We start from the raw sequence: 134,094 nt of genomic DNA, 5'->3' as shown, positions 1-134,094 counted from the left end.
CCATCGTAGAGCACAGCACCGAGGAGAAGCAAATCAGTGGGCCGGAGGGAAGAAATCTTCCACAGAGGAGCTGCCCCAGACTCCCTGCCCCCAGCATGTGCCTGCTGCCCACTGCAGCAAACCCGCCCCAGGCTGCTTGCTGGGAGCTATTCAAAGGCTCCTCTGTTCTCCTCCTTTGCTCAGGGCTGAGCAGGATCAGCAGCCTCAGAGCTGGGCAGGAAATGCTAATCTCCCAGATGTTCCCCTCCGTCCTCCCTGCTCCACCACCATCAACCCCTAATCCTGCACCAAGTGGTTGGAATCGAACTGGGCCAAGGCAGTAATAGTAGGGGAAGTGCTTATTAGTCTCTCCTGCTATATGTCCCTTCCTACTCCTGCTGCCAGGTTGTGTCTGTGGGGACCTGAGTTAGGACAATGTAGGAATGAGTATTGGGGCTTGTTTTCCCCTGGGAGGACAGGCAGAGCTGAGACTTTGAGGAGAATGGTTGGAGAGTAGAGAGGGTAGCGTCTGAAGAAGAGAAGCCAGGCTCTTGGCCCTGTACCAAACTGGGAGGAGGACCAGTTGGCAAGTGAGGCATTGGGGGAGGCTCCTCAAACTGACAGTGACTGAGAGTCCATCTGGGACTGTGTCCAGAGAATGAAGCCTGGGTGCTGCTAGGTAGGAAAATGGCTGGGATTCTTGCTGATATGTGTTTACCTGGGCTGGGCTCTAGCTGAGAAGGCTGGGATACATTGGAATCTGAAACCAAGAGAAAGGCTGTTGCCTCTGTTTGCTGTGATGCTGGCGTGCCTAGGTTGTAACCAGATAATCACAGGACCCAAGAAGCTGTTGTGAAGTAATGGGTTTATTATATGCCTGTGTGCATGCTGAAGGGGGGCTGTCACTGAAAAGCCTTTGGTCTGGAAGCTGTAGGTAAGACACTGGTACCCCTGGGACTGGCTATAGCTAAGCTGTTCCGTGTTAATTTGATGTGGTTAGGGCTGTAGCTGAAATACACTGTGTAGGTCTAGGAGATAAAAAAGCTGTTGCTAGGAGCCTGTACCTGAGAAGCAGGCTGTTACCTGGGATAAGAGCCGAGCTACTGTTGTATATAGGACTGTAGCTGGCACGCTATTGGTCCTGAAGCTATAGCTGTGATGACAGCGTATTGAGGATTGGCTATAGCTAAGATGCTATTGCCCAGGATTGTGACTGGGCTGTTCTTGTGTGCAAGGCTCTCACTGGGATGCTGTTACGCCTGCAGCTAAAGCTCTGAAGCTCTGGTGTAGCTAGGACGCCATTTCTTGGTAATATAGCTGGACCACTGTTGTGTGGGGGCTGTAGCTAAGACTCCGTTGTCTAGGAGATGAGGAGCTGTTCCCCAAGATGCTGTTCTGGGAGGTAGCATGCTACTGGAGATGGGAGCGGATCAGCTTAGGATGGTCCTCCAGCGGCCATTGCTGGGTCTGGGATGGGCTGGGTGGGGGAGGGCAGGTGAGTCCTGTCTAGAGGTCTGGGAGATGCCAGCAACCTAAGGTCAGGCTGGAGCTGCTGCTCCGGGAGGCCTCGGCAGCTGCTCTGCTGTGGAGCTCAGAAGCCTGTTTTCATTACTGTTTTAACTCTTTTTTTAACCTTGTTTTTCTCTCGGCTGCACTTTCGCTCACTCATTAATTTTGGTATTTTTCTCACGGTGCCTCAGCCCCTGTCACGGCTGCCATGGCAACAGGAGGCAGTGTGCATAGTGCCAAAATATCTGATCAAAAAATAACCAAAATAAGCAAACACCAGGATGGCTATACTTGGGGCTATGGCCAAAAAAGTGTTGATGGGTGATATTCTGGAAACCCTTGGTTCTCACGGGAGCCCTTCCACTCCCCCTCTTCTTTAGGGAAGCTTCTGAACCTTCTGATAACCTGGGAGGTTGCTCCCGAGGGATCTCATAACATACTTTCCTGGGATTCTGAGATTTTCAGCAGTTCTTGGTCAAGCGACAGCTTTTCCTGGGCTTAGCATATGAGGAGAGAGTAAGATCTAAGAGTCTCCATACCTTCCCTAGTAGAATTCTCTGCACCCACCCACCTACCCACCCACTCACCCCTCCCCTGCCCTGTCTTAGGCTTATCCCTCTTCCTCTGTTCCTAGCCCATGCTTGGTCATCTCCACTTTCCTCTTTTTTTCATCCATCCTGAAGGGATGGACTGAGGCGAGAAAACTGCTGTCCCTCAGACCACCCCAGCCATCCCCAGCTCCTCAGTGAGTAGAGAAGGGTGCCATTAAAGAACTTAACAGTACTAGGTATCTGGCCACCTCTAGCATTGCCTGCCTAAGGGAGGTTCCTCAGCACCCCAAATACTCTAACCCCACTCTTATTTCCTCTCTCATTTCTTATTTCCCTGGAGAGACATCCTCTCCAAAGGGCAGGTTCTAAAACGAAGAGAACCGTGGGTGGCAAGGGAGGAAGAATCAGAAGTCTTCGTATTACCTGTCCTGTGTCCCCCCACCTCGTCCTTTACCCCTCACTAATGATCCCTCTGTGGGAGCTTGTCTGTCTGTAGCACTGGGAATTGGGGGTTTAAGAGGGAACCCCTTAATCATTCAGTTACATCTCTCTCTGTTCCTGTGCCCCACTCCCAACACACCTGCTTCCCCTCTGGGAATGCCGAGAGAACTTGTTTCCTGATCTTCACTTTCAATTTCTTTTCTCCCCTCCCTTCAAGAGCAGTAGTGGCCTTGGCCTCCTGGCAGAGCCTTCCTAGCCCGTTTCCATAGAAACCTGGTAGGTTGTGCAGTGCAGGAGTGGGAGGGGAGACAGAAGGAAAGAGGGACCAGGCCTCAAGGGCAGCCCCAGATGAAGGAACATGGGTACTGAGAGAACGTGGGGATCTGCTCCATCCAGAGTGGGACCCTGCTTTGGGGAGGGGAGGTAAGAGGTAGAAAATGCCTGCTAGATTCTACTTGTGTGCAGTTTGCCCTGCTGCCTCCTGAGAAGGGAACACAGAACTATCTTCGCTTGGCACAGAGAAAGGGGATCTCTCTCTCTCTCTCTCTCTCTCTCTCTCTCTCTCTCTCTCTCTCTCTCTCTCTCTCACACACACACACACACACACACACACACACACACACGCCGCCATCTTCACCTCTTTAAGATCCTTGTTTATCAGAAACTGCTTAATTGGGAATGACTTTCTTCCCAGGCAGGACCCATTAGTCTCTAAGACAGGGACCATGGGACACCTCTCCCCCAACAGCTCCTCATCCTTCTTAGCCCAGCGACTTGGAATTAGAAGGCTGGGCAGCCCCAGGGGACCCAGTGGCCTCTGCTGACCTCATGGCGTGCAGCTCTCAAAGGCCTCATTCATGTCTGGGGGCTGAAGGCACCATTGTCCCCCCCCCCGCGGGGGGGGCATGTAGCTTGGGGACTGAGGGGTCTCGACTCAGAAGGAAGGAATGCGTCTGGAGAAGTTGCCCGCCCCTCCGGGGAGGGGGCCTCTAGTTTCAAGGTCCCCACCAGATCTCAGTCGGGACCCTTTCGTGACCCCAAGTTGGGTCCCCTGTAGTTCCCAGCAGCCTTCGCGCATCCCTTGAGGGTGGGGACTGCTGCGGTGTCAGAAAAGGGGCGGGCGAAGTCTGGCCCCACCTCTCTGCGCTCGGGAAAACCAGTGCAGAGTCGGGAGCTGTCCAGCACTTCAGGTTTGAAAAACTGCTAATTCGCCTAGGTGCCTATAGACACGGGCTCTGGAGCCAGCCCTAAGAGCTCATGAAGTCTTCCTCACCTAAGTTAAGACCTCAGGCTACAACTATCCTAGGTGGGCTTGGATGCTCTGGCGGGGAGCGGGAGAGGGGATCCCTCGATGCTTAGAACTGTCCTGGGGAGCAACATGCCCTTACTCTATCTCAGGAGAACCGAAGAAGAGATTGTTATGAGACTGCTCCTCCGAACACAGTCTCAGATCAGAGCAGAAAAAAAAAAACCCTCGGAGTTCAGGCCTTGCATCCCCTCCCCCACCTCTCTGCCTATGCCCGCTTTCCTCCCTCTCTCCTCCCTTCCCTCCTCTTTTCCTCCCTGCTGGGTTGGGGGCTGCTGAATTATCATTTCTCAGTTCTACTAATGTGCTCCCTGCTGCGGGGAGGGATCATAATTCTGGGAGATGATTAAGTTTCAAATTGTTTTTCTTTCTGTTGTTGAAGATGAGGCTTTAATATGATCCCTCCTCGGTGGGGGAAAGCACCCCATCTCCCCTCTTTTAATACTTTTTTCAGGACAATACCTTTGGGGGTCCCCTCTAGACTTTTGGCTGTTTAAATTAGTAAGGGAAGTGAGGGGTACAAACTGACCCTTGACTCAAAGGGGCGTTCATACAGTGTACTGGAAAGAATTTAGACAAACAAGTATTCAACTCTTATCTCTGTCACTTACTGCCCCTGTGATTAAGCTCCTTCAACTTTCTGAGCCCCAGTCTCTTCATCTATTAAATGGGCTCATGGAGTGTTAGTGAAGATAAAAATGTTCAGTGGAGTTCAGCTTATGCCGAAACTCCATAAATGTTGGTAGTATGCCCCATGCTGTGTTACCCTGCTCCCAGAACCTCCCTGAGTTGGTTCTGTAAATGTTTATAAAATGTCTTCTATTTTCCAGGCATTTTGCAACAGCCATGAAGTGACCCATATGTCCCTCAAACACCCCTTCATCCACCTCCTTCCCTCACTTCAGCTTAGCTTCACTCCCATTGTAGCCTGTCTACTTTTGCTCTGTCATCGTGGTTCCCTGTCCGTTCTTCCTTCCTTCCTTCTCTCTTTCTCTTATTGTCACCTCGATTCTTTCTTCTTTCTTTCTTTCTTTCTTTCTTTCTTTCTTTCTTTCTTTCTTTATTATGTATACAACATTCTGCCTTGATGTATGCCCACACACCAGAGGAGGGAGCCAGATCTCAGTACAGATGGTTGTGAGCCACCATGTGGTTGCTGGGAATTGAACTCAGGACCTCTGGGAGAGCAGCCAGTGCTCTTAACCTCTGAGCCATCTCTCCAGCCTCCCCCCCTTTTTTTGAGACAGGATTTCTCTATGTAGTCCTAGCCATCCTGGAACTCACTCTGTGGACCTCACTCTGTAAATCAGGTTGGTCCCAAACTCAGAGATCCACCTGCCTCTGCCTCTCAAGTGCTGATTTTAAAGGCGCGTGCCACCAAGTTCAGCTGTCCCCTGGATTTTTATCCTTCTAACATACATGCCTCTTTTGTCTTCATCATTGTTCATGTCACTGAGGCCACCAGAGTGAAAAAAAAAGGAAGGGAGGGAGTTTTCAAAGGAAGAGAGAGAATCTTTTTTCTTTCTTTCTTTCTTTCTCTCTCTCTCTCTCTCTTTTTTTGAGACAGGGTTTCTTTGTAGCTTTGGAGCCTGTTCTGGAACTAGCTCTTGTAGACCAGGCTGGTCTCGAACACAAAGATCTGCCTGCCTCTGCCTCCCGAGTGCTGGGATTAAAGGCGTGCGCCAACACCATACAGCAAGAGAGAGAATCTTAAGTCATGATTTATGTGTGTAAGTCTGTAATGTACTATGCGTTCAACAGTGAATGTTGACCATATAGCAGACTTCTAAACATTGACATCTACACTGCAAGCTTTTTTGTCTGCTTGTCTCCTTTAGGAGCTGTCTTACTAAGGGTTTCTATTGATGTGAAAAGACACCATGACAGGGCAACTCTTCTTCTTCTTTTTAATATTTATTTATTTATTATGTATGCAATATTCTTTCTGTGTGTATGCTTGAAGGCCAGAAGAGGGCACCAGATCTCATTACAGATGGTTGTGAGCCACCATGTGGTTGCTGGGAATTGAACTCAGGACCTCTGGAAGAGCAGGCAATGCTCTTAACCACTGAGCCATCTCTCCAGCCCCCCAGGGCAACTCTTCTAAAGGAAAACATTTAATTGTGGTTGCCCACTTATAGTTTCAGAGGTTTAGTCTGTTATCATCATAGTGGACCATGGTGGCACACTGGCAGACATGGTACTGGAGAAGGAGCTGAGAGTTCTATATCTTGCAGGCAACAGAAAGTGAGCTGAGACACTGGATGTAGCTTGAGCATACTTGAGACCTCAAAGCCTTCGTCCACAGGGACACACTACCTCCAACAAGGCCACACCTACTCCAATAAAGCCACACCTCCTGATAGTGCCACTCCCTTTGGGGGCCATTTTCTTTCAAACCACCACAGGAGCCATAAGCCCCTGAAATATGTCTGCTTCTTTGACTATCTGTCTCTGCATCTCTACCTTATAAAAATGTATTATTGTTATATTAGTCATCGTTCTTAAAATTTTATTTATTTAACTTTTTTATGTCAGGCCACCTGGAACTGGAGTTACAGACAGTTGTGAGTGACCATGTGGGTGCTGGGAATTGAACCTAGGTCCTCTGGAAGAGCAGCCAGTGCTCTTAACTGCTAAGTCATTTCTCCAGCCAATATATTAATCATCTTTATTGAGATATAACTGAGATAAAAATGCTGATGGTTGCTGTAGGAAATCTTACAGCTTGTGGTTACTGGGGTGTAACCTCTTATACTATAAATGTGGGTGCAGAGCCTGTGTCTGCTCGTTTTTCTTTCTTCCCTGGCTGCTCTTTCGAATTGCTAGGTTGCTGGATTCTCTCTCTTTCTCCACCTTTCTTCCTCCCAGCATTCAGTTCTGTCTTCCCCACCTACCTAAGTTCTGCCTTATCAGCTAGGCCAAGGCAGTTTCTTTATTCATTAACCCAGGAGAGCAACACACAAACAAAAGGAACTCCTACACCAGATAGTTAGTTACTTAGTTAGTTTTTCTGAGATAGGATTCCTCTGTGTAGTCCTTGCTGTCCTGGAACTCTGTGGGCCAGGCTGGCTTCGAACTTAGAGATCTTACTGCTTCTGCCCTCTGAGTGCTGGTATTAAAATAATGTACTGTCTCCCCATCCCCGTGTGTGTGTGTGTGTGTGTGTGTGTGTGTGTGTGTGTGTGTACATACATCACAGTACACATGTGGAATCAGAAGACAACTTGGGGGAGTCAGTTCTTCCCTGCCACCATGTAGGTTCTGGGACTTGAACTCAGATCATCAGATTTGGCAACAGACACCTTTACCCATTGAGCTATTTTACTGGCCCAAATCGCACACATTCAGTACATATAATTTGAGGAGTTCAGATGTCCCTGTTTTCTCAAGTGAGAAAGCTTACACTATATTAATAAGAGAATCTGTCTTATGGTAGCCGTTTTTGTTTTTGTGGGCCACAGTTTGCTTGTGTTAAGGACAGTTTCACTGAGCTACAGGGTCAGTGAAATTTACAATGTAAATTTAAATTATCTAAAGTTAATTTTTATTAAACAGGTTTCTCTGTTTCTTTGGGTCTTCATTTCCTTATGACGGCTCCTGCATCAGACAAAATACTAAATACCTACATCTCGTTTTCTTCTGTCATTCTGTCTTTTGTTAAAGCAATCTGAGCTATAGACTTAATCAGTGATTTAAAAAAATGTCTTTTCTCCAATACTGGCTTTTGTTTGGTTGGTTTCAGTTTGTTTCACTTTATGACTGTGTGAGGGTTCAGTTCAGTATAGGAAATAGAAACCTTTCTAAGTATTTTAAACGGGAGGGAGTTATTTTAGGGAATTAGTGATTCCACAATAATTGAAAGGGCTTGAGAAATGAACTCCCAGAATCTGCATCAGGAGAGCTAGAATGTTTGCCGTGACTGGCAAAATTAGAAATCAAAAGGCCACAATGGTGGAACTATTGATTTAAAGAATGCTTTGCCAGAGATTTGCTCTCCAGGAATTAGGAAGCAGAGATCCGCAAGCTGGAATGGCTCTTACAAGAGAATTCCACGTCTCTAGGGTTCTACTTAACAGGGAAGATCTGGGCAGACGGCGGGGTGGGTAAAAGTGTTTGAATGGTCTGAGTGTGATTTCCAGAACTCACGTGGTGGAAGGAGAGAACAGGCTCCTGCAAGCTGTCCTCTGGCCTACACATGTGCACACACAGTAACGTAGTGACATGTTGGGAAAACAAAGCCAGGGGCAACAGAAAGGCTTCTTCCTTCTTCCTGCCATCTGGTGACTTAAGTGCCCTGATGTTAAGGGGGTCAAAGGAATCAGACCAGATCTTTAGGATTCTCATTAGAAGAAAGCAGGAGCAGAACACAGTGGCACACACTTACCATTCCAGCTACTTGGGAGGCTTAAACAGGAGGACTGTGAAGTCCAGGCTTGCCTGGGTGAGTTCAAGGCCAGTCTCGGATAAAAAGTAGAAAGAATTCTGGGGACCTACTTCGATGTTATAGTACTTGCTTAAGGCTCTAGGCTCAATCTCCAGCACGCACAGACACGCATACACCCCAGAGAAGGAAGAAGGAACAGGACCGTCTGCCATTGGACTGTCCATAACTAAGCAGGTAGTATGAGACCGGGACAGGGTGAAAGGATGAGACAGAAAGCATCTGTCTCAGACCAAGTTTCAGCAGTGCAAATCTACAACTATAATCATCTCAAACTGATCTCAGTTCTAATTTGGAGCTAAGGAAACCAGGCTCTGAGATTTGCTGGAAGAGCAAAACTAAAGACAGACAAGACAGTGGCCTCAAAGTCAAAGCTATGATGTTCTCGCTGCCCACAAAGAGCTGGCTGTGTTACATGATAATCCAGGGCCTTGAGCATAGCCCCCTGGTAACAATGGCAGCTTCTCTTATGCTATCTGGTGTGGGTCTGTGTGGCTCCATGCAGTCCACCTGCCATCAACCTTATGACCATCATTCTGCAACAAGGCCTAGGACTCCCCTGAGGGATGCTGAAGGAAAACACTCTGAGTGTTTCCAAAGGCTCATCTTTCAAGCAGGAGGGCCAAGAGTCTACGAAAACACCAAGGAATTATGTTCCCCTGCTGCTGGTGTTCGCTTCCTTCTGAAATAAGAGATGTTTGGGCATCCCTCCTCTGAGGCCAGGAGTCAGGAGACGGGGCCTGGGGGTTGTAAGGAAACGGTGGCATCTGCTGACATTCTAGATACATCACAAGTCCACTAAATGGCATCACTGCGCGTCTGTTGAGTGAATATTAAAATGTAAGGACTAGGGGTGGCTCGGCTCCCTGGTCTCCTAAAGAGTTTAGGGATGAACAGTAGTAGATCCTGGGATTAAAAACCTGGCCTTACAGTTGTGCTGTAACTACTCTGTCATTTCTTAATTGTGTAACCTTAGGCCAATTATTTCTTCTCCCTGGGCTTGTTCTTCCAGCTATAAAATGGAAATAATTATGTTCCTATCTCACAAGGTGGTTAAGAGGATTGGCTGGGGTGATGATGTGTGATAGATACAAAACACTTGGCCAGTGCGTGATACATACTGAACTTTTGATGGATAGTATCTGCTAGCATTTTTGCAATGATTAACAGTATATGTCCTCAGGAACAGATACTTTTCATCCAAAAAAATGATGGAAAGGGGACCTTCTTCATCCCTCCGAGGCTTTTTCTGAACAGGCTCAGTCACTTTCTGGAGAAGTGAGGATCCGGATTAGGTGAGGATGCTCCTTGAAACCTGCTCCCCCTATCTGAGTAATCTTCCTTTTTATCCTAGCTCAGTCCCCTGTGGTCCCAACAGGCTTTTCACACGCACGTGGAGGATGGCATGGGGACATCCCGACAGTGGGGAAGGGAGGGTGTGATATTAAGGGTCGGAAGATCAGCAGGACTTAGAACCATCATCTCTGACCTTTATGTCCCCCATCTCTTTCTCTGTTCTCCTTTTCTCAAACCCTCCAACTAAGTTTATTGAATATCTACTCTTTAGCAAGCATTATGCTGGCACTGAGGGCGTAGAAGAGAAAGCAAGACAGCCACTACCTGTTTAGACACATGAAGAACACCTATAACAAATGGAACCACACAAGCATATTGGTTGCAAATGTAATAGCTTCATGTAAGGAAAATGATGGGGGGAGGTAATAAGGGTGAATAATGGGAAAACTTGCCCTCCCCTGCCAGGGAGGTCATAGCAGAACCAGACCAGAAGAATGATTAAGAATCAGCCAGACAAGGAGAAGGAAGTTCCCTGGGCAGTAGGGAGTTCCTGCCAAAATGTTAGATGATAACTTTATGGTGTGATGCCTTGACCAGAGGTATTTGATTCTCAGCTGGGAACTCCCAAAAGAATAAATATTTAATGGTGGGATTTGTGAAGGCATGCGACCTGCTGATAGAATCAGGAGACCTTCTCATTGGGTATCCAACCAGATCATGTGGCTAAGGAGGTCTATCTCTGGGAATGGGGTGTGTGTGTGTGTGTGTGTGTGTGTGTGTGTGTGTGTGTGTGTAAAAGAAAGTAGAAGTGTGGATGTTTCTTTGCGACAGTAAACATCAGTGCAGGTGTGCCTGAGTATATGCAGAGCTATAGTTAATAATTCTGGCATCTGGACCAATTGACAGAAACACACACTGAAATTCAGGAGCACACCAGCTCCTGAATGGAGGACTGCAGAGAAGGGAGACAACTTTTTCACCTGCACAGGAGCCAACAATTGAGCTCTATGTCCTCGCCAGTGCACGTCCTAGGTCATTCATCCTGGCCAAGTGTAGAACACAAACTAGCCAGCACTTCTCGAGAAGCATTGGTACTGAAAGTGGAGGAGGGGAGAAGGCTTTAAAATCTGTAATCTTTTGGAAAATTATTCTTTTAAAATGTTGACCTTCCTCTATAGTTTTGCTCCTGGACAAAGTGAGTTCAGTTTATTAACACACTAAATGTACACATGCATATATGTGTGCTGGTGGTGTGTATTTCTGCATGTACACATGCACGTATGTGTGCTGGCATTATGTGTTTCTGTGTAGCTGAACAGGTGTCTGGGCTAACAGTGTGCAGAGTGGTAAGAAGTCCCGTGAGCCAGTGGTCAACACTAGCATTCCCCTGCTCCTCTGTCCCCTCCAGGGGCTCAGCCCTCCCACTATGCCCATCTCCACTGCTCTTATGAAAAACAGAGGCTGGAATGAGCTGCACATCAGGCCTGAGTCCCTTCATATTAGTGACAGACTGAAAATATACTGACCGCAACAATACAGACAGAAATAATATGCTCACATCCACCTCCATCCCATAAAGCGAGTGGAACCTGGGCCCATTGCAGTGAATGAGCTTCAATAATTCATCCCAGCTGCTGATGTGGTATTGACATAAAGCTAATTTAACACTGGAGGAGCCAGGGAAAGTAAGGAGCAATTACGCTTTCACCTGCGGCATGGTCTTTCAGCTAGCTCTGATGCTGCGCTGGAAGCCAACTCCCAAAATAGGAAAAGTGCTAGGGAGGTCATTGGCCCCCTTCTCTCCTTGAATACAGCCGACTTTCTGAAGGTGTGTTTGGTTTAACCTTGCTCATTGTCTGTGCTTGTGTGCACATGCATTCATATGCACAGGTCGAGGTTAGAAGTCAATCTCAGATGTCATTCCCCAGGAGCTGTTCATTTTTGTTTTGGGGTGTTTCATTTTGTTTTGGGGTGTTTTGTTTCATTTTGTTTTGTTTTGTTTTGTTGTTTTGTTTGAGACAGGGTCTCTCATTGGCTTGGAGCTTGGTGAATAGGCTAACCTGGCAATGAACCCCAGGGAACCTACTATCTCTGCCTTCCCCAGTTCTGGGATTATCAATACATGTCCCCACACCCAGACTGTTTAATGTGCATTTTGGAATCAAACTCAGGTCCCATGCTTGCAAGGCAAACATTTTACTGACGTGTTATCTCCCATCTTCCCCTGACATTTTTTGAGACAGGATCTCATACAGCTCATTCATTTTTTTATGTGTGTGAGTGCCATGTTTGAGCGTGTGTGTAAGTGTGTGAACATGTATGTACGTACATGTGTGTGCAAGTGCATGTGCACATGTGTGCATATACGTAGAGACCCAAAGTAGGAGGTAGATGCCTTCCTTGATCACTCCTCACTTTATTTACTAAGGCAGAATCTTGCTGAACCCAGAGCTCACCAGTTCCTCCTAGCTTCTCCCGTGGTCCTGTCTCTGCCCCTCAAGTGCTAGTATTACAGGCAGACTGCCATGCCTGTCCAGTGTTTACATGCATTCTGGGGATCCAAACTCTTGCCCTCATGCTTGTATAGCAAGTATTTTGCTCATTGAACCATCTCCCTGGTCTTATCATTGAACTTTTGATCCTCCTGTTTTTACCTCCCAGGTTCTGATACTGCAGGCATGTGCCATCATACCTGGCATGGTAACAGTGTTCTTGAACAAAGACTGCCACTTCTGTTTCTAGACTTTCTAATAGTCAAAAGAGATGTTTCTTTAAGATTTCTTTATTCCTTCCTTCCTTTTCTGAGACAGGGTTTCTCTGTGTAGCTCTGGCTGTTGTGGAACTCACTCTGCAGACCAGGCTGGCCTCAAACTTAAGAGATCTGCCTGCCTCTGCCTCTCAAGTATTGGAATTAAAGGTGTGTTCCACCACTGCCCGGCCCAAGAGATGTTTCTTAGATAGATCAAGGTATGTCCTGTCTCTCGTTGCACAGAATAAAACCCTCTAGCACTTTCCACGGGGTACGGCAAATGGACAAGTGAGGCTGGAGACAGAGGAAGCTGTGGCCAACATCTTAAATGATGCCCGACATTCCAGGTCTTTATCCTCAAAAACAAACATCAGGTCTGGGTTGTACTCAGTGGCAGAGCAGTTGCCTAGAATGCATAAAGGCCCCAGTTCAACCCCTAGAATTCCTAAAAATTAAATAAAAGCCACTCATCTAACATCACAGAGATGCTGAAATTCTTATTTTCAATTATTAAAAAATATGGAAAGGGCTAGAGATGTAGCTGAGGAGTAGAGTGCTTGCCTAGCATTCATAAGGTCCTGAGTTCAGGACATAGGGCCACCAAAACTCCTTCGAAAACTCAGCATCTATTGGCATCAGATTCGGTGAACAGACAGGATCCTTGCCATCGGAGGGTTGGAAGCTCAGTGGAAGAGGCAGGCATCAAACAGGTAAACCCGTGAATGAGTAGATAATTGCTGATTATTACCAATGTGTTTTGTTTCTGTTTATGCATTCATTCATCCACTCAGCTAGCAATCCACACAAGAGAAATAATAACAGTAAGCAACAGTTCGGAATGGCAATGCCTCTCAGTGCCCCGAAAGGTGAATGGTGTGGGAAGGCCAGAGGAGGATCAGACTCGGGTAGGGAAAGCTGTGTGGCTAATGCTTTGCTTCTTCCTGAGGGTAAGTGGGTAACTTTACCAGAGCTGGTGGGAAAAAAGGAATTGTGTGTGTGTGTGTGTGTGTGTGTGTGTGTGTGTGTGTGTGTGAGAGAGAGAGAGAGAGAGAGAGAGAGAGAGAGAGAGAGAGAGAGAGAGAGAGTGTTGGGGGCCTGGTCAGTTCAAATCTTGCCTCTGCCATTTTTAAACCGGTTGGGTGACCTTGGACGAGTTATTTCTTTCAACTCTCAGTTGCCCCATCTGGAAGACAGAAATGATCACATCTCTCGCTTTATAGACTTGTTGTGAAAAATTAAGTGAAATAACATTCTAAAGTGCTTACCAAGGCTTGGCATATGGTAAGTGCCAATAAATTACTATTATTGCTATTATGATTATCCTCAAGTGTCTTTATTACCCCCAGGCTTTGACACAGTTTGTTCCATCTGCCTGGATCTCACCCTGTTTCCTGCATTCATTCACACTTGCCTTTCAGGTAACACCTGAGATATATTTCTATGGCTGGGAGGATGTTTCTAGCTTCTAGATCAGTAGCACATGTGAAAAACACCATGTGAGGCCTTTTAAGGCAGCTCAGGGGGCAAACCCTGCACATAGGCCTAGCAACCTGAGTTACTCCCTGGAACCCACATAAAGGTGGAAAGAGAGAACTGAGGCAACCAAGCTGTCCTCTAACCACATTGAACACCCTGGTTCCTGCACATTCATTGGGGTACATGCATGCTACTATACTGAAGCACACTTGGTGGTTTGATGAGGATGGCCCCATATGCTTATGTATTTGAATACTTAGTCCCAGTTGGTGGAACTGTTTGGGAAGGATCAGGAGGTGTGACCTTGTTAAAGGAGGTATGTCACTGGGAGTAGGCTTTGAAGTTTCAAAAGCCCACATCATTCTCAGTTAACTCTGTCAACTCTTATGTCTGTCTCTGTGTCTCTGCCTCATGTTTATGGATCATATGTAAGCTCTCAGCTACTGTCCAAGACCATGCCTGCCTGCTGCCATGCTTCCCACCATGATGGCTATGACCCTCTGGAAATGTGAGTGCCAAATTAAATGCACATAACCTTGGTTATGATGTTTTGTCTTCCAGTAGAAAGATAACTAAGACACACATGCTCACATGCATAATAAATAAAAATGATTTGAAATTACTGTGTGAGACAAAAGATATAGCTCATTAGTAGAGCTTCTGCCCAGCATGTGTGAGGTCTCTGGGTTCATACTCCTCTCCCACACACAAATAAATAAAATTTATAAGAAAGAGTCTCTCTCTCTCTCATGTGTGTTCATGCATGTGTGTGAGTATACACTCACATGCTAACAAAACAGCTGTTCAAACTTGAAAAAGTGCCGTGGCCAGGCAATAGCACTTGGAGAAATGGAAACTGAATGAAACACATTCACTCTCCTTCCTATCCGCAACTTCTTTGTAAGTCTAAAATTACCCCCCCCCAAAAGTTATTTTAAAATGAAGATTCTGTGCCAAACCACAGTGACATGTCATTTCATACTATCAAAAAGAAAGAGGAAGAAAGAAGAGAGGGAAAAAAACAATCTCAGAAAATAACAAGTATTAGTGAGGATATGAAGAAATTGGAAACCGTATAGTTGACAGGAATGTTAAATGACAAGGTTTCTTTGAAAACATAGTATGTTTTCATATAAAATTTCATTAAAAATTAAAAACAGGGCTGACAAGAAGGTTCAGATGGTAAAGGCACTTGCCACACAAGCCTGGGGATCTGAATTTGGTCCTGGAGCCCTCAGAAAGGTGAAAGGAGAGAACCAATTTATGGAATTGTCCTCTGCCTCTACACATGCGCTGTGACACCCCCCCCCCACACACACAGTGAGTGAATAAAATTCTGAAGTTAAAATGGTCAACTTTAGTTCATGTGTATTTTACCCATGTATTTATTTTTTCAGTCACTCCTGGGTTCTGGCTTCATATCTTTTGATTCAGTGCAGCAATAAAAAAGTTGATCCAGAAGTCCATGTCAAATTGCAGGGGCCCTATAAAGTCAAAACAACTTTGAAAAATAATAAGTTTAGAGGACTCACACTTGCTGATTTCAAAGCTACAATTGCCAAAATAGTCTGATACTAGATTAAGGATAATGCATCTACCAAGATGATAGAATTGAAGCCTTGCATGTTGACTCACGCCTTTAATCCCAGCACTTCAGAGGCAGAGACAGGCGGATTTCTGTGAGTTTGAGGCCAGTTGTTTCTTTATGGCAAGTTTTTAAGAAAAAAGAAAATAGAATTGAGGGCTCAGGAAAAAAAGCTCTCATACAACTGTGATCAACAGATTTTTAGTTCCAAGAACAAAATGATTCTTTTATGATGCTGGGACAACTGGATATCTATATGTACAAAAAAAAAAAGTTAGAGGTTGGGCAATGATAGCAAGGCCATAAACTCAGCAATTGGTAGGCTGGAGTAGAAAGGTCTCAGTTCAAGACTAGCCTAGGCTATGTCAGGACCTTATTTCAAAACAAACAAACAAGCACATAAAAATCCCAGAAATTGGTGCCCTTATTGTGATGGTTAATTTTGATTGGCAGTTTGATTGACTCTAGGAGCAGCTAAGACACACTTCTGGGTGTTGTCTATGAGGGTGTTTCCAGAGTGGCTTAATGGAAAAGGACAGCCCCACCCTGGCTGTCGCCAACACCATTCCACAGGCTGGAGTCTCAGACTGAATGAAAAAGGAGAAGCCGAGCAGCAGCGTTCATCTCTCTGACCCCTAACCACAGGCCGCCCCACGGTCCTGCTGCAGCGTCCTCCCTGCTAGAGTGCACTGCGAGCCCAGAAAAGCCCTTCCTTGAGTGGCCTTTGCCAGACACTTCATCACAGCATTGTCTCAGGAAGTAACCACCTGACACCATGCACAAAGATGTATAAAGAGTTTCCAGATGGCTGGACACTCCTGGAGAGGGCATGGGTGTTCTACCCTCATGACCACATGCCTTGACCTAGCTTTTGCTTCCACAGAGCTGTTTGTATGCATCCTTTAATACATTGCTTGACTCATAGACAGGTAAACATCTTATGTCCATATGGTATTCCTGATCAAGCATTTAATTTCTACCAGAACCCAGAAACAAACTTGGGAACTGGTTTCTCAAAGTATGAACATGGTTGTGTCAGAAGGCATATCTAAGTGGGGAGGTGGTGGCGCACGCCTTTCATCCCAGCCCTCGGGAGGCAGAAGCAGGTGTATCTTTGTGAATTGGAAGCCAGCCTGGTGTATACAGCAAGTTCCAGAATGGCCAGGGATACACAGAGAAACTCTGCCTTGAAAAACCAAAATAAACCAAAAGAAGAACAAGAACAGGAAAAGGGCATATCTGCAGGTAAAAGAAGAGACATACCAGCATCTTCCTCTCAGGTATTTCCAGATGGTCCATGAATGTCCCTATCTGCAGCAGACACTTAGAGCACTGCTGAATTGGTGGTCATAAGACCAAGCGAGAAAGCAGCTTATGGTATACCTATATTAGCTTCAAAACTTTTCCTGTTCCAGTCCTGTGCTAGTTTCCGACTGGTGTGTAACAGGTTGCCACGACTTAGTGGTGATAACAAAAACAAACCAACAAAAACCTTAACTCCTCATGGAACTAAATATAAGAGCAAGAACTTTAAGACCTCTTCGACTAACACACAAGGGTACATTTTCCTGACCGTTGAATTTAACAATGGTTTCTTTTCCTTCCTTGCTTCCTTCTTTTCCTTTGAGATAGATTCTCGCTAACCCAGGTTAGCCTCTTACCTGCCCTCACAATAGAAGTGCGAATGCCTCGCTGGCAATGGTTTCTTATATACGGTGCTGAAACCACAAGCAACGAGGCCAATGAGATGGCTCAGGGGGTAAAATGCTATCTGCCAAGTGTGGTGAGCTGAGCTTGATCTCCAGGACCTACGTGGTGGAAGAAGAGAACACACTTCCATGGGTTATCCTCTGACCTTCACATTTGGGCTGTGGCACGCATGTGCCCCTCAATCAGTCAATATAATGATAACAATAATAATAAACCAACTACAAACAGCAAGCTGGGGTTAGCAGTATTGCCTGTAATCTCAGTAGCTGGGTGCTAAAACAGGAGGATTTTAAACTCAGGTTATCCTGGGCTTATAGGGAGATTATTTATAAATAAATAAGTAATTAAGTAAGCAAACAAACAAATAAATAAATAAATCTGGGTGGCGGTGACACACGCCTTTAATCCCAGCACTCAGGGGGCAGAGACAGGTGGATCTCAGTGAGTTCGAGGCCAGTCTTGGCTGCAAAGTGAGTTCCAGTACAGTTTCCAAAGCTACATAAAAACCGGGTCTCAAAAAACCAAAATAAGGGCTGAAGAGATGGCTCAGAGGTTAAGAGCACTGATTGCTCTTCCAGAGGTCCTGAGTTCAATTCCCAGCAACTATATGGTGGCTCACAGCCATCTATAATGACATCTGGTGCCCTCTTCTGGCATACAAACATACATGGAAGGAATGTTGTATACATAATAAATAAATAAATCTTTAAAAAAAAACCAAAATAAATAAACACATAGGCACATGTATAAATAACAAAAAAATACACAGACTATATCAAAATTCAAAATGTTTGTATTAATAATATTATCCAAAAAGTTAAAATAAAGACATTTCGATTCTAATTGCAAATTGTATATCATCCAATGAACTTCTGGTATTCAGAATATATTAAGAAACATTCCAACTCAACAATAGAAGAACAACTCAGTTCTTAAAGTGAGCAAAGGATTTAACTAGGTACCTGTTTTAGTTACTGTTGTGAAGAGGCACCATGACCAAGGCAACTTACAGAAGAAAGCATTTCATTGGGGCCTTCCTTACAGTTTCAGAGGGTTAGGCCATGATCATCATGGTGGGGAACATGACAACAGGCAGGCAGGCACGGTGCTGAGCAGTAGCTAATATCTTTTAATAATAAGTACTTCATATATTTTCTACAGTCGCAGAAAGCGAGCAAGTTGGGCCTGGTGTGGTGGGCTTTTGAAACCTCAAAGTCCGCTTTTAGTGGTACATCTCCTCTAACAAAGACACATCTCCTAATCTTTCCTAAACAGTCCTCCAACTATAAACCAAATATTCCAATGTATGCACCTAGGTGGGCCATTTTTATTCAAATCAGTATCTCTCCAAATAAGATATATAAATGGTCATTAGATACATGAAAAGATGCTCATCAGTACTGGTCACTATTGAGATGCAGATCAGAGATACATGAGTTACTGCCTCACATCCATGATGACAGTTACAGTTACTGGGAATCACAAGTGTTGGCAAGAATGTGAAGATATGGTTATCTGTGCTTTCAAACAGAAACCATAGTGGAACAGCTAAATAGTCGACAACCAAAGTGGTTTGGTGACTCCGCAGGAAGTTAATATAGAGCGGGGTGTGGCCATGCACACCTGCAATCCTGACAGTTGGAAAGTGGAAGCAGGAGGACAGGGGAGTTCAAGAGTTCAAGACAAGCCTGGGTTACATGAGACCTTGTCTCCAAACAAACAAACAAATAAACAAAATGCCCCCAAAAGCTAGATAGAGAATTACCATATAACCCAGCAATTTCATTATTGGATGTGGACCCAAGAGAATTGAAAACACCTAATCAAACAAACTATGTTATAGAAGGTTATCTGCAAATCATCCACCCAATGAGACTCCAATGTAAGAATGTTCGTAGCCATGGGGTGGGACCTACCCAAATATCCAACAGTGGATGAACGGCTAAAATAATTCAACAATCAAAAGAAATGAAATATTGACTAACCATATAGATATGCCTCAAAAACATATGAAGGGCCGGGCGGTGGTGGCGCATGCCTTTAATCCTAGCACTCAGGAGGCAGAGGCAGGCGGATCTCTGTGAGTTCGAGGCCACCCTGGTCTACAAGAGCTAGTTCCAGGACAGGAACCAAAAAGCTACGGAGAAACCTTGTCTTGAAAATCAAAAACAAAAAAACAAAACAAAACAAAAAAACATATGAAATGAAAGAAACCAGATATGAAAAGTCACATACTGCTTCGTTTTATTTACATGAAATGTCCAGGATCCACAAATCCACAGAAATAGACTACCGGTTACTGGCTGGAGTACCTGGTTCTTAAGGGTAGAATGTCTTTGATGGCTGGTAAAAGTGTTTTAAAAGTAGATAGAGGTGTGATTGCACACCATTGGAAAAACACTAAAGGGCGTTGGAGTGTGCGCGCGCTGATTTTTCCCTTAGCTACATTTTATCTCTTCTTTAAAAGCAGTTTGCTTGTGACCCACTTTCAATTGCATTTTACTTTATTCATTAATACTGTGTGATGAGAGAGTGCAGGCTCCTGCATGTCACAGTACTTGGGTGGATAGATGTCTGCCGTCCTCCCTGGGTTCCAGGAACCCACCTCAGGTTGACATGTTTGCTTAGGAAACGCCATCACCTGCTTAGCCATCTCACTGGCTGAGCCCTACTTTCAAAGACACACAGATTCCCTTGATACAAATGGCATGATGGCCAGGCTCTGCATATTTTGACAAGGAGCTCAAACTTTTGATAGGTAGTCGAGGGAGAAGGATCATTAAACTACTACGTTAAGCCTCCTGTCTGCTGGGCATGAGGGTACATGCTGTAATTCTAGCATTCAGGAGGGAGGACCATAAGATGGAGCCCAGTTGGGGCTACATAGCAAAACCTTGCCACAAGCAAACAAGCCAACAAACAATCTCCTATACAAGTCATAATTATAAGCTTTCTTCACCTCTTTCCCCCATACCGGCTAGTTTTATGCCAGCTTATCACAGACTAGAGTCATTTGGGAAGAGGGAACCTCAATGGGAAAAAATGCCCTTAGCATATAGGTCTGTAGGCAAAACTAAAGAGCATATTCCTAGTTAGTGATTGAGGCAGAAGGGTCCTACTCATTGTTGGCAGTGCCATCCATCCCTAGGTCCATGGTCCTGAATAGTATAAGAGAACAAGCTGAAGCCAGGCATAGTGGCACACACCTTTAATCCCAGCACTTGGGAGGCAGAGGCAGGGGGGTCTCTGTGAACTTAAGGCCAGCCTGGTCTATATATTGAATTTCATGACATCCAGAGCTACATAGTGAGATCCTGTCTCAAAAAACAAAACAAAAACAAAAACACAACAACAAACCATAACAAAATAAAAACAAAAAAGAAAGCAAGCTATCAGGAGCAAGCCAGTAAACAACACTCCCTTCATGGCCTCTGCACCAATTCCTGCCTCTTAATTCCTGCCCTGACTTCTCTGAGTGATGGACTACAATCTGTGATGGAATAAACTCTTTTCTTCCCAAGTTGCTTTTGGTCATGGTGTTTTATCACAGCAACAGAAAGCTTAACTAACATATGCCCCTACATTGTAGACTCTATAAAGATATTATTTATGCCTTCCTTGTTTATCTTAATAACCCTAGTACCTAAAAAAAAGACACCTGGATATTATATGGGGTCAGTAGACACAGGTAAAATGTTGTAGGGTATCCACCAGAAGAAGACTGCTCATACATGGGTTTAAGCCAATAGAAAGTCTTTATTAGCTGGCCAGCAACTACACTGAGTGCTCGGGATCCCAAATCCTCAGTATGCTTTCTCAGGGTGAGATTTTAAGTATAAAAAAACCATATTCTGGGTTGACATACTTCAGTTAGCAGGACCAGTTAGCCAGGAGCAGAACTACAGAAGCTAAAAAGCAAGGTTAGTACATTTAGAGACTTTCCCAGAACTATGGGTTTTGATGGATTAGGTCTTTGTTTTTCACTTTGGCAGGTGGTACTGTCTGCGTGCTGAGTTTTAGAGTCTGAATGGAACTTCCAACATGGCATCAGTTGTGTTCAGGTCTGGGGGCCCCCTGCATAACTGAATAACTGAAGTAAGTTAGCCAGAACAAATCTGAGTAAAGTGAAACAGACCCTAAAGGATCCACAGTGTTGGTTGTGGGTTCAAGCTTCCGACCTCTCGCCTCTGATACTTTCACTGACCAGGGGGTGTGTCAACACACAAAGTGGAAACAGGTGGAACTCTAGTTTTAATGTGGGTCCCAAAACTCAACTTGAAATCTGTCATTGTAACTATCTTAAGTGGAAGGCCTTCAAGAAATGAGTAAGTCGTGAAGGTTCTCACAGTGGGTTCATTGCTTTCTCTTTCTTTTTTAAAAAAATATTTGTTTATTTATTTATTATGTATACAATATTCTGTTTGTATGTATGCCTGAAGGCCAGAAGAGGGCAGCAGACCCCACTACAGATGGTTGTGAGCCACCATGTGGTTGCTGGGAACTGAACTCAGGACCTTTGGAAGAGCAGGCAATGCTCTTAACCTCTGAGCCATTTCTCCAGCCCCTGCTTTCTCTTTCTTGTCCTGTCTTTCTATTTGGTGTGCGTGCCATGTCCTTCTGTCATGTTATAGTGCAGCAGGAAGGCCCTTGTCAAATACAGTTCCTTGATCATGAATTATCTAGCCTCCAGTACCAAGAGCAGAACACACATCTATTGTTTGTGGGCCCCATCTGTGGCATTGTGTTATAACAACACAAAGTAGACAGAGACACTTGGGAAATGAGGCTGTTCCCAGTACCCCAAACTAGGCTCTGTCTGGGGAGGCCTATCTTGGATCTTATGGCAAGGTTGGCCAGAGCAATCTTGGCTCTGAGACCCTCAGAAGGCTTGCATCCAGAGGTGCACAGTCCTGCTGGAATCTCTTGGCTAGTAGACTCTGGCCAGATTTTCCTGGCCTCCCTGGCTGATTCTAGTGCCTTTTGGCTGGGTGAACAGTCTTACTCTTGGCCACTTCCACGGTACCTTTAGAGCACAGTCAGCAGAATTGCTCCCCTCACCATCAATGAGCTGGGTCTGGGCCAACCCACTGTCGCCTGGACTGGCTTCTGAAGTCTCATCCACACTGCAGGAAGCATGATACAGCCAAGTGGATTTAGGTGAGACATCCAGGGGTCTACTGGAATCTCAGACCTGCTCCCTCCTATGAGCCAACACAAATGGAATGTTCTCCTTTCGGCTCTTATCCCTCTCATCTAGATCCTCTGGAGTCAATCAATTTCCCTGTGTCTCTTCTCCATGTCTTCTCTAGGGGCTTCACAGTAACGCTTTCCAGCTCTGCACTGAGCTTGTAGCTGTCCACTCCTCTAAATCAGTAAGCACCTCCTACCCCATATATACACACACACAAAAACAGGCAGTCAATGCTTCAGGTCCAAGGACTTTCTTGATTTTAATCAGTGACTAACTGTGTGGCCCTCTTCAAGGCTTTCCATCATCCCCTCAACATGAAAAACTCACTTCCATTGACTACCTACTACATACCAGACAGGATTGGTTAAAGCTTTAAATACATTGTCTCTATCAGTGCACACAGAATGTACCAGGTAAGTTATGTCTAAACAACTTGTGAAGCATAACAAATCCAAGAGATACCTAAAATGTCCATATGAGCTGTTAACTCATTATCCCCCATCATTCCATGTGGTAATCTATTACACATGTCTGCGATGGACATTCCCTATCTTTTTGTGTGTGATTTGGGGATCAAACCAGGGTCCCACTCATGCTAGGCGAGCATACTGCCACAGCGCTGTGGCTCCAGATCCCTTGTTTTTCTATTTCTGGATTTGTACGTGAGGTGTACACTCTACTTCAGCAATCTCAAGGACAAACTATGCACTGGATGAGTGGGCTTTAGTTTACCAATGACATCATGGTTTCAGGCTAGGTAGCTCTGGGGCAAAGTGAAGAGGAACACTCTTATATGATCTCATTTTTTCACTGAATACATTTTGAGTGTTCACTTCCTGTGCAGCTCCAAGCTCATGCCCCAGTATTGTGTGATTTACCATTCAACAGGGTTCAAGAAAATAGCACACGTGGGTAAAGGTTAGAGATGTGCGCAAAGACTCAAAACACGTAGAATCAAATCAGTCTCATCTCAGATATCCAGCTGCATGTGCCCAGCCAGGAGAGTTCCTCCCAGAACATGAGCTGCGTGAGACATGCATAGGGAAAGCGTGTTGACCCCCAAGTAGATGGTACTATTGTCTAGAGCTACACTTCAAGTGACCTCAGGTGTTGTAGAGCACTCTCCTCCAATATTCTGTCTGTGTGTATGTCTGCAGGCCAGAAGAGGGCACCAGACCTCATTACAGATGGTTGTGAGCCACCATGTGGTTGCTGAGAATTGAACTCAGGACCTTTGGAAGAGCAGGCAATGCTCTTAACAACTGAGCTATCTCTCCAGCCCGCAGAGGTTTTTCTTTAGTGGTGTAGTTACCTGTACATTGATAGTGTTCCTGTAGATAAGCCATCACCCATGTAGATAAATCATCAAACCATGATTAAACTCATTAGTTTCCCAAGTTAGACTTGGCTACAATTGTTTCTTTTTTTAAAATAATTTATTTATTTTATGTGCATTGGTGTGGAGGTATCAGATCCTGGAACTGAAGTTACAGACAGTTGTTAGCTGTCATGTGGGTGCTGGGAATTGAACCCGAGTCCTCTGGAAGAACAGCCAGTGCTCTTAAATGATGAGCTACCTTTCCAGTCCCCCTAAAATTGTTTCTTCAGTATGTGATTGATGTTCTCTCTGGGATGAATAGACATTTGTTCATTCTTCTCAGGAAAAGGTCACACAACATGGGAATCTCTATTCTGCTCAGAACTGACTTTAACAGCTATAGATAAGGACAATGATAGGTCTTAAAGGGTGTGGTCTATGGGAACTGTGACTCTTACCTTCAAATACTCCTATCCAATAATCTATAGGGCTCTTTTGGGGGGTGGGATGAGACAGGGTCTCACTATGTATCCTGGCTGTCCTGAAATGCTCTATGTAGACCAGGCTGACCTCAAACACAGAGATCCACCTGTCTCTACCTCTTGAGTGTTGGGATTAAAGGGGAGCAACCACCCCTGCCCCTAGGGCTTTTAATGTCTCAAAGTGTTTTTCAATAGAACAGGTGTCTATAAAGGTGACGTCTCCTTCCTGTCAGAGAAGCCAGTATGGACTAGGTAAGGGACCCAGTAGGACGACTTCTAGGTTTTTCCCCAGGTTTGAGCCTATTTTCCAAGTTCAATGAATGTTGTTTTCAATTGGTCATCATATTTGAATCACTACCTTCTAGTTTTTCCTTCTGTCTCATGGGGGGGAAAGGCTCTGGTCTTTGCCAGGCAAATGGTTCAGGCTGAGTTCATGGGGGGAGTGGGAATGGTGTTTTGGGGGAGATGAGTTGGACAATGTCCTAATTTATTTCTGCATCAGTTTCCTTTCTGTGAAACATACTTGAATCACAGATGTAGAAATTATTCTTTTTTTATATGTAGGAAACCCAAAGCTCTAAAAAGTTAATTTGTGCAGAAATTCCCTCTGGAAAGTCGTCAAGATTCAGTCTGACTCCAGATTGGAGTTTGTAATTACTGATAGATCATTATTGGGGTGGAAGGATGCAGAATGGAGGGGGGGGTGTGCACCACAATATTAATATTGATGTCCACCATTAGATGCTTCCTGGTATCCAAGGTGTCAAAAGGAAACAGTATGTTAGTATGAAAGGAACGGAATGTGGTTTTGAGGGTTAGCAGGAAGCACAAGGAAGAGTCAGCAAACCTACACCTCTCTTTCTCCCTTCCTCACTCTCCCTCTCTCCCTGCCTCTGGAAGGCTCAAAGAGGCAGAATCGCCACGTTAGCGCAGGTCTGCAGCGCCGACCCCCATAGAGAATGCCCAGCACCCCCTCTGCAGGACGCCACCGCATCTCCCTGCCCCCCAGCAGCCGAGGCTTGGAAGAGGGAGCAGAACTGCAGCGGCTACCACGGTTTATGCTTCTCCAGAGCTTCGAAGCAAGATTTCCCCAAAAAGCCATATTAAATAAATAAAGGGAAATTCAGCAGATGGGAACATGAATCAATGAAAACTCCCATATGAGTGCGAAGATTTATGTCAAAAAACAAAACATCAACATCTGGGGGCTGCCGCGTCTCCTCTTGGTTGTTCGTTTGAAATGGATTCTTGGTGTCGTTTTCTCCCTCTTTCTGGCTGCGAGAGAAAGCAGGAAAAATAAAATAAAGAATAGAAACCCATTTTGAAATAGTCGTTTTAAATCAGAAACGAAAGCCCGTTTCCCACTCTACCCTCTACCCCGAGGCTGGAGGGGATGTGATGCAGGAGACTGGGCTGTGGGCTGGCTCCGGGAGCCTGGTACCGAGAGCCCCCTGCCGGACTCCGCGGGGCGCCCCGGCCACCCGACCGGGGCAGCTCGCGGCTGCAGCCCGCACAGCTGCGGCGGCGACAGAGCGCGTGCACACGCACAAGCGCCTTCCGCACTGCGGTCGCGTCCCACGCGGGTGGAAGCCCGGTTGGCGATTCTGTGACAGCTTCTCCGGGCGGTCAGCCCGGCAGCCAGAGAGCTCACGCCTGCCCCGAGGGAGGCAGGGCTGCTAAGGAGTAGCCTGCAGATCTTTGGCTGGACCACACAGGGGTGAGGAGGAAAGGTGCTCGGTCCTGAAGTCTGGATTCAAATCCTAGCTACTACAGCCCGCTGATCGTCTTTGAGCAGATTTACCTTTCCAAGGCAGCGTGGGAATAATTACAACAGGCTCCCAGAGGATTGTGGGTGGCGAATGACAAAAGCACACAAGGGGCTTAGCACAGTGTACAGATACACAAAATTGAGTAAATCTGGGCTATTATCATTAGGACAGAGGCTCACATCCCTCATCATGGCTCCGCAGGATGCATTCTTCCTGCTCTGCAGCCTTGTAGAGGTCTTGACCCACCTCATCACTCGGCTACAGCTGCACTAACCTTGTCTTTTGCCCAACAGCCCCATTTTCTTTTGCCTGAGGCCTTCTGCGGAAGGTTCTTTTTCATCTTCTGCTTCAACACAGCCTACACTTCGCATCATTCAGGAAACTCTTACTGCCTCCTCCCTCCCCAAAATGTGCTCTGTTCTAGCCTGGGCTTCTCCTTCCTTGCAAGGTTCCTGGATGAAATGTACCCTTACCTTGGTTATATGCTTCATGCCCATAAATCGGGTAGTTTGCTTCATAATGTCAGCATCCTAATCTATCGTGGTCCTTGCAGTATTCTTGGCCTCTAGGCCAAGCCAGTGACAGCAGCTTCTTCAAGTGCGGTAAATGACCAGAGTGGAAGGTGAGCCACCATAGTCAGACAGAATTCAGAGGACAGGACCACTCATCTCCCACCTACCCCCTTCCGTCTCCCTCCTCCTTCATCCCCATTCTTCTACCCTCCTCTTCTTCCACTTCCTCTTCTTGAGACAGAGTCTTGCTATGTAAACCAGGCTGGCTAAAATTGATAGAGGGTGCCTGCCTTTGCTTCCAGAGTGCTGGGATTAAATGCACACACCACCACACCTGGTTTATTTTTCATTTACATATGCGTCTTGCCTGTGTGTATGTGCACCATGTGGGAGCCTGGTGCTCCTGCAGGCCAGAAGAGTGTGTCAGATACCCTGGAGTTGTGAATCACTATGAAGGAGCTTGGAATCAAACCCAGGCTCTCTGCAAAGGCGCCAATACTCCTAACTGCTGAGCCATCTCTCCAGCCTCTGTATTCTGGGTCTTCTATACAGCCTCACCAATTCCTCCCAACAGTAACCTCATATGTCTATTGACAAACAGGCCAGGCTCTGTGCTGGGCACTAAGAACACAGGCACAAACAATTTTATCTTTGACCTAGTGGTGGTTTGGCACAAAGGTGGAGATGGACATGTGAACAGAGGACAAAGCGATGGGAGGGAGAGAGTTGAGTGTTGGGGTGGAAGGGTAGCTGTTCTCTAAGAACAGGACCTGGACTGGAGAGATGGTTCAGCAGCTGGGAGCACTGACTCTTCTTCCAGAGGACCCGGATTCAATTCCCAGCATGCACATGGCAGCTCACAGCTGTCTGTAACTCCAGTTCCAAAGGATCTGACACCCTCACACCAATGTACATAAAATAAATAAAATTTAAAAAAAAAATAAAAAAGGAACAGGGCCCTTGGCTCCAGGAGAAAAAGGTGAACCAAGCTGCCGAGTGTTTCTCGGCGCCACTATGAAGGTCTATCATCATCCCTGCCGCACAAGAGACAGGAAGCAGTTAATTCGCCTAGGGCCACAAAGATAGTAATGGCAGCAGAGGGATTGAAATGGGCGGGTTCTGACTCAGAGCCAGAGCTGCGAACTACTTAGCCGTGCTGCCTGGGAGCAAACAGCTGTGAAGCTGCTCCACCCCCAGTTCTGGACTGGTGGGAGTGGGAGCTGCGGTCCAGGCGCAGGAGAGCGGCCACCGTCCAGGAGCAGGCCGGGAGAGCAGGAGCAAACACCTGGCTCCCACACAGAGCCTAATGACAGGGTGCAGAGGGGACCTGCGAGTGCTCAGCAGAATTGGGGCACCTCTGGCTTCTGGCTGCCAAACCTCGGGGAAGGCCCCAGCCTGCGCCTGGCACAGGGCCCCCGAGGGTGCTGCTCTTACCTCTCACCTCCAGCAAGCGCTGCAGATCTTGCCACATCCCTCACAGTCCCCAGCGCTCACAAGGCTGGGCTTGCATCCTGTTGCTCTTCAGTGGCAGCCGCACCTAGGCACCTAGATTCTCAGGTTAGTCTAGTAGCATAGGCTTTGGGCCCAGGGAGGGGAATCCTGCTTCATGGTATTCTGATGAGGCCTCGCTGAAGTCAAATGGGTTTCTTCAAGGAGCTGAGACCACCTGTCTTTTTCAAGTTTCCCCACCCCCCCAGCTCTCAGAAGCCTGCATCCACCCCAATATCTGACATTTCTTTTTTTTTTTCTTTTCTTTTTTTTTTTTTTTTTTGGTTTTTCGAGACAGGGTTTCTCTGTGATTTTGGAGCCTGTCCTGGAACTAGCTCTTGTAGACCAGGCTGGTCTCGAACTCACAGAGATCCGCCTGCCTCTGCCTCCCAAGTGCTGGAATTAAAGGCGTGCGCCACCACCGCCCGGCTTTATTTTCTTAAATTACATTTATTGTGTGAGCGTGCAAGCCATAACACATGCACCAAGGTCAGAGGGCAGCTTGTAGGAGTAGCATCTCTCTTTCTACCATGTGGGTCCCACGGACAGAACTCTGGTTGTCAGGTTTGGTGGCAAGCGTTTTCACCTGCTGAGCCACCTCACCAGCCTTTATTTCTTACTTTAAAAGCATTTTTTCAGGGGCTGGGGAGATGGCTCAGAAGAACACCGGCTGCTCTTCCAGGGTGCTGGGAATTGAACCCAGCACATAGCAGCTCACAGCTGTCTGTAGCTCCAGTTCCAGGGGGACCAACACCGTACCACAGACATACACGAAGGCAAAACACCAATGTACATAAAATAAAAATAAGTCATTAAAATTTTTTTAAAGTTAGATTTATTTATTTTAGGTACCACAGTGTTACAGATGGTTGTGAGCCATCATGTGGGTGCTGGGAACTGAACCTGGGTCCTCTGTCAAAATGGGTGTTCTTAACTGCTGAGCAATCTATCTCTCCAGTCCTCCTCTCCTTTTAAAATTAAGATAGAATCTCATGTAGCCAGGCTAGCCATGAATCTGCCATGTAGTTGAGGACAAGCTAGAACTTCTGACCCTCCAGCCTCCACCTCCCGGGTTCTTGCATAACAGGTGTGTGCTACCTCGTTTGGCTTTAGTGCTGAGGAATGAACTCGGGGCTTTGAGCACGCTGCCAGCACTCTGCCACTTGAGTCACATGCCCAGCTGGCCTCGAGCAGCTGCAGAACTCTGCCAGGTGGACCTGAGGTCATAACAAAACAGCTAACAGAAGGAACTAGAATGTGGGAGAGGACTGACAGGAAAGGAGATAAAGGCAAGATCACGGCCACCATTCACGGAGGCCTTTATGTACCAAGCGCTGCACTGAGGGCCCCGTTTCACAGAAACAAAAATAACAGTGGTAAACTAACACGGTGGGGGCATCTTGGGGGAAGCTGGACCAGAGACATGTGTAAGCACCTGGTGCAAGAGGGTGATTTTTATAGAACCTGGGGACCAGCTAGATGTGGGAGTGTCTGATACCTGTGGGGTGTCTGCACAGATCACAAGAAATCCATAAGGCAGTCTGTGGAGGGGCTCACTCAGTTGGCTCCTGAACCCACATCTTGGATCTTTCTTGGGTCTGTTTATATCCTGCTCTTGGTATTCCTTAGATCACCACCCCCACCCCTCCAGATTCTGACGCAACTTTTACAGATGCTAGGTTCCAGTGAGTCTTCAGTATTTACAATGACAGACCAAACTAACATGGGGAGGGTGGAGAAGGGAGATGAGCCAACCAGAATCCAAGGTTGCTTTCCTGGATCACTTGGAGAAACACAGACAGAAACAGGGATGTGGGGTTGTGAGTCTTTGTAGGTGAGATTGAAGGAGTAATGTGGCCAACCCAGTCAAATACTCTGGGTTCAATGTACCCTGGTAGCTAGTGAGGGGGGCTCTGATGGACCTAGTGTCCAGCACAGCAGAAAGAGAGATAGCAGTGGATGCCAAGGCTGAAAAGCCAGGCATTCATACAGAAACAAGAGGCAGCATTCGTGTTGAGAAATTTGGCAATGGAGACAAAGAAACAGACGGATAACTGAAGAAACAGGAGGATCAACTAATAGTCTTGGCTGAGATAGGAAAGGCCTGTGCGTATTTCATAGGCAGAAAGCAAAGACGTAGTGAAGAGATGAATGCTTTGATATGAGGATCGGGATGATCACAGTGGCAAGGTTGAAGAAGAGTCAGGAAAAGAATGGGACAGAGAACGATTTGTTTGGCTTAGAACAAAGGAGAAGCTCAAACTTCTCCAACTGAGTTTGGGTTCTTGTCATGTCCTCCAAATCACAACTGTGCCCTGTCTTTATTTGTATAGTGTGTGAGCAATGTGCACAGTGGATCTCAAGCTCTCTCCTCTTCCTCCTCCTCCTCCTCCTCCTCCTCCTCCTCCTCCTCCTCCTCCTCCTCCTCTTCCTCCTCCTCCTCCTCCTCCAGCACCATCATATGTGGTCACCACTCACTGACGCTGTTTTCTCATGAAATGGGTACTACTTTCATTAACCCCATGATACCGATAAGAGAACTGAGGGAAAAGATAATAATTAACCTGACCAAGATAACCAGGCGGTCAGTGGGAGCACTGTGTTGAATGTCACACAACCCCTGCTCTTCTGCGTGGCTTCCTGACATTTCAAAGAGTTGAAAATGGCCGCCTCCAGGGAGCTGGACTGCAGGGTAGAGAGCGTGAGGCAGAGGTCTGCTGCTTTTTGATACAACCCTTTAGTACTATTTGACTTTTTACTACAGTAGAAACTCTCTTAACAACCTTCTTTGCCCTCTTCTACATTACCTTTTCATTGGTAATGAAAAGATAATTTCAATTTCATATATCTTTTTATCTGAGAGGTCAATGGCATGCTCCCTGCTCCTTGCCAGCAGGTTCTCCCTCAGCACACTTCACACCCAAGTATAAATTGTTTGACCACCCGACCAACCCCATGTCCAGGTGCTTACCAGGCAGCAGGTTTCTTGCAAAATGTTCTTTGAAAAGTAAATGAAACAAAACAAAACATTTGTAAGAAGGGGTTTGCATTAAAAAAAAACAGTAAAAAGCAAAAAGAACTGATAGCAATGTTGAGGTAATGACTCAGACTTCTCAGTGACAAACGTGAGGTTGCTGGCCGAGAAAGGACAGGGTGACAATGAGGGCTTGACCTCTTTCCTGGACCCAATCTATACCACACAGCAGCTACACACACACCCACACACACCCACACAGTCCCTAGTCCTTATTTTTCTTCTTCTTCTTTTTTTTTTTTTTGAAATTGACCTTGAATTTCTGATCCTCTTGACTCACATACCTAGTGCTGGGATTACAGGCATGTGCCACCATGCCTCATGTATGCAGTCCTGGGGAATTGAGCACAGGTCTTCATGCATTCTAGGCAAGCACTCTTCCAACTAAGCTACATTCCCTCACCCCAACTATACCTCTAGCTCTTCATTCAGTTTTGAAAGAAGTCAACCCGTGGAGACTGGAGACATGGTTTAGTAGGTAAGAGAGTTTGTTGTGCTTGCATGAGGACCCAAGTTCAAATCTTTGGCGTCCATGTAAATAGCTGTGCATGCATATAAAAATTCCAATGTGGGGTAGTGGCAGAGACAAGTGGATCCTACTTGCTTATTGGTTGGCTGGCCAACAAGCATCCAGTTAGTGAAAGATCCCATCTTAAAGGAATAAGGTAGAGAGTTGCTGGCAGAGGCTGCTTGTTTGTTTCCGGCTTCCCAGACCTGAAATAATCACTCAGAAACTATTAATTAAATCACTGCTTGGCCTATTAGCTTATGCATATGTCTAGATAACACTTACATCTTGAATTAACCCATTTCTATTCGTCTGCGTATTGCCATGTGGCTGTGGCTTACTGGCAAGGTTCAGGCGTGTCTGTCCCCGGTGATAGCTACAAGGCTTCACCCTGACTCCGCCTACTCTCTCTTTAAATATCTTTTAGCCTGGCTATATTCTGCTAAAGCATTGACTGAAAGCAGCTTCTTTATTCATTAACCAATAAAAGCAACACGTATACAGAAGGACTTCCCACACTAGAGAGTGATAAAGGAAGACATCCAATGTTCTTCTATGGCCTCTGGTTGTACATGCCTGGGAACACACACCCACCTGCATGTATACACACAGGAGGAGGAAGAGAAGAAGAAAGAGTCAGAAGAGGAGAAAACAAATAAGAGAAGGAAGAGAAGGAGTTGTTATTGTTGTCTTATATGTCCTGCACAGCCCCTCCCATAGAACCTGTTAGTCTCCAAAGAATCACATTCTCACAGTCAGGGTCTTCCCCTTCCACACTAATTTGGGGCTGGCCTTCCAACTTGCTTTAGCCAGCAGATCACAGGAGGAAGAGAGTGCAGGTTCCAGGCCTAGGTTTTGAGGTGCCTGGCAGGTCTACTTTTGTACACTCTCAGTCACTATGTAAGAAGTTCAGCTGCCCAGAGAGGCCACACGGAGTCGAGAGGCCCCGAGACTCCATGCAGAAGATGCCCAGCCTTTCTTGTGGCCCCAGGTGGCTTCATATGACTTCTGGTACAGTTGCTATCTAACTACAACCTCATGAGACTCCAAGTGAGACCAGCAATATTGCTCAGCTGAGCCCCATTTACAGAACTAAAGGAAATAATGATGGGTTTAAGCCACCAAGATCTAGAGTGTTTGCTATTCTGCAATAAATAACTAAATGAGGGGCTGGAGAGATGGCTCAGAGGTTAAGAGCATTGCCTGCTCTTCCAAAGGTCCTGAGTTCAATTCCCAGCAACCACATGGTGGCTCACAACCATCTGTAATGGGGTCTGGTGCCCTCTTCTGGCCTTCAAGCATACACACAGACAGAATATTGTATACATAAAAAAAAAAAAGCAATAAATAAATAAATAAATAAATGACATTCTGTATTTTAACTGCCTATTGGCTTTGTTTGCCCTACTATATAGATTCCTCAGGGCAAGGGTTTGTTTTTAATAATTTTTTTATTCTTGGGAATTTCATACATATACACAATGAAATATGATTGTGTACCCTTCTAGACTCCCCACGTTCCTCTCCAACTTCCTCTATATCTCTCCAACCTCAAGTCTTCCTTTTCCTTTGACAGTCCACAAGATTACATCAGTGCTGCCCATGGATATGGATGTGGGGCCGTCTCCTGGAACATGGGAAACTCACCAGCAGCCACACCCTCAAAAAACAAATTTTCCTCTCCCAGAAGATATCAGCTCAAACAAGGGGTGGGGCCTGGAGAGCCCCTCCCAACTATATCAGAATTTTAGCTGGTTTGATTTTGCGCCAGTAACCACAGTTGTCATGGGTTCATGAGTGGGATACCTTTGTCATGTCCTGAAGACTCTTCCCATCCTCTCGCTCTTTCATTCCTTCTGCCTCCTCTTTGGGAATCTTCCCTAAGCCTGGGGGTTGGAAGACGATCATTTCGGGCCGAGCACTGGGTCAGCTCCTCAGCACTTGGATCAGTTATCTATTTCTGCATTGACTGCTGCCCACCGCAAAATCAAGCAGCTTTGACCCGTTTTGCTGCTTTGAGACAGGCTCTCCTAGGCCACCTATAACTCACTATGTAGACTAGGTTGCCTATAACTCACTATATAGACTAGGCTGCCCTCAGACTTATGATAATCCTCCTGAATGCTGGGATTACAGGCATGAGCCACGATACTGGGCCACATCAATTTTCTTTTTAAGTTGTTAAATCCTCTAGGTATGCTCTAGCACTGAATAAACTCATAAACTTTATTAGTATGAATTTAAGATGTCTAAAAAAATAAAGGCAACAACAAATGTCTACAACGCTCCCTGTTGTAAGAACAGAAGGGCTTATATACACATCACAAGACGTGATTTACTAGGTACCTAGACAATAGGTTCCTAATGAAAACAGCTGGCCTTTGTGAAACAATTGAATCAACTTGATTTTGGGCCATAATCCAAAAACAGACTGTGAGAGCAGCGGAAGAAAATGGCTGATGGCTTCAGGCCTTGGCATTTCTAGTAAAGACAAAAGTCCATGTGATTCCCAGTGTTCCTGTTGAATTGTACTGACAACCGAAAGGCTGTGAGGATTCCAGCCACCCCCACACTTCTCACTCTAGCAGCCTCTGATATCCCCAAGATTCTGGGGGAAATGTTCCTTCTTTCCTCCTCCTCCTTCTAGACAATGTCTTACTAGACATCTGATTGTCTGTGAACTCACAATCCACCGGTTTCAATCAACCAAGTGTTGGGATTACTAGTGTATGCCACCACCCCTGGCTATAATGTCATTTTGTGTATGGGGCAGATACTTTATTTTCTCTTTCAAACACCTTCGAACAGGCCAGGACCTCAATGAAGACACGTGGAATGAACACACTTTTTCTCGAATCAGTCATTCCATGATAAGGGGTCTGGTGCTTCCGGCTGTGTGCAGTTAAGAGGCATTGGGGACACATACTTTGTGGGCTGACAGTGTGTGTTAAGCCCCATGTGGGACACAAAAATGGGAAGATGCCACCCCTGCCCTGAGGGAAAGAACCAGGGAGAGCACACTTACACAGACGAGATAATTAAATAACAGGACAACATATAATTACTGCTAAACTGTGTAGTAAAAATTAAGCACTACAGGGATTGGGGAAAGCAGAGAAGTAAGTGGGGAGGGCTCCACCAGTTGGGGAGTCTTCACTGCGGCCCTGAAATCAGGCTGAGCCTTGAGGAAGAAAGCCAACTACAGACAGGCTGAGGAAGGGGTGCCCAGAAGTCCCAGGAGGGACAGAGCTCAGTCAGCACACTTACGGTTTTATGTCAGGCAGCACAGGGACTGTGAGAGGTGGCTGTCCCAACTCCCCGAGGAAAAATATTTCTGAATAGTTCCCTGCATTCAGGCTCCTGGGCCTTCACGTGGTTTCCTCTGCTTGCAACGCCCTTTCCCCTTCTCCACCTGATAAACTTACTTGTGTTTAAAGGGCCCAACTCAAAACACAAACAACGTGGAAGAATCCTTCCATGATGTGCCCCCACTCGCTGCTCATGCTCTATTAAAACACAACTCACAGTTCCCTGTTTACCTCCTCCACGATCATAATCAAGACTAATTCATATTTCTTGGGCCCTTTCTACGCACCAGGACCTAGGCTAAACATTTATGTTGTTTTGAATATCACAATTACATGAGGTATTATTTTCCCTGTTTTACAGATAACAGGCTAAGTGTGCTAAAGAACCTTGCAAAGGAGTGGTAGCAGTGCAGGCCTTTAATCCCAGAGGCAGGAGGATCTCTTGAGTTTGAGGCCAGCCTGGTCTACAGAGCAAGTTCCAGGACAGCTAGGGCTACACAGAGAGATGCTGCTTCAAACATTCAGTAATGATAATAATAATGTCAATAATAAAAAGAGCAAATGTTAAATTTTCTACACAGAGAAACCCTGTCTTGAAAGACCAAAAACCAAACAAAACCAAAACAAAACAAATAAACGCCCTGCAAAGAAAACCAAGCTAGAAAATGAGAAAGCTGGCATTCACAGTGGTATTTGTGGGTCTAAAGCCCGTTGGCTGTTTGTCAGTGCTAGAGACTGAACCTGGCTTGTGCAGGACAGGCCCAGCCTCTGACACTGAGCCATAATTTCAGTCCTACAGACTCTGTCCTTTCTCTTTTTGAGGCAAGGTTTCACCACATAGCCCAGAATGGTCCCGAACTCATTATTTTGAATCTGTGATCCTCCTATTCAGCCTCCCCAGGACTAGAATTACCTGGACATGTCCTCGGGCCTATCTCCGAGTCTGTGAAGTGAAGCATGCCCACAGCAATGCTGCAGCATGCACGGGCAGCCTGTTTATATTGGGTTCTATGGTCTGAGCTGACAAGGACAACAGACCAGGTCTCTTCCTCAAGGAACAGGTTCCCCCGAGATATAAACTCGGATCGCTGGATTCAGAGTCCAGAGCTATAACCAGTACACCATGGGAGCTGGTGCTATCTCAGAGTCTACTCCTATTCTTTCATTTATTTTTGGGAGACAGTGTCTCAGGTAGCTCAGGCTGGCCTAGACATAGGGAGCTGATGATGTCCTTGAACTACTGATCCTCTTGCCTCTGGTTCTAAAGCTTTGTGTCACCAGACCCTACTGCAGTCTCTTCGTGTCCTAGAGCCCTGTATTTTCGGAGACCACACATGCTCCTCATCAATCTGTCTTCTCAGATCCTAGAACAGTGGCTGACATATGGCTCGAGACTGTTAGACAGAGAAACACAACTTTCACACCACATGCCGGGGTCTAACCGTAGGTACACCCAGTACTCTCATCCCAGATACTCCCACCCACCTAGAAGTCACATATTTGGGGGAAGCAGGAAGTCTGAACACCTTCCCCCAACCCCATAGGACTCTTCACAGTCGTGAAAGTGGGACCAGTTTACAAAAGCTAACACTGGCTGAACCTGAACAGGAGGGCTCTGACTGAACACAGTCTGTGAATCCTTAAGTATTTTGAAACGAGCAGCCACTCAAAAGCCTCAGCCTGCCGCATCAGGAAAGGGCAGTCACAACTGCTCCAGCTGGCCCTATCCTTGCGCAGGGGCCCAGACAACAGAGTATCTCTGAGGGGACAGGGAAACAGCACACTACTCTGTGACCTTCAGCAGCCTGAGTTCTCCTAGTATTTTTAGGGACTTTGACTCAGGCCAAACCACAGTTCCTGGCTGAGAGGATGAAAACAATTTCAGGAGTAGCCACTCTGATGAGATGAAGAGCTGGAGATTTTATTAAAAATAACTTTAACATGGGTATAAGCATGGCCTTAGGAGGCAAACAGGGAACAAAGTAAGGCAATACCAAAGTGCAAGTCTATACTAAGGAGGGAGTTGCAATTGTCATCGTCTTAGCCATACCTTTGGTGGTTAAGTTACATCTCAAAAACTTGCTAAGAACCACCCCCACTTCTCTCTATGGTTAAGTGAATTTATAGGGTGATTCCTTGGATGGAATTATAATCAGATGCTACTAGGGTTGCGCAAGGGGTGTAGAACATGTCCTTTGCCTGTAAACCGAGTTTCTGGTGAGATTACTAGAGAAACAATTGCTTTAGGCTGAGAAGGGTGAAAAAGGCCTTTAGCAACTATTAACTGTGCTGTGCAGGAATTCTTGCCTGGCCGCTGGCAAGGATTTTCTTTGCCTTTCGATCTTGATTCAGAGAGTGCCCAGGCTAAACGTAAAGAGACAAAACCGGGCTAGAACCTTGGAGCAAACCCTGCCCTGGGTACTTTGGTCCACCAACCAGCCGCCATATGGATCCACGCACCTCCGCGGCCCGTACGATGGCGACCTCTGCCCTGGCCCCGCATCTCGTCCTTGCTGCTCTCATCTCGCCAAGCCCGCCCCATCCACCACTTCCTCCCGAGAGCACCATCCTTCCGGTAGGGCTCCTTGCTGATTGGCCGGCCGGGGAGTCTGCCGCTGGGGACTGCGCAGCGGCCGTGCTCGTCCCTGTCCGGTCCTTCGGCCTTGATCTCTCGGTTGCAAGTGCTCTATGGTGCTGGCCGCGACATGTGGCGCCTGACAGGTCTCCTGGGGCGAGGTAAGGGCCATCTACAAGGGGAGTTTCTACAGGCCATGGCCTCAGAACCGCAGGGCTCCGCGGGAAGACAGCCCTAGCGCCAGTGGGTGGAGTTAGATGCAAGGAAGGCGGAGCATAGAGGGCAAGGCTCTAGTAGAGGAGTCTGGAGCCCTTGGAATTTGAGACGTGGTAGGACAAAGTGGAGAAGAAGGTGGAGCTTACATCCAAGGGGACGGGCTAGAGTTCTAGAAGGGGAGGAGTCTATAAAAGAAAACCAATGAAAAGAGGAGTTTAGAGACACATGCTCAGCTTAGTGAGAATGTGTGTCTATAGATTTATGGTTCTAGAACAGAACTTGCCACTCATAGGCAACTCTGTGAGAATTTTTTGAGAATAAACATACGCCATTCTGAGGGGTCTTACTTTATGGGGTGGTGGAACCTTGGGATCCTTACTAGCCTAGAATGCTGGAGGTCCTGAGTTCCATTCCCAGCACCAGAAAAACAAAACCAAACAAAAACACTGCGCAGACAGACGTCAGTGATTCCTGGGTTCCTGGGGTAATGCTCCCTCACAGGCTAGAAGGAAGATTGTTGAGGCCATCTTTATTTCAGCCCATCCCTGTTGGTGTGACTGATCCTCTTTGCTTCCACAGCTTTTCCCCGCGTGCTGAGACCTGGCTTCCGAGGGGTAACACCCAGGCCCACCAGTTCAGATGGACCTCAGACATCCTCCACCACCCCACTGCTCCCTAGGCCCAGCGTTGTTAGGTGAGAGTCTGACATTCTGTCACATAGGGCCTCCTGCTACCATTTTGTACAGAACTTAGTAGCCTCTAATTGTACCGTTTAGGTCAGGCTCCTGTGGTCCAAGGAGGAATAGAGACCCAAAGTGCTGTGGATGGAAAGATGCCTTCCACTGGATGTCTGCTCACGTCTCCCCAAACACTCTGCGGGATGCCATCTCGTGGGTAAGGCTTCCCCAGCCCTGTCCTGTACCTTCAGCATAGACAAGAATAATCTTGCATGGGAGAACATCCTAGCGTAGAAACAAGGGCAAGATCGTATCCACATGGTGAGCTCTGCAACCGTGAGCGTGGTTCCTGGAAACCTTGCTGTCCCTCTAGCCTCAGCCATGCTTTTATTCTTCTCCATTCGGTAGGCATTTGTTTAACACTTTTGAGCTAAGCTCTAGGAACAGAGCAGAGAACAAGGAAGACATAATTCTTGCCTTCATGGATAAGAAGTAGCTGATAGCATGACTCACCAACAGGAACTGTTGTTTAATATTTACAAAAATCCTGCAAGGGAAATTTAACCTTCATCTCATACACAAGGACACTCAGGCTTTAGAATATCAGTAGTATATCTAACGTCACATGGCTTAAGTAGAAGAATCTGGTTTTGCTGGCCTGACATTCATGCTGCACCGCATGGTTGCTTCACCTGGTATATCTTGTAGAATCGCCTAATGCAGAGCCTCATGCATAATATTTGCTCGGTAAATATTTGTTGAACTGATCTCTAAGGTCAGGGATGCATCGCAAACATTAGGTCTCCTAGTGCAGAGTCTTGGCCCACAGGCAGTGTTCCATGTAGAGATTCCAGCTAGCCACCATCTGAATGAAATGGACACACGCAAATATCACTCTCAGATCTGCCACATCCCAACCTGGTACTTCATGCTTTGTACTGTAGGCAAGTGACTTGACGCCTCTGAGCCTTGCTTTTGTTGTTTTGTTTTTCGAGGTAGTGTATCTCTGTGTAGCCCTGGCTTTCTTGGAACTTGCTCTGTAGACCAGGCTGGTCTCGAACTCTCAGAGATCCATCTGCCTGTGCCTCCTGAGTACTGGGATCAAAGGCGCGCACCACCCCTACCCGGCCACTTTTTTTTTTTTATAGACCTTTAATTTGGTGTCATCAGAGCTGAACATGGGATGTCTCCATGACATAGACATGGCTGTTTGGGTTTCTATGAACTGGAGGCAGATTATACCATAGAGTAGGGAATATTTTTCCATTTTGTCAAAGAACTGAGCCCTAGGTTGGTATCACATCGATTCCTTCAGGGAACCTCACCCAGGTTCCAGAGGCCCTGTTATCTCTAGGTTCTGTCACCACTGCCCTCGTGGAGGGTCTGCACACAGACTCTCACCAACACCATTGGCCTTATCTTCCTAATGATGGTGCCTTGTCTTCCTCCCGCCTGCAGCCCACTCATCTTCTAGTACTCTTTCCTCTCAGGCTCTTTTTTTTTTTATATTTATTTATTATGTGTACAATGTTCTGTCTGTGTCTATGCCTGCAGGCCAGAAGAGAGCACCAGATCTCATTACAGATGGTTGTGAGCCACCATGTGGTTGCTGGGAATTGAACTCAGGACCTTTGGAAGAGCAGGCAATGCTCTTAACCACTGAGCCATCTCTCCAGCCCTCCTCTCAGGCTCTTTGCAGCCCCCGATTGATTTTCTTCTTGGTGTTTCGCACAATTTCTAGGTTATTGTATTTGTTTTTCTGTGTGTTTGGATTTTGTCTCTTTCAGCAAAAGATACAAATGTTATGAGGGCCGAGACGCTGTCTGTCTTAACCTGCTGTCGTGCATAGTTCCTGTTGCAACAAATAGATACTGGGGTATCATCCAACCCAGGAAGATGGGGTGAACGAGCAGCTCCTGGGATAGGAGCTGGCTCAGCTGGTCTGTGACATCTTTTCAAGCTTCCACTTGTATGTGTGTGCTCTTGTGGCTGGGTTGGGAACTCTTTTTTTTTTCCCCCACAGTGTCTTTTTGCCTGCCTAGACCCTTTTATTCTGTCCGTTGCTGGCACATGCATTCAGCACGCACTTTTTAGGCACCTACTCTCACTTCACACTGCCCTGGGCTCCAGGGATACCAGAATGTGCACGGTCCACGGGCCCTGCCTCTATCATGCTTACAAACTAAAAGGGAGTGACAGACCCTAAGTGAATGATTGAAAAGAACTACAGAGCCGCAAAGGACAGGCTCAAGTGCTGTGAAAGTACATGGCGTGGAGCTGCCCCCGTTCGTCAGGAAAGGCTCCCGGCAGACGATGATTGACAGGTGGGGCTGTGTTCCTGACGTGCTGCTTTCTTTCCCAGGGCTCTCTGGCCGTGCTGGCGTTGCACCTGGCCAAGCAGATCCACTTCCATGCAGCCCTGATAGCAGGACCCCAGCCAGCTGAACGCTGCTCTTGGCACAGTCCCCTCTACCGCTTCCTCTCCTCTTCCTGGTGGCACCCACGCTCCTGTGAGTTCTCCATCCTCAGGGGGCAACTGGGGCAGGTTGGGAGTTTCTCTGGGCCAGGAAGTATCTCTGGCCACACCTCAGGAAAAGAGCCATCAGCAGCTCCTTGCCTTTCCTATCTGAGCCAGAGGGAGAGGAGTGTGGGGAACTGGGCCACACTGGGTGTGGGCCGTGCCTGCCCCTCCGTGCCCCTCCGTGTCCTCTATCACCTCCCAGAAAGGAAGCCCCCACACCTAGGATACTTAGACCCCGGGTGTGGCTTCCTGCCCAATCCTCGACCAGTGCAGTTCAGTCCTGCAGTGACTGTCAGTAACTGAAACTATTGAGTGTGTGTTTTGGGTTGTGTGCAGGAAGCATATAGCCACATGATTGAAGCTCTGGAGTCAGACTTTAAGAATTCTAACTTCCCAACTACTGCTTACTAACTACTCTGGTGTCCCTGAAGAATTCAGTTTTGGTCTCCCCATGCCTCAGTTTCCTTATCTGTAAAATGGGGTGATAATAAAGGGGATTCCTTGGGAAGACCAAATGAGTTAATATGTGTCAGGGACTTAGCATTGCGCCTAGCACATAGTATGCGCTTGGTCATCATTAGTTGGAATTTTAGTTCTTGTGTTACCATTAAGCAGAAAGCTGGGTACTAGGCTACAGTAGTGAATCAGGTAGGCACTCCCGGCCTCTGGGAGGATTCAAGCGATTTGTGCTCAGGGTGGGAGATCAGCATAAGTATGAATTTCAGTAGAGCAGTGGTTCTCAACCTCCCTAGTGCTACAGCTCCTTAATACAGCACCTCATGCTGTCAAGACCCCCAACCATAAAATTATTTTTATTGCTACTTTATAACTGTAATTTTGCTGCTGTTATGTATCATAATGTAAATATCTGTGTTTTCCGATGGTCTTAAGCGACCCACAGGGGTCGTGACCCACAGGTTGAGAGCCGCTGCTGCTGCAGAGGAAGGCAGGCCAGAGGGGTGGAAGAGGAGCTGTGGGAGGGAGGAGTCTCAGGAGTTTAACAGTTCTTCCTCAAGCCTCAGGGAGGACGGACTGGCAAGTGTTCCAAGCTCCCAAAGATTGGACCCCTTTTTTACCTGACCTTCTTGCTGGCTTCTCTCCAGCACTTCGGAGGCACGTTCTTCCCAGGCCTGACCACCCAGCTCCCACATACGCTGGCCTCAGGGAACCAAGGCTGGGCCAGAAAGAACCCTCCCCTCAGACCCAGTGCTGCCCTGAGACTGGCCTTCTGAATCTACCTGAAGAAGGTGCGACCTCACCTAATACCTGTAGAGTGGCAAGGGGGTAGATGGACCTAACACCCGCAGGAGGGAGGGGCTGGTAGATGGACCTAACACTCGCAGGATGGGGAGGGGCTGGTGGACCGACCTAACACTCACAGGAGGGGAGAGGCTGGTGGATGGACCTAACACCCACAGGAGGGGAGGGGCTCGTGGATGGACCTTTGTTGCACTGTGCACCCAGATAAAGAGCTGTCATCCCCATGAAGCCTCTTGCTTTCTGGGGTGATCGAGAGTTACTGAATATAGGGCAGACTGGAAGAGAAAGAAGGGAAAAGTCATACCTTTCTCCTCCCCCTGACACCTGGGTATCCGCCTTTCCCTTGCAGAGCCCAGTGACTTTGACTTCTTGTATGCCAGCAGGGACTTCACATCCCAAGTAGAGGCAACCGAGGCCTGCCCCCCTGGAGAAACAAATGTATGTTTCAAGTTTGGTACCCTGGATGCCACTCCTCTCTTGGGGCTGGTGGAGAGCCAAGTGACCCATACCTTGATGCTGCCTTCTGTTTCTTCCCCAGGAACAAGACAAGTCCAAGGCTCTTCCCCTAGAGGAGGCTGTGACTTCCATCCAGCAACTCTTTCAGCTCAGTGTTGCCATCGCTTTCAACTTCCTGGGTACCTGATTCCCCTCCTCAAGGCGGGAGGATGAGGAAATGGAAAGGGCATGGGTTGGTAGAATACAGCAGAGTAGAGAGTGGTTTAAACAAAAGAGGTTCATCTTCTCTGGGTAGGTAGACCAGATGTGGCATGCTGGTTCAGTGGGGTCAAGGACCCATCCTAGTTCTTACGTGTTCAGCTCTCATCTTGAGTTCGGTATTAGTCATTCCAGCTCCTGCTTTCCTGTTTATATTCTTGGCCGCTGGGTGGAGAGACAGTAAGCTAGAGGACCCCTACTTTCCTTATGGGCCTAACCTTGCTCTTTATAGAGGTACGTAAGCCACAAAGTCAGCTTCTGGCCGTCTGTTATAGAGGAGGCTGAGAGATGTAGTCTTCAGCCGAATGGCCATGTGCTTCCTTGAATAGTCTGTCCTGTGTAGACAGTAGGAAATTTTACAGGACATCCAGCATTCTCTACCATGCTTAGAAAAGAGCAGGCTCCTACAGTTTGCAGCAGGCCCCAGTGCATAATGGGGAAGAACCCTTATCAAATCTGGGGACTCCAGATAACTTGGCAATATGTCCTGGTTCTATGGTGACTTGACTCTTGTCTCAAACCATCTAAAGGGGAGCCTTGTATTCCCAACAGCACCTGTTGGGACCTAGTAGTTGGGGACAGGGAGGAAGAGGCTGGGTCTCATTCAGAGCATATTTACTGATTATTGCTAGCCCCTGCCCGGGAGATGTGGTGGTTCTTTATTCTCATGGTGTTCACATGTGGATTGAAGGATAGTAGACAGTAAACTGGACAGGTACAGTGGCCCATGCCTTTAATCCCAGCAGTTGGGAGGTGGAGACAGGCAGATCTCTGAGTTTGGAGCCAGCCTGATCTATAGAGCAAGTTCCAGAACAGCCAGGGCTACACAGAGAAACCCTGACTCGAAAAAACAAAAAAGAATGTCAGATGATAAATGTTATGAAGAAATTGAACAAGGGGTTGTTTCTCTAACTTGGGCAAGGAACAGCTTTTCATGGAGAAGTCTGCTGGAAGGGAGACCCTTGAGCTAAGCCTGGCTGACAGAGGCCAGGTTTGTTCCCATTTGGAGAAAGAGATCTCCAGCAGAGAGAAATGAGAGTAAGGTGCTGTGACAACATTGAGGTTTATTTGTTAAGGGACAAAAGAGAGGTGACTGTGGCTGGAACTTAGCCATCATAGGAAGGAGAGAAGGATGAAGTCAAAGAAGCAGCCAGGAGCCAGCTCAGGTAAGGTCTTCCGATCCCAGGAAGAGTAGGGATTGCCTACGTGACACAGGAAGGCACTGGAGCAGGAAGAAGGATGGTCATGTGATCTGACTTACTCTTCCAAAGGTCTGTGTGGCTATTTACAGACCAGCATGGATTGAGGGGGGCCGGAAGGGAGACGTGAGACCAGGCAGGAAGACTTGCTGAGAACTAGACAGGACGTGATGAGGGCTTGGCTATGGCTAAGGCAGCAGAGGAGCAGAGGAATCCTGATGAGCTGGTGGTGTCTTCTGCCCCTCGTGTCTCCTTCCCAAGGACAGAGGACTCCGTGCACTCGGGACAGTAGATTTTCAGGAGGCAGGGAAGCGAGTGTAACTCTGCTTGCTGAATAGGGTGCAGCTTTTTCCTGGTTGGCTTTTTTTGTGATTCTAAGGGCAAGGCTCTTCTCAGAACCCTCCTGCCCATTCCTCCATTCATATATTCATTTATTCAGCAAGTGCTGAGCCCTGTGGCAGTGCACAAAGGCAGCACAAGCTATAATCATATTTTGCATTTATGTAGAATTTTCATCCCATGCAAAATTACTTCTCCGTTCTTGTTCTGCCTGCCTCGAGGATTTTACAGTATAATTGAGGAGACAGGGCTTATTCTTTTGTACCAGCTGTGTCCATAGACAAAGGTTTGATATATTAGGAAAGCGCTAAAAAGAGTTTAAGCCCCGAGTGTGGTCTGAAGGTTCTAGAGTAGAAACAATGGGAGGCTTGATGATAGAGGCAGAACCCAGGGTCTCAGTCAGGAGCCAGTTTGAGCAAAGATGAAAATTGACAAAGTTGAGTCCTGCCTGTACATTTTCTGTTTCCTTAATGCCTGGGCAAAGCAAAGGGCCCTGACTTTGGAGAAGGATGTCAGCCAGGCATTGGCTGTCTTCTGCTGAGGCTCTTCCTTGCCATACAAGGCTAGCTGAGCAAGATCACCTGTGCGGTGCAGGTGTGCAATGAAAACCCTCTCCTAGCTGACATAAGCCCAGAATCTCGGGGATCTCTTGGCCTGTCGAGCGTCAGGGAGAATGGGAATCAAGGCAGCTCCAGAGAACCCAGGGGCCAGCACTGATAGTGTCTCGAGGTTGCTGCTGTCAGAATACTTAAGAGTTCTTTTCTCTCATGAGAATCTTCTCCGCCTGATTAAGATTCACACTCCTGACAAAGTCGCATTGGTGGGGAGGAGCACAGGCATATGATTGACAGCCCAGGGGAGGGGTTGTTCCCAAAGGCCAGATAAGCAAGCACAGCCACCCCGTCCCTGGCACCAGCCTCCAACCCCACCCCCATGTCTCTGGCACCAGTGAGCCAGCTGGAGAAGTGAGTGCTGCACAGCTGTGTCCTGCACAAGAAGAAAAGAGGGATTCTGGGAAGGGATGAGCAACCTGAGTGTCTGGTGGAGGATGTGGAAGGTCACGGTGGGAAATGTGTTTGTGCTTCATTTCCTACAGGGACAGAGAACATGAAGGCAGGGCACCACACAGAAGCCTTCTCTTACTTCCAGAGAGCCGCAGACCGTGGCTACAGCAAAGCACAGTACAACGTGGGCTTGTGTCTGGAGCATGGCAGAGGCACCCCTAGGGACCTTGGCAAGGTACCGTCCCATCCCCAGACCCAGTGAGCTCAAAAACTGAGTAGTAAACAGCAGGGGCTGATAGTTCAAAGTAAGCCCTCCTAAATTATAGACGTGTACTCCAGACTCAGGGAGGGCAGGCATTTTGCCTTTCTTTGCAACTGTACTCTCAGAGCCTAGATTGTACCTAGATAAGTAGGTTAATTTTAAGATAGAAGGGTAGGTATGCAAGGATGCCATATGTAGAATATTTTGTTGAACTGTATGTAAAAGGAAAGGGGATAATCAACTTGATGTTCTTATGTCTACAGGACCTTAACAATGATATATCAGATCTATATCAACAGGGAAAGACATTCATGGTATACTGCTATGTCTCTTTCTCCATATAAGTGTATATTCATATATATATATATAAAATGTATAGTTCTGGAGAGATGGCTCAGTGGTTAAGTGGACTAGCTGCTCTTTCAGAAGACCCAGGTTCAATTTCCAATACCCACATGGTGGCTCACAACCACCTGTAATTCTTGTTCTGGGGACTCTGACATTCTCTTTGGCCTCCACAGGCACTACACATGTGTAGTGCACAGACATACATGTAAGCAAAACAAAAAACATATATATAGTATATACATGTACACAAGCTTACATGTGTGAGTGTATACACAGTATGTACAGCGTGTATAACATATCCATGGAGAAAACTTGGAAGCCTATACACTAAAACTTTAATAAAGAATGATCTTAATTGAACAGGGTAACACACACTGTAATTCCATCACTGAGGCAGGAGGATTTCTCCACTTTTGAGGCCAATGTGGGCTGTATGTATGGGTAGTAACAGGCTGCAGGAACTTTATCTCAGACTCTCTTTCGAAAAGACAGTCGGTCAAACACACCAACAAAAACTCCTGATGCTCTTTTGAGGCAGGATATCTTGGGCTTTTAAGTTTGTGCTCTGGGTTTCTGTTTTTAATTTTGACTGAACAGCATTTACCGTTCTAACCTATAATGATTGTGTATTTATTTGAATGGCTTTTAATATTTCATTCAAAGAAAGAGGCCAATTACCTACAGACTGATAATTTCTCCTGTTGCCCCAGGCTATCCTCTTTTACCACCTGGCCGCCATCCAGGGCCACAGCCTGGCTCAGTACCGCTATGCCCGGTGCCTGTTGCAAAGTTCAGCCTCTTTGTCAGACCCTGAGCGGCAGAAGGCAGTGTCTATGCTGAAGCAAGCTGCAGACTCTGGCTTGCGAGAGGTGAGTGCTATCAATGGGGTCTGTTCTGAGTGAGGTGTGCAGAGCCTGAAAGTGACTAACGTGTCCTTTTCTTCCCTCCCTGCTAGGCCCAAGCTTTCCTTGGGGTCCTCTTTACAAAGGAGCCACACCTGGATGAGCAGAGAGCCGTGAAATACCTTTGGCTCGCAGCCAGCAATGGGGTACGTGTGCTATCTCTGGTCCGTACATGTTGGGGATCAAGTCTGATAAGAAAAGGAGTTTGGGAACTGGTTCTGAGCTCTGGGCTTATTATACGTTTTCCCGGAACCTACGGCTAGCCACACCCTGGCTCCCACTGACCCACTGTGTGACCTTGGACAGGGCCACTGGGGTGCTGAGTTTGAAGGTGGGGACACTGCTCAGCCGAGGTGGAAATACTTGCTTTCAGACATTGTGAACTGTGGCACAGCCGAGCTCCTCCCCTCCAGCTACCCAGCCTGTCGCTACTCAACACGTATTGAGCTATCACTTCTTGATTCAGACTTTTAAACCAACATAATAATGCCTGCTCTGCCTGCCCCTTCACAGGGTTGTTAGGAGTATTGGACCAAGGTGACAGGCTCTCTGTGAGCTGTACCCATGATGCGTCCTTGCGGTGGCCTTGGGAAGTCAGACACATGAGAGAGGGCTACTTGATTGTCCGACCTGGGTGTTGGCATTCAAGCGGCATAGCCCAGTTTGTTTCACGGGGAATTGGTTCCATGGAATGTTGATGAGGAATGCCAAGGGAATGGGCCCTTGGATCTCAGGAGCACTAAGTGAAAATAGTTGTTTTGCGTTTAGACAGTCTACAGAGTAAAGAGCTCTTTATCACTGAAATGCTGAGGTGATCTGTGGCTTGCTGGATCCCTGTTGTAGCTGTAAGGGTCAGAAGTCCTGGGTTGGAGCAGGCGGTGTGCACAGTGTCATTTCCCTGCCTCGGACACTCCTGCTTCTTGTTCTCTAACCAGCGGGCTGATAACACTATCGCATCAGAATACTTAACCCCGGCCACTCTGTGCTCCACACAGTACCTGGAGTCTGACAGAGGAGGACAGCTAGCAGCAGCCAGCAATTGCACTGTAGCTCTTCTTCCTCGGAGGAGCGGGCCTGCTGGCCATATGCCGGGTACACCCTGGGCCTTCTGGCCTGCTAGGGTTAGACCAGCATGCTAAAAGAAGGGGTGCGCAAAGGGATCTATGTCCCCCACTGTGGAGCACTGTGTTGGGACACAGCCCTTCCACTCTTCAACCTCTCAGAAACTGGGTTGGTCACTCGGGGCTTATTCTGTGTGGTGTTGCAGGGTAGGTGTCATGGTTTAGATAAAAGCCGTTTAGTTCCCCGAGCGTTGGCAGGGGCCATGCGGGGAAGCCCGGTTCCACCACCCAAGGCCTCTGGGTCCCAGGCGAGTGGGAGGTGGCGGGTGAGAGACCTCGGCGGGTTGACGGGGCAGATGAGGTGGATAGACACCATAATAGACGCCATACAGAGAAAGTGAATATAGTTTATTAGTTTATTTAGTGGGTTATGGAAGGGAAGGGGAGAGAGAAAGTGAGAGGTGGCACATGCTGGTAGAATTTACTGAAGGAGAAGAGGCCTCAGCTACGTCTTCTGAACAAAGCCAGGGCAGAGGAACCCAGGCTAGAAGCAGAAGGAAGATCTGCTTGTCTCTTAAAGGGACAGGACAGACCATTACATTGGGGTTTAGGTCTTACATATGACTGTTGCTTTGTTCTGCCCTAGCCTGCAACTCTAAATCTACTGCATTTCTTACCGACTTTGGCCTTTCTGTCACATAAGTGGGAACAGAGTATGTAGCAGAAACTTGTGGCACATAAAGGAGCAATGGGACCATGGCTGAGAGTCTGTAGAATTTTTTTTAATTGAGAGCTTAAATATGCTAAGAGCTGTCTAGTAAGGGGGGAGAACTCAGTGGTGGGAGAAGCTGGAGGGGCGTGGCATGCTAGTTGCACTGATCTGAGCACTTTCCATACAGCGAAGCCTAAGTACGTAGTGCTTCTGTTAGCCCTGTCCCATAGCCGAGGAAACTGGGGTACCTGGGTTGGAAGCCAGGAAGGCTAGCCATGCACGCCAGGGTCCTGATGCCTACTTGTCTCACAGAGGAGTGTCATGTCAGTGAGGAGGTAGAGCCCAGGGTGAGGCAAGGGGCAGACCATGAGGAAGACATGGCTTGTGCTGTGGTTTCTCTGGGAATCAGGAAGGCGGGCCTGGCTTTGGGAAATCTCTCTACACTGGCCTGTCAGAAGGCCGAAGCTTGCCTCCTGGCGTCCTTCCCATCTAAGGCCGAGTTCTTCTGTAGTCTTTTCTTAGCCAGTCTCAGCAAGAGAAGTCTTCACACTGGTAGGGTGGAATCTCCCTAGGCAGGGGACCTAACTCCTTAGGCAAGCACTGGGCCTCTAGTGTTTCATGGTTGAGGAGCTCGGAATGTGGCAGGCTGATGGATGAAGGCTCAGCATCCCTGCCTGACTCCATCTCACTCCTGGCTAGGCATTCCTGTTCTTCAGTTTGTCTGTCTTCTCATTTAGGACTCCCAGAGCAGGTTCCACTTGGGAGTCTGTTACGAGAGGGGCCTTGGTGTTCAGAGGAATCTGGTCGAGGCTGTGAAGTGTTACCAGCAGTCAGCAGCCGTGGGGAATGAACCCGCCCAGGAGAGGCTTCGGACCCTCTTCAACGTAAAGGCAGCAGGTAATGCAAGCCAAGGCCTGGTTCCTTCCAAGCTGAGTGCCCGGCGACAACAAAGGGTGGTGGCCCCAGTGTTAGCTAGCAACCTGACTTTCAGAGCGAGGTAAACTTGTGTTTTGAACTCTGCTGTCATTGAACTGGGACTCTATGACCTTGATTTCTTCTCTGACAATCAGAAACACAGTAGAATTAAGCCCTTAGCTTGTTGTAAGCACTACATTTTAGTTAAATAATAGGCTAGCATAGCCGGTCCTGGTGGTGCATGCTGGGAATCACAACATCTGGGATGCTGACACATACATTCTCAGGCTGGCTTGGGTACCATAGCAAGACACTGCCTTTAAAAATAAAGCATAACATAGTCTAGCGCACAGCAAGTGTTCGATAAACCAGTAAATGATGGTTCCTGCCATGATTTTTTGGGGAGAGCCAATGTCTTGAGGCTGACTGAAATACCTTTCTAGGGCTCTGAGAGCACCACTGAGTCACTGGGGCTGAGCCCCATTAGCAATGCCAGAGGAGCCAGGTCCTTTAAGAAGTCCCTGCCCTGCCAGGCATAGTGGCACATGGCTTTAATACCAACACTTGAGGCAGAGGCAGAGGCAGGTGTATCTCTGAGATTGAGACCAGTATAGTCTACAGAGAGAGTTCTAGGACTGTGTAGGGAGACCCCGTCTTAAACAAAGATCCTGCTAGAACTGCTGGAATAAGCATTGCTGTCTTCTCTTTGTAGCCCCAGGGCCCAGCAACCCGTCCATGACAGGACTGAAGTCTTTCTCCAGTCCCTCCCTCTGTAGCCTGAACACCCTGTTGGCAGGTGCCTCAGGCCTCCCTCATGCCTCAAGCACTGGGAACCTTGGCCTCCTCTGCAGAAGTGGCCATCTTGGAGCCAGCCGCGGAGCCCCCAGCAGGGCCATACCATCCTTAGAAAGAAGTCTCGTGAGACTGGGTTTCGGCTAAGGTGAGATAAAATACAGCCCTGGCTAGGAAAAGGGTGGACTGGAGGTTGGGTGGCAGCAGAAATTGGGTGTTAGTACCCTTCCTAGAGTAGCAATTCCAGTTTGTGCTCGGGTGCCCATGTATTTGAAGTGCAAGGCTAATCGGTGACTTTGTCCTTTTTTCCACTTGGTAGCCTCCTAAATAGCACCAAAAATATTCATTCAGTGACCCCAGAGACTCCATTTGCCACTTTTGCCTTTGTTTTTGAGCAAATAACTAACCTTCTCTGTCCCTGTGCCTCAGTTTCCCTACTCTTAGACTATATCATAGTTTCCAACAATCCTTGATGTGTACATGCCTCTGGTAGTTGACAAGATTTTACATGGCATGTAAATTCAGATGCTTTACTTCAGTAGTATGTTTAATAGATAATGCCAAATATAGTGGACAGATTAGCCTATAATTCTTTTACACTTATGTACAAAGCTGAAGGGTAGTGACTTAAAGCATCCTGTCCAATGGAGAGCAGATTCAAAGGTGACGGAAGTATGGGGGTGTTCTCATGAGTGGCTGAACTTGGGAAATCCTGAGTGTCACCAGCATTCTCGCCTTGTTAATCCCTGACGGACTTGTGATCGTTTTCATCTTCGGTGTAGAAGGGAGAGGTTGCCTGGATGCTTACATGTGTCTGTTTTGATTTTCTTCAGACCTCCCTGCCTGAGAGCTCTCAGAGATATCACAACTTGAATTCCAAAGAAGAGGCCAGTTAGCTCCTCACCTCCCCCGGAGCGTCCAGCACCTCCCCAGCACCATAAAGAAGAGGAATGCCTATGAAGTCCTAGGTTCTGGCTCCACCCCTGACCTAGCTGTGCCACTTGGAAGCAGTGACCCGATTTTCCAACATTATTTTCTCAATTCTAGCCCAAGCACAATAGCATGTGCCCTCCTGCCTTAACAGACTGAGGTGCAGCCATTTCTCTGCATAAAGGACCTTAGTCCTTGCTTAGGGTTCCAAAGGCAGAGTGATGCCCACAGTTCTATGACCTAGAGTCACCAGGCCACCAGGCATGGTGCAAGTACCTTTAATCCCAGCACTTAGGAGACTGTGGCAGGGGGATCTCTATGAGTTCAAGGCCAGCCTGTTCTACAAAGCGAGTTACAGGACAGCTAAGGCTACATAGGGAAACCCTGTCTCAAAACAAAAACAAGAGATCCGGATGAGGATCAAAGCTGACATCATGACTCCAGCCCAGACTTCTGGTCTACCAGTTCACACTGGAGTGTTTTTTGCAAACATTATCATCACCCGGCAGGTGTGGGGGTATCAGGAGAGATTAGACACCTGGAGTCTTGGAGTCAGAGTATTGAGAGCATGAGTCCTTTTTGGAAAAGGTCGGGTAGGATTATGCAAGTGTTTAATAAAACAGATGGTGGGTTATCTCCTCTCTCTTGCCCTTGAGTGTGTGGGGGAGAGCCAGGGAGATGGGCAGGGGGAGCTGAAAGCTGAGGCTCCATCCTCATCTCTAAACTCTCCATTAACCAATTTAAAGGGACTTAAAAGCTCTCCAAGAGAGAGACTTAGAAAAAAAAAATGACTTCTGAGTCAACGCTAATGACTCCAATTACTGAATTTGTGAATAGCTGTTCCCTGGCTTCTGGAAATTAGCCCAAGTTCAATAGCAGAAACGTGGCTGTGGGCAGGGGGTGGGAGGAACTGAGGACCTACACGTCCCCCACCCCGAGACTGTTTCCTTGTCCAGACAGCATGATCAGTTCAAATATGGGAGGGTTGGGGGGGGATAGCTGTGCATACTTTCTTCAGCTGCCCACCCCTCCCTCTCCTAACTCCTGTGTGGTCTTAGCTATGCTGTTCTAGCACCTTCCTGAAGCCCCAGTGCCTCCCCTGCTCCCTGCTTCCTTCCCAGATTTGCCATGAACACCACCCTGACCCCTGTATGGACACCTTGTATGATGCCTCCCACAGACATAGGCACCTGGTCATGTCCTGGCACTTAGAACAGTGTCCCAAGCAAGGTGAAGGCTCCATGTTCAGAGTTTGAAGCCCTGCAGTACACTAACCACTGTGGCAAAAATAAAAAATAAGAAAGGTTCCTGTGGTCAACTAAGTTTGGGAAGCACTGCCCTTGATGGCCCCTTTTTATAAATTCATAACACATCCAGAAATGAGAGTTCCAGGAAGTTCTGCACTAAGAAGCAACGGAGCCTTCCTGGGTGCCCTGGAAAATGTCACCACCAGCATTCTCAGGAGTCTCACTAAGCAGCTTCTAAGTCATTTGGGTCCCCTGAGCCCTGCTTGCTTCCCCAACCGTGTAGGTCAGACAATAATCCTGGTGTCCTGCTGTGATGGTATCTAAGCTTCTCCCTCCTACTCAGTCCCTGCTGAGTTAAACACAGATTGGGTGCCCAAGTTTGGGGTGGGGTATTTCTAAACTTTCCAGCCTTGGAAAGAAGAGCCTCTGCTGGGGGAGAGGGGCCCCAAGCCTGTGACTATGCAGGCACTGTGGTCTCAATGCAGTCACTGCCGGTCTCAGTACAGCCCCAGGGGACAGGCTTCATGGACAGACTCCATACTGCTGCACTTCCGCCTTTCAAATTCTATTAGTGACTCATCAGTGCGCGGAGAGAAAATGGGAGAGGAGGACAGGGAGGTGGCCCCGCAGCAGAGCCAGTTTGGCTTGTGTGCTGGAGGGATGCAGGGCTCCATGCCTGTCCACGAAACCAGTTCTTCAACCATGAGACCTTTCAGCAAAGCTGTACTGATGATGCTGTGGTGGGAACAACCGTTCGGACCATGAGATCGTTGTTACTGATACAGTGCAGGGCACTCAGTAGGTGCTCAGCGAACACATCTCTGCCTAGCAACAAGTCTACACATAGTGGAGGCTTTAAATAGTTGTTTTGGGAATGGATGAATGATTATGCCTTTCTCCCCTCTGTGATCATTATGCTACTTCCGACACTTAGAAATTGTTCAAGAAATACAAAATATAGGGGCTGGAGAGATGGCTCAGCGGTTAAGAGTATTGCCTGCTTTTCCAAAGGTCCTGAGTTCAATTCCCAGCAACCACATGGTGGCTCACAACCATCTGTAATGAAGGTGCCCTCTTCTGGCCTGCAGACATACAGACAGAATATTGTATACATAATAAATAAATAAATAAAAATTCATAATCCTCTAAAAAAAAGAAATACAAAATAGAGCCAAGTGTGGTGGCTTCTGTCTGTAATCTTAGCACTCGGAGAGGCTGAGGCAGGAGGATTGCCTTGAGTTCAAGGCCTACAGAGAGAGACGTTGACTCAGACAAGTTTATTGAGTGATGCTGATGTTGCCCTCGTAGTATGCACCATTCTTAGGAGGAGCTAGAAAACACTGACCTACTTGGCAGGTAAATATGATTTGCCAAGTTGGTAATATGCTGTCTCCTGCCTCCCCCACTCTGTCTTTTTTGGGAATTTGGTTGCCTTCAGAGTCCCAAGGGTAGTGGTGCCATCAAATTCTTGTTTCAGCCGGAGGAGAGGTAGGGTCAGTGAGCTGCCAGGCTGAAGTTGGTGACAGCCGGGAAGACTGCCTGTCAATCTCTGAGCTGCCCCAGGCTGAGTGAACACTGCCTGGCACTCTTGGTGCCGGAGAACGGCTGACTATTGATTTAAAAAAAAAATGTCCCTCTGTGCTTTCCAAATTAAGACGACATTTAACTGAGTGCTTGCTGGCTTGCCTGCTCTCTCTGTCTCCCAGGGGACAGAGCCCATCTTGGTGGAAACTGTTTCAAGTATGTCCAAAGCCTTAGCTTTGACATCTTGGCTGATGTCAAGAAATTTCTGTAACCTTCCTGTTCAGCACACCCAGTTCTGTCACCATATGTACTGCCTCGTTCTGAGCCCATTGCGGGGAGGGGATGGGAAAAGTGCTCGTGTCAGCACGCTAGGAAGGGATACAGCACCAGCCCTCACGGCACGCCCCTACTCTGAGAAAACAGCACTGCCCAGGAGTTCTCTGGGTCCCGCAGGGAGGGTGAGGACAGACCTAGAGGGCTGCAGCGGTGGTCCTCAGTCTTAGAGAAGTCAAAGTCCACTTTGAAAATCTGATGAAGGCACTCTTCCAGCCCAGAGGAGAGTGTATCCATCCCTGCTCAGTGTGCAGTCTAGCCGTTCATGGATCCTGAAGCCCAGACACCATAGGTTAACCTGTGTTGGAAGCCAGGAATAGTGGCTAACATGCCTGACAGCTCAGGACGCTGAAGCAGAATTGCCAAGTGTTCAAGTCCATGGCTACATAGTAAGTTCCAAGTTGGCCTAGGTTACACCATGAAACTATCTGAAAGAAAGAAAGGAGAGAGAATTCTAATGAGCTGCTCGGCAGGTAAGATGCTTGCCCCTAAACCTGACAACCTGATTATTGATCCTTGGAACCAACAGAGTAAAAGGGGAGAATTGACCCCCTACAGGTTGTCCTCTTAACCTTCGCATACATGCCCTGTGGTATGTATGCCTCCTGCCCCCCCTCAAAAGATAATAAAAATTTTAAGTGGCTAAGCCTGGTGATACATACTCTTAATCCCTGCAACCAGGAGGCAGAGGCAAGCAAACCTTTGTGAGATCAAAACCAGTCTGGTTTACCAGGCCACCAGGGCTACACAGTGAGACCCTCTTAAAAAAAACAACAAAAACCCCACTGTAATGTAGAATATGTTAAATCCCAAATTCCTGATCCCAGATCCTAGCTTTTCAGCAGACCTGCTGTGTGGCCTGTGCAAGTCACAGGTCATTTCATCATTCCATGTCCTTGGCTATAAAATGAAGAGCCGAGAGCCAGGTGTGACAGTCGTAGGGCAATCCCAGTTCTTGGGAGGTAGAGTCAGCAGGATGAAGAATTTGTCCTCAGCGCTAACAAAGAGTCAAGACTGAAAAGCTCAGACTCTGTGTCTGCAAATGGTTTAGTGTCTTGAAGCCATGCTGCATAAACTTTGACAGGTCATGTGTTTCCTCGGGAATCTGATGAGAACTCTGTGTCTTCTGCTCAGATAAAAATACTTACGCACGCACGAAGCCCTGTCTGGTATGCAGGGTTCCAAGGACCGGAGCTTTAGGGCTAGAGTGATAGAATTAGTCTTTTTTTTTTCTAGATAGGGTTTCTCTTTGTAACTCTGACTGTTCTGGAACTCACTCTGTATACCAGGCTGGCCTCAAACCCACAGAGATCCACCAGCCTCTGCCTCCCGAGTGCTGGGATTAAAGGCGTACGCCACCACGGCCCAGCTTGGTTTAGTGTTTCTAATGATCAAGTCTCAGCCATGGTTCCAGCATCCCTAGGTCGTCTGCCCACTCCATCTCTCCTCTGCCTGCAAGTCCTCTAATAACTTGGGAGATCAGCATGGTCTACTTTGTACTACAGTCTTCAGACTTAGCTTTTACATAGTAGAACTATTCCCACCCTCCAATGAAGTCCTACCTGGAGCACCAACGTAAGTAAAAGGAAAGTCTGAAGCATGTGTTTACCCATTTATTCATTCATAGGGCCACTCAGCTAGTATCCCTGGTGTCAACTGTGCCAGGCACCTGGCTGGACAAGCTGGAGCGCCCGCTTGCTAGTTTCCATAGCCTCTTTCTCTGACCTGGAACCCAGCAGCTCCATGAACCAGTGTGAAGATCACAGGTCTCATAAGATCACCCTGACCTGGAGTGAGCGATGAGAGACCCAGGCCTCTGAAATGCTTAACTTTGTCAGGTCTCATACTGCTCATCTGTAAGATGCACTAATATCACTGCATTGCATGCACACGTGAATGTCACCAGCCCTCAGTGGGAGCCCTGCTGGTCCCGAAGAGGGCAAGTGAAGCAGACACCATCTTCTGCCTTCAGTGTCCAGGACACCCCAGCCCCACCTTAAACTAGCTGTGACTGCTTGGAACAAATGTCCAGGAACAAAAAGCCTTGGGAACGTATTAGCTATTTCTTCATTCTTCCCGCTGCTGGGAGCCTGACTGCTGTCAGTATGGATTTCATAGTCCCAGTTCACATATCATCCTCTGGGGCCTCAATTCCCAGACCCAAGCCTGCCAGTGGAGAAAGACTTCCCCAACTGGGGTCTCAGATAAGACTTCTGCATCTCAAGGAACTGACACTGGGCAGATACAAACTCCTTTTAACCTGTGTCCTATGGGCCTGAATGCCTCTATTTGCAAACCTTCGTCTCAAGGACTTTTCTTATTCTTGGTTGGCAGTCTAGTGCCATGGCATGGGCTGTGGTGTTGGGCCAGCCTGAGCACAAATCCTGGCTCTGCTTCTACTCCCTGCTCACTCCTAGGAAAGACACTCAACTTTTCCGAGCTTTGCATCTGTGGAATGGGTGTAATAATACCACCAACCTAGCATTGTGGGGAATATAAATACTTCATCTACAGCCTTGCTTTACTTAGTCCTGATTTTCCGGCTGTGAAGCCTATTGTTGGATAACATAGTGGAGTGGGGTCAAGGACACACATGTCCATCATCTGTGTACCTGTCACCGAACCAGTGTGACCCACTCCCGCCATGACCCAACAGAAGTTTAATACCAGGAATAAATGGCAAAAGCCTCCCCCACCCCTACGGTACTCTGGCAAACAGGAGACTGAGCTGCAGTTTTTCCTTTTTTTAGTAGGTCAGAGAGCACTGCCTGTCTCCCCCAGGAGCCAGCCCTCTGCCTCCAGTATCCAGTGAGGCCGCCCCCCTTGCTTATGATACTGCACTCTGTGACATCCGGCATCTCTTCCTCCTGAGGAACTCTGTGTGTACGAGAAACAAGCTGTTTCTCTTCTCCATAAAGCTCAGCCACAGGGTCTGTTACAAGGTCTGCTTAGGCCACAGTCGGTCCTCCTCTGTGGGGAACAGCATCAGTTACCCTAAAGTTGAGGGTGTCTCTGGCCAGTGAGTTCCACAATTTTAGAAACCAGTTCATTCCCTGAGATCCTCAAGGCCTGAATATCACCCTAACGTCTCCCAGGAAACCTGGCTCCTGGATCCAAAGGTATCCCCCCCCACCAAGCATGTTCATAGATTCCTGCCACAGCCAAGTCGGCCCTCGGCTGCCTTCTTTCTACCCAGCTGTGCTTCTGAGCCCGAGGTCCCACTGGTGGCCAGGTCTAGACTGAGGGTCCTGCCGCACACTGAGAGCCGTCGCAGAGCCGCAGACGCGGCCTCCACTGGCACCGTGTGCTGCTCCAACAACATCTCCAGCAGCGAGTTCATCTCGGAGACGAAAGTGCTGGCCAGGCGCGTGCCTGTTGGGCTTAGCTCGGGCCCCGGTCCGGCTGTTTTGCCAAATGTCTGGAAGGTTCTCGGTTCCTCTGAAGCTGCGGCGTCAGGGGAAGACAAGTTGTCTCGGTAATTGGTGGTGAGGGGCAATGACAGTCTCGCCATCCAGGCAGGGTCAGGGGGACTCAGCTTGTCCAGGGCCAGACCTGCAGAGGAAGGAGAGACACGGTGAGGGCCAAATGCAGGGAAGCCAGGCAGGCGGGGCGGGGCTGTAAGCAGGACAGGAGCAGTGGACAAAGAAGGAAAGGGAAATGGTGGGGGACACACGACGATGGGAGCGGGACGGGAAGGAAGAGGCCTTGACGGGCAAGCTCCCTGGGCAGGAAAACTGCTGACCAAAGCCGGAAGAGCTTAGTTTGGAGGAGGCATGAGGATAGATAGGATTAGCCTGTTTGAGCCTGGCATGGAGGAACACATCTGGTATCCCAACACTTGGGAAACTGAGGCTGGAGAGTCACAGCAAATTTGAGGCCAGCCTCATCTGCCCATCAAGTTCCAGGCCATTAAGGGACCCTATCTCAAAAACAAGCAGAGAGAGAGAGAGAGAGAATAATAACCACTTATTAACTGCTCATATGCCAGGAAATTGCATAATTAACTCGTTTCATCTATTCAGGTGTTTGAGGTCAAGGGTCTTTTTTTTTTATATTTATTTATTATGTATACAATATTCTGTCTGCATGGATACCTGCAGGCCAGAAGAGGGCACCAGACCCCCTTACAGATGGTTGTGAGCCACCATGTGGTTGCTGGGAATTGAACTCAGGACCTTTGGAAGAGCAGGCAATGCTCTTAACCTCTGAGCCATCTCTCCAGCCCGAGGTCAAGGGTCTTATCTCCATTTTAAAGATAAGGATTCTGACCCTCAAAGAAGTCTTGTTTTCTAGGAAACCAAAACTGGATTGGACCTACGTCTGACGACTTTGAAGACCCTGGTACTCCCCAGCCCTACCCACTCTCTAGGAAGCATGGCCTTCTTGCCCCTGGGTGCTTCTCAGATGCACCTCTAGAAATCCCAGGGCTGACAGGGCCCGCATTGTCACTATAGGGCAACCTCACCTCCCACTCACACTGTTTCCTGGCCTAGTGTCCAGCTGAGAAGGGGCTGTCTGCCTGAGGATTGCCCTGAGAAAGGAATGGGGCAGTGGCAGCGACAGCCTGGTATTTCTGGCTTTTAAAAATAACGTCCCCTGGATTCTCATGTCACCATCACCCTTCTTTTCTCATTTCTCTCTCAGAAAATCCTGCCTAGGAGCTGGATGTGGTGGCACGTGCCTGAAATCCCAGCACTCAGGCTGAGACAGGAGCATTACTGGGAGTTCCAGGATAGAATAGCTTACGCAGAACAATAGGCCAGTTAGGGCTACATAAGACTATTTCTCAAATAACACCAAGCAAACAAACATGAATTCCAGCCCCAAAGACAAAGACCAAGCAGGAGGAAAAAAAGGAAATCCAGTTTCCTGCTTATGAAATACACACACACACACACACACACACACACACACACACACACGCACACACTCACACGCGGGGGGGGGGGATGGGTAGAGAACATGTATTAATGTTAACAGGTATGTAATGCTTGTTTCAGGTTAGTGGTTTTAAATCTGTGCAAGAAGGAAATAGGGCACAGTGTTAACTGAAATTCTCTGGGCATAAATGATTTGTTCTTTGTTTGTCTGTTTGCCTATATTTTATACATTATCAGAATGCTACTTCCGCAACTTGAAAAGGTCATTCCAATGTGCAGCTAATCATTTGTTTGGATCAGTGAATGATCCCCTGGTTCTTGTCTCTAGTTCTGGACTGTACAGGCTGGGTCTGGCCTCCTGCCTGGGACTTGGTGAATGTCTGTTACGTGATTAATGGACTTGCTGATTGACCCTTGACATAGGGAGACTGTAAACATTACTTCCCTGAGTCTCTGAGAAATAAGAACTCCAGCCTTTCCTTGTTCATGGTCAGCTTCAGAGGAGAAGGGGAAGTCATGGGGCATATGAGGACAGCTGGAAAGCGATGATGAGTTCACCGTGTGACCTTCATTACGAATTTGGGGAGTTCATGAAACTAATAAAATAGCCATCCCCTCCCCCGGGGTGTAGGCCACCGGAAGTCAGTATCGGGTGTCTCATTCTATTTCCTTTCGTTCTTTTTTGAGGTGAGTTCTCACTTTGTAGCCCTGGTTGGCCTGAAATTCCTTATGTAGGCCAAGCTAGTCTCAAACTCACAGATATCCACCTGCCTCTGCCTTCAGAGTACTAGGATTAAAGGACTTGGTGCCCCGCTATACCTGACTTCCAACCTATTTTTTGGGGACAGATTCTCTCACAGGAACCAGAAGCTCACAATTCAGCTAGGCTGGCCAGTCAACAAACCACTGGGATCCTCCAGTCCCTGCCTCCCCAGCACTGAGACTGCAGATGAACAGGCCTGACATGCATTTATTTATTTATTTATTTATTTATTTTTGGTTTTTCGAGACAGGGTTTCTCTGTGGGTTTGGAGCCTGTCCTGGAACTAGCTCTGTAGACCAGGCTGGTCTCGAACTCACAGAGATCCGCCTGCCTCTGCCTCCCAAATGCTGGGATTAAAGGCGTGCTCCACCACCCCCCGGCCAGGCCTGACTTTTAAAGTGGGTTTTAGGAGATCCAAACTTAGGCCCTCAAACTTTCGTGGTGAATACTTCACCCACTGAGTCATCATTATCACATGTCCAGATGGATTTTTTTTATCTAATCACCAAGTCCCCAGTCCTCAACACAGCTCTCAGTAGCCCCAGGGCATCCAGTTCTTTCCCACCCGTTTCTCCATCTTCCCAACTCACAGTGCCCAGTGCTTTCTGGGCTGTGGGGAGGCAGGACAGGTCAAGGATTGAGCCCACAAGTTCTAGCCACAGCTGGCCAATAACAGAATTCAAAACTGTAGCCACCAACCACACATGGGTACTGAGCCCTTGAGGTGTAGTTGGGATGACTAAGGACTCAATATTTCATTTTATTTCATTTCACTTCATTTAAACTTAAATAGCCATATGTGGCCAGTGGCTACCATATTGAGCAGTAAGGCTCTAGAATTTAGAGTCATATTGCCTGTATTAATAGCCATTAACTGCATGACCCCAGGCAAATTATTAAACACTTTTGACCTTCGGCTTTTTTCCCTTTATGAAACAGGGATAATGAATAGCCCCTTTCTCTTCATATTTTCTCCAGAGAAACTTACAATAGGTGACATGCCCTTATAAGGCTCTTTCGGTGCTAGTTATGGTTTTTAGCCCCAGAAAGGGTAAAACCTGCCATGCCTTGCAGCCAGACAGAACATGTGGGAAATAAATTAACTCCAGAAACAGAAGATGGGATGGTCAGGGGTACGGTGTGTCATGTCACCTGAAGGAGGTAGACTAGTTCCCACAGAAGGCACTTGGCTGGCGGAGTCTCGCATTAAAATGCGTATTATGTTTATAGTTAAAGCTAATTGTTTTCCTTTCCTTCCCTTCTTCCTTCTTTCCCCCTCCTCCTCCTCTTCTTTGTTCATTGTTTTATAGGCTCTTATGTAGCCCAGACTAGTCCAGAATTCATCAAGGATGATCTTGAGTCTCTGACCCTCTGGCCTCCACTTCCTGAGTACTGGGATTAAAGGTCTGTACCAACAGACCCATTTAATGCACCGTTTGGGAATGAACCCAGGAGCAGGCAAATACTCTATCAACTGAGCTATATTCCAACCCCAAACCAATGTTGTTGGGTTTTTTTTTTTTTTGAAAAAACAAAGAATCTCTTGATCTTCAATTAGCAGATAAAAGAGTTGTCCCTTTTCTGGGGTGAAAGGTTATTTAAATATGACAAATGAAGTGGTGCCGTTGAGTTTAGACTGCACACAGCATGCAGGTTTGGGCTCCCAGCCAGGATAGAGGAGACTCTGCGCAGGCCAGCTTACTTCCTAAGCCTGGGTTCACCTGTACATTTGGTCTTACCTACTCCAGAGGATGACCTGTTGGCTTTCCTGGTGCTCGACACACAGACCAGGACCTAGGAAGTTGTTTACTCAGCAGTGATCTTGTGTTATTCTCTTTCTTTTCTTTTTTTAAGGTTTATTTATTCTATGTTATGTATATGAGTGTTTTGACTGCCTATCTGTCTGTGTATGTGTGTACCCATTGCCTGTCAAGTTCAGAAGAGGGTGTTGGATTCCCTGAATCTAGAGTTACAGACAATTGTGAGCTGCCATGTGGGTGCTAGGAACTGAATCCAGGTCTTCTGGAAGAGCAGTCAGTGCTCTTAACCACTGAGTCATCTCTCCAGCCCTGCTTGTTATTCTTTTATTTATTTATTTATTTATTTATTATGTATACAGTATTCTGTCTGTGTGTATGTCTGCAGGCCAGAGGAGGGCACCGTATCTCATTACAGATGGTTAAGTCACCATGTGGTTGCCAGGAATTGAACTCAGGACCTTTGGAAGAGCAGGCAATGCTCTTAACCACTGAGCCATCTCTCCAACCCCCTTGTTTATTATTCTTTTTTTTAAGATTTATTTATTTAGGGGCTGGAGAGATGGCTCAGTGGTTAAGAGCACTGTCTGCTCTTCCAGAGGTCCTGAGTTCAATTCCCAGCAACCACATGGTGGCTCCAAACCATCTGTAAAGAGATCTGACGCCCTCCTCTGGCGTGTGGGTATAAATGGAGGCAGAAAGTTGTATACATAATAAATAAATCTTTAAAAAAAAAGATTGATTTATTTATTATGTATACAGTATTCTCAGTATTCTGTTTGCATGTATGCCTGCAGGCCAGAAGAGGGCACCAGATTTCACTACAGATGATTGTGAGCCCCTATGCGGTTGCTGGGAATTGAACTCAGTACCTCTGGAAGAGCAGACAGTGCTCTTAACCACTGAGCCATCTCTCCAGCCCCTGTTTGTTATTCTTTTTTTTTTTTTTTTGGTTTTTCGAGACAGGGTTTCTCTGTGGTTTTGGAGCCTGTCCTGGAACTATCTCTTGTAGACCAGGCTGGCCTCGATCTCACAGAGATCCGCCTGCCTCTGCCTCCCAAGTGCTGGGATTAAAGGCGTGCGCCACCACCTCCCGGCTCCTGTTTGTTATTCTTAATGATGATTTTTAAAAAGTAGGCCCTGGGTCTGGAGAGATGGCTCAGTGGTTAAAAACACTGGTTGCTCTTTCAGAGGACCCACGTTCAATTCCCAGCACCCACAGAGCAGCTCAGCACTGTCTGTAAATCCAGTCACAGGGGATTCAACACCCTCCTACAGATAAAGTACAGGCAAAACACCGATGCACACATAATAATTAAAAAAATAATAAACAATAAAAAAGTAGAACCTGGTCATTTAAATAAAGGAAAACTGGACATTTTTATAATCCCAGCACTTGGGAAGTTGGGAAGGAGGATTCCATAGTCAGTCTCAGCTACATATTGACAGAGTCGAACCCTGCCATAAACAACCAAACCCACCTCCAGAATTAAATAAACAAACAGATAGATAACCACTTTCCGAGACTGCAAGGGAAATAGAATCCTGGGCACAGCCCTCTGCACAGTGGAATGGACAACTCTGGAGTCTGGGTGCATGGGCGGATGATAGGCACAGAGACAGCACAGGGGTGACCTCAGGGCATCCCTACCTGTATGGGGGTCCAGCAGGCTCGATAGTTCTTCTTCCAGAAGTCGCTTCACAGAAAGGTTCTCCTCCTCGGAGCCTAGGGGGCCCTCTTCCAGGTCAGGCTCTGCTTGGCCACCAGGCCTGACACCTGGGCCATCTGAGCCATCTGAACCATCTGTGTCTGGGATGGGAGCCCTGTGAAGAGGCCAACCAGGTTTCAAGTGAGGAATTTTCACATAACTGTCTGTTCACGTCATCTGTGTCATTTGCCATCTATACAGGGAACCGATGCCTAGCCTGGCTTACGGAGTCAGGGAGCACCGGGTCCTAGATTCCCAGCCTTCCTGCTGACTGCTCCTCTCCTGCGAAATGGGAGTAATAAGTGTAACCCTCGTGGGGTTTGTCAATGAGACTTCGTAGGGAAAAGGTTTAGCACAGAGCCCTGCAGCGGTTTAAACAGTAGGCGCACAGGGGAGAAATGGAGCCATTGGTAGTGTTGCCCTCCATGGTCCCCCTTCACGCCTCTAGGGAGTATGGCATTTAGTAAACTTCAGTCGATGTGGTCATCTACCCAGTACCAGCCAGGCAGGGTGGGTTTTGCCTTCCTTATGCCTTGTTCTCTTCTCAAATGCGCAGAACATGGCCTAGCACACACTGGGTGTTTGACGAACACTATGGAATCAGTGACTATGGTTTCCTTCCTACTGACGCCACCTCCCAGAGCAAAGGAACAGGTCTGTGGGGGACGCATCTGGATGGGGCACCCTTGACTCACATCTACACCTGCAACCCAGCTTCCTGGCTTAAGCTGAGGACACTGTGTCTCACTGACCCTCAAGGCCTCTGACAGTCACTCAGGACGAAGCCCATCCCTACAGGTGAAAAGTCTCCCATGATTCCTATGTGATTTCTATTGTCCTCATTCCCCACAGTGACCGTTCCTGCTGCTATTAAGAGATCATCCAGAAGGTAGCAAACTGGGGGTAACGGGGTGACAACTCCCCTATGTCAGGCCTCGTGCTATGCAAGGTACAGGACTCATTCCACTCATGGGAGCCTGTCCATGAGAGCTGTTCCCATTCTGCCACCCAGAATTTTGCAGCAGCTTGCCTAAGGACCCCACGGGCTAAGCAATTAAGCAAGAATTCCAATCTAGACCCATGGCTCTGGAATGTGAGACTCTTAGGGCTCAGGAAATCATGTCCAAATGTGAAAGCTTTTAGAGCTGTGCCTCTGACCTCCTATCCCCGAGCTCCCACCCCCAGGCGAACGGATAGCCATCTAGAATTCCTTTCCCAAAGAAGGTCATAGAAACTAGAACTTTTCCCAAAGCCAACCATAAAGCCTAAAAACACACTTGAATTCCCCCCTTACTTTCTGTGTAAGAGCTGGCAATAAGGACATACTCTGGCTTGCCTAGCTTGATGGCAGGTTGTGAGTCCCTTGTTCCGGAAAAGCTCCTAGCCCATACCTGGAAGCAAGGAATGCTGGGTAGAGCAGCCAAGAAAGCCACACAGATAGGCCTGGCTGAGTCTAAATTTCAATTTGCCCATACCATTTTTATCCAATTATATTTTCACAGGTATCCCTGAAACACTAAACCCAATCTTGAAAAATGTGTCTTTGGATCTTCAATCTAAAGGCTTCTTCTGTATCACATAAAACAATGATTTAAAAAACTGTAATGGGGTCTATGAGATAGGCACCTCAGTGGCTAAGGGCATTTGCCACCAAACCCTCATGCCCCAAGTTCAATCCCTGTGTGATGGAAAAGAGAGAACAGACACCCTCTGCTGTCCTCTGCCCTTACACACACACACACACACACACACACACACACACACACACATCCCCTGACTCATATGCAAAATAAAGAAATGTAAAAGAATTTTTTACATTTACTACGGCTTTTCTCTTGTTCATTGGTCTGTTGGCAGTTGATTCCCACAGACTCAAATGTTGAGCCTGCAGAAGGGAAAATCTGATTCTCCATCCATTGCTATCCTCTGGAGGGCTCCTCGCTTCCAGGACTGCCCGCAGGAGCACACCCTCGCACTGACATCCTTATATAGCATGTTTGTAGGCCAAGAGAAGGAACGGTGAAAGTTACAGATTTCAAACCGATCAAGTAAGCAGGGGAGACAGTCAGAGCTAAGAGGTGAAGTAATTTCCTTAGCGACAAGGGGACCTGTAAATATCATAAATACAGTGGCCCCAGGATGGAGCCTCCGGAGTGGGGGGATGGGTGCTGTCTGCTGCATGTACCCCCTGGGCTGGGTTCAGAGGGTGCCCATTCTTCCACACTCACCAAGGCTGTTGGGGAGGGTGACCTAGGGGCCCAGAGGAGATCGTGCTGTGGGTGCTACCCACTGCTTACCTGCTGCCGCCGGGCTTGGCCGAGTATTTATTTCCTCGGTGGTTTGGTTTGGGCTGGAATTGGCCCTGATGCAGCAAGGACAGCAGCTGGGAGATTTGCTACAAGACAGGAAAAATCTGTTGACTCCACACAATTCCGACCCAGCACGCTTCCTCGCCGGATGTTTCCCTCAAACGCTGCTGCTTTCTTTTTATAGTTTTTCCTCTGGCTTCAGATGCTTCTGCGATCAGATAGGGGGTTGGGGGAACGGACCTGTGTGGCTGAAGCAGGGACCTGGGGGAGGGTGCTTCCCAGCTTTGCGGTGTCTCTGCAGGCCCTGGGCAGACCCTTGGAACCATCCCCATTAGCTTGTTCCCTGGAGTGACTGGTGGGCTTGGAGTGGAAAAGGCATTGCCAGAGCGTACAGTAGTTACTTTGGTAAGGACTGTCTTCAAGAGTTATTTTTCCCTTTGCACAGTGTTCAAACGTTCTGGCTTGAACTTGTGGAGATGTGTGTGGGGAGTATGCAAGGCTGCCTGGTACAAGGCAGAAATGGTGTCATTTCACCAATTCACTTATTCACCCTGTCAATGGACATGGTTTTTTGTTTATTTGTTGGTTGGTTGGTTTTTCAAGACAGGGTTTCTCTGTGTAACAGCCCTAGCTGTCCTGGAACTGCCTCTGTAGACCAAGCTAGCTACAAACTCACAGAGATCCGCCTCCTTGTGCTGGGATTAAAGGCATGTGCCACCACTGCCCAGCAATGGACATGTATTTAAAAGCATGTCTGTTCCAGGCTAGTGTTTCTGTGGGACTTGTAAGAATGAGATAGGGACCCCATGTAGTCTTTGGAAGCTCATGATTTATAAGGAAGGCAAGGAAGAAGGGGACAAAGACTTCACCAGAGTCACAATTATCCGTTTACTTTTTTGTCTTTTGAGACAGGATCTTACTATGCTGTGCAGCTGCCTTGAAACTCCTGTCTTAGCCTCCCAAGGGGCTGGAACTATAGGCATGAGCCACCAAACCTGGCTTTCATGCAGTTCAACAAATGTTTTCTTGAATTCTGACTGTGTGCCAGGAACTCCTGCTGAGACCGAAGGCTCCACAGGAATTCCGCCAGAGACTGGAAGGTCTTGCTTGGCTGTTAAGAAAAGACAGCTTCTGTTCAGGGTTCTCAAAGACTAGAAAAATGGCAGGACTTCAGGTAGATGGGAGAAGAGAAACTGACTAGATATTAATCCTGCACCTAAGGTCCCGGAGGGAGAGGAAGCAGCCTTAGTCTTCATAGACTTGGTTCTTCCTGGTTGCCAGCTTGTGGCCTTTCAGGCAGATTTTGAGACCCACGGAGACCTCAGCTTCATCGCCTTTTGTCTCTGAAGAGGTTTTGAATTCTCCACAGCATTGTCAGGGTTAATTAGATCATTGAGACTAAGACTTGAGGGTGTTACCTCTAAAAATGCTGCTTCATGGTGTCCAGCACTAGGGTGGCATGGTGACTTGGGAGAGTCAGGGTCCCTGAGCCTGCCTCAGGTAGATTCTGCCTCCTTAACCGGCCCAAAAGCCCTTAGAAGACAGGCACCTGAAAACCTTTACCCAAGCGACACTATGTAAGCACAACTTGAGGGCCAAGCCCAGTGTCACATCCTGGAATTCAGAGTCACTTCACAGTTGGAACCCAGACTCGGGGGTTAGATTCAGGCTCACACTAACTCTGTTCTTGCCTTACCGCCCATCTTCCTGGCCCTAGAAATCGCTTCCGGGTCCTGAGTCTCAGTTTCCTCAGCAGTAGGGGAATAATAATGAGACGAGGTCAGAAGGTAGTGGGTGTTGTGGCATTTAAATGAATTGAGCTGTGTGAATCACATGTTGACAGAGCCCCAGGTAGCACTTAATAACTACCTGGTGATAACTAATCTCCTCTGTGCCACACAACAGCTGCAAGAAGGTGATACCAACCCCTGCATTTTGTAGATATGCAACCTGAGGCACACAGTCCTTGCAGCGACAAGGCCTGGAACTTGAACTCAGGTCTGACTTTATTGTGTGGCTGAACTGTCAAAGAGACCTGGATGTTGGGCATCTTACTCTTGACCCCCAGTTGATTCCAACGGGGTGCCTTTCTTCCCATCACTTCAGTGTGTCGTGCAGAGTGTCTGTCGGCTCTCTACCGTCATGTCCAGTGCGTGGCATAAGAGTGCATCCTAAACCAGGCAGGTGGTGCATGCCTGTGATCCCAGCACTAGGGAGGCAGAAGCAGGCAAATCCCAGTACTAATGAGTTCGAGTTCCAGAATAGGCTCCAAAGCTACAGAGAGAAACACTGTCTGGGAAAACCAAAACCAAACCAAAATAAAGCAAAAAAAGAGTTCATCCTGAAAGCCTCTGGTGGATGAATGAGTGGAAGAATGAAGTAGTTGGCTGCAGTCCCCTCTGGGTTTGCAGGGAGCCCCAGGGTGAGGTGCCTAAGAGAAAAGCTAAAAACTACCTCCAAGTGGCTTCCTAGGAAAGGGTTGGAAAAGAAGCTGTGTCCCTGCTCCATGAGAAACCTGAGCCCAACAAAAATATGTCTCTGATGCTCAGCCTTGTGCAGCAAAAGCTCTCCGGACGTCAGAGAAGCAGTTAGGGATATGTTAAGCTCCATCCCTGAGAAGACCTCCCGTTTGTGGCTAGTAAACCCCGAGGCATGAAACATTCATCATCCCATTAATCCTTCCCCCCAGGGCAGCAGAGACCAAGCGAGCTTGACTTCAGAATTCCCATTTTGTAGATGAAGAAAATGAGACTCCACAGTTAAAGGTCATTCCCTACACTCTGCAGTTCTGAGCTGTTGTGTTTGGACTGGGATTTGCCTCACTAGACAAATTGTTTCCCCTGTCTCCCCAGCTGGTACACTCTGGGGTCTCAAGCAAGTCCCCTGAGGGAGTGTTACCCAGGCCTGACTGTTTCAAGGGAGGTTGTCTAGACACGATGAGCAGGTTGAGAGCAGGCATGGGGAGGTGCTTTGTGGAGGAGATAGTAACCATTTGCTGAGCAGACACTACAGCCCAGGCAGACACTGCTGTCCTGGCATGGCTGCCAGGGATCGATTCATTTTGTTTTCTTGCAGTCTTGCAGGGAGCATGCTGCTAAAGTGGGTACCTCTAACTATAAGCTGAGTAACTTCTCCATTAGCCACAGGCGGAAAGAGGTAGAGCCAGAATTTGAAGCCAGGCAACCTTACTCCAAAGTTCTTATTTCTAGTCACTACCTGTGCTGTGTTTGCTGTGTGTCCACCTGTGCCAAGCATGCATATGTGCTTTACAGGAATTAACTGATCTGATCCTCAGGACAACTCTGTAGGACACACACACACTTCTCACTGCCATTCCCAGTTCACCATCAAGGAAACTGAGGCTCAGAAACACGCCCAGGACCACACAGCTAAGATCCCTTGTCCCCAGCCCTTAAGTTCTACATCACAATATGCCTGGTGAGTCTAAGGGTGAATATGGGAAACGAGGGTGTCTATTGCTCTTGGTGGTGTTCTGGGGTGGGGGTGGGGGTCAGTGACCAGAAAAACAGCTGCCCATGCCAGAGGTACCTGCACAGGTGGAGAATCCCCAGCGAGCTCCTCCACGGGGTTCCGTTCCGCAAAAGCAGCCACGGACAGCCGGACCAGGCTCCTCAGAATCTGGTGAGGACCAGGCTGTCCTTCAGGAGACACTTTGCTGTTGAGGTTCCGCTGCCGTCTCAGGGTTGCAGAGGAGGCTGGCGGGCTCTGTGGAGCCTCCTTACTGCCCTGGTCTCCAGCCAGCCTCGCTATGGGGCTACCAGGCAGCTGCAGAGGCCTGGAGTGCGGCTGGCCCAGGGTAGGAGGGGACTCAGGAAGGCATAGGTTCTCTCGGGAGGCATTCCTCTGCCTGGGATGGTTGAAAAGAAAGTTGTAGGTGTCCTGCAGTACCTCCTGGCTCTCTGCCAGTGCTCCCTGGTTGCCTTGGTTACGCAGGGTCCTGTATAAGGTTGGTGTGAGGTGGAAGGGGGTGGAGTCCCAGACTGTCTCCATCAATGCCTCCTTACTGATATCTTTATGGGATGATTTAACGTCATCAACCTCATCCTCCTGGGCCCTGAGCATGGGCACCAGGTGAATATCTGCCTTCTGAATGTGTTTCTGGGGCCTCTTGGGCTGGTGGCGGTACGTGGACTCAGCTTCGCGACAGTTGTAGGCCCTATTATCCTTTTTCTCCGTCCGGCAGATGGACACGGACAGAGCCAAGATCAGCCCAAAGACGGCCAGCAGCACAGCCAGGCAGATCAGTGCCAGCACTGGTGTGCTCAGGACCCCAGGCTCATGAGCAGAGTCCCTTAGGTGGTCCACGCTGGTGACAAACACAACCCTCAACAGAGCTTGAGTATGCAAGGAGGGGCTGCCCTGGTCCTCTACTACTATCCCCAGGTCCCACTGACTCCCAATGAGGCTGCTGGCATTGGTGACATTAATCAATAGCTGCCCCAAGGAGGGGCTGAGGACAAAAAGATGAGCATCATTCCCACTTTGAATGCTGTAGAGGAGCTCCCCATTGGCCCCCGAGTCTGCATCTCTTGCCACAATCGTGGCCAAAAGATAAGACCAGGGACTGTGGGTAGCCATTGGTGTACCAGTAACTGCTGGCTCCAAGCCACTGGGATTCTCGATGGGCAACAGAAGGTGCCCCGTGGAGGCATTTACAAGCACTGAAAGGGTGGCTTTGCCTTCACTGAGCACAGGATGGATCACTTCTGGGGCGTTATCATTGGCATCCAAGAGGCTAACCCACACAGCGATGCTGGATGCCAGCTGGGGATGCCCTCTGTCCTCTGCTATCACCTGGAACTCAAAGCCCGCCATCTGCTCATAGTCCAGTGACTTCTGAGCAGTGACTTCTCCCGTCTCAGAGTCAATAGCTACTAGGTGAGAAACGGGGGAGTCCTTGATACGGTATGACACTTTTCCATTAATGCCCAAGTCGGCATCGTGAGCTTTGACAGTGATGAGATGAAGAAAAGGTGGGTTGTTTTCCCAAGTGGAGACCTCATAGCGGCTCTTCTCGAACACGGGGGCATTGTCATTGACATCACCGACCTGAATTCGCAGCTCCATCTCAGCTGATAAGGGCCGGGGCCCTTGGTCTTGGGCGAACACGGTGAGAGTGTATGTGGACCACAGCTCTCTGTCCAGTGTGGTGTTGGTGAGCAGCATGTACGTATTGCCGTTAGTTCTTTTCAGCCTGAAATGGCCCAGCTCTTGATTCAGCCAACAGTGGACCAGACCATTGTTCCCTGAGTCCAAGTCTTTTGCACTGACAAGAGCAATGAAACTGTCCCTGGGAAGATCTTCTGACACCAGCGACGTCTGGGAGGCCCATGTGATGTGGATGCTCGGAGCGTTGTCGTTGACATCCAGAACTTTGATGAGAACTTTGCAATGGCCTGGGATGGAATTGGGACCCAGGTCCCTTGCCTGGACATCCACCTCATAGGCAGGATTCCTCTCATAGTCTAGGCTTTGGCGCAGAATGATCTGGCCTGTCTTGGAATCTACACCAAAGGTATTCATCACCTCTGGGGACACATGCTTGCCAAAGAAGAATTCTACCTCCCCGTTGGGTCCTTGGTCTGGGTCTGTAGCAGTCAGGTTTATGAGAAGAGTGCCAGGGGCAGTGTCTTCTGGGATTTCTAGGGCCAGTGAACTCTCGGCAAACACCGGACTATTGTCATTGGAATCCAGGACATTGACCTTGACCATGCTGGTGCCTGTCTGAGGGGGATTCCCATTGTCATAGGCAGTCAGCACCAGATCAAAAAACGAGTGGACTTCCCTGTCCAACTCCTTCACCACCACAAGTTCTGCATGTTTGGTCTCATCGGGCCCCACGATAACATCCAGGGCAAAGTGTTCACTGGGAGACAGGGAGTAGGAATACAAGCTGTTAGGACCAGTGTCTTGGTCAAGAGCTCTGTCCAAGGGGATGCGTGTGTACAGAGAGGCACTCTCGGAGATTTCCAGCTCCTGTTCACCCTTGGGAAACTCTGGCTGGTGGTCATTGATGTCCAGGACCTGAATCTCCACATGAATCAGAGCCGAAGCTCCCATGGCCAGCACATCAAAGGACACTAGGCAGGGATCTTGCTGCTGGCATAGCTGCTCCCGATCCAGCCTCCTCGAAGTGCTGAGCAGGCCGTTCTCAGAGTTCAACTGAATCGGCAGTGCCTGAGGCAGCTGCAGGATCTGGAAAGCATCTCCTGCCTTCCCACGCCTCTCCTCCACTCCCAGTTCTTGGGACAGTTTCCCTATCACTGTGCCAGACGGCACTTCCTCTGTCACTTGGAATTTCACCATGAGAGTGGCCACCTCCTGACAACCCCCTGAAAGGAATAAGAAGCTGCCTGGCCCCAGAAGCCCTAGCAGGAACGGCAGAAGCAGCATCATGCTCACCGCAGGGAGGGCTGGACTCGACCAGCTGGAGGTCTTCAGAGGCAGGACACGTTCCTGGTTGGCTCGATCAGCCTGGATCTCCTGCCTCAGATCTGCTGGTACAACTTTGTCCCATAATTAGAAGATGCTGGAAGAAGCAGGATTCCCAAGCAAGGCCATCTCTGTGAAAAGTGATCCGAGCGGTCCCCAGACGGATGAATGGCTAGAGGAGATCCCTGCTCCCCAGCAGAGCCCGCTGGTTCAGTCAGCAGTGATGGGCAGGAACCGGTCTGAGACTTGACCTAGGAAAGCGGGATGTAGGGATCTAACTTCCAAACAGTCACTAGGCTGGGGAAGCAGAGAAGCAGCTTTTTCCTATGGAAACCCCACCTACAGGAAAAGGGAGGGCTGTGACTTTCAATGGCAATTAGCGAAGGAGCATTTCCTGTGGGGCTGAGAGGCCTGTCGCTGAAGAGGATGAGGCCAGGGCTCCTGGGACTGGCTGGATGGGAAGGTGCTGTCCACCAGCAAGGCAGCCAATGAGGGACAGGGAGCCACTGTGTAGCCAGGCGAGCAAAGAACTCGACCTATGCTGATGTCCCTCTAGGGCACTTCAGGCTCCCCATCTCTCTTCCTCATCTCCCTTGTCAACCCCGGTGCCTTCTTCCCCCATTCTTCTACCTTCTGCCGCTCCTTGGACTCTCCGCCTCAACTTTGCCCTCAGGCTTGTCTCTCGGAGAAGCAGCTATTAGTAGAAAAGTCACAGGAGCTAAAAAGTGGCATGGGTTCAAATGCTGACTTTGCTGCTTCTCAGCTGGGTCTTCTAACTTAACCTCCCTGAGCCCCTGTTCCTTCATCTTCACGGTGGGGTGTGGAGGAAAATAATTGTCCTCCCTGAAGGAACCTGTGAGGCTTGAATGAGATGATATGCAAAATCCCTTGGCCTGGTCCTGGCCTCAAATCACAAACAGCCATGTTGTTTGGGTAAGGGTATTGTAGTAGATACAGCTCATTTCACCTGCGGCAGCTGCTCTCAACATTGGCCATGGCTCACACTGACCCCTGAAGGTGCCGGTGGCTCTACCAGAGCTGTAATGCTGTCTGATCTGATCGCAAGGCTCCCCTCCCCCGTCCCCTTCCTGAGATCCTTGGGATCCATTGTTCTCTACATCTGGTCCAACTTGAGTCCCTGTCTGGGGAACCCCCAGCCTCCCTTCCTCTGTCTCGAACTTTTCACGCTTCCTTCTCCCACACCTTCCTCTCCCTTTCATCCGTCTTTCCCTCCCTTCCTCCCATTCTTCTCAGCACACTTTTGTTTATGAGAGTCCTGTGAACAGCCGCCCTGCCTCCACTCCCAGCCCTGGTTTGAAGGTGAGCCCTCGCTCCCATTCATCCTCTCACTTAGGCGAGGTGCAGGCAGGCAGAGGAGTGGGCAGTCTGCCTGTGTGGCCTTGTGGCTTCTGTTTCCCCCTTCTGTTGCCTCCAATATCCTTTCAGCCTTATGCCTCAGCCTTATGTAGGTTTATTCTGGAGGTCTGTAAAGCATTTGAAATGGTGGAAATTAAGGTCAGCTTCCCAGAGATGGGTGTCTACTGCTTGAGTCCTTGGGGCCAGAGATGCTCCATTTGGACACAGTGATACCACTCAGGCTTGTTGGCATGGAAATCCATGGCAGTCAGGCTTGGGGTGGCTGAGGGTTAGCCACGTGCATTTCCTCCCCTTCCCTCTGCCCTTTCTCTCCTTCCATCCTGCATTCACTTCTGGAGGTTGCTCAACCATCTCACTGAGCCCACTAAGTCTTGGCGGGGGTCCTAAGTCTATAGGGCCATTTCCTAGGGCACAACTTTGGGGACGGCCAGACCCTCGCAGACTTAGAGCACAAATGATTAAGTCTCTGAGCCTTAGCTTCCTTCTCTGCCATCTTTCTTATAAGTTTATAGTAAGGATGGAAAAGCGACACCCATGGAGGCCTGAGTGTGGGGCCTGGCAGGAAGCATTCAGCAGGTAGGGATGGCCATTTTCTCTTTCTCATCTTTCAGATTTAATGGTTCAAATGCAAATGAGGAGTCAGTCATGCATTTACCTTTCTGCTTCTGTTCATTTGTTCATTTTTTTCTTCCTCTGGTCTCTCTTAGCTCTGGGTAGGCAAGGCTCAGCCTATATATACTAAAAGGGGAGCCATGTGGTTCCCCTCAGAGCACGGGAACACAGTGGATGCTCATTGTCCTCTGGTGACAGCCTACATGATGACCTCACTGTCTGACCCTTATTCGTCCTACTGTTGCACCATGCAGCAGAGAGACCGTGACCCGAAGGGGCTAATGGTCAATGCGAAAGTAGGGGAAATGGAAAAGTGAGCCCAGCGCAGTCACTGTGGACTGTGGCCTGAGAGTCAGTGGCAGTGCCTTGAGACAAGTGCTCGGTCATCCCTGATAGACAGGAATAGTTCACTAGGGCAACGGGAAGAGCAGAGAAAGGCAAAGCAGGCCACTGACAGAGACTGGGCAGAGATGGCTCCTTGTGCTGCATCTGGAGGGTCTATGTGGTACAGAAGAAGAAAGATGGGACCAGGGTCACTGGATGATAAAAGGCCTGGGCCCTCACAGGAAGGACCTAAAACTTGTTCTGGAGGCCAGAGGAGCTTTGGGAAGGCTCGGGCAGGCCCATGAGATCAGCAATGACTTGCCAGGCTGTCCTGAGTGATTTACCCAATCCTCTTGTTTCACCCCCTGCATGGCCAAGTTATCAGGTTGAAGAAGCTGAACACAGGAAAGTTGTCCAAGATCCTACAGATTTACCTTCCAGAAAGCCTCTAAAGCTGCTCGCAGAAAGGTAGCGGAGAGGGGAGGCCAGTTGAGAGCCTGCAGGAGAGCTGAATGCAGAAAATGTTTGCAGAATGGGAATGTTTCCAGAATGCCATCTGGTGGCCAAAGGCAGAGAACAAAGCACAGAGGCACAGAGGGCACAGCCACCAAGGTGGGAGGGTTCGTAGAGCTGCTCTGCACAGATGTACATAACCAGAAAGATGCTACAAATCATAACACATCTCAGTACAGTAGTTCTCAACCTTCCTAATGCTGTTACCCCTTTAGTATAGTTCCTCGTGGTGTGATGACCTCCCAGCCATAAAATTATTTCATTGCTACTTCATAAGCGTAATTTTGCTACTGTTATGAATCATAATATAAATATCTGATACGTGGTCCCCAGAGGGGTCTGTATCCACAGGTGGAGAACCATTGTCTTAATAGATGACCAAACTTGGGTGTGGTGGCACATGCATATAAACCCAGTGCTAATCATGAGTTCAAGGTTATTCTTGGCTATATAGCAAGTTGGAGACCAGCCTGGGCCGCACGTGATCCTGTCTCAAAATAGCAACAACATCAAAAGATAGATAACCAGGGCTCAGAAACAATGGAGTTCATGATTTTACATGTGATATTTCTATTCTTGAAAAGAAATTGCTATGCATATTGAGCAATGCTATATACAATTACATATAATAAAACAATTTATGTGCTTATGCCTGCATGTGTGTATTATGACCTTGAATCAAAAAAAAATGAGCTCACATCACGAGACTTTGAATTTGTATTTTACTTGTGTTTTGTTGTTATTGCTTGTTTTGGTTTTGGGTTTTAAGTTCACGCAACTGGGGTTGACCTTGAACTCCCCGCAAAGCAAAGGATGACCTTGAATTCCCGATCCTCCTGCTTCTGCCTCCTGAATGAATATTGAGATTACGGGTCTATTCACAGCCTGCTAGGTGTGATTTTTTTTCTTTTATTGTTGCCATTTGCGTGTTTTATTGGAACTGGTGCCGTAAAGTTGAGCTACCCACCCCTTCGAAGTCCCAAAGGTTTATGAAACAAGACATCAGATTGCTTGCAGGTGGTTTGTCTCTGGGAAGGAGGCCTCCATGTTGTCCTTCGCTCTTCTTCCTTCTTCTGAGGGAAGCTGACCTTTAACAGCAGTCTGTCAAGGGGTGACTGAAGCTGTCACTGGAGTTTGTTTAGGAAGATTTCGTTTCCTTGAATTTTGAAAGAAGTTCGGAAGAAGTAGAGGAAGTATTTGAACTGGGTTTGAAACGCTGAACATGGCCTCCCTCGGGTCCTAGAGATTTGAAGACAGCGGTAGATTGGGGCTGCTGCTTGACATCTTTGCTCACCCTGAGCCTTGAGGTGACTTCTTGAGCATGGCAAGGCACTGAGGGGTAAAATGAGAAGGGTGAGAACCGGCAAATCTTTTCCAAACACTTGGAATCTCCAGGGCTCACACCAGTAAGATGTATTAAGGTCTCTTGGGGCATTGGCAGGACAGCTAGATAAAGGCTAAGCCCACCCTCTCAGTATAGTTGTCCTGATTTGGCCTTTTGGATTGGCTCTCCCAAGACAGCTCCGAGGAGACTTGGAAGCCTTGGCCTGAGGATTATTCCACTCATGAAGGTGGCTGGACCATCCAAGGTCACCCTCCTTTTAGAGCCAGACCTTGCTGAAGTGAGAGCCAGGAGTCTTGACTAGGGGACCCAACTAGTTATTTTGAGTCACTTGCTCTTGGCATGGCCCTTTAGGGCTTTACTAAGGCAGGTGACAAATGTCAAATCTCACACCATGGCATCTCTTTCTAGACAAGTACAGAAAGAAAAATGGACTTTGCAAGGAGAAACTTGCCAAGATATAGGACTTTCCAAGAAATGAAAAGGTGTTCTGTCTTAGAAAAGAGTAGTAGTCCCCAAAGGGGTCACACATGGAAATGACTTGGAAAGCCTGCGAAATGCATATTTCTCTCCTTTCCCGGTCTGCCAAGGATGATTCTTCAATTTTTAGCTCAATTATCCCTCCTTCTAGCGGGCCTCTACTTTCAGATAACCAACCAGGAACCCTTTTCTGGAGAGATCACATTGATCTACACAATAAGATGAAAAAAAAAAATAGCAATGAAACTTGGTCCCTGGAGAAAGCAGCTGGAAAGGGAATGGACGGCGAGCAGGACATTTGAAATCATGGCAAACTGTGTACCTCCTTCACTATTTTCAGGAAAAATGCAAAATTAGATTGATGGTATTTTCAATCTCTCGCTCATACCAAACTCCAGAGGGGAAGGGCACTCATTTTCTTGTTCCTTTTCTTTTTCCTTTTTGGATTTTCGAGACAGGATCTCTCTATGTACCCCTGGCTGTCCTGGAATTCACTCTGTAGACCAGGCTGGCCCTGAACTCAGAGATTCGCCTACTTTTCTGCCTCCTGAGTGCTGGTGACCCAGACCTTTAATTTACTTGTTTTAATTCTGTCTATTGTTCGTTTGTGGTGGTGTTGTTATTATTGTTTGATTCAGGAGCTCAGGAGCTCAGGCTGGCCTTGAACTCCCGGTCTTTCTGCCTCATCTGTCAAGTCTTGGGGTTACAGGTGTGTGTCTCTGATCCTGGCTTATAGACTTCAATTCTAAGACTCTTTAGGTGATTCTGACATACACTGATCTCTACCCCAACCCTACCGGGAACTCTGAGTAGAGTTTCTCAGAAGCTGCAGCCTTATAAAGTCAAGTCCTACAACCAGCTCTATAGCTTCACCAGAAAGTGAGGATGCTTCCCGCCAGCATCCTCTAGGTCACCTTCTCTCCCAATACCTGTGTCTCTCTGTAGCCACCTGGTACGGTCTCCACATTCTGCACAGTTCTCTCTTTCTTAGACCCCACCTTTGGCTTTCCTTCCTTATGGCTCCCAGGGGTAGCATGTCCCAAGCTACTGTCCTCAACCCTCTCCTGAGCATGACTGACTCCGATCCAGATCGCCAGACTTGGCGTATAAAATATAGAATGCGCCGTTAGAGCTGAGTTTCAGATAAACAGTGAATACATTCTTGCTCTAAGTATTTTTACCCGACAGTCCTGCTCAGATAGAATATTCACTTCAGTACAAGTTTCTTCCCGTCCCCCGACACCCCACAATTTTGCTCTCCGCAGTGAATTTGAAAATGTACCAGTAAACACAAAAGCCAAACACATTGACTGCGAGCGCCATCTGCACCATGGATATTCAGAAGCTGACTCTGTTGATTGGCCTCGTTGTGTGCTCAGCATTTCTGGGTCAGTCTGGGATCGAACTGTTCTCACACTGAAAGAACCAGCCCAGAGGAAGCTTGGATCGCACTCAGTCATTAAATCATTCAGTCACCCAATCATTCATTTATTTGGTGGAATTGAGCATGTTCTTCTCTGTTTACAAGGTCACTTTTTAGTGGGCAAGGGAAATAGCTCAAGTTGACCCACATTCTCCCTCCCTCTGAACCTTGGGGTTGGATTTTTTTTTCTTCCCATAGAATCTAATCAGCCTAATCCTCTCCTTGCTCCAGAAAGGCTCTTGCAGGAAGGAAAATGAGCCTTCCCATCGTTACATAAATTCTCATGGGGCTTCCCTTTACAAGCTTCTGACAGCCAGGAGTTGAGCCCGGAGCTCCGAGAAAAACTGTCGCCCTCTGATTTATGATGGCAGCTGCAGCTAAACTTCACCCTCTTCCCTCCTCACAGAACCATGTTACCTTGGGGTGACAAAACTCTTTCCACTCTCATTCAGGGGGATAATAATAAAATACCAGGTTGCAAGTATAAACACGATCATTCCGTGCCTATTACTATAACCAGAAGCAGAGGAAATACTCCACGCTATCAGACTCCCGAAGCCTCTGCAGGGATCTGTCCTCCGATGACCAGGAAACTGGTCACACCAGCAATCTGATTAGCTTTTCTGATCGACACTATTGACCGCTTTATTTGCTAATAGTGTCGAGATGCTTTAAGTGTGGCATAGGGGAAAATGATGCGGGCTCAGGGCTCCCCCTGTCCAGGTTCATAGCTTGGCTTTGTCCTTGTCAGAGACAAGGACAAACCAAAGACCTTCTCCATGATCAATTCCTCAGCTTTAAAACAGGGGTGGAGGCACTAGAGTGGTGTCTCCATGGTTAGGAGCATGTGCTGCTCTTGTAGAGTAACTACAGTTTCTAGGGCGATCTGATACCTCTGGCCTTAGTGAATACCTGTACTTATGGGCACATACGTATACACAATCATACGTAATTAAAATTAAAAAGTAGGGATGGTGACAACTATGATGATGATCATGACAATGACTGTATGTTGGGTTGCAGTATGCTGAGCTCAGTCAGTACACAGCACTTCCTGCAGAGCCCAGTGTGTGGTTAGGATTCTGTTAATTATTCATAGCAGAGTTATCTGCGTACTTCTGCTTATCATTTGCTTGTTTTATTTTGTTTTTTAGGAGGAAACCTACATTCAAAAAATAGCAATCGAGTTTTCAGACTCCCTTAAGATCTACATAGTAAACAAATACACAGTACTGACCAAGGGTCAGTGATAATGGCCACTGGATGTTTAGTTTACTTCCTATTGCTGTGGGAAAACACAAGCCCTTCTCTCTCTCATTCTTTGTGCCTCTAAAGCCAGTATCACGTAGATGACACTGCCAAGGCCAGCTGCCAGACTGGATGGACCTCACTCCTCGAATCCCATGGGCAAAGCTTTTATTCAGCTATGCTTTAGGAGCAGAAACCAGCTTAGGGTCTTTGGCAAGTTGGAAGCTTGGCTGTGTGTGGTCTTATCCCGAGGCACCCATCCCTTTATTCCAGTGCAGACCCATGTCCTCTCCTGACCCCGTTACCTTTCAGCAGAAGCCTTGGCTGTACCATTAAGTCTCCTGGTGTTCTTTTTCTCTTCACACTGTGTGTTTTGTATTTCTGTCTGCCTCACTGCCTCTTTTTTGATTGTAGACCGGCAGAGCAGTTATCAATAGTATCCATACTACAGATTCATTAGTATACTGTCTTGAACTTGCCTCTACTAAAGAAATTAGTCCCTTGCCATTTAGTTTAGCCTCAGGCAAGTTCTTAGGACAAGTGCAGAAGGCAGGCACATTCTTTGTTAAAATGTCACAGGAATGGCCTCTCACCTAGCTGCTAACATTCCCCTCTGAAATGGCTTGAGCTGAGCCTCTACAGTCCTCCTTGCTCCCAGAACTCTCTTCTGAGAGCCCATTCCACTTTGCTTATAGCATTAAACCACTTTTCTAGTCTTCCACAGTCCTCCACCCCCCACCCCCCACAAAAAATCCAAACGAAATGAAAGAAAACAACCACGGTCAGGTCCCTCACAGCAACAGCCCACTGTCTGGTACTGACACCTTTCTTTAGTTACTTTCTATTGCTGTGATGAATCTCCATGACCAAAGCAATGCACAGAAGAAAGTTTGTTTGGGCTCACGAGTTCAGAGTAATCAGAGTCCATCGTGTCTGAGAGCCTGGCAGCAAGTGGCAGGTGAGCGGCAGGAGCAGGAAGCTGGGCGCTTACATCTTGTGCTGCCTATATGAATCTAGACAACAGATTGAAAACAGGCAAGGCTCCTTCATCTTAAAGCCCACCCCCAGTGGCAGGCTTCCTGCAGCCACGCCATACAACAGTGCCGCCAACTGGTGACAAGTGTACAAATGCCTGAAACCATGGGAGATATTTCTATTTAAAAAAAAAACACACAGTAGGATACCACAGTGATAGAATGCTGGCCTGATATATGGAAGTCCCTGGGTTCAATGCTCAGAACTGGAAAAATTCGAAATTCAGAAGTCAATGCAGGGCAGGTCTCACCAACGTCTAGTCTTCTCTGGGACTGGGCAGAAGTTTTATTTCTGAACTGTTGTTGTCTAAGTGTGAAGGGTCTGGTTCAGGGATGACTGTGATGGTGGCCCCTGAAAGGAGGCTGTATGTGGAGGTGAGTTTTTGAATGCCTACTGGAAGGCAGTAAGTGTGGGACCTGGTGGAAGGCCTGTGACCTGTGTAGTGACCATCACACTGTGTGACTCATGTCCTCTCCTCATCTGCTGTAGCTCATACAGCCCATTCTCTGACAGCCGGGGGCCCTCATCTACAACCAGAGGATGGAGTTTATCTCTTCCATTCCCGAAATTCTTATTCTTATCTATGATTATGCCGTCAATCTTTATACATATATATATACACACAATATGTATACATATACACATATATTTGTATATTTATACACACATAAACACATATATTTTTTGAGATAGGGTCTTATTCTGTAGCCTAGACAAACTGGGATTCACTTCACTGTGTAGCCCAGGCTAACCTCAAACAAATAGCAAGCCTCTGCCTGAGCCTCTTAAATGCTGAGACTGTTAGGCATGCCTGGTTTCATTGTCTCACCAAGTTTGAAACTAACTTCTATAAGACTTTCTATTTTACAACTTTGGACCAGAACTATTTCTTCCTCTGCATTATTTATTGCAGCAAATTCTAATTCTCTCACAGACTACTGGAGTCAGACCACGAGGAATCTGTCCTCATCCCGGCTGCATCATATAACAGTACTGGAAAGATCACTTCCTCCTACTAACACGATTTCTTCCTTTACAAAACAGGGAGAGAGAATTACCTAAGTTATGGAGTCCTGAGTTTTTAAATGAGGTAATGCATATAAAATGCTTAATAAAGTGGAGAGTTGGACACAAGGGAAAAGTTCAATCTGAAAAACCAACCAGGCAGTCAAAACCAAAGAGAAAAAAGCCTGCTATTTTCATGGGGTCTAATGACAAAATTTATTAAAGAAAACTTTAGCCAATCTTTTCCTCAAAACTATACCCTAAATCTTTAATTTGCTTTTAACTTCCACCGAATTATTGAGTCTGTTTTGAAACAAGCACTCTCTTCCTTGCTCACAGTGCTGTGACCTTTGGGGTGAGGTCACGGCATGATGTCACAATCCATTTTCTGCTCCAACTTTGAGACTCTCTTGAGCTGATTCTTGAACTACTTTGCTCTTTACATCTGAGAGATCCTGAGGTATTTGGTCTCATTTGATGTTCTTCCTTCACCCCTTTGCATCTGTAAAGGGGTGTGTATCTCCCTTGCTATCTATTCCAGAGAGTTTCACTTGAATAAGACCTTCAGAATCCTGTATGCTTGGGCTAGGGTCCCACATCTGCAGTCTACTCTTTTGGTGGTTTTGGGGTGGGGGACACAGAAGGAGAACATAGATCATTACTATGATCTATATTACTAGATCATTAGTAGCACATTAGCTTGATGGTTCCCAAGGGAAGAACAACGTTTCTGTGTTCTGTTTAAATGTCGGGAACAACACTATGTAAGGCTCCCCTTGCTTAATTGAAATATGATTCACCTGCACTAAAAAGTAACCCTCTAAAAATATACAATTGGTGGTATCTAATACATCCACCAAGTTGTGCAATGGTCACTGCTAATTCTACCCCTTAGCAGCTTTCTATCAGACCCTCGGGCTAACACTGACCTACTGACTACCACTTTGCTTTCTATGGACTTTTCATATAAGTGGGAAAATATACAATGTGGCCTTTTATATCTGACTTCCTTCACTTGGTTTAATGTTTTCCAGGTTCATCCATATTAGAGCATGTATCAACATATTTTTAATTGCTGAGTAATATTCCACTGTTGGGATATACCATATTCTGTTTATTCATTGATGGAGTTTTGATTTTCACCTTTTGGTTCTTATATATGTTGCTGCTATGAACATTTGTGATCAAGTGTTTAAGCAAACATTTTTTTTAGTTCCCTTACATATTATACCTAGGAGTAGAATTGCCGAGTGTTATTATAATCCTGTATTTAACTTTCCTGAGGACCAGCCAAACTTTCCCAAAGTGGCTGTATTATCTTTCATTCCAATCATCAGTGTGTGAAAGTTCCTGTTGTTTATCTATAACCCCATCAATTCTTTTTATTTCTTTGGTCTCACTATGTTTGACAGTGTTTCCTCATGTAGCCAAACTGGCCTAGAACACTCAGTCCCCTTTGTTAGCCCAGTACTGGGATAGAGATGGATACTACCACACTCAGGCTCACAGGAGTTAAAGATATTTTAGGTGATACATCTTTATTAGGTGTATAATTTGAAAATATCTTTTCACTTCCTCACTAGCGTTCATTAAAGCACAGATGTTTCTAATTTTCATAATTTATTTATTTGTTTCTCTCTCTATATAAACTATTGTGTTCTTTGAGTTCCAGAGGGTTCCCTCCCCGCTATATTTTCTTTGTAGAGTTTTATAGCTTTGCCTCTCACATTTAAATCTTCGGTTTATTTTAGTTAATGTTTGCATTATGCTGTATGAGGTAGGAGGCATGTAATTTTAAATCTCAATAATCATGTGGCTTTTAGTAACTTATCGAACCTGAGTCTCAATTTCGTTTGTGAAATGAGACAAACAGAACCCAAACCATAAGGTTTAGTTAAGAGAGGGAAAATGTACATATAATTTGAAGCCTGTAACTGCTCAACAGACGAATATCATATGCAAAGTGAGTTAATGCATTCTTAGATAGGAAGAAGGTTGCAGCCATTCACCTAAAGAAGCAGGTCTGGGATTGATTGTTAAGGGATCTCTGTCCCTAGGTAGACCGTTCCTTCTGGCTCACGTCTAGGGATCAGTTAAAAAAAAAAAAAACAACTCGAATTCGCGGGTCAGAACCTGCATTTGTCCCAAATTCGGAGTATTTGAAGCTTGCGGGTATGGTCGGCGGTGGCGCCTGCAGCTCTGTCCACGGCCTGTGGAGGGCGCCCAGGAGCCAGCGGCGCTCACGGCGGCTGCGCAGAGCCGTCCCCACGCCGGCATCCGCCCCTCTCAGCTGACAGCTCTGGAGACGGAAGAGGCGGTGCTCAGGTGGAGCCGGGTGTCTGCAGGCCTGGCTGCGAGCGTGTCTCCGGGCCCTGGGCGAGGGCGTAGCGCGGAACTTTAGGGCCGGGCTCGGTGGGGCGGCCGGAAGGTACGGCGGGGACGCGCTGTGAGTGCGCGAGGCAGAGCCGGGTGGCCGGGCCGGGCCTGCTCTGTGGATACCGGGGCTCCCCTGCCCGGGACCGGGCGGCCGGCTCCGTGGGCGCCAAGGGGACAGGGCGGGGCGGACGGGCCCGGCACGCCCCGGGGCCGGCTCCTCTGCGGCGTTGCCAGCACTGGGCCTGTGGCCCTGCCTGATCCTGCCCCCGGGTTGTTGGGGGAGTCACACAGACACGTCTGCACGGCGATTGGCAGGCGGCGGAGACAGAGCCGAGCTGATGCCAGGGCCGGAGCGTGCTGGGAGTGGCCGGGAAGATGAGTAGGATTTTCCCAAGCTAGGGAAACCTGGCAGAGGAGGAGCTCCACGCCTTGCTGGAGCGGCTTCCGGTTTGCAACAGTAGTGTTATTAAACTTTTATCTGTTTGGTGTTGCCAGGGTTTATTCCTGTTACCGGCTTACAGATGAAGATAGGCATCTTATGCCCAGAGATGGTCCAGAAAAGAGTTCAAGCCGTCACCTGTCTAATTTTGATTAATGAAGAAAGTAATAGGACTTGCTTCACGTGATTGTGGAGCCTAGCGTCAGTTAGTGCATCGAAAGGGCTTAGCACAATGCCTGACACCTGGTAAGAACTCACTAATTGTTACTGTTCTTACCAGTGTTACTGTGACAACGGACCCAGCCTCCTGCTTCAAGCGGAATGTGACAAAGTGGTCACTGAATCCTTTGCTCCTGGTCCTCCATTCCAAGGCATAGCATTTTAACTCCAGGTCTTTTCTCAGTGCCCAGGGCACTGCTAGATGCTGAGAACAGTAGGGAGGTGGAAATGACTTGGGCCTGCGCCTTGACGAGCTAATGCAGGCTAGTAAAAGAGGAAGTGCAAGGTCCGATTTTAAAGAAGACGGTGTCTGTTGGGAAACCGCTCTGTAGAGTTGGGACTTGAGAGGTTGCCCTCAAAGGTTGAGTGGGTGGGATGAGCAGGAAGTGAAAGCAGACAACCCGAATTAAGGACCACCTGACTCTAGCCTTCTGGTTGAGCTGGGCTCAGGTGGGGTAGGTCGGAAAGGACTGTCAGAGGTGGTGTTTGGAGTAAAGATTATCAGTCCCGACTGCAGACTGGAATCATCTGTGCTTCCTGGAGAACTAGAAGTGTGTTCCCTTTGGCAGCACACCAGCCGCGTTGGAAATGATGCAGAGATTAGCATGCCTCGGTGACAGAAGGACATGCAAATTCATGAAGGGCTCTGCTTGGTGCGTGTGAGAGCGACTGTGGGATAGGCTGTGAAACTGGGAAGGAGACTGAGGGGAAACAGGGTTTCAGGCAGGGAGGGCAGATAACAGCACATGTGACGTGGATGCTGAAAGGGGCGGGGTCTGCTAAAGGTGCGTGGGCACCAAGGGGATGAGGAAGGGTGGGAAGGAATTTCAAAAGCACATTATGTCTGACAGTGTTGTAATGAGACCTCTTTGAAGTCTGATTTCTAAAACGTTGTGTATGGGGGGGGGGGGAGCTCACAACTGTTAGTTGTTTCTGAATATGGTTTGGGTATTGGAATTTTAAGAGGCAGTTTCACCAGGAGATTCTGATGTGCAGACAAGATGAAGAATGCTAACCTAAAATGGTGAAGTCAGTAAACACATCTCTCACATCTGAAAACTCTTTGTTTACAAAGAAACAAAAGACTTAATCCCATCCTCACCATGCGCTGCTTCCTGGTCAGATTGGTGGACATGGTAAGGTGATGTGCTGGGACCTAGTACCGTACATAGCCAGTGCTCTGTAATCGTAAACACGATCTTAACTTATTCAGGAATCACTTCTGAGAATATGGTTTGAAAGTTAGTTTATGTAACATCTTTGCATACAATCTCAAGACGCTTCTTGTGCTCCAGAACCTATCTATGGCCCACACTTCTCTAAAAAGGAACTCGAGTTTAGAGGTCATTCGCCCACCAAGCTATAGCCCCCCCGTCCTGGAAGTCTGGCTCTAAATACTTGGAGAAAAATCTCACAAGTCCATGTGCATATGCATGCCCTTATTTTGTTTTGAAATGCTATCCCACCCACAGAGTTAACTGTGTCACCTGCAAGGCTAATTTATGAGCAGGTGAGAGTGAAAGCCAGCGGGATGGGAAATGAAGGAACAGAAGAAGTAGAAGAGGAAAAGAGAAGGCAAGAAACAAATTTAAGATGACGTTTGTTGGGTGTGGTGTCCGTCATCTTATATAACCACCTCAGTTGCAAGACTGAGCGCAGTCTGATAAGGGGTGTGTCATTGCGAAACACAGTTGCCCTTTGACCACGTGACTCAGTCTGTCCTCAGAGAGTTTGAACCCCTGTGGATCACGGTTGACGTGCTGGAGTGTTTGACTTAAGTGATGATAGTACAGATGGGGAATTTGAATCTGGATCGTGTCCTCACACTTCTCTCCTGGTTCTGTTTTGCAGATGGCAGAGTTTCCGTAGCCTATCTTGAGTCCGTGCCTTACCCACCTTCAGTCTCAGCTCCACTGGCTAGAAAAGTAAATGGGATTTGCACAAATTCCAAGCCGAACTGAAATCCCGGCTGCAGTGTTAATATCCTTTTCTTCTGGTTGTTACTAACAGGTACTAAGTGACCTAAAATGGAACATGTCGCTGTTTCAGGCAGGGCTTAGCTTAAGCAGAGCATGACAACTGCTGAGGAAAAGCAATAGTTTTTGAAAATGGAATTGTTTAAGATAGGGGACATTTAGAAAAAAAAATGAAAAGAAAATGAAGCCTTTTAAATGGATGTTCAGATTTTGTAGCATCATAGATTTTGTAGCATCGTCTTTTAGAATGTGCAAAACATGCTCTCTCTTTAGCTTTGAGACCAGCTCCCATTTCAGAAGGTGCGGCATGAAAAGGCGGCTGTTGCTTTCTTTCCTGGGTTAGTCCTTAGAAGCACCACAGCCACCTGAGTGAAGAAGACAGCGCAAAGTGCTAGGTGTCGGGCAGGAAAGAGAGGATCAACAAGTCCTTTGCAGTTGTCTGGAGGAGCTTTTATATACCATGAAACAGTTATGTGCATTTCCTAGCTGATTTGAGTGATTGTCTTCAATCCTCAGGAAATTCAATGTCGTCAGAAGACCTGGAAGCCCAGGAGGATGAACTACTGGCCCTGGCGAGTATCTATGATGCCGATGAGTTTAGAAAAGCAGAGTCCGTTCAAGGCGGCGAAACCAGGATCCATCTGGATCTGCCACAGAATTTCAAGATATTTGTGAGCGGTTAGTTAATATCTTACACAGATTTTTCTAAATAAAAATTATTCTTGATTTCTTACTATATTTTAGTTGTCACTTGTGTATATAGCTGTAAGGGGTAATTGATAAGTATTGGTGGCACAGATAAAATGCATGTTTGTTTTAAAAGAAGTGTGTGGGGGGAAAATGTAAAACAGTTTTTGATTCGATCCTGACTTTTTGACCACTGAATTGAGATACCCTGCATATCTCATGCAGCCTAGTATAATCAGTAGTTGGATCAGCACAGTCGTTGATAATTAGAGGTAATCAAAGAAAACAGATAATAGCGTGCAGCTGTGAAGATTCTTGGCACACCGTAGAGTGCCTGCCACATGGCTGATGCTGCGTGGCTTTTAGAATCAGTGCAACTGCCATGGACAGGTATGGAGCACGCTGTTACTCTGCCACCTCTTGTTGGAGAAAAACAAAACTGTTTTTGATAATCTGCAGAGAACTTGATGCACATTTTCTCACAATGTTTCTCCTAGAACCTGTGATCTCTTAGATGACCCTGTGACTGTGACTGTGGTGTGCCGTGTTATGCCCTCAGTCCTGAGACTATTTTGTTGGCACAAACTTCCCCAACCGAATCATGACTAGTGGGCATATGCTGGTCTTAGTAAGTCATGGCTGTTTCATAGAAATAAATGTCTTTTTCTCTAGATTGTGTCTTTTAATTGTTTACTATAGACCAACAATAGAACAAAACATTGTGTGCTGCATTGTCGTTAGTGTTAGGAATTGTACTAGTAAGTGTTTATAAGAATGAGTTGTGTGACTTCATACAGTACATGGCACCTAAGTAGATTTTTCAAGGGCTTGTAAGGTGTTGTATTGTTTGGTTTTTGAAAGCAGGACTAGGAAATTAACATTAAGGCATAGACGGTGCTCTGGGGGAGGGTTTTTATCCCCTCTGCTAAAGCATTAGGGCTGAGCACTGCTCAGTGGTTTTGGACACTCCAGTGTTGATCTTTTCTGATTTTTGTTTTTGGTTCAGGCAATTCAAATGAGTGTCTCCAGAATAGTGGCTTTGAATACACCATTTGCTTTCTGCCACCACTTGTGCTGAACTTTGAACTGCCACCAGATTATCCATCCTCCTCCCCACCTTCATTCACACTTAGTGGCAAATGGCTGTCACCAACTCAGGTAGACCCAAAACTTAATTTCTCCTATCCATTTTTAGAAACTTTCAAAATCATCTTTAATTGAAAACTAAAAATTGGTGATCTTTGATTCAGTGCATAAAGAACAAACAAATGGCTTTGGTTTTGTAAATATTCCCCCTAGTGTTCTCGAATTCTAATGCTAATGAACTGAAAATGCTTGATGTTTTTAGAAAGAATGGCAGGGCCGGGATATCGCTCAGTGGTAGAGTTCTTTCCTCACACGGAAGGCCATGGGTTCTAGCCTCAGTGCTCGAAGAAGAAAGAAAGAAATGGCAGTAAACAAACTTAATTAATCCTTGTGAATTGAAACAGCAATGATTTTTAATCAAGTGTATTGTTTCTTTTCCTAGAGACAAGGTCGTCCTCATTTTCCTTAGATGCTGACATTATTTTCTCAGTTTCTTATTCACTCCTTAAATGAAAGATTTAATTGTAATTATAACAGATAATTGAGCTAAATAGCTATAATAAGCAAATTTCCTGAATAAATGTTATAAATGCTTCTCCATAAAAATCTGTGTATTAATAATGGATAATTGTCGCTTAGTATCTCTTAGCTGTAAATGCACACAGTATAAATGTGTTTAGTTCTTGTAGATACTTTCTAAGGCTGGAGACCTAATATTGAAATCCTTCTTCTCTGTGTGCTGTTTATCCTTTTCTGATGACCTCAACTCCTGATATTAACAGGCAATAGTTGTATGGATTTATGATGGGGCACATTGTTATATTTTAGTGTGATATTGTGTATAGCATGCATTGATCAAACCAGGTAATTAGCATGTCTTCTCTGTATCATTTATGCTGGAGCCTTCAAGCACCTCTCTTCAACGTCAGTATTTGATTAAGACATAAATATGACTTGAAGTGAGTACAGTGTTCTGAGATGTGATGGATCAATAGCTACTTTTCCAGAAGCTATGAGGATTGATAAGCTGATATTAAGACAGAAGCTGTCAGTTGTTGACCTCAAGGAAATAGCTCATTAGTCTTTTCTTTTAGTCATACAGTTTTGATATGTTTATTTTTGGAGATAGAGTTTTGCTACATAGCTCAGACTGGGCTAAATCTCATGAAACTTCCTCCCTCAGCCATCTGAGAACTGGGATTATGTGTGTGTAACCACCCACTTGGTTTTATCATATACTTTTTGTTCCCCCATCTAATCTTTTGCATAAAGGTACCTTTACAAGAATTAAGATTACAGCTTAAAAGGGAAGTTAAATTTTAAGGGAAAGACATTATAACTGTACGGGGAGCAGTAGGTGTGAGGAGTGCATTACCTGTTGAGGCTGCCGTGAGTGACGTTTAGATCACTGATGGATGGCTAGTTCTTTAGGTAGATAGACCCTTATATAGTTCCATAGAGTTATTGATACTCTGCATACCTTCATGTGCTTCCGCCAAACATGCACAAAAAGGGATAGATTAATTGGATGCATGATGTACTTTCAGATTCTAGTTTCTACTTAATGCTAGCTTTGGGAGCGCTGTAGGGAAGGGTTTGTCACTTTTTGAATTTAGATAAAATTATAGTAGAATTCTTTTTCAAATAAATCTCACAGAGAATTAATGATTTAATTGGTTGTATTTCTTAGTTCAATCTTTGTGTCTATACCCTGAGTCTTGACATTAAGAATTTCACCTACTAATCATGAAATTGACACACGGGTCTGTCATTCACTGAATTGGGGTGGGTAGTAGAATCAGAAAGTGTTTCTGATTATGTAGGACTTTTCTGTAGTCCCCAGTATACATATCTCTGTTTGTTCCCTCTGTTCCCTACTTCACATTTATATGTATGCCTTTTCTGAAACAGGACTGGAGAAGGAAGGAAGGAAGAGAATGCGTCTTTATCAGACTCCATTTACACAGCATGCAGAACTTTCCTTTTAAATAGTTACCCGCTTTGGGGCTGGAGAGATGACTCAGTGGTTAAGAACACTGTTGCTCTTGCAGAGGACCCAGTTCAATTCCTAGCACCCACATGGCAACTCACAACCATATGCTCCAGCTTCAGGGAATCTGATGCCTTCTGACCTAGTGGGCACTAGGACATACATCCATGCAGGCAGAGCACTCATACACATAAAACAAAACCCCCAAAAGTAAACGTTTGTTGCATTTTACGTGTTTTAGTAGATCCTCAAAAAGTGTGTTTCATATTATAAGCTCCAAGCAAATCTGTAAAAGCTTTAGTTGTCAGTATTTAGGTAAGTGCTTCCGCAGAACTGTCAGAAGCACCACACAGAGCAAGGAACAGAAAATGGTATTTTTTCATTGGGATTTAATTTACAAAATTTGCTTGCCATCTGGAAGGCTTGTTTTTAGGTGTTTACCTGAAAAAAGAAAAAGCTTATAATTCCTGAGCTCCAGTTAGAAATATTTATATTTCTAATGGGAAATCATCTTATATTCCACTTTCTAATGAAATAGACCACTTTTAAATGGAAAGGTCAAAATAGTTTAACTTAGCTGGCTTAGTTTAGAAGTGAGAGCTTTCTTTGTGGCAGCCACGTGTGTGGAGGGCCTGTAATGAATGTCCAGGGCAGTGTCAGTCTGTTTCCCTCTATCATCCAGATTTCTTAGTAAAAAGAATGCTGTGAGCCTGTTGGCTGGGGATCTGCTGAATGCTGGAGCCCTGGATCCAATCCCCTGCCTGAAAGGAAAAAAGCTTATTGCAAATGTGGGAAAAAAGAACTCAGGTTTAATTATACAAATTACTATTTCAGCTCTCTTGGCTCTTTGATGGGACTGGAAGAGTTAATTTTCAGACTTTGAGTGTCATTTTCATTCTCACAGTTCTAGAGAATTTTGAGACAGGGTCTCCCATAGTTTAGGTTGTTTTTAGCTCATTATATAGCTGAGGATGGCCTTGAACTCTGATCCCTCTGCTCTGCCTCCCAAGTGCTGGGCTCATAGGTATGCACTAACATACTTAGTTTGCTAAAGTTTATTTCAACTCAGTAGATAATACAACTTGTATATGTTTAGGGGGTTGTATGATATTTTGATACATGTGTACGTTTATGTTTTTTAAGATTGGACAACCAATGTTTTTACTGTTTTCATAAGTGTGTTTGTCTTTGCAAGCATTTTATTATTTATTTATAGTAAAATCACTCAAAATCCCTTCTTTAGGCTTTTTCCCCCTTCTAGCTTTTTGAAGTGTACAGTGGCTTTGGTTGGTGTTTTTAGTCAGGGACTTGTGTAGTCTGGGTTGTCCTCAAGCACTGTGTAGCTGGAGCTGGCCTTAACTTTACAATTGCTGTGTTTCTACCTCTCAGGTGTTAGGATTTCAAGCCTGTGCTATCACGTTATTACCAATGACTCCCTACTATGTGCACATGGGACTTGTTGTAACTGTGACTTGGTAAACACTGGTCAGTTTCCCTCCATCCCTGCTATGTGCACATGTGACTTCTTGTTCCCATAACTGTGACATACTAAGCACTGGTCAGTTCTCCATCTCTACTATATGCGCATGGGACTTCTTGGTCCTGTAATTGTGACTTAGTATGCGCTGGTCAGTTTTCCTCCATCTCTACTATGTGCAGGTGGGACTTCTTGTTCCCGAAACTGACTTTGTAAGCATTGGTCAGTTTTACTCCATCTCTCACTTCCCAGTCCCACCTCTGTAAAATGAACTGTTTTTGTGTTTACTTTTGGTTTTGTTATTTGTATAAGTGTTTTGCCTACATGTCTGTCTGTGTATCACATGTATGCAGTGCCCATAGAGGACAGAAGAGAGCATTGGGGTACCCCAGAACTGGCATTACAGATGGTTGTGAGCTACCATGTGGGTTTTGGGAATTGAACCTGGGTCTTCTAGAAGGCAGCTATTCTCACCACTATATCACCAGCACAAACCTGGGTCCTCTGGAAGAGCAGCCAGTGCTCTAACTGCTGAGTTATCTCTCCAGCTCCCCACCCCTTTAAAAAAAAAGAGAACAATGACAGGATTTCATGTACCTCCAGCTGCCCTCAGTCTCTGCTTAAAGGTGTGTCCCACCTTGCCTAGCTGAGGTTAACTCTTTTGTTTGTTTGTTTTATTTATTTTTAATTTTTTTTTCAAGACAGGATTTCTCTGTGAAGCTTTGGCTGTCCTGAAATGCTCTATGTAGACCAGGCTGGCCTCACACTCAGAGATCCACCTGCCTCCCAAGTGCATCAAAGACATGCACCCAGCCAACTTTTTTATATTCTATATCCTAACAAAACCACTCAGTGCTTGTGTTTCTGAGCCTAGCTCTTTAACACAGTGATTCCCAAGTTCATCCATGTTGTTACAATAAGAGGAGTTTATTCTCTTTTATAGATGGATAGTATTTCATTGTTATCTACCCCGCTGTTGATGGATGTTTGTTTCCTTCCTTGGCAATAATGAATAGCTCTGCGATACACATAATCTCATTTTCTATAGATAATATTGGGCAGTGGGGTTGCTGGATAATGTAGTTCTGGTTTTGATTTTTTTTTTTTTTTTGATTTTTGAGACAGGGTTCTCTGTAGCTTTGGAGCCTATCCTAGAACTCAAACTCACAGAGATCCTCCTGCCTCTGCCTCCCAAGTGGTGCTGTGATTAAAGGCATGCACCACCACGGCTTGGCTGGTTTTGTGGTTTTGATTCTTTTGAGGAAACTGTGTCCTATTTCCCCACAGTTTTACATTCCCACCAACAGTTTGCCAAGAGTTCCCTTTTCGACATCCTTGCTAGCATTTCTTGATAGCCATTCGTACTAATGTGAGGTGTCTGGGTTTTACATCACCCTGATTGGTGACACCGCTCATTATCATGAACTTTGCCTGCCAAGTGCATGTCTTCTTTTTTGTCTGGTTGGTTTTTTGTAGTCTGTCCTGAAACTTGCTCTGTAGACCAGGCTGGGCTCAAACTCACAGAGATCCACCTGCCTTCCTGAGTGCTGGGATTAAAGGCGTGCACCACTACTACACCCTAGTTTGCATATTTATTTATTTATATTTAATATTCTGTCTGCGTGTATACCTGCAGGTCAGAAGAGGGCACCAGACCTCATTACAGATGGTTGTGAGCCACCATGTGGTTGCCGGGAATTGAACTCAGGACCTTTGGAAGAACAGGCAATGCCCTTAACCACTGAGCCATCTCTCCAGCCCTGTGTGTCTTCTTTTAAGAACTGTCTGTTAGGTCTTGCCCTTGTGTGTATCTATTGAGAGTGGTACTGGGGATTAAACCCAGGGCCTTGTGCCTGCTAAGTATGTGTTCTGCCATTGAGCAATACCCTGGGCCCTCATCTGCCTACTTAAATGTTAGATTGTTTGAACCAGCAGTAGCCTTTGATTCCATCTCTTCGGGAGGCTGAGACAGGAACCTTAAAGGTTCAAGAGCTGACCTGTAAAATGGCTCAGTGGACAGGGACACTTGCCACCAAGCCTAATGACCTGAGTTTGATCCCTGGAACCTACATGGTAGGAGAGAACTTAGTCCTCTGACTTCCACATATAGGCCATGGCATGTCCATGTTCATATCTACACACAACTACATACAAAATAAATACATATTTCTTGTTGCTTTCAAGACAAGGTTTCTCTGTGTAACCCTGGCTGTCCTGGAACTTGCATTGTAGACCAGATTCACCTCAAACTCAGAGACCTACTAGAACTTCTTTAGTGCTGGAATTATAGGCGTGTGCCACCATGCCCAGCCATGAATGTGTGTGTGTGTGTGTGTAGGCAAACGTGGGCAACTTAGGCCCTGTCTCAGAATAAAAAGTAAAAGGCAGGCTAAGAACTCCAGCTTATGTTAGAGCATCTGCCCTGAGTTCCATCCTCAGTACTGCCAAAAGGAAAAAAGAATCAGACTTTGGGATTTGTGCTTTTTGAAGTTTGTCATGTATCCTAAACATTAAGCCCTTGTCAGTTGTCTATTCCTGTGACTCTTTTCTGGTAGGTTGTCCTTGCACTCAGTTTTTCCTCTGCTCTACAGAAGCTGTTCAGTTTGATAAAACGCTTCATCAGTTTTGAGGTGATTTTGTAACCGGTGTGTAATGTGTTGGGGGTATGCATTTAGTTGGGCACTTTGAGTATGAATATCCAATTTTCCCAGCACTGTGTGTTGAAATTGCTGTCCTTTCTTGGATGTTTTTGTTTTGTCATTTCTTATGGACTAGGTAAGCAAGCACTTTACCATTGAGTTGTGTCCCCAGCTTTGAATGACACTTTTAGTTTCATTTATTTTTCTTTTTGTTTCAGCCTATTTACTATTTCATATGTGCCTCACAAATTTCTGTTGGACAGATTTGTTATAGGAAGTACAGTTAATCCAAAAGAGGAACAGAAAGGGTATGGGAGAAGAGAACACAGGTAATCATCAAATTTTACTACCCAGAAACAAGGGCTATGAGACTCTTACAGGGCCTGGATGACTTCTATATACCATCCTTTTTCTAATTACAATTCTAGATCGCCTGCAAGGAAAGGTAGGGCTCCCAAAGAGAAACAGTTCATGGCTGTCCTGCAACTAGCTCTGTAGACCAGCCTGGTCTCAAACTCACAGAGATCCGCCAGCCTACCTGCTGGGATTAAAGGAGTGCACTATCACCGCCAAAGAGAACCAGTTCCTATTAGAACTACATTCCTTTCTAATACAGAGTGAAGTTAAAGTGCTGTTTTCGTAGCTTAAGTAGCAATTTGGTTCTGTATCTTACAGCATTTTACGTTTCTGTTGTTTTCGTACTAATCTATTTAGATTCTGACTTTATGTTTAACTCTGGCCTCTATCACTGAACAGTTTAAGAAATGATTTGGTGAGAATGTTGCTGCTGTTTTGGGAGTGAGAAAAAGTAGTGTCAGGAGGCTATACTAACATAACTTTCAAAGAGCCTTAGGAAGATCGTCATCTTTCCCAACTCAGCATCCTTGTGTGCTTTCTCCTAGCTCTCTGCTCTCTGCAAGCACCTAGACAACCTGTGGGAAGAACACCGAGGCAGTGTGGTGCTCTTTGCCTGGATGCAGTTTCTTAAGGAGGAGACCCTCACCTACCTGAATATTGTCTCTCCTTTTGAGCTCAAAATGGGGTCTCAGAAAAAAGTTCCGAGAAGGACGACAGCTCAGGCCTCTTCCAGCACAGAGATAGGCTTTGGAGGAGCTACGGGGTCTGATGTAGACCAAGAAGAAATGGTGGATGAGAGAGCTGTGCAGGATGTAGAATCATTGTCGAGTCTGATCCAGGAAATCTTGGACTTCAATCAAGCTCAGCAGATGAAGAGCTTCAATAGTAAATTGTTCTTGTGCAATATCTGTTTCTGCGAGAAGCTGGGGAGTGAGTGCATGCACTTCTTGGAGTGTAGACACGTGTACTGCAAAGCCTGTCTGAAGGACTACTTTGAAATCCAGATCAAAGATGGCCAGGTTAAATGCCTCAATTGTCCAGAACCAAAGTGCTCTTCAGTGGCTACTCCTGGTCAGGTATTGTCACTCTGTTGATGCCGCATGGCTTCCTAGTTCTTTTGTTTCCTTTTAAGATAGGATCTTCCTTTATAGCTCAGACTGGACTCAAACTCATGATCCTCCTTTCTTGACTTCTCAAATACTGGGATGGTAGGTGTATGCCACTACACTCACCACAGGAATTCTAATTAATTCATAATTAGTGTATTTATCTTGCAGTGTTGAGAATCAATTCCCAGTTCTCACACATGCTCGGCAAGCCCTCTCCCACTAAGCCAAACCCCCACCCTCAGAAACTTTCTTGATAGTACTCATGGGATAGACCAAGTCCTTGGGTGCAGTCTACAAGTCCTCATTATATCTATTAAGAATGCTAGCCGGGTGGTCGCACATCTTTAATCCCAGAACTCAGGAGGCAGAGAATGGTGGATCTCTGTGAGTTCTAGGCCAGCATGGTCTTCAGAGTGAGTTCCAGGACAGGCTCCAAAGCTACAGAGATACTCCGTCTTGAACCCTCCTCCCCCCCCCGCCTTAAAAAAGAAGGCTACAAAGTGGGTACAGCGCCCACCTGTAACCCCAGTACTTCTAGTAGGAAGATCAGGTAGTCAGTATCTTCCTTGACTGTATAGCAAGTTCAAAGCTTATTTGGGCTGTGTGAGATCCATCTCAAAAATCAAAACCAGGGTCAGTGAGATGGCCCATTAGGTAAAGAAACCTGCCAGAAACCTGATGACCTGAGTTTGACCTTTAGGACACACATGGTTGAAGGAGAGAACCAATTTCCTCAGGTTGTCTTTTAACCTGCACAATTGTTTGTGGGCATATGCACATATACACACATACAGATTTCTGTTCTGTCTTTTAATTTTATTTCATTTGTATTGGTGCTTTGCCTGCATGTTCTATATGAGGGTATCAGATCCCCTAGAATTGAAGTTACAGACCACTGTGATCTGCTGTGTGGGTGCTGGAATTTGAATCCAAGTCCTCTGGAAGAGAAACCATTACTCATAACCACTTAACCATCTCTCCAACCCTGTCTTGCAAAACAAGACAGGGTTTCTCTGTAACCTTGGCTGTCTTGGAACTCACTCTGTAGACCAGGTTGGCCTTGAACTCAGAGATCTACTTGCCTCCTGAGTTCTGGGACTGAAAGCACGTACCACTGATGATGGGGAAGCTCAACCAATCACATCTGGCTAGGGTGTGGCCGCCTGTAGCCCAGGTAGAAGAACCAGGGTAGGTAGGCACACGCACTCTCTACGCGGTACTCACCGGACCATTTTGGATTTGGACTTTACACTCTTGTAACGTGAGTTCCCTTTTTCAATTATTAAATTATATCTGTTGTTCTTGAGCTGGTCTGGTTATTTATCGTACCAACCGAATACGTCAACACACCATGCCCAGCTGCCATGTGGACCCATGCAACCACCGCTTCAGTTGGGATATAGACTGTTAGAGCAAGACATAGGAGGCTGAGGCAGGGGGATTGCTGAAAATTCAGTCAGTGGACGACATAGGAAAGCCTGTCCCAATCATGCCCCACCCCTTGCTCAAAAAATGAAAAGGGTATAAACTATTACCAAACCTGCTTTGATTCTGAAATCAGAATAGAGGTTTGAATTGTGCACCTATCTATTTTATATCAGCGACCTAAGATTCTTCTCAGGAGCAGAACTAGTTGAGAAATGATTAACTATGGTGCTCTGTATTTCCTCTCAGGTCAAAGAGCTGGTAGAAGCAGACTTGTTTGCCCGTTATGACCGCCTCCTCCTCCAGTCTACCTTGGATCTAATGGCAGATGTGGTGTACTGCCCCCGTCCTTGCTGCCAGCTCCCTGTGATGCAGGAGCCTGGCGGTACCATGGCTATCTGCTCCAGCTGCAATTTTGCCTTCTGTACCTTGTGCAGACTGACTTATCACGGGGTCTCTCCGTGTAAGGTAACTGCAGGTATGTTGTAACTGTGAGCCCAACCCCCATCCAGTAGCCTTCCCTCACACTCAAGGCGTGTGACTTTGATTCATACATTTAGAGTTCTCACACCTGTAGTGTTCGTATTTTTCTCCAAGTCAGAGGGTTACTAGAAGTAGAGTTGCATGCCAGTTATGACCAACTTTTGCTCCAGTGTCCCCTGAGCCCAACATGGCTCAACTGAGTGGCATGCTGACTCAACTTGCTGAATGCTGGGTGAAACTCATTTAGCAGTTACTTTTGTCAGTTACCGTCTTGGCTCTAGGGATGATGTAGGAATGACCAAGAGACAGAACCCTTTCACGGACCCGCAGTCCAGTGGGGACAACAGCACAGAGAGCAGCTGGTGGTGAGTGCTAAGGAGGAGAGAGAAAGTAAGAGCAGGTTAGGAAGTGCTCTGAGGGAAGAGGAAGCAAGCAGAACCAGGGAAGGCTGTGGAGTAACAGGTCCCGGATGGCAGATGGCGGCATCCAGACTGCCACTCTTGACTCTTCGGCACCTGCGTCTGCTCAGTCCGCAGATGCTCTCCCTGAGCCATGTGTTGGAGTGAATGTAGGCGGGGTGGGGTCTGGGGAGTCAGGCCTTTTTGTCAATTTGTTTGGTCGTTGGTGTCCTGTTTTCTCAAATTAATGAAGATGATGAGAATACTGCAAAGGTGGGGCTGGAGAGATGGCTCAGCGGTTAAGAGCACTGCCTGTTCTTCCAAAGGTCCTGAGTTCAATTCCCAGCAATCACATGGTGGCTCACAATCATCTGTAATGAGGTCTGGTCTTCTGGCCTTCAGGCATACACACAGACAGAATACTGTATACATAATAATAAATAAATATTTAAAAAAAGAATACTCCAAAGGTGTTTGAAAATGAACAAAACTGGTGAAAATGCCGTGCAAAGTTATTGTTACATTGTCATTTGAGTCTGTGACAAGGTAGATACAGAAATTGAAAGTCAGAGTGAAAACCTTATAGCAATTTCAGAATGACTCAAATCTAATACAAATTTTAAATCTGTAGTTGTTGTTAATCTTTCTAGAAATTCCTTCTATTGTATTTTGCAAAAGTTCTCATTCCTGACAGAGGACTGGACTTTCATCCTGGGTACTGTGAGAAACTGGGCATGAACGCGGAGTGGTGACTGCTGATGCTGCTATAGTCACTGACTGGTAATGCCAGGAGACCGCCTTCATGTGCAGGGAATGTCTTAGGGGAGAGGCTTGTGGCCTGAAGTATAAGGGTGCTTGAGACTGCAGGGAATTCTGAAGTACAGTGTTAGTCTTTACTTCTAATCCTGTTGATGAGAGAAGGATTTGTTTCACAAATTTAGAGAAGTTCAACAAAAAAAAAAACCAAACAAACAAAAAAAAAGCCGGGCGATGGTGGCGCACGCCTTTAATCCCAGCACTCGGGAGGCAGAGGCAGGCGGATCTCTGTGAGTTCGAGACCAGCCTGGTCTACAGAGCTAGTTCCAGGACAGGCTCCAAAGTCACAGAGAAACCCTGTCTCGAAAAAAAAAAAAAAAAAAAACCAAACAAACAAATTTAGAGAAGTTCAAGTAGACTTGGGGGTTCAGCAGAATTAGGAATCTGGCTATGTATATATATGCGTGCTGGTACGCACACCCATGAAATAGTTATTTTGAGAATATTGAGCAATAACTTTTTGTCTTTAAGATATTTAAAAACAAAAACGCTTTGAATTGTTGATGAGAAAGATGTCTCTTACATCAGAATATAGTAGTGGTGCTATATTCTGGATGCACAATACGCTTAAGAACTTACAGATTGAAAAGAGAAAGTCTATGTAGTCTGCCTCACGTGTCTGTTGCTTAAAAGGATGAGACCTCTAAGTAACTTGAGGAAAGCAGACTGATAAAGTAACAAGAGCAGGGCTAGGGAGGTGGCTCAGGGGTAGAGTGCTTGCTTTGCAAACATGAGAACCTGAGGTTGAATCCCCGGCACTCTTGTAAAACTCTGGGTATGACCACACATGCCTGAAACCGCATCTTTGCGTGGCAAGGACAGGTGGATCCTGGGAGCTCGCTGACCAGCTCGTCCAGCCTAAATGGCAAGCTTCTGGTCAGTGTCTTAGTAAGAGAGTTGTAGAAGAACATAGCAGATGTCCTCCTTTGGCCTTCACATCCGTGTGCGCGCATGCACACACACACACACACATCTGGGCTTTTATGTGCACACTACACACATATCCCCCCAAAGAAAAATTAAATAGCTAGAACATTTATGAGAGGTCTTCAGTTATATTGAAAAATGAAGGGAATACAGTTGTGAACCAAAGTTTTTGTCTGCAGCTGGAACCTTTGCAGATGGATGCCTAGTCCAGTTAAGTAGTAAAGCAGCAGTGTAAGCCAGCTGAAGAATATTGGGGGAAGGCCGGGCGGTGGTGGCGCACGCCTTTAATCCCAGCACTCGGGAGGCAGAGGCAGGCGGATGGATCTCTGGGAGTTCGAGGCCAGCCTGGTCTACAAGAGCTAGTTCCGGGATGGGCACCAAAGCTACAGAGAAACCCTGTCTCGAAAAACCAAAAAAAAAAAAAAAAAAAAAAAAAAGAATATTGGGAGAAAAGATGAAAAGAACTCTTTTTTTTTTTTAAAGATTTATTTATGTATTATATATACAGTGTTCTGTGTGCGTGTATGCTTGCAGACCAAAAGAGGGCACCAGATCCTATTACAGATGCTTGTGAGCCACTCTGTGGTTGCTGGGAATTGAACTCAGGACCTCTGAAAGAGCAGTCAGTGCTCTTATCCTCTGAGCTATTTTTCCAGCTCCAAAAAGAACTCTTTGTAAATTTATTTTTATTTGTATATGTGGGTATATACATGTACATGCAGTGCCTATGGAGGCCAGAAGAGGGCATTTGATTCCCCCTGAGCTGGTATTACATTTGAGCCTAATGATGTTGGTGCTGGAAACAACCCAGGACCTCTGGAAGAGCAGCAGATGTTCTTACCTGCTGAGCCTCCTCTCCAGCCTCAAGGAAGAACTGCTCTAAAATCACATTGTTATTTATCTTTGGCGATGGGAGGCACACACCTTGGTGAGAACGTGGCAGTCAGAAGACAGCGTATGGAAGTTGGTTCTTCCACCATGTGGACCCGGCTGTTGAACTTGGGTCATCAGGCTTGGCAGCTTCTCTACCCACGGTGCCATCTCAGTTACCCCAGGATGAGCTTTCAGCACCTGAAACAAAGTGAATTTTAGTCACTATTTTTGTATGTCAAATTGTTAAGTTACAGGTTTTATGATGATTAATACTTATATAGTGTAGAGTCAGTGTCTACAAGTTATAGAATTTGGTATGGTGTGGTATTGGGTATTAACCTCAGGGTCTTGGCAAACACTCTTCCACTGAACTGCACGGGCTCTTTGTTCTTTTTGATGAGACAGTTTTCGTTGAATGTTGCCAGCTACATAAACATGCCAGTATTGAGAAATCAAAGTCAAAGGGAAACCCTGCCTCCTTAGCAAGTCTGACTTTCCTAGTGGGTGGATCCTACCTGCTTCTGTCATTTGCATACATAACCTTTACCTGCTCATCATGTAAATGTACTGTTTGTGGGTCCTGTGAGTATTTAGATTGAATAGTGGCCCCTCCAGTTAAAGGTCTCTTTGTGTCTATTGTTTTTTTTTGCAGCATGTTGAAAGCTTTATCTGATACACACATCTGAACTACAGAAGATTGTTCACATTTTCACACACAATATATTTATGGTTTTTATTGATGATAACGGGTTTCATTATGAAATTTTTTGTTGTTATTGTTGTTTTGTTTTGTTTTTCGAGACAGCGTTTCTCTGTAGCTTTGGAGCCTGTCCTGGAACTAACTCTTGTGGACCAGGCTGGCCTCGAACTCACAACGATCCACCTGCCTCTGCCTTTCGAGTGCTGGAATTAAAGGTGTGTGCCACCACCACCACCCGGCTTCATTTTGAAATTTTTATGCATGCATATGTTTTGGTCATAGTGTCCATTGTCCCTTTTTGTCCCCATCCCCCAATCTCCTAAATTTTTTATATTTAAATATTTTGGGTGGTTTTTTGGTGCGTTTTTTTGTTTTTGTTTTGTTTGTTTCAAGAATGAGTCTCGGGACTGGAGAGATGGCTCAGTGGTTAAGAGCATTGCCTGCTCTTCCAAAGGTCATGAGTTCAATTCCCAGCAACCACATGGTGGCTCACAACCATCTGTAACGAGGTCTGCTGCCCTCTTCTGATCTGCAAACACACACAGACAGAATATGGTATACATAATAAATAATAAATAAATAAATAATTTATAGCCTATTAAAAAAAAAAAGAATGAATCTCACTGTATAGTTGCGGCTGACCTGGAACTCTCCATGCAGACCAGGCTGACCTTTCAAGTTCACTCAGTGAGCTTTGCCTGCCTCTGCCTCCTAAGTGCGGAGCTAAAGCTGTGCACCACTGTGTCCATTATGCTGTCTCGAGTGTTTGTCAACACTGCAGAGTAACAGTTAATTTTCTGTTGTACTTTCTAGAGAAATTAATAGACTTACGAAATGAATACCTACAAGCAGATGAAGCTACTAAAAGGTTCTTGGAGCAGAGGTATGGCAAGAGGGTGATTCAGAAGGCCCTGGAAGAGATGGAAAGTAAGGACTGGCTGGAAAAGAACTCCAAGAGCTGCCCCTGCTGCGGGACGCCCATCCAGGTGACTGCTGTAGGACAGACTTAGCGCATGCGTTACCCTCAGAAGCCCACTGGTTAATTGTAGTAATAGTCATGGAGAAAACACAGCCTTCTTACGTAGACGATAAAATTTCACTAGTAAATATTCTTACAGACTTTAAGTACACATAGGCTTCTCTATTCGAAGTGCTTTTATAGAAAAAGACAATTTATCTCACATTGTGTCCTCCTCAAAATTGAGAAGATGTTGCTCTGTTCCATTTTGTTTTGCTAACTTAAGCTAGGTAAGTTACAAAGCTTATTCCAGATTATGTTCTGGGTCTGTCTTGAGGCGCAGTGAGAAGTAGTGTGTCTGCACTGGTAGTGCCCTCATAGAAAGCCACCAGTATTCAGTGACGCTCCAGGCTCATCACTTATCTCACCTCATTTTCTCCCAAGGGCCCTGCTTCTAAATACAATATTCAGGGTAAGTTCCCACTTTTTTTTCTTTTTTCTTTCTTTCCTTCCTTCCTTCCTTCCTTTCTTTTTTTTTTTTTTCTGAGACAGGGTTTCTTTGTGTAGCCTTGGCTGTCTTAGAACTAGCTATAAAGCAGACTGGCTTTGAACTGACAGAACTCTGCCTGCCTCTGCCTCCTGAATGCTGGGATTAAAAGTGTGCACCACCACCATCTGGCTAGATCTCATCTTTTTAATAGCCCACAGTGGGGATTAAATTCCCAACATGAGTTTTGAAAGAGACAATAGCAGGTTAGACCATGACCACACTAGAGCTATAGTCAACTCTTAGTCTGTGTGATTTTACAGATGGTTTTTATTCTATGTGTATGGCTCTTTGCCAGCATGTTTGTCTCTATACCATGTGCATGCCTGGTGCCTGCAGGCTAGGAGGCGGTTTTGGATCCGCTGCAACTGGAGTGGCAGATGGTTGTGAACCACCATGTGGATGATGAGATTTAAACCTGAATCCTCTGAAACAGCAGCTACTGCTCTTAACCAAGGAACCATCTTTCCAGTCCCAGTCTGCTTTTAAAAAACCTTATCTGGAGCTGGGGGTGAACCTCAGTTGGTCAAGTGCTGGTCTGGAATGAACAAACTCCTGGCTTCAGTCCCCAGTACAGCAAACTAGACATGGAAGTGCATACCAGTAGTCCTTGCATTTTAGGAGGTAGGCAGGAAAATCAGAAGTTCCAGGCCAACATAGATACATGACACAGTCTCAGAAAAAAAATCATAACTGACTTTTCAGAACTATTTATCCTTCAAAATAGCAAACATATTTAACAAAAATGTGCTCAGGAATTGAGGCATTTTCCCTATTAATCTGAGCCAAGTAGACAAATCTGTTCTTATAAAAATCTTCACAGGTTTTAAAATCAAAACGTAGCTTTCCGTTTGATTTTTTCTGGTAGTACACATCATAACTGAAGCTCTTGGTTCCTTAGTTTCCTCATTAAGGAAAGTGTCGTCCTATTCGACCTCTTCTGCCGTGCCTGAGTCCTTAATAGAAATAGATATGAGGTCACTTATTAACTTTGATTAGTGTAGAAATTTAAAATTTAATCCCAGTCTGGTTTGCTCAGTCTGTAATCCCAGCCATTTGGGAAATTGAAACAGGAGGATTGCCAGGGCCAGGGTGAACAACTTAAACCCTGTCTGAAAACTAGAAAGTAGAAAAGGGTAGAGGTACAGCTTAATGGAGCGTGGCTGCCTAGCATGGAAAGGAATTTAGGTTCTATGTCTAGTGCTGAGAATAAAGAACATTTTAATATTTATCTAGTTTCAAGTTCTTCTTATCTCTGTCTGTTTGTGAGAAGAGATTGTGTTAAGTACCTAGTTGTAGGACTACCTGTTCGATATTTCTGTATTTTACTTTCAGTGCAAACTTGTGAGCGTAAGTGGTTGTCAGTGTGTTTGTTGCCTGTGTATCAGCTCTCTCTGAGAAAGGACAAAAGACTGGGGAGTGTGGTGTGTTGCTTTTGGCTCATACATCCTTTTCTGCTTTCACCACCTTGCTTCGTGTCTCCTCCCACCAGAAGCTGGATGGCTGTAACAAGATGACCTGTACCGGCTGTATGCAGTACTTCTGCTGGATCTGCATGGGCTCTCTCTCCAGAGCCAACCCTTACAAACACTTCAATGACCCCGAGTCTCCGTGCTTTAACAGGTTTGTACACACAGAGTTCCCTGGATTGGTTAAAAAGCTAAATGGTGGATGCGTGTGTGTGTGTGTGTGTGTTTTGTGTGTTTTGTGTATATGAACAGGCCCAAGAGGGCGTCAAATCTTTCAAAGTTGGAGCTAAAATACAGATATTTGCAGGATGCCTGGTTCATTGCGTGAGTTCTGGGATCTAAACCTTGGTCCTCGTGGTTGTACAGCAGGCATTCCCAATGCCTTTCTAGCCCGTCTGCAGTATGCTTTGATACAATTATGCAGGCTAGTTTATTTTATAAAGTAGCTCTACTTGGAGAACTCTTCCTACACGTGATTTTTAAATCTTGAAAATGGGTTTATAGTCAGAGTATACACCTCTTGAAAAAAATTTATTTATTTTTTTACATTTTTTGTTTGTTTGTTTGTTTATGTGTTTTTCAATATAGGATTTCCCTGTGTAGACCTGGCTGTTCTGGGACTCACTCTGTAGACTCAGTAGTAACGGTTTTGACAAGGATATTTCATGTGATGACTGTATATGGTACCCCAGTGGGAGAGCCATGGTCAGGCTGTTCCTGTTAGTGTGCTGTCATTTAATGCATGCAAAGCTGTGTTTTCCCATTGTTAGGAGAAAAGAGTCTCAGGTGATTCTTTGACACAGTGCCACCACGCCCCGCTGGCCAGTGTTATGTAGAGGTGTTAGCAAAAGAATAGAGTGTTTTTGAAAAAAGGAGAGAGATTATGTTCAGTTTTATCCAACTACATAAATATGTACCTTGTTTATGTTTCCAGACTGTTCCATGCCGTGGATGTTAATGGAGACGTTTGGGAAGATGAAATTGAAGACTAGTTCATTCCTCTGCTAAACACATAGAAATGGAATGGTTTGCCCTAATCTTCTGTCAAGTACACAGAGAAACCTTGCAAGATATTTAGGGTGCCATGTATTCACTCTTCCTGTGTAGAAGGAAGAACAGGGTTATATTTTTCTTTGGTACTACTGATTAAGGCACATAATTTTTTCCATGTAACATAATTCTGATAAAAGTGTATGCCAAAGGTTCAGAAATGAGAACTATAAGAGATTAAATATTATAATATGCCCAAACTGTGGATAGTTATAAAGTAAATATTTATTTTCTCCCCCAAGCTTTAGGTTAGGGAGAGGGTCAAGAGTTAAACTTTCAGATTATGTCCAAGAAGCCTGATGTTGTTGGAGCCGTCTCAGTAGTGACCCATTGACACTGGACTGAGACTCCGGTCCATTGCTGTGTTCTGTTCACTCTTCCCTCACTTCCCTTCGGGGGAGCCTTCTACTCTGTAACTGACCAGTGTCCCAGTGTCATTTTGATCTACTACTTTTCAGAATAGAAATTTCCAATAAATTTTAGAATACTTTTAGTACCACAAGCCCTGTGGGTCACTTGATATTTATGAATGGTGTATTGAATCCACTGATTTAGAGCCAAAAGCAGAATGAAGGATTCTGATTCAGAGCTCCCCCTCCCGTTCACCTGGGGAGAAATTCAGAGTCAGAACTATCTCTGCCCCAATTTGTTCTCCACTTTCTCCCTTTGCTCTCCTGCCTTCTGTTGACAAGGACAGTTTTAGTGCTGATTTCAGCAGTGTGTGTTTTTATTTCCTCTTCTGGAATAGGAAAGAGCCCAGTTTATTACTCAGATGAATGTACTCTGAACCTGTGTACAGATAACGCCATGGTTCTGGCCCCAGCCTCTGAACACTCGGGTCTTCTCTAATCACCTATAGAAATTGGGCTTCCTGTGCTTCCCCTTTAGACACCAATATTTGGGGAGATAATTATAGCTTGATATTTCTGGGTTTTATTGGCTTTTTGGAAAACTGTCTTCCTCATGATTCAGTAAGTGACTTGGTAGCCACCAGTGGATGTACTGAAAAGGTCAGTAATTGACCTGCATCTTGTGAATGTGTGTTTTCTACTTTGACCCTGAAAATTAAGAAATTGCTCAACTGTCAGAACAGACTGATTCTGGATTGTCAGTGAGGATGCTTAATCTTAAAATAAAAATAATTTAAAATTCATTCTACAATTGAAATAGAGATGTCCTGTTGCTTCCGTCTCCAAAGCAGTAATCGAATTTAAAACTAGCTCATGTTTGTGTTGGGGTGTGTGTGTGTGTGTGTGTGTGTGTGTGTGTGTGTGTGTGTTTGGTGGTGGTTTGATTTTGTTCTGGAGATTGATCCAGGACCTCAAGCATGCTGAGCCTGAGCCCTACCACTAAGTGGTATCCCTCTACACACACATACATAAACATCTTAAATTGAGAAGGAAGAGTCCCGAAACAACACCTCCTTTTTTCTTGGGTCAGTGCCTTTTTACTCATTTTGTTTGAACATGTTACTTTCATGGGCTTCCATCCAGCACATTTTACATAATAACTGGAGTTAAAAAATAAGTTGAAGGTAAGAAATGAGAAGAAATGACTGTTGAGTAAGTCGCAGAGAGAAATGTTAATAGGTCTGGTGTGTTTCAGTGTAGCCATTGCCATGCCTGCTTCATGATAAATGTTGATAAATGTTAGCAATTGTTCACTTAACTTCAGCTATCGTGCATTTTGTTGGTGATATCTTAGAAGTGAGAATGAGGCCTTTACAGTGCTGTCGTGGCAGAAACAGGAGAGCCCTCACTGCTGTGTGGCTTTTCAGGAGCCAACAGTGGTTTTAATCTTAGACTTGTTTACTACCTGACTTTAGCTTTGTTCTCTCCTTAGGTACAAAATTCTTGCCTCAGTTTTAACACAGACAATTGAGTTTTTAAGTATTATTTTTTGAGGCACCTAATTCTGAGATGGTATAGTTTTAGTAGAATTCTATTTTTTTTTTTTTTTGATTTTTCAAGACAGGGTTTCTCTGTGGCTTTTGGTTCTTGTCCTGGAACTAGCTCTGTAGACCAGGCTGGCCTCGAACTCACAGAGATCCGCCTGCCTCTGCCTCCCGAGTGCTGGGATTAAAGGTGTGCGCCACCACCGCCGGCTAGAATTCTATTTTTTAAATTTATTTTTATGTGTATGGGTGTTTTGTCTCTATATACCGCATGTGTTCCTGGTACCAGAGGAGGTCAGAAGAGAGTTTCAGACCCCCTGGAACTGTAGTCACAGATTGTTGCAAGCCTTTCTGGTTTTGAACTGCCTTTGTCAACTGAGATGTATTTAATCTATCTTTTATATTTTTCTTTTTCTTTCTAATTATTTTTGTTATTGATTATTTGGAATCTCACATAGTATACCCCTATTCTGCTTGCCGCCCAGTCTGGCTCCCTCACCTGTAACCTCCCCTTTTCTCCCCCAAAAACAAAAAGCAAGTCCATTTTGTGTTGTCCATCTGTCCGCCTCAGTGTGGTCAGATCCCTAGTAGCCAGCCCCCCAAGGGAGGCGGAGTCTTTCTCTGCTGGCATCTGTATCCCTGCCAGCAGCCAGCAGCCAGCAGCTGAGGAGAGCCGTGCGGTATCTGGAGCAGGGTGAGACTAGCTCTCCCAGGTCCCCTCCGCAACCGGCACCATAGTGCCCGTGCCATAGGCTGGTGAGGGTTGGGACCAGCTCTCCAGTGCCTTTGGACATTAACATGACATCAAGTGACAGCCCTGAGCACGGGCGTTCACAGGAGCTTCAGTGGTGATACAGGCTGAAGGTAACACATCCAGGCCATACCAGATCTACTGGCCCACCATGGCCTTCAGTGGCTGCACAGACCATGAGGCTCGGCGTGGCCTCAGGTGGTTACACAAGCCACTCACAGCAGCCTGACACCCTGAGGCAGCAAAACCTGAGGACATCACCACGGGGCAGAGTCGTAGACAGTACCAACACGTGTGTCTCAGGTTTCATTGAAGTCCGGGGCAGCAGCATAGACCACTGACACCAACATAGCCCATGCTGGTGGCCCCTAGAAGAGGTTCAATCCAAACATGAACCTTTCCTCATCTTGGGCCTCCACTGTTGCCCAGAGCCAGGGCGATCCCATGGCTGGGCAGAAGGTTGGGGTGGAGAGAGGTGATGCAAGGCTGTCTGCAGAAGCTCCAGGCTGTTAAACACCATCTGGCTGACCCTACCAGGCAATGACAACGTGTAGACCTCAGCCCTCTCTCTCCCGTCACCGCCGTCATACCTCCAGTTCCACGCCTCTCTAGCATACACACTGCTCCATTTTTCTGTGTTGCCTACCTCTCCATCATGTACTTGTTCGCTGTAGTGACTATGGGCACAAGCATTGATTGGTGACTTCTGGGCAAGCGGGCCTCGGGGGGCCCAGTCAGCGCGTGGGTCTTGTTTAAGCTGTTTTTAAGAAAAAACTTAATTTTAGATTCATAGATGAGCTGCAAAGAAAGCATGATACACATGTTTATAAGCTCAGCACTGAGGGAGGCAAGACTGGGAGATCAGAGGTCAAGGCCAGTTTGGGCAACTCGAGGCCCTGTCTCAAAAACAGTGGGAATTCACCCCAAAACACAGAGCAAAGGTATTCAAGTCCCTTTATACCCTATGTTGTTTTCCCTGCTCAGTTCTCAGAAGAAAGGAAAAGCATTTAAACACTGGACAGAGAATACCCGGGTGGGTGGGGACTGTCAACCCATGTGGGTCCTGAATTGGTGTGGAAGGGCCAGCCGGCCAGTCAGCTGAACCAGTGGCTCATCTTTTCCTGTGTTGAAAGACTGGAAGCGGAAAAGCCTCCATCTGCCTAACTAGAGCTACAGATCATGGTCAGCAGGGTTGGCTTTTTTCTTTTCTTCTCCCTTCTCCTCCTCCTCCCTTCTTTCTTTCTGTCTTCCCTTTTTCCTGTTTGTTTGTTCATTTGTTTGATTTTTTGTCTTGTTTCGCTTTGTTTTTGAGACAGAGTCTCTCTACATATCCCTGGCTGACCTGAACTTTAGATCAGGGCGACCTCTAAACTCAGAGATCTGACTGCCTCTGCCTCCCAAGTGCTGGGATCAAAGGAGTGTACCACCATGCCCAGCTTAAGTCGGGTCATTTTTATTAGTAGTAGAAGGTTCTAGTTAACATTATAAATCTCTTAATATATGTATGTTTCTGCCAAGAGTAATTAGATCAGAACCTTAATGCTATTTGTATGCTATTTGCTTTGAAAATGAATGTCAAAAATTTGCCTGGAATGCCGGGTGGTGGTGGCGCACACCTTTAATCCCAGCAGAGGCAGGCAGATCTCTGTGAGTTCGAGGCCAGTCTGGTCTACAAGAGCTAGTTCCAGGACAGGCTGCAAAGCTACAGAGAAACCCTGTCTCGAAAAACCAAAAAAAAAAAAATTGCTTGGAAGTCACAGCTGCCCAGAATTGTTAGGAACATAGCCAGCAGGTGGCAGCAGTTACTATGCCATTAAAAATAGAGGTGCTGACCCTGATCACGCCTGGGTGGGTTGACCCAACAGCTACTCAGCTTGGTTCAGTCTGAGTGAAATAGCAAGGCTGACTCAAGAAACAGATAAAAAAAACAGTAACTGGTTAGACCAGGGGTCGCATTTTGTGGTGAAAGCAGTTTTTTGTTTGTTTGTTTGTAACTGACTTTCAGTTACTCCCCTGGTGGAGATTGGGCTTCAGTGGTAGCTTACTCTTCCCAAAGCACTAAACTCATTTTGCTTTTTCAGTTTACACCAACCTCAGACTACAATAAACACCAGCTCCCGGCAAAAGCTTCCCATTGTCTTTGTACCATTCTGTTAATCGTTCAGGGTCTCCAAATGTAGGCACTGTGAGCAGAGCCTGTCCTGTGTGCAGCATCCAGACAGCACAAGAAAAAAGAGCCGGCTGCAGACGGCAGGCCATGACCCACACTCTCCTCTTCCCTCTCAACACCATGTTTACAGGGGTTGCCCAAATACATCCTCAGAAGATAACTTTCTGCACTCTGGGTTAGGTCTGAGTAAGAATGGCCACCAGAGGCTCATCTATTTGAACGCTGTGGTTCCCAGTTGGTGGACTGTTTAGAAAGGAGGTGTGGCCTTATTGGAGGCGTGTCACTGGGGATGGGCTTTGAGGTTCCAGAAGCCCACACCAGGCCAGTCTCTCTCCTTGTTTGCCTCCATCCTGCAGATAAGATGTAAGTTCTCGGCTGCTGCTCCAGCATCACGCCTGCCTGCCGCCACACTCCATCATGATGACAAGCTGACCCTCTGAAACTGTGAGCAAGTGCCCAGTTCATGCTCTTTCTTCTGTAAGTTGCCTTGGTTGTGGTGTCTCTTCACAGCAATGGAAGAGTAACTCGGGAGAATGTCAAAATTCACAAATGACACATCTTATTTGAAAATATTAGATTTAATAGAAAATATCACATTGTAAACAAGTCTACTGATCCATTATCTTAGCAAAGAATGACAGCATGATCACATATAAAAACGAGACAAAATGCTGGTACTAAACACAGTACTTTTAGAGGGGTGCCAGGGCCTCAAAACCTGTCCCAGGATTCTAAAGGGGCTGTCAGGACCTCAAAACCTGTCCTGGAAATAGGCAGCTGTTGCTTCAACAGGTACAAAGACAAAGCAGGAGGCAGTGACCACTCCACTGAGGCTGGAGAATATAAACACAGGGGGAGCAGAGGAGCCTGGGAAGGGGGCTTGAAGGACAAGTAGGCAAGGGTTGTATTTCTGATGCTGAGACCATCTGAGGACACCTCGCAAGCCTGAGAGGTGGGGGGATCACAGGTGGTGTAAGTGAGGAGACAGTATTAGCCTGTGTGTAATCTTGTTGTTCAGCTCTGAGGAAGCAGGAGAGCACAGCATGTGTGTGCGGGTTCCGGCTCTCCATCTTGGGTAAACAACACTGAAATCATGGGCATGTCTACCACCCGAGTGGACCTCCTTACTAGGGAGTGTATAAAAATCCTTTGAGAAAAACACAGCTCTGATGGGAAAAGGGCTTCCACCTTTCTCGTGTTGGAACCTTGAGGGAGAACAAGACATGGCTGGACTTTGGAAACTCTGAGTTTATCTATGAAAGCCACCTTAGCCCCTCACCCCATGTCCAAACCTACCCAGAAAGCCTGTTTACAGAAAGGCTAGCTGTTGATAGCAAGAAGAGAAGATCCAGGCAATGGGAGCAAGGGATAGGCTTCTCCCTAAGGGACTTGGTTCCTGCAGGAAGGGTGCTTCCTTGTGCATAATTCAGGTTCTGGAAGTGCGGTCTTCAGAACAAAGATTCTCAATGAGCAAACCTGTGGAAGAGGGACCCTCAAGACTCCAAAGTGCACAAGCCCACACATACAGTCAGGGCTTCTCGACGGGAGTGTGTTGGCCATGTGTGTAGGGGCAGATGGAGAGGTGAGAGTCTTCACTTGGGTATAATGACAGTCAATGATGGAAATCATCTCTATTTTACAAAAATAAATCACTAAAAGGTGCAGAAGGTTGGGGACACAGCTCAGTTAGTAGAACACTTACCTGGCATATGCCAGGCCCTAGGTTCAAACCCCAGGACTGAAAAAGAAGGTATAAACAATGTTCCCCATAGCTAAACTCCCCAGCCAGTATGTGCCTAGCCATGGGTCTGCAGCGACCGTAGGGAACTGAAGCAAAGTAATTCTACTCTCTTACAAGTTCCAGAGAGACCTGCCTGTTCCTCTGAGGTACTCGGTGAGTTGGCACAGGCTAGTCGCTATATGGCTTCTTAGTAGTCTGGTTTTTCTGAATTTCCTTCTCCTTGATACTGTATAGGGGGTCCACCAACTTGTTATGAACAAGCATTAAACCTGTAACAAATTGAAAGCAAACAGTATTCAATGCAGGCGGAGGCCAATGTTACAACTGCCAAGAGGAACACAGAGAGGCTCAAGTGGTCCCAAGAGGACCTTGATCTCTGTGACCTCCAAACACTAAACACACACAGCTGTGTCAGCCCTATCAGGGTGGGAGTGGGCTGTTAAAGATTAGTCTTTTTGGCAAAGGGCAAATTCTAATTTAGCTGCTTAATGAGTGAGGATTGTCCCGTAAGTTTCTTACAACTAGGGTTTTACGATTACTGGGCAGGCCTCTAGAAAAGCTACAGCTGTCCTAGCAGGCATCCCGAAACAAAGGACACACGGATCCCTAGATACAGGAGGAATGCCCCAGCTACAGGAGGAATGCCCGTCTGATGCCTGACGGAGGAAACCTGAGGCTCCACATCTTGCGAGGTTACTGCAGTCCTGTGGTCTGTGACTACATCTTTTTGTCTCCTCCCTCAGTCATGATCTCCAGACACAGAGCCCTCCAATCATGGACAGAAAAAGGAATGACCATATAGTAGAATGGTAGGGTTTGATTATTATTGAGATCGTAGGTGGTGGGCCAGCAAGATAATTCAATGGGTAAAGGTGCTTGTTGTACAAGCCTCGCCATCTAAGTTCGATACCCAGAATTCACGCATACCCCCCCCACATAAAAAAAAATAGGTGCTGATTAAAATGCACAGAATAAGTTGGACATGGTAGTAATGCCTCTAATTCCAGCACTCAGGAGGCTGAGGCAGACAGATCTCTGTGAGTTCAATACCAGCCTGGTCTACAAAGCTAGGTCAGCCAGAGCTATACAGTAAGACCCTGACTCAAATAAATAAAGCAAAGCAAAGAAAACCCAGAATGAAAGCCAGATCCACCCCTCCCTCCCTCTCTCCCTCCCTCCCTCTCTGCCTTCTTCCCTCCCTCCCTCCCTCCCTCCCTCCCTCCCTCCCTCCCTCCCTCCCTCCCTCCCTCCCTCTCAAGACTGCCCAGAACTTTCTCCACTGCCAGAGCCTCACCTTTGAAATACTTGACGGTCTTGACTTTGAGCTCCAAGGTGGCGTCCTCGTCACACACAAACACAGTACGGGGATGCTGCTGGAAGGCGGACACAGTCCACATGTGGTTCACGCCCTCCTCGATGGCTTTGTACAGAGCAAAAGCCTTGTGCGCACCTGTGATGAGGATCATCACCTGGGGACCAGAAGACAGAACAGTGATGGGGTGTGCAGCTTGTGGAGCCCTGGTGGGAGTTACCTGTGGGCCCGAGGTCGACCCTCACAAAGGTTGCCCCTGTATCTGCTCTTTCCAGTTCAGATCATTGGAGGTGCTCGTGTGACTTGGTGTGGGGTTTTCTGTTTACAGACAGCAAGGACGCGGTGGCATTCCATGACACTCCAGAGCTAAGATACCAAGGACACACGAGCTGAAAGGCAACCTAAAGAACTCAGCTCTGCGGACCCCTTTCACCTGAAGTCCTCCACCCCCACCATGGAGTGACCAACACAATCACTGCTCCTTTCCTTTTTATGAAAATTTTAAGACAGGGTCTCACTATGCACAGCTCTGGCTGGCACAGAACTCACTCCGTAGACCAGGCTGGCCTTGAACTCAAGAGATATGTCTGCCCCTGCTTCCCCAGTGCTGGGATTTAAGGTGTGCACCACTACTGCTCCCCTCTAAAGAACTGAACACAGAAGCACAGGGAGGCGACTTAGTTCTAAAAACCCTACATCCTGCCCTTGGTCCATTTTCCAAGTCCATAGTCCGCTCTGGTGTGCCTGACCCCTGTGCTTCCAGGAGCCAAGCCTGAGGGACTGCCTCAGGCCATCCAGTGGAAGTCCAGGTACCTTAATTCACCAACGCTTACTTTTCCACTGATTTAGAAGCTTTCTCACCGACTTGAGCAAAGACATTGGAAAGTGATCTACAGCTATTTCCCACTGAGTGTAATACCTAGGAAAGGAAAAGGAAGTGCTTCTAAAATTCAAACACATGAGCCAGCGAACGGCTCAGTAAGTAAAGGTGCCTGCAGCCACGCCTGACAACCTCAGGTCTGTCTGTCCCTGGGTCCCAGGTGGCGGAAGGAGAGAACTGACTCAGAAAAGTTGTCCCATGAGCTCCATGAGAATGCTGTGACATGCAATTGCATACACACATATACAGACACATGCACATACTCACAATGAGAAATATCATTCTGAGGGGGTGATGGCGCACACCTTTAATCCCAGCACTCAGGAGGCAGAGGCAGGTGGATCTCTGTTAGTTCAAGGCCCACCTGGTAACAGAATGAGTTTCAGGACAGCCACAACTAAACAAAGAATCTCTTTCTCAAAAAAAGAAAGAGAAATAAGATTCTGAAAAATATGAGGGTGCTGGAGAGATGGCTCAGTAGTTAAGAGCATTGTCTCTTTTCTAATGATCCTGAGTTCAATTCCCAGCAACCACAGGTGGCTCACAACCATCTGTAAAGAGATCAGTTGCCCTCTTCTGACCTGCAGGCATACACGCAGGCAGAACACTGTATACATAATAAATAAATAAACCTTTTAAAAATAGAAAGATAAAAATACGATAAAATATAATTCAGACACAGTAAGGAAACTGGAACACAAAAACAAAATTAAAATGATATGTGATTTTCTAAGAGAAAAAAGTCACTAAATTCACTCTAAAACGTTCTAAACAATTTAACGGCATTTATCGCCTTCAAGCACGGGGCTACAGACACAGCATCCTTGGGCTGCAGGAGAAGAGTCCTTTCAAACAGTGACCAACCACAGGGACCAAAAGCGTCTGGTCAGTACCCAGGCAGGTACAAAGTCTTGGTTCTCCGCTAGTGGTACTGGAAGCTTCTGCCCACAGCTGTATAAAAGAGGTACAGTAGCAGAGGCAGCTGGCCCAGTCTCTGGTCCCTACAGCATCGACAAAATGCTCAGACAATTGCCCTCACCCCAGGCATGACCTCATCTCTAAAGGCAGAAGAAAAGCGGTGTCAAGGCCAGTTGGGATTTTAGCTTTATTTATGAAAAGTTAGTTAATAAAAGTATATACTTGGTGCCTGTATAGCTTGAAATTAACAATAAATTAAGCCTTCTCCCCAGCCTTAGCGAAGACTGGCAGACAGGCCTTGAACCCTTACCTCTTTAGCGTCCATCACAGTGCCTACGCCCACTGTTAGGGCCATGGTGGGTACCTTGGCAAGATCACCATCAAAGAATCTAGCATTGGCCAGGATGGTGTCCATGGCCAGGGTCTTCACACGGGTCCTGGACACTAGACTGGAGCCCGGCTCGTTGAAAGCAATGTGTCCATCAGGGCCGATGCCTGTGGAGATGGTAGAGCAGCCATGAGTCCCAGAGACTGAGAACTTCAAAAACAACAGACTCCCCTTCTCTTTGAAATCTTGGAAAGCTACATTTCTTCTCTCATCTGTGCCCTAAGTCAGGTCTACCTTAAGCTGTGACCTCCCTTCCCACCGCCTCTACCTGAGGCACAGACTCTGGGAACTTGCCTCCACCCTCAGCTAGAACTGTGTAAAATGCTTCCCTTGTGCTCCAGACTGGGGAAGTGCTACTTCTCCCTTCCTCTTGCCCAGAGCCAGAGTCCAGCAAATCCAACAGCCTGGATGGCTGACTTTGTAAGCGCGAAGGACCTGCAAACTCCTGCCCTCCCCTCCGCTAGTTTTCCTTTCTCTTCTTTCCTAAAGACAGAGCCTCTCTCTGAGCCATGCTCACCTCCAACAAAGAGTTCGATCCCGCCTGCAGCCTGGATCTTCTCCTCAAAAGCAGCACACTCGGCCTGCAGGTCAGCTGCGTTCCCATCCAGGATGTGGGTGTTTTCAGGGTGGATGTCAATGTGCTTGAAGAAATTATTCCACATGAAGGAGTGGTAGCTCTCCGGGTGCTCTCGAGGCAGACCTGTGGGGTCAGGGGATCCTTGATCAGACCGGGGTTGAGCCCGAGCCCTCCTCCCAAGGGCCATGCTGGGAGATCACACTGGGAGTCACTTAGGAGACCACCCATCTGACCCCGGCCATGTAGGACTGGCTGGGCTGGGCCGTAACTGCATACTGGTGGGGGTGGCTGAGAACTGGGAGATCTCATTCTGATCCCCACTGTAGCTCAGTGGTAGAGCATTTGAGCAGCATGTGAGAGCCTCAGTTTGAGCCTTTGCACCAGCTTGGGGTTGGAGAGGGGCACACACTCATCACCTTTTCATAAGGGAATGATCACAAGATGGAGTCTAGGAACACTGTGCAGCTAGAGGTGACTTGTCCACTTGGGTGGGAAGACCGAGTCCTTGGGTAATGGATGCAACCACATCCTTACCCTGGACCCTATTCTACCCCTGCTTCTATTATTTCCCACTAAGTCTGAACTTCAACTTGAATATTAAGTGATTGAAGAGAATATCAGAGCTTCTCAAAACTGAAAGATGTTTAAAAATAATCTCAATGTGAAGATTATTTAAAGTCATGCCTTTAATACCAGCACGCGGGAGACAAAGGCAGGGGGAGGATCTCTAGGAGTTCAAGGCCAATGTGATCTACACAATAAATTCTAAACCAGCCAAGGCTGCATAGTGAGACCCTGTGGCAAAACACTTGAAACGTTTTAAATCAAAGACCGAGAATGTTCATCAGGGGTAGAACACTTGCCATGCATACCTCAGGTGCTGGGTTCAATCCTCAGCTATGCCAAAATCAAAGGAAAATTTGTCTCAAAACATATTTACAAGTAGGGCTGGCCAAGAGTTAGTGGCAAACGCCTTTAATCCCAATCCTGGGGAGGCAGAGGCAGGTGGATCTTTGAGTTTGAGGTCAGCCTGATCTATAGAATGGGTTCCAGGAAAACCAGGTCATATAGTGAGATCTTGTCTCAAAATAAACAAACAAACAAAAACAAAAAGTACAGGTGGCAAGATGCTCAGCAGGTAAAGGTGCTTGCCACCAAACTGATGGCCTGATCTCCAGGACCCACGTCACATGGTGGAAGGACATAACGGACTCCAGCAAGCAATCCTCTTATACACACACACACACACCCTAGATGTAATTTTCAAAATATATTTAGTCTTTAAGACGAAATAAATAAATTGCTGTGCACAGCAGAGCACACTTGTGACCCTAGCACTTGAGAGGAAAGGTGGGAAGATCACAAGTCCCAGGCCAATTTGGGCTACACAGCAGGATCCTATTTCAAAAAAAAAAAAAAAAACCAAAAGGGGAAACAAAAACCATCTGGTCCATACCATAAATGAATGAATGCTATGTGAAGAAGCCAGGCACAAACAGCCAAGCGTATCCGTGACCTGACTCACATGGGGTGCCTGGAGAAGTCAGGTTCTGGGGAACAGAGCGAACACAGTGGTTTCCAGCACCTTGAGAGAAGAAAAACTGGGGAGCAGTTTGACAGGAAGTCTCAGCTCTGCAGGGTGAGCGTTCTGACGAGGGGTCACAGTGGTGTGAATGCGTTGAACTCAACATTAACACGTGCTCAAGAAAAAGGTGTCTGTGGCGGCTGGGGCAGGGGTACGGGTGTAGTGCCCACAGAGGCAGAAGAAAGTGTTAGATCCTGTGGAGCTGGAGTTACAGGAGATTGTAAGCCACCTGATGTGGGTGCTGGGAACTGAACTTGGGTTCTCTGCAAGAGCAGTATATGTTCCTTCTCTAGCAGGGAGTGGGATTGAGACAGGGTCTCTCTGTGTCACCCTGGCTATCTGGATCTTGCTGTGCAGAACAGGCTGACCTTAAACTCACTGAGATCCTACTGCTTCTGCCTTCCTAGTGCTGGAATTAAAGCCGGTATGTGTTCCTAACCACTGAGCCACCCCTCCAGCCTTGGTTTTGTGCTTTTCAGCCAGAAATGCCTGTGTTTCCCAGGCTGCCCTCAGTTCTCTGGGCTAAATCAACCCCCTGCCTTATCCACCCTTTCCCTAACCCAGTAGTTGGGCTACTTCAAAACCCCCAGTTTTGAAGATGGTTAATATGTACTTTATTAGGTTTCTGTTTGTTTGCTTGTTTGTTTTTTAACCTTTAAAATGAAACCACAGGGTAGCAGGAGGCAAGGACAGAGGACCAAAGGCACAAGTCTCAGCCTCCACCAAGGGGTCAGAAAGAAGCTGAAGGACACATGTGAGCAAACAGGCCACACACAGAACCTGGACTCCAGAATCTCATCTGCAGGTGTCCAAAGAGAAATGGCAGGGAATGGGGGACCAAGAGAGGGGAAGGCACCTTCATAGTTATTAAGTATTTGCTAAAATGTCTGCTATGCACAGTAAGCCTCTGCACGAATCATGGCCTCTGTTACCCTAACTACTAAGGTGAGTCCCATCGTACAGCCGGGTAAAGCCAAGCTGCCAGAGACAATCACCTCTAAGACATTCCTCTCTCTCCAAGCTGAGTCCGTGAGAGGGAGCATGATGCCCCTAGCGCTGGGAAGAACATGAAGAACACTCACCCACATACTCATCCATGTTGAAGGTTTTCACGTATTTAAAGGAAAGGTCTCCATTCTTATAGTACTCGATCAGCTTCTGGTAGCAGCCAAGTGGGGTGCTCCCTGCAAGAAGCATTAGGAACGTCAGATCTGCAGTCCTCTCTATGCTCCAGCCCCACCTACCATCCATCTACTGTGAGCTGGTGTCTAAAGCCCATTAGACTGTTATATTCCAGGAGTCAGGACAGTGAGGGTCTCCATCAGCTACAGAGGTCACTAGCCAGTATCTGAGTAACTGCCACAGTGGATTCCTGATGTGATGTTCTACAAACATCAACTATGGGAAGACAGAGACAACTACCCTAGAAGAGAGAGACCACTATGCAGAAATGGGGACACAGCAGAGATGTAAGCTGTGCTTCAGAGTTCGGGGAAGACTTATCAGAACAATAGCAAAGTCCTGGTTGAGTCTCATGAACAGGTAAGCAAACAAAAGACAGGAGCACAAGAGGGTAAAAGACGGAAGAGCTGAGCTGAGGGCATGGCGCAGTGATGGGCCCCATCCCCAGCTACATGGCAGAAAAAAGAACAAACATACAAGAACCCTGATTGGATACTGGGTTAACTAAAAACTAACTTTCCGAGATGAGGATGTGGCCAACGGGAGGCTTAAAGACACAAGATTAGTCCCTAACCAGGCCTACAGACAAGGAGAAGAATAAAAACTCATGTAGACTCCCAGGGAAAGGTTCTGAACACAGGCTGTGTACTAGAGGATACTGCAGAATGCTGTGCAGACTGGGTCTGAGGGCTATCAACAACTGTCCTCATTCCTGGGAGGTAAGGCCCGCAAGATTTAGGGTAAAGAGTCACGATGTCTGGAACTGACTGTCACATGACTCCAACAACAAATTTTATAAGGGTAGACAGAGAACAAGAAGCAGAGAAAAAAGTAAAATGTGCTACAATATTAATTGGTGATTCTAGGCAAAGATACCATACTGCTGATTTCAATTCTTTTAAATATTTAAAAAAAATTTTTAAACTAAAAAGATATAGAAGGGAAAAACTCAACCTCATCCAGCCGAGATCATCACTCCTTTCCAAAATCCACCAACGTCTCCTTTCTGCCCCATAATAACTAATCTCACAGAGACTGCCCAAGCCTGCCTTGGGCTTCACCTTAGGGCCTTTCCACCCAGTCCTCTCTATAGGCCGTGCTCTTCCTTCTAGCAACTTCATGGCTAACTCACTTCTTCGGGCTTTCCCAGAGGCCTTCTCTGCCCCACATCTGACACAGCTCCCCACTAAGCACACTCCCCAGCCTTCTCCTGTGCTGCTTTTCTCTTCTGTTCCCTCCTAAAATACTCTACATTTTGCTAATTAACTTGTTTACCCTCTCTCTCTCCACTATAATTTAAGCTTTGGGAAGTAGGAATTTATGTTCTCTCTCTTTTTTTTTTTAAGTGTTGTTGCTTTATCCCTAGAACCTTAACTGCCTGGCTTACAGCAGGCACTCAAAGACTCATCTACTGAGTGGAAATGGAGAGGAGGCTCAGCAGCTAAAAGTACTTACTTGCCAGGCATGGTAGCACATACCTTTAATCCCAGCACTAGGGAGAGAGGTCAGTGGATCTCTCTGAGTTTGAGACCAGTCTGGTCTACATAGCCAACTCCAAGCCAGCCAAGGCTACCTAGTGAGACCCTGTCTCAAGAAACAAAAAACAAAAGATTCCCTCTCAATTACATGTATGTGTGAGTGCAGGCAGCTACAGACTCCTAAAGAGGCCCTGCAGCTCCTGGTGCTGGAGTTACAGAGGGTTGTGAGCATACTAATATGGGTGCCGGGAACTGAACTCGGGTCCTCGGCAAGACAGTGGTGCTCTTAACTACCGAGCCATCTCCCCAGTCCTAAGAATGGGTCTTAAACTTTTAATATAGTTTTTAAAAATCAAAAGACTATTTCATGACATATAAAAATTACATCAGTGTCTACAAATAAAGTTTTATTGACAGAGCTACACATTCATGTGCATATTGTTTGCGGCTGTTTTCCTATCTACAGCGGCAGAATAAGGAGCTATAATATTGAAGCTGAAACATTTGCTGCTATATTATTTACTGCAAAAGTCTGAAGGCCTCTTTCTTGTGGATGGGCCAAACAAAACCACGAAGACCAATATCCCCACTTGGGAAAGAAATATTTAGGATACTTTCTTGAGGCACTGGACCAAAGTATCTCCCTGTAAAGGTAACATTGTTTTTTCAGAAGACATTGGGTTTTCTAATCAATTAAGTTTTATGGAAAATTATTTGAATGACTAACTTCTCAATTCTCCCATGACCAGTACTTAGCTAGTACCCCCTACATGCAGAGAACAGAATTAACCCCATAAAATGAACATCTCAGGGTTGAGTTAGGATGCCACTACTGCTAAGGAACCAGCCTGCCTCTATCCTAGGCTTACAAGCCATCTTAAAGTAAAGATGAACTAGCTTCATTCCTGTTTATGATTAAACCTCTGTTTCTCAAGGATTAGGCTATGCCCCACTTGTAACCTTAACTACAAATGGCTTTGTGCTGCCTGTCCCAGGAATGGCAATCGGGTGTTTGTTTCAAAAAGTTGTTTATAACCATCTCGAGACCCTACATTTGTTTCAAAACGTTATACGACCCTCTACGACCTTGTTATAACTCCATTTGTGATTTCCTTGCTTTGACCACCTGTTATATTCTGTTCCCATCACCCCGCCTATGCCCCCCCCCAGTCTGGAACCCCTACCCCTGAGATCTATAGAAGCCTTGTCTTCCTCACTTTCAATGTTGCCTTCTGAAATCCCAACTTTGGGTTCCAGAAGCAGCCGGCTGGCTAGTTCCTGGTGCACCTCTTAATAAGGCTTGCTTTAATTAGTCGTGGAATTGGTTTTTCTCAGGACTAACACTGCCTCACCGAGACTCCTGTTCCAGGATTTTTCAGGAATAGGCAGCACTAAAGCAAGCCCGGTGCCTTTCTTCTCTACGGGGAGGACACCAGGGCAACAGCATTTTAATCCATGTTTTAAAGTCTCTGGGCTAAGTGAGCCCATGATCCTGACCCCTTTAAAGGGCTCCAGCGACCTCTGAACGCCCCTCGGCACACCACCCCCTTTCCCACAGCATACCGGTGGGGAGCCCCAAGGTGAAGTACTTGTCAGGCCCTGGGTTAAACTGGATGATGCGGTTCCTAATGTACTTGGCCGCCCACTCGCTGGCCTGGGAATAGTGGTCCAGGATAATGAGCTTCATCTTGTCCTGCAGTATGGAGATAACAGGCTGAATTAAGGGAAGGGCAGGGGGCAGAGAAGGCCGGGGAGGGGGACAGAGTCTCTCTAGCCTGGCAACAGCCTTCTCCCAGCTCACAGGTGAACAGGCTAGGCCGGGTGCCTCCACTGACCACCAGGAGGCGGTATTGTGGGGCCATCCTTGGCTGGGGAGGACCACCCAACGCCCCTGAATTTTCTGGTCCCTTTTCTTCCTGCGTAAACGGGGTGGGTCAGTGCCTCCTCGATCTCATGATAGGGCACTGGAACCACACGGCATAGAGTCACCTAGCAGTAGGGCCCGTTCCTGCCCACATCCTCATCCTCACCCAGGCCGGGTTCTCGGCCTCGAGCTCCCTTCGCTACCAGAGGTGCCACGGGGTCACCTTGGGGCACTAGAGGAGGAGGCGGCGAGTCCTGCAGAGGGGGGAGGGTGCTTCCTGGGTCCTTAGTTTCCCCAAAGTACCAAGGGATACAGATAAGCCTGCGGTAGGAGGGCAGGTGGCTTGCCATCCGTCCCCCTCCCAGACTGCGCTCGCGCTGCCCCTCGGCCCGCCAGTGACCCAGGTCCGGGGGTCGGGGGCTCCGGCTGGATCGTACCCACTTACACGCACGCTTCCCGCGGCTGCGAAGGTTACAGCACTGGCGGCTGGGCCCGCGCGGGTCACGTGGCCGCGGGTCACGCGGTGCGCGCGCCGCCAGCTGACTCAGGGCGGCCCAGCCCTGCCGCGCTGCTGGGCTTGCGGTCTCCTGACCTGGGGGTGGAGGCGTGTGTGTGTGTGTGTGTGTGTGTGTGTGTGTGTGTGTGTGTGTGTGTGTGTGTGTGTGTGTGTGTGTGTGTGTGTGTGTGTGTGTGTGTGTGTGTGTGTGTGTGTGTGTGTGTGTGTGTGTGTGTGTGTGTGTGTGTGTGTGTGTGTGTGTGTGTGTGTGTGTGTGTGTGTGTGTGTGTGTGTGTGTGTGTGTGTGTGTGTGTGTGTGTGTGTGTGTGTCTGTGTGTGTGTGTGTCTGTGTGTGTGTGTCTGTGTGTGTGTGTGTGTCTGTGTGTGTGTCTGTGTGTGTGTCTGTGTGTGTGTGTGTCTGTGTGTGTCTGTGTGTGTCTGTGTGTGTGTCTGTGTGTGTGTGTGTGTGTGTGTGTGTGTAGTGCAAAATGTGTGTGTGAAGTGCAGTGTGTGTGTCTGTGTGTGTGAAGTGCAAAGTGTGTGTGTGTCTGTGCAAACTTAGAAGTGGACCGTGACTCTGGCTGCTGACTGTGAGACCGTGGTCCCCCCCAGCCTAGGGTGGGGTGCACACAAGCAGAGCAGCAGTTCTGGATAAGGAGTTGCCCCATGTTGGCCTTAGGAGAGGTGCAGTCTATCTGAGCACTGCTTTCAAGGGACTTTTGACAGGGCTTAATCTGCAGCTAAATCTGGTTATGAGTGTGAGCTTCTTTCCTTATCCACAGAATTCTGACCTTGAAAAGGAGACTTTTTAAAGGTTTGGCTGTGCAGACTCGTGACCGCACAGTGGAACAGAGATACATCAGCAGTCAGAGGCTCCCTCCTATGCTCAGGTCACAGGAAGCCGGAGGAAGGTACACTCACTGCCCTTTCAGTCACCTCATTTGTGAAGCCTCTCGGAGGGGGAACTATTGTTCCCTTGCCAGTAGTCAGGCTAGTTACTTATGTCGAAATTCCTGTGTGTTAGCCAGCCAGAGATGGAAATCAGAACAAGGAGAGTAAGGAGGGTCCTTGCCATTCTATAGCCCTGCCTGTCCTGAAACTATGTAGACCAGGCTGACTTTGAACTCACAAAGATAGCTCTGCCTCTCTTTTCCTGAGTGCTAGGATTAAAGGCATGAGCCACCACATGGGAAACCAAAACAGGTGCCACACTATTGTTAAGGAGCCACATTGTTATACTTAGTTATTAAGTCTCCAAACTTTATAGGAATAAGTTTGTTTCCTAAGCCTTGAGTCCTTGGTCCCTTACTCTTCTGTCCAGGTGCTGAAGGTCTATTATCTCTACAGCTGTTTTCTATCAACCCTAACTCTACCCCCAAAAAAGGAACCTCAAAAGCCAGTGAGCAGCTACTCTCTGAAAGCCCAGCTTGGGGAGAGATAACCCACTGGCCACTGTAGTTCTAACTACAGCTTGCTTTAATCAGACAGTCCTGGAACTGCCTGTGTCTGTCCGCGTGTCACTGTGTCATTCCCCACCACCACCCCTTGCCTCAGATCTAAAACACACCTGCTTCAATCTGAAGATCCGAAAAGCAAAACACCACCTCTTACCTTGACCTTAGTCTGACAATGGCACTCCTGCCTTCAGGAATCTCAGAATGAGACTACGTCTGAGAGCTGTCTCCTCCAGTTTTATAATCCTCTCTAGGGCTGGGATTAAAGGCATGCAACACCCGGTTTCTATGGCAACTAGTGTGGCTACTGGGATTAAAAGTCTGTGTCATTGTGGCTACTGGGATTAATGGTGCGTGTTACCATTACCTGGTCTATCAGGCTGACCAGTGGGACTGTTTTACTCTCAGATCTTCAGGCAGGCTTTATTTATTAAAATACAATTGAAATGCCACTACAGCCTTCCTCAAACAATGAGGTGGCTGTTAGGTCCAAAGGGAATTCCAGTTCCCCAAATTTCAAAAGACAGTCCAAATATCCAGAAACAAACTCAACCTGGACTGTAGGAGGATTTCTGGTGGTTAGAGAAAAGCCAGCATTCCTCAGGAACTTGTGAAACTGGTTTCCATCTGCCAAAAATGAGTCATTTCCCTTTCCTCTGGCAGAAGGGACACATGGCTACCTGGGGGGGGGGGGGGCTATCAGTATATCAGACCACGTGCTGGTATCACAAATACCTGTCATATGTTTCAAAGTCTATGCTAGCAACCTAGCCTTTCTCACTGTGTTCTCCTCTACCCTAAATTGCTTTCAGTTCACAGCGTCTCCCAACACACACAGTTACTCGTTCTCCTTATAACCTTGCTATTCTCACTAGGTTTGTTTTCTATTTCCATCCCCTGCTGTTCTCCCCTCTCTCACAGACAGCCCTGGCCATGTCCAGTCTGCTTCTTTCTCTCTGCTCAAGACTCCTCCAGATACCTCTAGCTGTTCTCTCATATCTACAAGAAAAACCTTCCCCTTAACCATTTTAGAGAGTGGTCATGTCGTTCATGTAAACAGTGGCTATATTTAGTTCTCTTGACTAGTTCTACAGTGGATAGACCCAGGGGTTCATCTGCCTCTTCCACTGACTGTATGCATGACATTCTTGTCTGCTTCAGATGTGGTAGAGTCCACCTTTACAATCTAAGGGATTTGGTTCTGGCCTCCCTAAAGTCGATACATTTTAAACTACTTTTAAATTTAATCAGAAATTACACCTCAATATGAGGACGGCAGATGTCCCACATGGAAGTTCTGGCGCTGATCTCCAAAGGCATGAGAAGCACAGGCCTGAACTGCAGCATCTACATCCAGACCGTTCCCAAAAGAGGGTGACTCTGCAGCTGACCCCATCTCCCTTGAATTATCCCTCCTGGAGGGAGCCAGAATCTGGCCTTTGTTAAGCCTGGAAACCTGGAGCCAGCCTGGAGAGTAGTCAGAAATGCTCATGCGCTTGAGGTAGTAACTCAAGCAAATGGTCTTTGTATCATCTACAGGAGTGTTAAATGGATTGACAATGCTGTACACTCAACCTCTAGAACGTTGTTGTTGTTGTTTTAGAGACAGGGTCTTGCTACAGAGCCCAGGCTGACTTTGAGCGCACACGAGCGCACACACACACTCACTCCCTCTTTTGAGGTCCTGGAGGTTGAACCCAGGACTTCATGCTTGCTTGCTAAGAGCTCTGCCACTGAGCTATGCATCCCCCAGCTCAGGGTCTTGTACTCTTGGTCCTCCCACTTTAGCTCCCCAAGTGCTGGGATTACAGGTCCGTGCCTCTAGGCTCCAACCCTGAACTTTTTCATCTGGCCAAACTGGAAGTGTACACCCACTAAGAACAACTTCCCATTTCCTCTTTGCCCAGCTCTGCCCACCCATCCCCAGTCCCTGACAGCTTCTTTTCTACTGCCTTTGGTCTTAGGCTATTCTAGATTGTTCATGTCAGTAAACAGTGCGTAATGTGTTCCTTTGTGCTGGGCTGCTGGGTGACTCTCCAGGGGAAATGTCAAATTAATATCTGCCTCCAAATCGAGATGGCACCAACAGCCCCAAGAATGACTCATACAAGCTTACCTGCGGAGTAAAATGAATTTAATGGGATTCTGTACAGAGTGGTGAGCTGATCACACACACACACACACACACACACACACACACACACACGCCAACGTCTACTAAGCCTCTGTGTTCTATGTGCGAGTGCTTTGAGAACTGCCCAGTGTTAGTACAACACAGGCAGCAGGGTCAGACAGGCTAAAGTATCTGCTCACGTGTACTCTGCCCTTTCTCTTATCGGGGATTCTGCTGGTCTCAGCAGGCACTGTTTGAATGTGGGGAGGATGTCTTGTTTCATGGCAGTCTGGCAAGTAGATCAGATAACCCGCAGCTTACATCCTATGGAGTTACCCTGGCTGGGATTCAGAAGGCTAATCTCAGTACATTGGCTTCTTTCATATAACAGTGTCTGTCTATCTGGGTTGCTCATGTTGGAGAATGGGTCAGAATTTCCTCTTTAGACAGTAATATTTCGTCTTATAAACATACTTTTAGATGCTATCTGCCGCCCATCAGTTTAACTGCTCAATTCTAGTACAAAACAGCATCAGGATTGCTAACCCATACAACCCCTGGGAAACAGGTGCATCGAAGAGTTCGGGGCTACGTGCAACTGCTCTGGGCTTTAAGATGGTGATAAGCTCCATTCATTGCCAAAGATATTTAAGCAAGCAAGTGCTTTCTCTGTACTCCCTTTAGTATGGTTGTTTCATACATTTTACTGTGGTAATATTGTAAGCCCCTCCCTCAAGGACCTCTAACAGCCAGGTTCCACCCACAGACTACTGTAACTGCCCTAGCTGCTGGACCCTGCCCCCATCCTATAGAGTAAAATGTCCAATCTCTGGATATGAAATCCCACCAATATCCACCTTGAAAAATTCCACCCCCTTTCCCAAGAAACTCTATATAAGCCCCATGTCCTGTTGAGTTGCTGTGGTTTCTCGATGGAGCAGACAGCCACCCTCCTGGTTTTTCCCTCCCAATAAATCTCTTGTGTGAGGTTTGTCGTGTGGTGTGACTTTGTGGTATTCCTTGGCTCCCAGCTTCTAGGAGACCTTTCCATTCAAGCTGTAATGCTCACAGATATGATAAGTCATACATAAAGTGTTCTCATGTATGCTAGCTCTGTGTATCAGCTTTGTATCACTGGAACAAATGTCTGGGATAATCAGCTTCTTTAAAATAAAAAGACTGTGTGTGTGTGTGTGTGTGTGTGTGTGTGTGTGTGTGTGTGTGTGTGTACATATGTGTAAATTCAGGTGCCCTCAGAGTCCAGAAAAGGGCATCTGTTCCTTTGGAGTTGGAGTTACATGCAATTAGAAGCCACCCGACTTAGGTGCCAGAAGCTGAGCTTGGGTCATCTGCAAAAGCAGTATAAAGTCTTAACTGTTGAGCCATCTCTACAGCCCCAAGATAAGCAGTTTATGTGACAGGAAGGTTTTGATTGCAGATGTGACTCAGTGGTGGAATGCTTGTCTAGAGCATGTGAGGTCCTAAGTTCAACCCTCAGAAAAGAAAGAGGAAGGGAGGGGAGGAGGAGGGAGAGGAGGAATGCTGAGGTCTCCCCACAGCCTGGGTTCAAGTCCTGAGATGGGGAAAGGTTATCAGTGCGAAGAAATGTATTGTCCAACCACCAGATGAGTTTCACACAGGAAGCCAGCACTGAATATCTCCAGCCGTCTTTAGTTATACATCAAAACCAAGCATATTTTCCCATACTAACAAACAATTTTTCCCATCCTCCAATGTTAGCGTCTGGCAAAAACAAATATGTCAAATATATTTTCTCCCAACTTTTACATCAAAACATCTTTAAATCAAAAACAACACTAAGGCCGGGTGGTGGTGACACACACCTTTAATCCCAGCACTCTGGAGGCAGAGGCAGGTGAATCCCTGTGAGTTCGAGACCAGCCTAGTCTACAAAAACTAGTTCCAGGACAGCTAAGACTGTTACACAGGGAAGCCCCGTCTCAAACAAATAAACAAAAACAACACTAATCATTTTCTTGTTTGGCCAAATATCGAGCTAGGTACATACTGTTTTTACAAAACTAAAAGGTGATTGACATAGGCACACATTTTCAAGAACAACAATCCCATTCAAAACATCTTTACAGAAATAGGGGTGATCTGCCTCCAATCTTGTCAGCACTGAGTGAGAACAGCTCCTGGCATCTAGAGTGACAGCCGGCATCTGCAGGCAAGAAACCTGAGAAGCATCAGCTCCCAATGAATTTTAGGGGAAAATATTCAAGAAAAAAAAATGGGGTTTCCAGGAATGATCACATCTGTCCCCTGCATGATAGACTAAAACTGCCAAGAGAATCATCAATATTACAAGGGAGAAGAGAGCATGCAGGTCACACGGTCCTAGCAATATTCTGCGCTGTCCTGGCGTCCAACGGCTCTTGCCAAATGAGACTGTCCCCTTGGGCTTTGCCTCATCTGGAGACCCGTTGGACAAACACTCATATACTGGTCTGAAACTAGGCCACACGATTCCCAACAAAGGAGGAAGAAGGAGAAAAAAAAAAGGTTTGCACCAAGCTGGTGGCACACTTGGGAAGCAGTGTCACTGTGACTTCAAGGTTAGCCAGCATGTAGCCAGTGAGTTCTAGGCCAGCTACCAGTGTTACAGAGTAATAGCCTGCCTCAAAGAAATTTTAAAAAGAAAGGATAAAAGATTTATTAATTCTCAAGAGTCTAGAGCCCAGCATTCTCTTCAAGGACATGCCTTCAATTGCTGGAAGAAGTCTGTGCTGGCTAATATTATGTCAGCTTGACACAGGTTAGAGTCATCTAAGAGGAGAGAACCTAAAATAAAAAAAATGCCTCCATAAGACTGGACTGTAGGCAAGCCTGTAGGACATCTTTTTCTCCTCCTCCTCTTCTTCCCCTGCCTCTTCCTTTCCTTTTTTGTATGCAGAGGGTGTGTGTTCGAGACAGGGATTCTCTGTGTAGCTCAGAGATCCACCTGCCTCTGCTTCCCGAATGCTAAGAGGAAAGACATAAGATACCAAGTACAACTAATTAGCTTTTGGGAGGTGGGGAGACAGGGTTTCTCTATGTAGCTCTGGAGCATCTTCTTAATTAGTGATTGATTTGGGTCAGCTCAGTCCATTGAGTGGGGCCACCCCTGAGCAAGTTGAACTAGGCTGTGGTGGGCACACACCTTCAATCCCAGCACTTGGGAGGCAGGGGCAGGTGGATTGTTGTGAGTTCGAGGCCAGCCTGGTCTACAGAGTGAGTTCCAGGACAGTCAGGGCTACACAGAGAAACTCTTCATCTTGAAAAACAAATAACAAAAAGTGGGGGGGAGTACAAACATAGTTATTGTAGACTCCATCACAAAGGAATGAAAACGAAAGACATTGCTTGTGTTGTGACTCAGATGTGGGATGGGAAGGCAGGCCAGATGTCGGAAGATACAGTGTGGGCCAGGTCCAGGGATGACTCTGGGAAAGGACTTGGAAGCTACTGCGTAGGTGGCAGTTGTTTCAGATAGCGTCTTACTATGACACTTGGGTGGGTATGCAAGTGGAGAGCGTCCCATCTCTGCCTGCCCCGTGCTGGGATGACGGTATGTGCCATCACCTCTGACAACACCCAGTCTGGTTCTAAGTCCTGGAGCTAACACTGGAGATGGTTTAACTTCTGATAAACGACTTCGTTTCCTTGTACCCTAATTGGTTTGTCTACAAAACAGAGAAATGGTAATTACTATATGGTGTGAACTGTCAGTACTGAGAGTGATAGACCTAGAGAGAGGTAAATGCTCGCGCATACGTAAAACATTAAGAAATTTCTTTTTTTTAAAGATTTATTTATTTATTATGTATTATGTATACAACATCTGCCTCCCTGTATGCCCACACGCCAGAGGAGGGCACCAGATCTCATTACATGGTTGTGAGCCACCATGTGGTTGCTGGGAATTGAACTCAGGACCTCTTGAAGAGCAGGTGGTGCTCTTAACCACTGAGCCATCTCTCCAGCCCCCATTAAGAAATTTCTATGGTCATTACTAAGATTTAGAGATAGTTAGAGGGCTTGAGAGACGGCTCAGCTGTTGAGAGCACTGGCTGCTCTTCCAGAGGTCCTGAGTTCAATTCCCAACAACCACATGGTGGCTCACAACCATCTATAATGAGATCTGGTGCCCTCTTCTGGCCTGCAGGCACACATGGGAGGAATGTTGTATACATAATAAATAAACAAATCTTAAAAAAAGAGAGAGAGAGAGAGATAGTTGGAAAAATCAATAGGGTCTGATTTTGTAGAGGAGGAGGGACGCGTGCAGCCAGACATGAACAAAGACACAGAGGTACATGCATTAGGGATGCAGGACCCAGGTTTAATAAATAAAGGCACGAGATACAGTAACACATATCAGTTATTTCCACTTTGTATGCATTAAGATAAAAGAAAGCTATTGGTATACTCAAACACAATCATATAGACTATCTGAAATAAATTATAAATGTCTTAAGCATATAGACTATTTATCTGAAATAAATTATGTCTTAAGCATACACTTGTATTTCTTTGGTGACTTGGTTAATTTTAATTCAAGATTATTTAACAGAATTTTGAAATTGAAAAATTTTTGGAATAATAGTCTGTGTTTCACTAACAATTTACCATGGCTTCCCAGTACCACATCAGACTTGCCGTGTGTGTGTGTGTGTGTTGTATGTGTGTGTTGTGTACACGTGCGTGTGCACGCGCAAGCTCCTGTAAGGGGGTCAGGACAATCTTAGGTTAGGATCAGGGTCTCTTTGGTAGTCTGCGGAAGAGGTTGGGCTGGCTGGCCCATCAGCTTCCAAGGATTGTCCTCTCTCTGCTGTCAGTCATCTTCCCACAAGAGTACTGGGATTACAGATGCATGTGGGGTTTTGCTTTGTTTTGCAGGTTTCAGTGATTCGAACTCAGGTATTTTCACAGCAAGCATTTTTATCCACCAAGTCCCCCTCCCAGACTCAACTTAATTCCTTTGGCCATTACATATTCATTAATAAAAAACCATGCTCAAGACCATTACCTGAGCCAGAGTACTGTACGTGTACTGGCTCAGATGTAACAGTGCTAAGAAATGTGCTCCAGGGTCTGGAGAGATGGCTCAGTAGTTAAGAGCACTGCCTTCTTTTCCAAAGGTCCTGAGTTCAATTCCCAGCAACTACACAGTGGCTCACAACCATCTGTAATGAGGTCTGGTGCCCTCTTCTGGCCTGCAAATAAATCTTGAAAAAAAAAAAAAGAAAAGAAAAAGATAATGTGGACCAGATTTTATTGGCTTAGGCACATAACACCTTTTGCAGAACATCACTCTCTCATGCTTCAGGGCTGCAGGGACTCTCCTGCTCAATGACTTTTTAAAAACTCTGCCCCAGGACAAAAAGGAGCTTTGTCACGGCTGTTCTTCCAGCGGTGGCCTACTCCAGTGACACGCTTTGCTCTTCAATTTGCATAATCCTGTCAATTTGCTAAATTGACATGGAAAACTGAACAAGGAGTAGACTTCATTCAATGGATTATTCCAAAAATCAAGAATTTGGGGGTTCTTTTATTTAGAATTAACAGTGCTTCAAATAAATGAAGGATTCTTCCAATGGCATTTGTTACAGATTTCCTGGGTCTTGGAATGCGAGGGAAACGAAAAGCTCTGTATGCCAATGACATCATTAAAATCCCAGAACTGCTCAGCTAGAATCCAGGATTGCTGACACAGGCGAAGTTTCATGACAGTTACCACCGTCTTGATGGGACACACTGGATGCTGTTTGTGCAGCATCTCACAGAATACGGAGAGACAGCCGACACCTTCCATAAAATCAGCCATGCTTTGCTTCAATTTTGAATAAATACTATTTGTACTTTTGTCTAAACATTCACCCAAAGTTTTATTTGTATTATCGGTAACAAAAGCAGCGGGAGTTTTCCCTTTAACTGCTAACTCAGTAGAAGACCGTGAAATTTATTAGTTTCTCAAATCTCATCTGGAAAGGGTTCTGCTTGCAATAGCCTTACAAGCAAACCTTCCTCTTTGTAGGAAAAACGCAGCACAAATGACAAGCTGTCCCTGCGCGGTGATCACTTCTGTTGTGGCTACAGCAAGTCAAGTGGCCATTTTGATATTGTGATAAGTAATGGAACCACCGCTGCTTTTATTTTGGCAACAGATCTTATTTTAGCATTTGAAAAGTGCTTCCAAGTTCCCATGTAGAACGAGAAAGTGCCAGGCTGGCAAGATGGCCCAGTGGTTAAGAGCACTGCCTGCTCCCCCCTAAGGATTCCTAGCACCCATATGTACATGTCAGCTTATAACTCTCGGTAACTCCAGTCTCGGGACATCAGGCACACACGTGGTACACAGACACATATGCAGACAAGACACACATACACATAAAACAAAAACAGAAGCCCCTCAAACCAGAAAACGCTTCCGCTAGCAGTTCAGGTAGGAAGCCCTTAAACCTCTGCTTCCCCCTTTTCTCCTCCTCTTCTTCTAAGATTGTCTCAATATACAGCCCAGGAAGCTTTCAGACTTAGTCATCTTGCTCCCGACTCCTGAAAACTGGGATTAGAGGCTGGGGCTGCCACGCCTAACTTCCAATATTGTTTTAAACTGGATTTCTCATAACCAAAACTTTATCTGCTTTGCAGTTCTCTTAGTACAAATGAGGACACCATACATACCTATTGCTTGGTGTGTTACTGTCGTAGGCTCACTGCGTGTGTAGCACGGGATGTCCTGGAATGTGCTCTGCAGACCTGGCTGGCCTTGAACTCACAGAGACCCTCCTGCTCCTGCCTCCAGACTGCTGAGACTAAAGGCGTGAGCCCTGCTAATGCATTTTCTTTTCTTTTTTCTTTTCTTCTTCTTCTTCTTTTTTTTTTTTTTTTGGTTTTTTCGAGACAGGGTTTCTCTGTGGTTTTGGAGCCTGTCCTGGAACTAGCTCTGTAGACCAGGCTGGTCTCGAACTCACAAAGATCCGCCTGCCTCTGCCTCCCGAGTGCTGGGATTAAAGGCGTGCGCCACCACCGCCCGGCTCATGCATTTTCTTTATGCCTGTTGATATACGCTAGTTTATTTCAGTCTTTTTCCTGTTTTTTTGTTTTTTTTTTTTTTTTTTTTTTTTTTTTTAATATTTATTTATTATGTATACAATATTCTGTCTGTGTGTATGCCTGCAGGCCAGAAGAGGGCACCAGACCCCATTACAGATGGTTGTGAGCCACCATGTGGTTGCTGGGAATTGAACTCAGGACCTTTGGAAGAACAGGCAATGCTCTTAACCTCTGAGCCATCTCTCCAGCCCCTCTTTTTCCTGTTTTTATATTAAATGAGCTGCCTGCACGATGCACAAGGAGCATAAGGGGGCTCTTTCCTTCCGATAAATATCCATAACTAAGCAAATATAGACTTTCCTCCCTGGCATTTGTGAGTTCCTATATGACTATAAGAACAAATAAAAGAATAGAAAATAGAAGCCGTCACAAGAATGAAAAATACTGAATGTGCAAAATGCAGAGCGCTTTCTTTCTCCGGTCACTCACAAGTCTGAACTCACGGTAAACCATATACAGGGATGGCGGAAGGGTGGTGGCCAGCGGTTAAGGGTTTCGTAAAACCGAACTGGGCATCTGATGGGGGCGGGGTAGGGAGAGAACTTCCTGTTTGCCAGAAAAAAAAAAGACATTTGCGCAGATTCTCAAAGTCTCCTCAACAGTCCAGAACTGGTTTTATGAGGCTTTTGGGAACTTGGCGTTCAGAGCCTGGCAGGCTTTCAGAAGAGGAAGTGTTGAGGCATTTCAGGACTTTCAGCTGGGTTAGCTCATCAGCTCCAGGCTGTCTTGACGTCACCAGAGGCCCTCGCGTATT

General features: G+C 46.6%; 4 protein-coding genes across 14 annotated transcripts; 2 read left to right on the top strand and 2 right to left on the bottom strand.

Moving 5' to 3' along the window:
• The first annotated feature begins 37,241 nt into the window (after positions 1-37,241).
• On the top strand, positions 37,242-52,388 carry Dele1 (DAP3 binding cell death enhancer 1). Its single transcript, XM_075968807.1, has 13 exons — positions 37,242-37,392; positions 38,027-38,141; positions 38,224-38,341; positions 40,487-40,634; positions 41,749-41,892; positions 42,255-42,343; positions 42,444-42,540; positions 45,254-45,396; positions 46,482-46,640; positions 46,727-46,819; positions 49,184-49,343; positions 50,074-50,301; positions 50,987-52,388. Exons 1-12 carry the CDS (start codon positions 37,362-37,364, stop codon positions 50,298-50,300), a joined length of 1,524 nt encoding a protein of 507 aa, XP_075824922.1. The 5' UTR covers positions 37,242-37,361; the 3' UTR covers position 50,301; positions 50,987-52,388.
• Positions 52,389-55,787: 3,399 nt separating this feature from the next.
• Positions 55,788-72,352, bottom strand: Pcdh12 (protocadherin 12). Its single transcript, XM_075968805.1, has 4 exons — positions 69,155-72,352; positions 65,594-65,691; positions 63,239-63,411; positions 55,788-57,739 (listed from the first exon to the last, which is right to left on the bottom strand). Exons 1-4 carry the CDS (start codon positions 72,020-72,022, stop codon positions 57,330-57,332), a joined length of 3,549 nt encoding a protein of 1,182 aa, XP_075824920.1. The 5' UTR covers positions 72,023-72,352; the 3' UTR covers positions 55,788-57,329.
• Positions 72,353-83,696: 11,344 nt separating this feature from the next.
• On the top strand, positions 83,697-106,571 carry Rnf14 (ring finger protein 14). Of its 7 annotated transcripts, none has more exons than XM_075968802.1 (10): positions 83,706-83,845; positions 86,303-86,461; positions 86,944-87,105; positions 88,121-88,272; positions 94,570-94,635; positions 95,209-95,739; positions 97,447-97,675; positions 102,208-102,380; positions 104,392-104,522; positions 105,303-106,571. In XM_075968802.1, the coding sequence occupies exons 6-10, from the start codon at positions 95,281-95,283 to the stop codon at positions 105,358-105,360; spliced, it is 1,050 nt and encodes a 349-aa protein (XP_075824917.1). In that variant the 5' UTR covers positions 83,706-83,845; positions 86,303-86,461; positions 86,944-87,105; positions 88,121-88,272; positions 94,570-94,635; positions 95,209-95,280; the 3' UTR covers positions 105,361-106,571. The 7 variants fall into 7 exon arrangements, with proteins under 7 accessions (XP_075824913.1, XP_075824917.1, XP_075824916.1 ...); XM_075968801.1 differs by having other exon boundaries at positions 94,525-94,635; XM_075968798.1 differs by lacking the exon at positions 94,570-94,635 and having other exon boundaries at positions 83,697-83,845.
• A 4,221-nt stretch (positions 106,572-110,792) lies between these two features.
• Gnpda1 (glucosamine-6-phosphate deaminase 1) lies at positions 110,793-122,682 on the bottom strand. Of its 5 annotated transcripts, XR_012910301.1 has the most exons (8): positions 122,604-122,670; positions 121,858-121,987; positions 118,717-118,818; positions 115,990-116,172; positions 115,395-115,579; positions 113,269-113,443; positions 110,992-112,243; positions 110,793-110,951 (listed from the first exon to the last, which is right to left on the bottom strand). XR_012910301.1 is itself a non-coding variant. In XM_075968795.1 (7 exons), exons 2-7 carry the CDS (start codon positions 121,979-121,981, stop codon positions 112,143-112,145), a joined length of 870 nt encoding a protein of 289 aa, XP_075824910.1. In that variant the 5' UTR covers positions 121,982-121,987; positions 122,596-122,682; the 3' UTR covers positions 110,793-112,142. The 5 variants fall into 5 exon arrangements, 4 of the variants coding, with proteins under 4 accessions (XP_075824910.1, XP_075824909.1, XP_075824912.1 ...); XM_075968795.1 differs by having other exon boundaries at positions 110,793-112,243; positions 122,596-122,682; XM_075968794.1 differs by having other exon boundaries at positions 110,793-112,243.
• Positions 122,683-134,094: the final 11,412 nt, after the last annotated feature.

The sequence above is a fragment of the Microtus pennsylvanicus genome, chromosome 4 (genome assembly GCF_037038515.1).
Source record: "Microtus pennsylvanicus isolate mMicPen1 chromosome 4, mMicPen1.hap1, whole genome shotgun sequence".
Taxonomy (NCBI): domain Eukaryota; kingdom Metazoa; phylum Chordata; class Mammalia; order Rodentia; family Cricetidae; genus Microtus; species Microtus pennsylvanicus.
This window is presented reverse-complemented; position numbering and strand designations above follow the sequence as displayed.

What these genes read in the sequence shown, in the direction of transcription:
- Dele1 (XM_075968807.1), top strand. Translation starts at nt 37,362, where the DNA reads ATGTGGCGCCTGACAGGTCTCCTGGGGCGAG. An exon ending in TGCGGGATGCCATCTCGTGG is followed by an intron (nt 38,342 to 40,486) that starts GTAAGGCTTCCC and finishes TTTCTTTCCCAG; the next exon opens with GGCTCTCTGGCCGTGCTGGC. An exon ending in CCCCTAGGGACCTTGGCAAG is followed by an intron (nt 45,397 to 46,481) that starts GTACCGTCCCAT and finishes CTGTTGCCCCAG; the next exon opens with GCTATCCTCTTTTACCACCT.
- Pcdh12 (XM_075968805.1), bottom strand. Translation starts at nt 72,022, where the DNA reads ATGATGCTGCTTCTGCCGTTCCTGCTAGGGCTTCTGGGGCCAGGCAGC. An exon ending in GCCAAGCCCGGCGGCAGCAG is followed by an intron (nt 63,412 to 65,593) that starts GTAAGCAGTGGG and finishes GCCTCTTCACAG; the next exon opens with GGCTCCCATCCCAGACACAG. An exon ending in CCTGCTGGACCCCCATACAG is followed by an intron (nt 57,740 to 63,238) that starts GTAGGGATGCCC and finishes CTTCCTCTGCAG; the next exon opens with GTCTGGCCCTGGACAAGCTG.
- Rnf14 (XM_075968798.1), top strand. Translation starts at nt 86,952, where the DNA reads ATGTCGTCAGAAGACCTGGAAGCCCAGGAGGATGAACTACTGGCCCTG. An exon ending in TCCGTGTAAGGTAACTGCAG is followed by an intron (nt 97,676 to 102,207) that starts GTATGTTGTAAC and finishes TGTACTTTCTAG; the next exon opens with AGAAATTAATAGACTTACGA. An exon ending in GAGTCTCCGTGCTTTAACAG is followed by an intron (nt 104,523 to 105,302) that starts GTTTGTACACAC and finishes TTATGTTTCCAG; the next exon opens with ACTGTTCCATGCCGTGGATG.
- Gnpda1 (XM_075968795.1), bottom strand. Translation starts at nt 121,981, where the DNA reads ATGAAGCTCATTATCCTGGACCACTATTCCCAGGCCAGCGAGTGGGCG. An exon ending in CACCTTGGGGCTCCCCACCG is followed by an intron (nt 118,819 to 121,857) that starts GTATGCTGTGGG and finishes TGCTTCTTGCAG; the next exon opens with GGAGCACCCCACTTGGCTGC. An exon ending in CAACATGGATGAGTATGTGG is followed by an intron (nt 116,173 to 118,716) that starts GTGAGTGTTCTT and finishes CTGACCCCACAG; the next exon opens with GTCTGCCTCGAGAGCACCCG.